Source organism: Meriones unguiculatus, assembly GCF_030254825.1.
Source record: "Meriones unguiculatus strain TT.TT164.6M chromosome 13 unlocalized genomic scaffold, Bangor_MerUng_6.1 Chr13_unordered_Scaffold_40, whole genome shotgun sequence".
Classification (NCBI taxonomy): Eukaryota; Metazoa; Chordata; class Mammalia; order Rodentia; family Muridae; genus Meriones; species Meriones unguiculatus.
In genome coordinates, this window is record NW_026843649.1 from 3,521,095 (window position 1) to 3,665,273 (window position 144,179).

Sequence of the window (144,179 nt, forward strand, 5' to 3'; positions counted from 1 at the left end):
GCCAAAACAGCCCAGGAAATTTTCCAGGGATTAGCTGGGTGCTCTGAGGTTGAACCCAATTGTTTTTCTCATCATTGGGTTTCTTATCACCTGGTAAACACAGTCAATGTTGTTTAGGGACCAACCGTTCCAACTATTTGTCACTGTGCAGTCTCTGTTACCCCGCTGATCAGTATGCAATCAGCCCTGCCATATGGAATTTGTTTTTAATTTTTGCTGAATATGAGTATTTTGATTATAGTCATGAATATGAACCTCTTGTGTGCCTGATCGTCACAGTAGTCTAATGATGTGTTCAGAACTCATGAATTTATAGCAATTGATAGTAGTGGGTCCCATTTAAACACTGACATTTGAGACCAATTATTTGTAAGAGCAGCAAGAGCTCCTCACTGCTGAGCCGTCTCTTCTGCCTTATGTTGCTTATTTAAGATCATCATTTTTATTGCTGTTTTCACCTTTCTATTTTTAGCTGTTTAAACATGTATTCCCTTTTAGTAAAATCTTATTAAAGTTACAGTTTAAGCTAGGGCAGTGCAGATTTCTGGAAAATGAATACACAACTGGAGTGAATGTATAATTCCTTGTAGAAGCTTCAGTAAAGACCTCTCAGTTATTACAATATTTTGTGTTTGTTTGATTGACTTTTAGGGGAGGCTCTGTCTTACTATATAGGTCTGGCTGTCCTGGAACTCTTTGCATAGAACATGCTGCATCCAATTCAATAAGATGCACCTGCCTCTGCTTCTGCCTCCTGAGTGATGGAATTAAAGGCATGACAGAATACACCCAGGTTGTCCATCATTTTTCATCGTTAGTAACTGTTCATAAATTTCTCTGATGTGTACTTAATACTGTTCAACTCTTTTTTTTTTTTTCAATGCAGTTTATTCAGGAACATTGAACAATCCTCGGACCCCGGGGAAGCCAGCCCACAGCTTAAATAGCCTCTGGGTAGCCAACCCAGGCGTGCCACGGGGGCAATGCAGATAGGTCCACATACATGGAAGCAAGCCAGATCCTTGGCCTTAGCCAAATGTGGAGTTGTTTGTGACAGAGAGCACTCACCATCGGGAAGGTGGAAGGCAGAAACCAGCTCCATCTTTAAGGCATAGCATTCCGCAGCTCTCTACAGTTCCCCCTTTTTGTTTTAGACGCATCAGGCAAGAGTAGAGGTCTGATCTCTGATATTAGAAATAAATTGGGACTTTGTACCGATGTTCATTTAGGTGTCATCCACCCAAAGAGCATCAGACCCGTCCAATACCTTTTTCTCAGAGGCTGGACCTGGGGCATCAACCCGCATGCAATCAGACATGCTCTTCTCTGGGTCCAAAGCGGCTGACCCTGAGTGCAGTGCTTAGCCTCGCATCCTGAGCATATCATTTTAGCTTTTTATGGTATCCAACCATGCTTGGGGAGAATGTCCTGCTTCAATGGCTGTAAAGGCCTGAATGATCATGGCTGCATCACACTGTTGTGAGACTCTAATCTTGCATATATACCACAGGCAAACCAAGGAGACCAACACCAGAAGGCCTGCTAACACTCCCATGCCCGCCCATTCCTTCAGATGATTCATGGCTGCAGCAATCCATGTTGATAATCCTGTGGCTAGTCCTGCATCCACTCCGGTAGAATTTATTGTGACAATGGCCACTCTCAGCTGCTCCATCGTAGTATCGAATTCTCCAGTCCAATTACCTAAAATATAGCTCGACAATTGTTTAGACAGATTTGCAGCGCAGGAAAAATTCTCATGTTGTATGCTAGTGACACAAAGTCCAGCATACTTTCATTGACAGCCAGGTTGAGCGATTTGCCATAGGGTATCAATTTGCTCCTGCAAGAGGTCAATCCTCTGATTGTACACCATCAAGCTTCCTTTTAGTTGAGCATTAATTCCTTTATGTACAACTAAGGCATGAGCTACATTGGCTAAATGATTATTCAGGGTCTGAGCAGTTTGCCTAGTATGACTCATGGCTAATGCCCTGGTGGTAGCTCCAACAGCCGTCAATGAGATGGTAGTAACAATGGTGGCTGTAGTTCCAATATCCCTTTTCTGTCTGAAGAGAGTCATAGCGTGAGGGGCATCAATGGGCATAGGCACCCAGTGAGGCATGCGAGTAACCAGGGCATACCTAACTTTACTAGCATTCCAGCATTGGGCAAAAAAGCAAGTATCATTACCACAAATACTTGGCTCTATCTGGCTAATAATAAATAAAAATGGGGGATATAGACAAACAGGTGTGGGCTTATAGGAAATATTATGAGAAGCCTTAACCCCTCGTTGGAACATCCTGCATCAGTTCTAGAACTAGCAGTGGTGGTGTCCGAGGTCTGAGTAGGTTCAGGAGACCATTGCCCCCAGGGGCGAGACGTGCTCCATGCCAATTGACTAACTCCATATTTTCCTCCAATTTTGAAAGTCATTTAAGGTTCTTAAATTATTTTTTCCCCTTTTTCTTAAATTTTTAATCAATTACACTTTATTCATTCTGCATCCCCCCATAAGCCCCTCCCTCCTCCCATCCCAATCCCACCCTCCCTCCTCCCTCTGCTTGCATGCTACTCCCCAAGTCCACTAATAGGGGAGGTTCTCCTCTCCTTTCTGATCTTAGTCTGTCAGTTCACATCAAAAGTGGCTGTATTGTCCTCTACTGTGGCCTGGTAAGGCTGCTCCCCCCCCCCCCAGAGGGAGGTGATCAAAGAGCAGGCCAATCAGAGTATGTCAGAGGCAGTCCCTCTTCACATTACTATGTAACCCAATTGGACTCTGAACTGCCCTGGGCTACATCTGTGCAGGGGTTCTAGGTTATCTCCATGAATAGTCCTTGGTTGGAGTATGAGTCTCTGGGAAGTTCCCTATGTTCAAATTTTCTTGTTCTGTTGCTCTCCATGTGGAGACCCTGTCCTCTCCAGCTCTTACTATTTCCCAGTTCTTACCTAAAAGTCCGTTCACTCTGCCTAACAGTTGCCCATCAGGCTCAGCATCTGCTTTGATAGTCTGAAGGGCAGAGGCTTTCAGAGGCCCTCTGTGGTAGGTTCCTAGGTTGTTTCCTGTTTTCTTCTTCTTCTGATGTCCATCCTCTTTGCCTTTCTGGATGGGGATTGGACATTTTAGTTAGGGTCCTCTCTCTTGCTTAGTTTCTTTAGATGCACAGGTTTTAGTGGGTTTGTCCTATGTTGTATGTCTATATGAGTGAGTATATACCATGTGTGTCTTTTTGATTCTGAGACAACTCACTCAGGATGATCCTTTCCAGATCCCACCATTTACCTGCAAATTTCATGATTTCCTTATTTTTCATTGCTGAGTAATATTCCATTGTGTAGATGTACCACAATTTCTGCATCCATTCTTCAATTGAGGGGCATCTGGGTTGTTTCCAGCTTCTGGCTATTACAAATAAAGCTGCTACAAACATGGTTGAGCAAATGTCCTTTTTGTGTACTTGAGCCTCTTTTGGATATATGCCCAGTAGTGGTATGGCTGGATCTTGAGGAAGCGCTATTCCTAGTTGTCTGAGAAAGTGCCAGATTGATTTCCAGAGTGGTTGTACAAGTTTACATTCCCACCAGCAGTGGAGAAGGGTTCCCCTTTCTCCACAACCTCTCCAGCATGTGTTGTCACTTGAGTTTTTAATCTTGGCCATTCTCATGGGTGTAAGGTGAAATCTCAGGGTTGTTTTGATTTGCATTTCCCTAATGGCTAATGAGGTTGAGCATTTCTTTAAGTGCTTCTCTGCCATTCGGTATTCCTCTACAGAGAATTCTCTGTTTAGCTCTGTTCCCCATTTTTTAAGTGGATTACTTGGTTTGCTGCTTTTCAGCTTCTTTAGTTCTTTATATATACTGGATATGAGTCCTCTGTCAGATAAAGGGTTGGTGAAGATTCTTTCCCAATCTGTAGGTGGTCGCTTTGTTTTGATGACGGTGTCCTTTGCTTTACAGAAGCTTTTCAGTTTCATGAGGTCCCATTTATTGGTTGTTGCTCTTAGAGCCTGTGCTGTTGGTGTTCTGTTCAGGAAGTTTCCCCCTGTACCAATGAGTTCTAGGGTATTTCCCACTTTTTTTTCAAGCCAATTTAATGTGTCTGGTTTTATGTTGAGGTCTTTGATCCACTTGGACTTCAGTTTTGTGCAGGGTGACAAGTATGGATCTATTTTCATTTTTCTACATGTAGACATCCAGTTAGACCAGCACCATTTGTTGAAGATGCTATCTTTTTTCCATTGTATGGTTTTGGCGTCTTTGTCAAAGATCAGGTGTCCATAAGTGTGTGGGTTTATTTCTGGGTCCTCTGTTCGGTTCCATTGATCCACCATTCTGTTTCTATGCCAGTACCATGCAGTTTTTAAAACTGTTGCTCTATAGTACAACTTAAGATCAGGGATGGAGATACCTCCAGAAGATCTTTTATTGTAGAGGATTGTTTTAGCAATTCTGGGTTTCTTGTTATTCCATAGGAAGTTGAGAATTTTCCTTTCCAGGTCTGTAAAGAATTGTGTTGGTAATTTGATGGGCATTGCATTGAATGTGTAGATTTCTTTTGGTAAGATGGCCATTTTTACTATGTTAATCCTACCAAGCCATGAGCATGGGAGATCTTTCCATCTTCTCATATCTTCTTCTAATTCTTTCTTCAGAGATTTGAAATTTTTTTCATACAAGTCTTTGACTTCCTTGGTTAGGGTTACTCCGAGGTACCTTATGTCATTTGTGGCTATTGTGAAGGGTGTTGTTTCCTTAATTTCTTTCTCAGCCCTTTTGTCTTTTGTATACAGGAGGGCTACTGATTTTTTTGAGTTAATTTTGTATCTGGCCACTTTGCTGAAGGTGTTTATCAGCTGTAGGAGTTCCCTGGTAGAGTTTTTGGGGTCACTCACGTATACTATCATATCATCTGCAAATAGTGATAATTTGACTTCTTCCTTTCCAATTTGTATCCCCTTGATCTCCTTCAACTGTCTTATTGCTCTAGCAAGGACTTCCAGCACTATGTTGAAGAGATATGGAGAGAGTGGGCAGCCTTGTCTTGTCCCTGATTTCAGGGGGATTGCTTTAAGTTTCTCTCCGTTCAGTTTGATGTTGGCTATAGGCTTGCTGTATATCGCCTTTACTATGTTTAGATATGTGCCTTGTATCCCTGATCTCTCCAATACTTTGAACATGAATGGATGTTGGATTTTGTCAAAGGCTTTTTCAGCATCTAGGGAGATTATCATGTGGTTTTTTTCTTTCAATTTGTTAATATGGTGGATCACATTGATGGATTTCCGTATATTGAACCACCCCTGCATACCTGGGATGAAGCCTACTTGGTCATAGTGGATAATATCTTTGATGTGTTCTTGGATTCGGTTTGCAAGTATTTTATTAAGTATTTTTGCATCAATGTTCATAAGGGAGATTGGCCGGAAATTCTCTTTCTTTGTTGAGTCTTTGTGAGGTTTAGGTACCAAGGTGACTGTGGCTTCATAGAATGAATTTGGTAATATTCCTTCTGTTTCTATTTTGTGGAATAGTTTGAAGAGAATTGGTGTTAGCTCTTCTTTGAAGGTCTGGTAGAATTCTGCGCTGAAGCCATCTGGTCCTGGGCTTTTTTTGGATGGGAGACTTTTGATGACTGCTTCTATTTCTTTGGGGGATATAGGTCTATTTAGTTGATTTACCTGGTCCTGGTTCAGCTTTGGTAAGTCAAATCGATCAAGAAAATTGTCCATTTCATTTAGATTTTCAAATTTTGTGGCATATAGACTTTTGAAGTAAGTCCTAATGATTGTTTGGATTTCCTCAGTGTCTGTAGTTATATCCCCCTTTTCATTTCTGATTTTGTTGATTTGGGTGCTGTCTTTCTGCCTTTTAGTTAGCCTGGCTAAGGGTTTGTCGATCTTGTTGATTTTCTCAAAGAACCAGCTCTTGGTTTCATTGATTCTTTGAATTGTTTTATTTGTTTCCAATTGATTGATTTCAGCCCTGAGTTTGATTATTTCCAGCCGTCTACTCCTTCTTGGTGTGTCTGCTTCTTCTTTTTCTAGGGTTTTTAAGTGAGCCATTAGGGTGCTTGAATGAGCTGTCTCGAATTTCTTCTTGAAGGCACTTAGTGCTATGAACTTTCCTCTTAGCACTGCTTTCATTGTGTCCCACAAGTTCGGGTATGTTGTGTCTTCATTTTCATTGATTTCTAGAAAGACTTTAATTTCTTTCTTTATTTCTTCCCTGACCCAGCTGTCGTTTAGTAACAAGTTGTTCAGTTTCCATGTGTGTGTAGGCTTTTTGTTATTTCTGTTATTGTTGAGGTCCAGCTTTATTCCATGGTGATCAGACAAGATACATGGGATTATTTCAATCTTCTTGTATCTGTTGAGGCTTGCTTTGTGACCCACTATGTGGTCTATTTTGGAGAAGGTTCCATGAGGTGCTGAGAAGAAGGTAAATTCTTTTGTGTTTGGGTGTAAAGTTCTGTAAATGTCTGTTAGGTCCATTTGATTCATGACCTCTGTCAGAGACATTGTTTCTTTGTTTAATTTCTGTTTGGTTGACCTGTCCTTTGTTGAGAGTGGGGTGTTGAAGTCTCCCACTATTAATGTGTGTGGATCTATATGTGCTTTAAATTTTATCAATGTTTCTTTCACAAATGTGGGTGCCCTTGTATTTGGGGCATAGATGTTCAGGATTGTGATGTCTTCCTGGTGGAATTTTCCCTTGATGAGTATGAAGTGTCCTTCCCCATCTCTTTTGATTAATTTTGGTTGAAAGTCTATTTTATCAGATATTAGAATGGCTACTCCTGCTTGCTTCTTGGGTCCGTTTGCTTGGAAAGTCGTCTTCCAACCCTTTACCCTCAGGTAATGTCTATCTTTGTGTCTTAGGTGTGTTTCTTTTATGCAACAGATTGCTGGGTTTTGTTTATGTATCCATTCTGTTAATCTGTGTCTTTTTATTGGAGAGTTGAGTCCATTGATGTTGAGAGAGATTAATGACCAGTGGCTGTTAGATCTCTTGATTTTGATGTTGGCTGTGGTCATCAGGTTGTGTGCTTGGTTGCTTTTTGTTTTACTGAAGTGAGGTTATTTATTTCCTGTGTTTTCTTGAATGTAGCTAGCTTTCTTGGGTTGTATTTTCCCTTCCAGTGTCTTCTGTAATGCTGGATTTGTTTGTAGGTATTGTTGAAATTTGTTTTTGTCATTGAATATCTTGTTTTCTCCATCTATGAGGACTGAGAGTTTTGCTGGGTATAGTAGCCTGGGCTGACATCTGTGTTCTCTTAGGGTCTGCATGATATCTGTCCAGGCCCTTCTGGCTTTCATAGTCTCTGTTGAAAAGTCAGGTGTGATTCTAATGGGTTTGCCATTATATGTTACTTGGCCTTTTTCCCTTGCAGCTTTTAGTATTTTTTCTTTGTTCTGTATACTTACTGTTTTGATTATTATGTGGCGGGAGGATTTTCTTTTCTGGTCAAATTTGCTGGGTGTTCTGTAGGCCTCATGTATTCTAATTGGCCTCTCCTTTAGCTTGGGGAAATTTTCTTCAATGATTTTGTTGAAAATATTTTCTGGGCCTTGGAGAAGGGAGTCTTCTTTTTCCTCTATACCTATTATTCTTAGGTTTTGTCTTTTCATATTGTCTTGCATTTCTTGGACGGTCTGTGTCAGGAATTTTTCAGATTTAACATTTTCTTTGACAGATACATCGATTTCTTCCATTGTATCTTCTACACCTGAGATTCTTTCTTCCATCTCTTGTAGTCTGTTGGTTATGCTTACCTCTGTAGTTCCTGTTTTCTTCCCTAGATTCTTCCTTTCCATTATTTCTTCCATTTGTGTTTTCTTTAATTTTTCCAATTCTATCTTCAGGTCTTGAGTTGTTTTGTTTACTTCCTTCACCTGTCTGATTGTACTTTCCTGTTTTTCTTTTAGTTCCTTCAACTCTGTTTCTTTCATTTCATTCAGTGTTTTAAGCATTTCCTTTCTAAAGGCCATAAACTGTTTGGCTGCAGCTTCCTCTATTTCTTTACAGATAGCAATATTCTGTTTGAGTTTATCTTCCTCTATGTCTTTACGAATCTTATTTGTTTCCTCTGTTATCATCTTCATGAGCATACTTGTTAGGTCATCTTCTTGGATTTCAGTTGTGGTGGGGTGTCCAGGGCTACTTGCCCCTGGGTAACTGGGTTCTGGAGATGCCATATTGCTCTGTCTTTTGTTGCTTGAGCTTTTACGCTGGCCTCTACCCATTGTGTTATCTTAGGAGTTTGGGGTTATTTTCTGGTGGTTCCTGGGGATCCTGTGGTGGAGAGAATCCCCTTTGCAGAAAGCTGGATTTTCCTGAAGGATGTCTTCTCAGCTTTTTGGGTATAGTCCCTGGATGGCTGGTGTTTTTTCAGGAGTTGCTCACCTCAGGGATATAGACCTGAGTGGTAACTGTGGTCTTTGTTAGTCGAGAGGGTTCTCCTCTCACCCAGGGAAGTCCTGAGGGCAACTGCCCTGTTTCTGGGTTTCTTGTTGCAAATTTAATGATCAGCTGCTGTGACCCAGTTGGACATCAGGCACGCCTCAACTGTTTGTGCTTGTGTCTGGAGCACAGCTGAGTGCTGGTGCCTCGGCCCCACTAGACTGCTAGACTTTTTCTAGGGAAGGATTGGGTGATTTAGATCAGTACAGTTTCCTTCCTTCCCCGTGGATTCTCTGGAGACAAGGACTCCTAGTGACTTTTTTTTTGCCCTGGTGCACACTGCTCAGTGTCCGCCAGCTGGTTGGACACAGAAATTTGCCTGTGCCTGGAGCACAGCTGTGTGATGGCGGCTCAGTCTCTGCCAGCTGTCTGGTGCGCAGAAACTGCCTGTGTCTGTCTTTGTGGCTTTTGGGAGTCTGAGTGGCTCCCTAAGCTGGGTAATTTTCCGGGGACCTTTTCAGGTTGGGGGTGAGCTGAGTGCTCTGAGATCAGACCCGCCGTTTCTATCTCTGGCGGCGAATCAGTCGCGCAGGCAGGCAGGGCTCTGTGCCGGAACCTGGGTCCCCAGCTCTGGCTCTGGGCTGGCTCCTGGGGTGCCTGTGGAACCCGCCCGAGTCTTTTCCAGGGGATGTCTGGGTGACCTAAGGCCGGTCCCAATCGTTTCCTGTACCCTGGGGTTATCTCTCGACTGAAAATTCCAGTCTCTGATAGTGTGGTGCCCAAGGTTCAGTCTGGGACCGTGACCAGAGACACTGGCTTGTGGCTCTGGGCTGGGGCTGGGGCTGGGGCTGGGGCTGGCGGCTGGCAGCCAAGCTTCTGGCGGAACGGGGATCTCTTTGGTGGTTTAGCCTGGTGAGTTAAAAGCTGATTGAATCCCCCACCGTGGGGTATCCTCTCACCTGGGAAACACAATGACTGTGTTTTATGTCCGAGAGCTCTGATTGCTGTTCACTGTGCTGATCCTGCTGTGCTGCTGCTCAGAATGAGAGTCCTCCCGGCGCCGCCATCTTGCCCCTCCCCGAGTTCACTGTTCAACTCTTAATTTCTCTCTGTGTGTCTCTGTCTCTCTCTTTCTATTTTGCTCTTTTCTCTCTGTTTGTCTTTGTCCCCATTAATTACCATAATTATTCCAAAGCTATATCCTATTCAAAAAGTTCAAATATGACACAGTTAAACTTCGTTATTCAGTTTTCTTCTAAAATGACTTAGTGATAACTTAACACTAGTTTTTTAATAGAAAAGGTTTAATCTTTATTTTTAAATATAGACTATACGTGACTTAGAAAGGAGAATATACAAAACAATGATCAAATAGTAATCATGTGTTCTATGCCTTTTCTTTTCTCTGGTCACTCAAAATTTGATGTTATCAGCTATGATTATTGTTGCTTGCCACTCACATTATTTTTATCCATGTATTCACTGCAGTCCACTTTCCCTTCCACAAATATATGAACTCCCCTTTTCATATACTGATATTCCACATCTCTGATCCCTGGTCAAAACATGATATTCAGTGCCATGTTGTCTTTTGACTGATGTCACCCACTTGTTCACTGTCCCCTGCTAGCCCCATCTCATTTGTTGCTAGATAAAAATGTCATGATTGTGTTTTTTCCTTCCACCTGTCTTATGACAGGGTCCTGACCTACTCACCCACTGAGTAGTAACTGAAGGTGATTCATAGAATCCAACTAATGGCTACTTCATACTCATGTCTTACAAACTAATGAAACTCCTTTAACACAGGTTTTTAAATCACACCTTTGGTTTTCCTTACAATCTAACCTTTAGGCTTTTTCTTCTTCCCTCCTTCACCTGATGCACAGAACCCAACTGTCTAACACTAGCACTTCTGTGTCAGAAAATAAATGAAAGAAACACAAGAAATATATGATTATATTACACATGAAGTATAAATTTATACTGTTGCTACTCTTTCTGTTGTACAAATGTATGGCATATTTTAGAATTCAGTGACCTTCGATGATGTGCATGTGAAATTCAGCCAAGAAGAGTGGGCTTTTCTGGAACCTTCCCAGAAGCAACTCTACAAAGATGTGATGCTAGAGACCTGTAAAAACCTCACCGCTATAGGTAATACTCCAAATTTTCTTTCACTTTTGAAATAAGGAGACAACTCTTACTTTGTTATTGATCATCTTCTATAATTCTAATTGAGAATGAGGATGAATGAGGTGAATAGATCAGGCATGGTTCTAAGGGTCACAGAAGATAGTGATTTAAGTTTTGCCTTAATAATAATGTGATATTTCAAATAATATATATTTTCTGGTACCATATTTTAGGCTACAATTGGGATGACCATAATATTGAAGAACATTTTCAAAGTTCTACAAGTAATAAAAGGTAACTTTATGTGCACGCTGATGCAAATATGAATCTTAACAAACTTTAATGTGTCCTGGACCTTTGTTTGTCTGTTTGTTTGTTAGTTGCTTTTAATTTTCTGTTTTTGAAATAGTTTATTTTTCTGTGTAGCTGTGGCTTGACTTAGACTTGCTTGTTAGACCAGCCTGACCTCAAAATCACAGAGATATGCCTGCTTCTGCCTCCACAAGTGCTGGGATTAACGGCATGTACCAGCATACCTGGCTGTGTCCTGGAAGTTTTAAAGAAAAGCAACAGTGTATAAACAGCACTGCTTTAAGTATACTGATAATCATTAAAATCTCACAATTTCTTGTACTTCAATGTCAGGTATCTGATTTGTGTTTGCAAGGTACTCCCCTAAGATAGAAGGAAACAAAATAATGTTGTAACAGAAAATACCATTTGAATCATATAGACATTACAGCTACTGAGTTGAACTGGCAATTTGTTTAGTCTCATTCTATCTACTCAGATATTGTAAAAGACATATACATTGAATAGGTGATCAGTATGTGTCCAAAACCTTTTAATAAGCATATATGTCATAGTACAACCAGTGTTGTTCATATTCATACAGTAATATTGTAAAGTTTACTGAAAGGAGCAGCTTATGAGAGTCAAAATTATTGTTGTGGAGAAACCTTAATCCCTATATGACATGTCTATGATGAACAAAAAACAAACTCTGTTAATTCAGTGTGGGAATCTTTTATTATTATTGTAAATTAAACTGGTATATCATATGTCACAATGTTTGTAAGACACATGAGCATAGGGATATTGAAAGAAGCAGTGTCCCTGTCTTTCTCCAAGAAAAACTGATTTTGTAGTACTCCCCACTTTGAGTAGATTTGCTGAATGTGATAAATGGATACTGTTAATTGGTTTTGCAACTTCACTGAGAATTCATCAGCAAACTCATACTGCTGAAAAAACCTATGAATACTAGGAATTTGGAACGTCTTCTGCATGTCCTGCTCATTTTTTAAATGACGTGTAATTCATACCATACGAAAATTTGTGAATGGGATTGTTGTGGTAAAGCTCTGAATTCTTACAAAACTCTTCATATATACAAAACAAAAACCTCTTATAGAAAAATGATGGTATAAAAGTGAACCACGTAACAAATAATTTTACCATCACAGGGATCTTCAAAAATACCCATAATGAAGGGAAAAACCATGAATGTGAATAAAGTGATAAAACTTTAAAATTTGATTCTCCTTTACCGTTAGACCAAAATATGACATCAATTCATATAGATAAATATCTTTATTAGTGTAATGCAATGACTGTGGTAAATCTTTCACATGTGCTAATTATCTTTGCAGGCATGAAAGCAGTCATACTGAAGAGAAACCTTCTAAATGCACTCTATGTGGTAAAGTCTTCCCCTATACCACTGATCTCATACGGCATAAAAGAACACACACTGGAGAGAAACCTTATAAATGTAACCTATGTGGAAAAGCCTTTGCACAAAACAGTCATCTCATAAGCCATAAAAGAACACACACTGGAGAGAAACCTCATGAATGTAACCAGTGTGGTAAAGCCTTTGCACAAAACAGTACTCTCATAAGACATAAAAGAACACACACTGGAGAGAAACCATATGAATGTAATGAGTGTGGTAAAGCCTTTGCACTAAACAGTACTCTCTCAAGCCATAAAAGAACACACACTGGAGAGAAACCTTATGAATGTAACCACTGTGGTAAAGCCTTTGCACAAAACAGTCATCTGGTAAGCCATAAAAGAACACACACTGGAGAGAAACCTTATGAATGTAACCAGTGTGGTAAAGCCTTTGCAGAAAACAGTCATCTCATAAGCCACAAAAGAACACACACTGGAGAGAAACCTTATGAATGTAACCAGTGTGGTAAATCCTTTGCAGAAAACAGTACTCTATTAAGCCACAAAAGAACACACAGTGGAGAGAAACCTTATGAATGTAACCAGTGCGGTAAAGCCTTTGCACAAAACAGTGCTCTCATAAGCCATAAAAGAACACACAGTGGAGAGAAACCTTATGAATGTAACCAGTGTGGTAAAGCCTTTGCACAAAACAGTGCTCTCATAAGCCATAAAAGAACACACAGTGGAGAGAAACCTTATGAATGTAACCAGTGTGGTAAAGCCTTTGCACAAAACAGTGCTCTCATAAGCCATAAAAGAACACATACTGGAAAGCAACAATATACGTATACTCAACATGATAAACCCTTGCACAACAGAGTAGTCTCCAAAAACATGAAAAAACACACAGTGAAGAGAAGCCTGGTGAGGGTAATTAGTGTGATATAACCTTTGCATGTACCAGTCATCTCCTAAGACAACAACACATTCTGGAGGGAAATCATATGATTATAATTATGTGGCAATGCCTTTGCATATAACATCTCTTAATACATAAAAAAACACATACTGGAAAGAAGCTGTCTGACTGCATCCAATGTGAATAAACTTTTGCACTTCAGAATCATCTTCAAACTCATGAAAGAAATCCTAATGGACAGAAAGCCTATGAGTGCTTTTAACATGGTGAAACCATTCTATATTTGTATAATATTTATCATCATGAAAGGATTCATACTTGAGAGAACTTATGAATGTGTTAAAATGGTGAGGCCTTGCACAAATCTAGAGTCGTCATCATCATCACAAAAGTATCCTTACTGGAGAGGAATTCTGTGACTATAAGCAAGGTGGAAAGCCCTTTGTGTACTTTGGTCCACTGAGATGCAACAGAACTGTAAAACTAGCTCAATGGAAATGACCTCACTTTTCTGAATGGGAAAAGGAATAGAGGCAATAAGAATGGAGGGTAGTAATGGGGGATTGAAAGGGGGGAGACTTAGATTGGAATGTAAAGTAAATAAACTCATTTTTTAAAGAATACAATGAATAGTGAATATCAATTACACGCAACAGTATTATATAATAAGGTGTTTATTATTATTGTTATTATTATTATTATTATTAATTATTATATAATAAGGTGTTTTCAATTGCCTCACTTTACACAAGAAACTTTTAGTTCAGTGGATGAATATGTAGGAAATGAACTTTCACCAGCCAGGAAGTTCTCTGAGAGTATCACAACAGTGGTAGCCTGTAGAAGTTTCTTTGTGTACACATACCTATTGTTCCAGGGGTACTATTGAAAAAAATCACAACCCACACTGAATTGTGAGATATGAGGGAGGAGGCTTTCTTTTCCATGTATGACTCTCCTTCTGGCCTAGATGGGTAACCATGTCAAGGGTGCGTTTTCTCTGCCTGACTTCATCTGGAGAGTATCTTTAGACATGGAAACCACCAATCAAATTTGATAGATGGCCTTTGACACAGATCCCTGATAACTCTCCCCTCCCTTCAAATATAGGATAATTTTGTTCTGTGTTCTTGTTCTTCTTATTCATATAATAGGAATGTGCTGTTTAATGCAAATCTAGCATTCTTGAATTTCCTAGTATTAAACAATTATCTATACCTATGCTTGGAGCATCCCAGGTACTCCCCAAGGGATATAAGCCACTGTGTTCTGTTTTCTGGAATTAAAGTTGAACTTACTTTCTGAGGTGGTTCCCAGAGTGGCTAACCACTGTTATGCTCGCGAGCTTTCCAAGCTTTATACTACTCATCTTCTGCCCCTCATGCCTTCCTGGGCTGGTGGGAAACAGCCCTCCAGGCAGCAAGACAATCACATTCTCTGAAATGCCTGTGATAAAATATTTCAGACTGCATAGCATTTCAAATTTCACATGTTTCTGGATTTGAGATGGTCAATCAAACAGTATCTTGGGATGGGACTCATTAAAATGAGTTATACTTAGTGTTTAGTTCAAGGTAAGGTTGCAGGCAAGCTTCATGGTATGAAATCTTCTAAGATGAGTACAGTGGCCCATGGAAAATAAATAAAAGCAGAAATTTTATTTTTCTGTTTTTAATAGCTGAGTACTGTTCTGATAATGTAAGGGTGAATGGCAGGGGAGAGGAACTCTCCTTTTGAGTAGTCTATGGGAAGGGGATGGGGAAGGTGGAGGGAGGGACCAGTAGGAGTTGAGGGAGTGACCTTCAATCAGCATATATAATGAATAAATTGTGAATAAATTGTGAAAAATAAAAACAATTAATAAAATAAAATATAGTAAGAAAAACAAAACAAAACAGCAAAATTTTGAGTCTAGTTTGGTTAACTGCCCTCCCTCAAAGAAAAGAAAGAAGATATATAGAAAGAAAAGAAAAACAGAATCTTTGTCTTTGTCACCTTTCTTCCCTGTGAGCTCAGTTGAAGATCATTATGCAATGGAGACCATGATTCTCTCTCTGAAGTTTATGTTACCATAGAAGTAGGATTCAAACCTGAAACTAATGGCAGAGTTTCCTAGTTAACATATCAAATCAAACCTACCTGCCATTTTCTCTCAGAAATCCTTCAGTCCTTCCATGTTATCTGGCCGTCCAGGCTAGTACAGCCCATGCAATACCCTGAATTCTCCTTCCCAGGGCCTGAGATAACCTTACCCCCCCCACCCACATATAGGCAAACTATTTTGGCTACCTGGTTCTGTCAAGCGCCATGCAGGAGCAACAGCAGAACAGCTGTAGAACTCATGGAATGTGGCTCCCCTGTTAGCATAATCATGATGAGTTTGTCTTGGAGAAGCATAATCCCAAGAACTGATTTTCCGGAGGACTTTGTGTTCTTATGTAGCATATCTCTGCTTGTTGCCCTTATGATGCCCATATTCATTATAACATGAGTTGTATGAAAACTCTAAGAAAGCTTCTATCTCATCACTGGGCAATATCACTGGCATTTAAAATTAACAATGCTTGATCTCTTTTCACATGTTTACTGGAGCAGTTTAATGAATTAACTACTGCCCTTGAAAGGAGCCATAGATGTAGATTGTTAGCAATAGCCATTACACTTAGAAAGAATTTGGAAAAATAGATTATTTAACAAATTCAGGGAAGATGTTTTTGCTAATGTAAAAAATCTTGGAGAACAATTTAAAGTTAAGAAAAGTACACTCTTAATAGAAAAGCAGGGACGCTTTAAGGTTGATGAGCAGAAAAAATAGCCCAAGGCAGCGTTGGCTGTCTGGGCACCCTCAAACTGGGTCTAAAACTGAGACAGCAGTTGATTCCCCTATATTTGTTTTTCCCCTCAGCTTCTTGATATGATTTAATAAAAATGATTAATGAGTAGATGCACACCCCTTTAAGATTTAAAGTACAAGTGCCAGTACCATACCATTTTTTATTACTGTTTTGCTATAGTACTACTTGAGATCTCACATGAAGATACCTCCAGAAAAGCTTTTATTGTACAGGCATTTTTTTAAATCAATTCTGGGTTTTTTGTTTTTCCATATGAAACTGAGAATTGTTCTTTCAAGGTCTGTATTGACTTATGCTGGTATTTTGATTGGAATTGCATTTAGTCTTTAGATTTCTTTTGGTAGATTGGCCATTTTTACTATGTTAATCCTCCAATCCTAGAGTATGGGAGATCTTCTGATATCTTCCTTGAAGTTCTTTTTTTTTTTTCATACAAGTCATTCACTTGCTTGATTAGAGTCACACCAAGGTACTTTATGTTATTTGTGGCTTTTGTAAAGGGGTTTTGTTTCTGTAATTTCCTTCTGAGCCCATTTGTCTTCTGTATACAAGAGGGCTTCAATTTTTTTTTAAATTTAATTTTGTATCCAGTCATTTTGCTGAAGTTATTTATCAGCTGTAGGAGTTCCCTGGTTGATTTTTTAGTGTTATTCATGTATACTATCACATCATCTGCAACACAAGCTGGACTGGATGTGGAGAAAAGTGAATCCTCCTCCATTGCCGGTGGGAATATAAACTTGTACAACCACTTTAGAAATCAATCTGGTGCTTTCTCAGAAAATTATGAATAGTGCTACTAGAATATTCAGTTATACCAACCCTGGGCATATATTCTGAAGATTATCAACCATACAACAAGGACATTTGCTCAACTATACTCATAACAGCTTTATTGACAATAGCCAGAATCTGAAAACAAATTAGATGTCCCCAAACCAAGGAATAGACACAGAAACTGTGCCACATTTGTACTATGCAATACTATTCAGCAACTAAAAACAAGGAAATCAGCAGGCAAATGCATGCAACTAGAAAAGATCACTCTGAGTGAGGTATCCAGAAGCAGAAAGACACTTATGGTATATACTCACTTATATGTGGATATTAGTCATATAATATAGGATTAAAAATACTAAAATCTATATTCCTAAAGGATCTAAACAACAGGAAGAACCCTAGTGAAGATGCTTAATCCTCATTCAGAAGGGCAAATGGGATAGACATTGGTAATGGGGTAAAATAGGGAACAGGGCAGGAAACTACCACAGAGGGCCTCTGAAAGAATCTACATAGCAGGGTATTAAAGCAGATGGTTAGACTCATAGCCAAATTTGGTGCAGAAAGCATGGATTGATATGGAAGATTCAGGAGGTAGAAAGATATGGATGTGAGAGGCCCTCCACAAGGAGGCCAATTGAGCCAAAAAATATGGGCCCAGGGGGTCCTATTCCAACCAAGGACCATGCATGAAGAACACCTAGAACCCCTGCTCAGATGTAGCTCATAAGTATCTCAATTTCCATGTGAATTCCCTATTAAGTGTAACAAGGGCTGTCTCTGACATGAGCTCAGTGACAGGCTCCTTGATCACCTACTCCTGGAATGTGCAGCCTTGTCAGGTCACAGAGGAAGATGGTGCAGCCATTCTTGGTAAGACTTGATAAGATAGGTTAGGCTAAGATAGTAGGGAAGGAGGACTTCTCCTATCAGTGGACTAGGAGAGGGGCATAGCGGGAGAAGAGGAAGATAGGTTGTAACTGGTGAAAGATGAGGGAGGGGCTTACAGCCAGAAAACAAAAGTGAATAAAATGTAATAATCAATAAAAAAGAAAAAATGATTTTTTTTTAAATTTTCCTGAGATGGCTGGACTCAGGCAACTATCTCTTAAAAACAACTAGGAAGAATAGTATTTCATCTCTACACATTTTCCTTTTCCTTTAATACTATATGCAATAAATACCCTTGATAAAATTCAGTGGTTTGTTACATATTCCTAGTATTATAATATCGTAAAATACTTTACAAATCAAATTTTGATATATGTTAAGTGTGTAAAAATAGTTTATGAAAAAGTGGCTTGAATTTTCAAAAGTGCAAAGAATGATTACTCAAAACTCTGGAGAGTGAGAATGGAAGGAAAATTGATGGAAGAATAATATATAAATTAATTAATATCTCTTACACAGTAGTTATAACATTTTGGTTATTGAGATTTGAAAAACATACACAGAATATTTCTCAAGTAAACAATGTAAGCTATTAGTAATAGCTCCTATGCATGCACCCTGAAGTATTACTTTATGTTATTCCTCTTGTCACTGAAATGTGTTCTTTGACAAGTCATGCCACTACACCCTGATGTTCAGGCTCTAAAACTGACCGTTCAATTCTTATTTCAAGGTACTGACTGCTTAGAGCCCAATTAGGAATGAAGTCAGACAATGTTTGATTTCTGTGTCTAGCTAAGGTCACAATTTTTGATGACACATTTTTAGTTCATCCACAATTTCAAAGTAAAATGATTGACTTTCTTGAAATGTTAAATGTTCTCTCTCACACACATGCACACACACAGGCATACATAATGCATGATACATGTAATAGGAGTTATTGGCAGCAGAAGACTTGAAATTGAAAGAGCCAAAAGAGGGCTGTATGGGAGGTTTTGTAGGGAGGACAGAGATGTGAGAAATATTGTGATTATATTAAAATCTAAAAAAAAGTACATGTTTCCATGAATAAAGAAATTGAATAATATAATATTTTGCACTGATGTGATTCAGGACAATAAAGTCTATTCTATCTTAGCACACAGTTAGCTGTGTTTCAGTAAACATGAGGATAGATGTGTGCTGGACCTGCCCAAGTGGTCTGTTGTTTTCATATGGATAATGGTGGAACTCCTCATTCAGAGTGTACAGTATATATTCTCTTTTAAATTGATCTAAGAATTTTAGGTATTTTTGTGTGGGAACTGTATAAAATAAAGATCCCCTAATTTTCTTTCTTGATCCACTTTCTTCTACTGTCTCCTTCCATCTTTTTACACAGAGATGCTATCTAACCTGGAATGTAAAGAGTGTTCAGTACATGCAGCAGAAGAATGGACATTTTTGTCTAGTCCATTATGTTAGTTCCTATCTTTCTATTGGAGAATTGAACAACCAAGTTCAGAATTTTCAATGAACCATGTTTATTATTTCCCTTTATTTTGTAGTTATGGTGTAGGGGTTTTGCCTCTTTTTATTTGATGCTAGGGATTATTCATTTTTTTGTCTTTTATTGGATGTGATTAACATTTTTAGATAGAGTTTTGCTTTGATTGACTTCTGTAGTGAAGGAGTTTTACAGAAATACTGCTCATATTTGGTTTTATTGTACAATATATTTTTATTCACCATTTATTATTGAAAGTTTACTGGATATAGTAATAAGGATCCCTTAAAGATTATATACAATCTGTCTCAGCCATTCTAGGTTTAGAATTTCTCTTGAGAGATTAGGAGTTACTTTAATAAGCCTGAATTTATATGCAACTTAGTCTTTTCACTTGCAACTTTTAATATACTTTCTTTGTTTAATATACTTTTCTTTACATTTAGGGTTTTGATTTTATGTGCTGAGCACAATTTCTTTTCTGGTATGCTTTGTTGTTCTATATACTTTTTGTACTTTTATAGGCTACCCCTTCTTCATTAGGTTAAGGATACATTCTTCTATTATTTTGTTGAAAATATTTTCTAGGATTTTGATGTGAGTTTTGTCTTCTTTTTCCATTTCTATTATTCAGAAGTTACTTTTTTGCACTTTTTAGATTTTATGGATCTTTTGTGCATGGCTATTTAACATTTCTTTTGACATTTTTGTTGTTTCTTCTTCTTCTTCTTCTTCTTCTTCTTCTTCTTCTTCTTCTTCTTCTTCTTCTTCTTCTTCTCATCCTTCTCCTCCTCCTGCTTCTCTTCTTTCTCCAACTCCTTCTTCTATTATTTTTTTTAAATAATTTATTTAATTTTATTTTATGTGCATTGGTGTTAAGGTGTCAGACCACCTGGACAGCTTATGGACAGTTGTTAGCTGCTATGTGGGTGCTGGGAGTTAAACCTGGATCCAATGGAAGTAGAGACAGTGCTCTTAACCACTGAGCCATCTCTCAAGCTCCCATATACTATTATTTTCCTGAAAATATTTCTGGGATTTTGATGTGAGTTTCGGCTTCTTCCTCTATTTCTATTATTCATAAATTACTTTTTTGCACTTTTTAGATATGCTGGATCTTTTTGTATGGCTATTTAACATTTCTTTTGATGAAATTATCCAGTTGTTTTTGTTTTTCTTCTCCTAGTTCATAATCATCTTCATCTTCATTTCCTCGTCCTTCTTCTCCTCCTGCTTTTCTTCTTCCTCCTCCTCCTCCTCCTTTTTTTCTTTCTCTTCATTCTCCTCATTATCCTTCTCCTTTTTGTCTTTTCAAAATAGTCAATTTAGTCATATATTCACTCTGATTAAAGTTTTCCCTTCCTCTAATCCTGGCAACTCTTTTCCATCTTCCCTTCTAGCCTGTCTAAATTCACCATTATATAAAACAAGGAGGATTATAATGTATAATAAGAAAATAAAATAGCAAAAAGACAAAAGCAAACACATGTGAGTAGGGAAAACAAAAAAAAAAAAGAGCCCAAGTTGGGAAATGATGCAGACTTGTTCATACATGCAGGAATCTCATAAAATATTAAACTTGAAACAATGGTATACACACAGAGGAGATGTAGCTTTAAAGTAGAGAAAATCCTCAACAAATTAAAGTGAGAACTATGATAAAAAAATTAAATGCATGCCAGAGTTCTAGGACATGAGAATCCAAACTTGCCAGTGAGGGAAATTTTTGGCCATCTACCTTTTGGAATGTACTCTTAAAAATACAATTAAGAGTAGTCCCTTGGATAAAATTAGTGTCCCTTGGAGAAAACTATATTTTAATTTGCAATCACTTTTTAATTAGAGATAGGGCTAGGGACAACATTAAAGGCCTTGTGCATGCTGCCTCAGTCTCTCACAGTTCTTCAGTCCTTTTAATTTATAGTGTTTTGTTCTTTGATAGCCTCTATCCTTTCTGGCTCTTACACTCTTCTGGCTGAATTATTGAAGCGCCTTGAGGGCATAGTGTGAGGTCTCTCACTGATTTTCTATTTTTTTATGGGTCTCTGAATTTGATTCCATCAGCTGCAGTAGGATGATGATGGATGAACAAGATGCTGGTCTATGAGTATAGCAGAATGGTGGCAAGGATCATTTTGTTACTTTTAGTAGAATGTAGTATTTGCTTTTTCCCTAGAACCATGGACTATGCAATTTCTTTTTCTTGATCAATTAATCAGTGTCAGGTGTGGATTTTAAATCAAACTATACATTGGTTATTTACTCCTACAACGGTTGCACTAATATTGTCTTACAGGTAGGACATTGTTATAGTTCAAATGTTTGGTAGCTGGGTTAGTATTTATATTTCTTCTCTTGTAGTTGCAGAATACTTCCCATATCAAAGTTGCTAGAATGGAAGTGTGAAGGATCTATGTAGGCACAAGCTCTATTTATTTATGTTCAATGATTTGTGTAAATGTTGTCTTCAGTAGTAGGACATTCCAGTCATTTTGTGGAGAGCAACCTATAGTCTTGACAAAAGCCTGTTTTGTTTTGGCATTACAATCACACTACTTTGACCAATACCTCAGTAAAATATAACTGATTACTAGTACTGCATACTTTATTTAGTGAGAAAAGATTTCCAGTTGGGACTTTCCTGTTATGTGGGGATTTCATTTATATTGGCTTCTTACATGTATATATTTTAGAAAGTTTCTATTGCATTAGGTTTCTACAGTACCAAACAAAGGACCCTTAATTTTACCTGTCTCTTCTTGTGTTACCTTTTCATTGCCCTTTTCCTTCCACAATCCCCTTCAATTGTATCCTTTTAGCCCACCTTCAATTTGTAACTACCTATTTTATTTCCCATTCCTAGGGAGAAATCTCTGCCTCCCTCTTATACCCAGTCCTTAATCTATATTTGTCCCCTGTGACATTATATTTAATTGCTTGCATATCATATGTCTTAAAACTAATATTTATGTATGAGCAAATTCATACCATGTATGACTTTTGGGGTCTAGGTTCTCTCATTCTCAGTTTCCTGCAAAGGTGCCTTTACCTTCAAGTATCATGATTTGATTTTTTAAATGTCTGAGTAATATTTGACTATGTAAATATTATGTAAATGTACTTGTACTCTATATTCCTTTTATAACAAAGCTAGAAATACACACTGAAAAAATGATATAATATTCACAAATGGTGCCAGCTAAACTAGATGTCTATATGTAGAAACATAGGAACAGAGCCCTGTTTTCACTCAAAACTCACCTCTAAATGGGTTAAAACCTCAGCAAAGTTCATGTGCAGTTAAGGTATTTGAAGAGAAACTCAATAATAGCCTTGAACCCATTCACTCATATAAAAACTTTCTGAATAGAATAGCATTTTTCTTGTCTTGAGATTCTTTTCTATGTCTTAGACTCTGTAGGTGAGGCTTAACTCTGGAACTTTTGTTTAACTTCCTCATTTTTTCATTTCTATTTTTATCTAGTTTGCAATTTTAGTGTGTCTTTTTTTACTGTGATATCTTGAACTGTTTTCATCATTGTATTCCACTCTTTGTGTTTTCACAGGCATCATTAAGATTTTTTCCATATCCACTGTAATGTCTTTGAGCATATTCATGTTTTGAAATCTTTGTCTTCTACTTTGACTCTATTGCATTTTGAAGGGTCTATTCTAGTAGGTAGGGCTCCTGAATTTGTTGGAGTCATATTGTCTTCAGTGTTAATAATTTTGGTTTTGCACCGTGTTTAATTATCATGGATTGGGAACATTGTGATTTTAGGTGTTCATATTTGGAGTTGACATTGGTAAGTTTGTGGTGTTTTGTTTCTTGATTTCTGTTGCCTGCTTTGGATCTTAGGAAAGTGTGTTGGTTGTAGGTTGCCTTTTTAGGAGTGCTTCTAAGACCATGTCAAGTGTGGCCACTGTGGATACTGGGAAGCACTTGTTTCTAGATACTTGGGATGATACTAAAGAATGGGAATTGGCTAAAGGGGAGGGTGTTAAGGAAATGCTCAGGTAGGAACAATCTGGGTCTACCAAAAGGTATGGCAGAGTTCTTATTGTTTAGATGTAGGGTGCAAGACAATCTCTATTAAAATGGTGTGCTGCAGTGCTGTGGATGAGATTAAAGAGATTGCACTGGACTACAGAAAAGACAGTAAGAATAACTCACCATGTCCAGCCTTATTTTGTCTACCCATATCCTAGGTAGATAGTTCTTTTATTTATTGCTCTTTGACACAAGTGAATGGGAGTGGACTAGAAGAGTGGAATGAACATGTCCTCAGAAGGGAGGAACTCTGGATTCACTGAAGTATTTGGCACAGTGTCTATAGAATGGGAATAGAGTTGTAGACATTTCCATGGAAATTGTCTTTTACAGATTTGGAAATGAGACTAAGGAATCTTCAGTGAAGGCCATGAAGGAAAGTGCAGCTGGCTTAGCTGATACTTCAGTGGTGTTGTCAGAGGGTTCCTAAGTAGAGAGTGTCTCCAGATATTGGTGGTTGACACAGAGGAATGGAAATGGACTAGAGGAGAGTCTGATAGTCAACAGGGAAGAGGAAACTAGAGAATTACAAGTGATTCTCTGTGTAAAAAGTAAAGATGAACACTCCAAGGTAGTGTTGAAAGGAAAATCTTTATTATAGATATGAAAAAGAGTAAAGCCATAGGCATCTGGAAAATTTTAGAGCAGGGAGAGAATGTAGTGAACTAAACAAGATCATTAGGCTGAATTCTATCAGGTGATGAAAATGTGACAAGGAGAGAAAGAGAGAGTGAGAAGCAACAGGAGAAAGGGCTAAGAGAGAGGGAGCTAAGAGGACCAATAGAGACCCATGAGGTGTAAAATCAAAATGGCAAGCCTAAATAGAATTGAGAAACTGAGGGTAAAGATAAGCCCATGAACTGGAGAAATTTATGTTAGGGGGAGGAGTGAGAAGATCTCATAAGAACCACTTTGTAATAGGTGCTTGAAATTCTGAGAGAGATTGGTAGTGAAAATGTGCTAATATGTAGCACAAGTTAGCCATTTGTATCAGGTTCTTTTGGACCTGACACCTGGGGTCTCGATGGACAAAAATCAAAGAGGTTCTAGAGACCCTTGCATGAAGATAATAATTTCTAATTGTTTTGCTTTCTGTCTCTTTGTTGTGGAATTAAGTCCATTAATAGTGAGTTATTACTGAAAGATATGTATGTACCGCTTCTTTATATTTTGTTGCTTTTTGGTTTGATACCAGTTTTTAGAGAAATATAAATGATAATATTTTTCTATCAAACCACACTAAGAGCCATTTAATTTTATTTTAAATACCAAATACATGTCAAAAAGTGCAACGGTATTTCTATCCCCCCTTTCTTTCATAAGACTCCCTGCACTCTGCTCAAAGTTGGGCTATGCATCTTGGCATCTGCTTTGATATCCTCTAGGATGGAGTCTTTCAGAGGTCCTCTGTGGTAGGATCCTGTCCTGAGCCCTTTTTTCTCCCTCTTCTGATGACCATTCTTTTTGCCTTTCTGAAAGAGGATTGAGCATCTTACCAAGAGTCCTCCTTCTTTATTAGCTTCTTTAGGTGTACAGATTTTAGTATGTTTATCCTATATTATATGTCTAATATCAACTTATAAGTGAGTATATACCCTGTGTGTCTTTCTGCTTCTGGGATACCTCACTCAGGAAATCAATCTGGTGCTTTCTCACACTATTAGGAATAGTGTTACTGCAAGATCTGACTATACCACTCCTAAGCATATATCCAAAATATGGTCAAGTATACAAGGAAATTTGCTCAAGTATGTTTGTAGCAGCTTTTTTTTTGTAATAGTCAGAAGCTGGAAACAACACAGATGTCCCTCAGTTGAGGAATGGATACAAAAACTGTGGTATATTTACACAGTGGAATACTACTCACCAATTTAAAATGAGGAAATCATGAAATTTGCAGGTAAATGGTTGGAACTGGAAAAGATCATCCTGAATGAGGTATCCCAGAAGCAGAAAGACACACAGGGTATATAATCACCCATAAATAAATTAAGAAAAAAGAAAAAAAAAACAAGAGCAAAGGTTTGAAAAATATAATCTATAGGCTCATTCATTCCAATGTCACTAGGGAGAGGCCCTGCTTGACAAGGGTAGTTAGTGTGGCCTTATTGTAGCTGGTGTGACCTTGTTGAAAGAAGTGTGTCACTGGAGTTCTACTCTCTGGTTTTATAAGCCCATGGCAGAGCCTTTCTCTCCCTGTTCTCCATCCTCTCCCCTTCCTTCTCCAACCTCTCTCTATTTTTCACCTGTGAATCCAGATTAGACCTGTCAGCAACTTTCTAGCCCCATACCTGCCTGTATGCTACCATACTTCTTGACATGATGATAGTGAAAAATCTTTTAATATCCAACATGTTTTTATCAGAAAAGTTTCAAAAGTTGTAAGGCTAGAGGGTACATCTCTCAACACAATAAAAGCTATAGATAAGAAACCTGCATCCAACATCATCCCTAATGGAGAAAAGGTTTAGTCAAGTTTACTCAAGTCAGAAGTTACTCATCTGTGTGCACTATCCCTACTCTTTTCCAATATTTTGCACAAAGTACTAACTAAAGCAATAAAGAAAGATAAGTAATGGATTATAAAAATGGAAAGTAGAGTTCAATCTACCATTATTTGCAGATGATGTAATAATATGCATTAGAATTCCTCAAAATTCTATCACAAAAATTTATGAAATACTTAACAAATACAGCTATGTGACAGGATACAGAATCAACTTGCACAAATCTATTTCCTTTTGTATGCACCAACAGCAAACATTCAAAATAGATTTTGGACACACTCCCATTCAGAAATGTTTGAAGCAAAGTAAAATAACTAGTAATAAACAGATGAAAGAAAAAATAAACCTACAATGAGAACTTCAAACACTTAAAGAAATCAAGAAAGACACTGGAAAATGAAGAGGCATCCCATTTTCCTGGATTGTTAAAAATAAAATTTTGGGAGGAGACCAGAGAGGGGAACACAGCTTGGATACAAATTCAATAAATTGAATTAAATGCTAATAATAAAGTTAAAAAAGAAGTGGTGTCTGATAATAGTGCTCCAATGTGCCATGTGTTTCCACCTCCCTCCCCCTGGGCTGTCTCAGAACTTCCTGGGGAAAAGTTACTGCAGTTTCCTTATTCCAGCTTGAAGTCATAGAAAAAAAATCTCATTGCATTTTCTAAAATTTCTCTTTAATTATTAATATTCTTGGCAACCTTTCATCTGAAGGACAGATTGTCCACTCCCCTGCAGGTTGTTCAGCTATCCAGCTTGATACCAGGAGGAAAAGTGGAAGTGCCTACTCTGTGCTAGAACACAGAAGGTACTCTACGGGAGAACTGGCACATATGATACTGAAATACAAATCTCTACAGATTTGAAAATGGTTTGGTCCTGAAATGGAAGCCTGAGCTAGGAATCACTAAGCCCTATCCTTTCAGCACACCCTAAGGGAGGTGCTCATGTCACTCAAGACTCACTGGCTAATCAAGACGCTGAGGCCATCCCACCAGTCAGAGGAAGAGGCGGGTTCTTCCTGCCGCCATGGTGCTTGTTCGTGCTGTAGCTGACCAGGCTTGAATGGATCACTGCTGTGTGCAGTGAGGGGATATTAGGGGAGTTCCAAAGTCATAACATGGTGAGTGTGAGGCCGCTGCCCCCAACCTGGTGGAGCAGGAGCCTTAAGAGCAGGACCTACATGTAGGGTCCTTTTTGGGGCTGTGTGAGAACCGGCAGCCAGAAGCATCCACAGGAGCGATCCCTTGTCCTAGCCGTGAACACAGTGGGGTCATCTGAATATCTGCCCTGTATTGGGTTAGGGGTGAAGCCGAGAAATCTCACCTCAGGCACAGAAGTTAAAATGAAAGTTTTATTTTCTGAGCTCAGGGAAGCGGCCAAATCAGGATCTGAACTGTGCCCGAGGGTAAGCGTTATTGTATATTTAAAGGGTTAAATCTACAGGGTGAGGGGCCCTTGGTGAGTGTTGGGGTCATCGACTCAAATTTTAACATTGTGGGTTAAGCAATGGTGCTTCTGTTGGCAGCTGTGCTCATCCAGGACACCTGGCATCAAGGCCTTTAACTGTTTTCTAAAAATCCAAGGTCCTTAATTTATATCCCTTTACATTTGCTCCAGAACTCAACATGATAAGGCAACAAAGAACTGGGTCCTCTGTTAGTAAGGTCTTTGTAGGCAATATATTTTTACTATTTAGGCACCTCCGTTAAGGTAACAGTAAGTTTAATGAATTAACAGATACTTAGTAAAATGTTTAAGGCACCATGTGGGAGACGGCTCTTCAAGCTTGGGAATGTGAAGCTAGTTCGACATTGCTAGCAAAATGGGGAAGCAAAATGTAAGAGTTGCTTGGAGGAGGCTGTGCTCTCCTTACACACCATGGAACTGCATGTTCACAAAGCATTTGCAGTAGAGATTTGAAGGAAGAAATGTCCTTTGCAGGATGCAAACTCGGAGAGGCCTAGTTTCTTTAGTATCTTCTAAAAGTTCTGCCAGTGGCATTTAACATGTAGATGTAAGATTCATTTGGAGTAAATCTGTGGAGGTTGTAAATAACATGTGTTGAGTAGCACTTCCCTGTAAAGCTGTGATGTAAACAGGTAGAATTGTTGATGTAAGGGATTTACTAGTGTTTAGGAGACAGGAAGTCACACCAAGTAGAGTTTATCTAAAGAATCTTTTAAAACAGACCTGCCAACCAGATCTGTTAGAGATTAAGATGCTAGGAAACAAATGTTTTCCACGAGTATTGTCAACAGTTTGTTTCCAATACATAACCAAGCCCTGATTCATAGCAACCATTGGCCATCTCCATGTCAAAGGAAAGGTGTCTAACAAGCTGCTTAATGGGCCATTACAGAAGTACAGCCAACATTAAAGCCAGAAGTGCCATAAAGTTGAAGTTTACTTCTTGAGAAAAACATAGTTCTGGCACATGGGAAAGACATCTTATGATAATCATTTGAACAGGGTAAACACTGTTGTGTTGTAGTCTAGCCCAATCAAACAAGGCTTTCCTTGAGGTCCTTATGTATGGAGAATGACATAACTGCTTCTCATACTCCTTAAATATGCTTGTCAGAGCCAGAACAGCGTAGGGCCTAGGCCTTGGGAGATTTTCCTAAGATTCTAAGGTATTGATAATAAAACAGAGCTCATTTTTCTAAAGCCAAGTATATTCCTGGGTGAGTTGCCAGTCCAGGTCATTTGAGGAGGGGTTGCTTCAGATCTGAGAAGCTAACTCTTCCCAACACATGTAGCTATACGTATCAGTTCCAAGGCCACTCTGGTCTTGGTAAATAATGTTCTGCTTGTGCAACATTGTTTTATTAGACTCCTAAAGATTTTATCCTAGTCTATGAGAGTTTCTGATAAATTCATAGATGTCTCCTGTTTCCTTCCATTTCTCCCCTGGAAGTAGGATACAAGATGTTATTCCTCCTAAGAAGCTTAGTTAGGATAAGACATAGCTTGTTCAAGACCTTCCCACCCAGGTTTATACTTTCTACCTTCTACTTTTCCTGTCATTTGAAACCACTGAGACCATTCACTTATGGTCCTGTCAGTGAAGATTGGCTTGCTTTTATTAGGCAAGGGTGGTACTTAAATAATTCTAGGAATATCTTTGCTGTGTAAATTTCCCATCTGCCTCAGTGGCTAGACTTGAAAACTCTAGCCCATATTGAAATTGTTTAACATATAACCTGGGGCCTGAATTTAAAAGAGACTTAAGGATGACTGCATAACAAATTCAAAATCTAGCCTAAGATGTTTTCTCTTTTAGCATTAATCGGAGCTGGGTACATGCTACAATTATAGAGAATTTTCTTGCTTAACATTTTAGTTGTGTGTGCAGTGATTTCTCTCTGGGAAGGCATATTACATTTAAATAACTGCACCTTCTGCCTTTTGAAAAAATATATCTGAGATAAGCTGTGTTCCCTCAGGTCACATTGATTGAAGTGTTTTGTTCCACAGAAAATGACTTTCCCTTCCTCTCGATCAAACTTCCTAAATTCTTAAGTTAAAGGCTGTACCACATTAGAGTTTTTAAATTACTCATTTAAGTCATTTAGTGACTTAATTGTAGTAACAGTTGTAGTAACATTGTAGTAACAGTTTAAAGGATTTGTGTGCAAAGCCTGGGTTTGGCCTTCAGAGTAGAAAAAGAGGTTAATTTGTCTGTGTATTCTGCAGAGTGAAACTGGGTAGACAGTAGCTAGCTCACAGACAAAAGTTTAAGTGATTCAGTGGCTGTCACCACCATTGTGAAGAAAACCCTAATGGAGGTAAGGTGAGGGATTTTGGAATTATCCAGCATGTATTAATTCAAGCATATAAATGAAGACAGACAAGATTAGTGTATATACAATTTAGGGAGGTTAGGTTGAACCAATGAATACTGAATTTCCAATTAAGGGACTGTTCTTTAATACACTGGAGATATGAGCAATCCTTATTGACATAATTAGGATACATAAAGAATATAAGGCACACACCATTGGCTGTAGCTGAGTGTTTCAGGTTACAGACCTCAGTAGCTAACATGACACATAGTGCATTGATTATTTCTATTTAGAGCAATATAGTCTGTAGCTCAGGCTTCTCTCATGATTTTTATTTGAGAATTGTTTTGAATTCCTAATCTTGCCTCTGCTGCCCAGTGAGTCTTGAAACTGTCCAGGCTGGGCCATGACTGGTCAATGAGGAATGGATGAGGAGGAGGAAGAAGGTGAGAGCTTTTCTGCTTTGATGGTAGCTGGCATTAGCAGTGGGTAAGCAGGAAATCAATTGTAGATAATCACTGAAGTCTAACCTGGTCATGTTTTGGGTTCAAACACCAGGCAAATAAAGAATCTGGATATGGACCTGAACTTATCTCTAGAAATAAAATTATTGTAGTTGCATTCGTTCAACCAACACAGAAGATCTTGAAAAGGTGGTGTGGCAGTGCCTAACAGGAATGTTATTTTTTCCTGTCTAAAAATGTATAGTCTGAGAGAAAATGTGTCTGTCACACTTGGTGTACTCTTGTGCATATGTCTACCTCTGGATAATACTGGGCCATAAAGCCTTTCTCAACATTTAAAAGTGATTTCTGAGAGTATAGTTAAATCATTTCAGTCTTCTAATTTCTTCCCACTGTTAAATCTCAATCCCTAGTTTTGTTTTGTTTTGTTTGTTTGTTTGTTTTTGAGGCTGAGGTGACTATTTAAAAAAAGCAGATCTGCCTACCAGGTTCTCCCAGAATCCCTCATTCCCTACATGTTGCAGGGTAATGATTTGTGCAGTCTTTCTCCCATTTGCCCTTATCTATGTAATTCAACCATGTTGCTTACCTGTTTGTTTTTTTTTAATTTATCATTTACTGTCCTAGACTCTTGTTCTGGCTCCCTCCTACTTCTCTCTTCTGTTTCCTAACATGGCTCAGGGTCATGTCAACTCTAGACTCTCCCTGATGTGACAGCCTGGGTATGCTCTCTGTTTTATATATAATAATATTTCTACTCCATCATACTTAGGAAAAGTATTTCCATTTTTATTTTTCATTCACCTCCCATTTACCATTATTTAAAGTTTTAAATTCATAGTCATCACATTTTGCCTTCATTTGTTGTTCATGTTTGAATATGACTGAAGGTTTGTTGCTGGATTCCTTAGCTGTGAGGTAGAAATGACTTCAATTGACATTGAGAGTGTAATGAAATTTGCACATAAAGACCCTGTGCCTTATAAGGTGAACATGTTCCCTAGGACAGTGTAAGGTTTTACTAAAAATAAAAATTTAACAGTTTATGGCTCTGTCTGCCCCTACCATGGAAAGGCAGTGCTGAGAAGGCCTGTGCCATCCCTCTGAGCCATTTGATCTCTAATAATCCAGTAGAAGAGCTGCTATAGTCCTGAGGCTCAAATGTCTGCTCCAAGCTAGTGATGGACCCTGACAAGACTTCACAATCAGAACAGAGTATCATTGGGAGGTAGAATATAGGATATTTCTAGTATTTTGCTGTGGTTTTTCCTCTAGCAAGATGTGGGTTAGACACAGCCATGCCTTGGAGGATTATGGATTTCCTGTGCCAACACCAGCAGGAGCAGGTCTGCTGAGCTGTCAGAGCTCAACCTCTTGTGACTGGGATAGACTATGAACCAGACTGTGGGTCTTTTCACATACCTAGTTTCCAGAACAGAGGCCCTTGGCCTTTGAACATACCTGGCTGTGGATTCCTTTGGAGGGGTAGGCTCTGCTACTTTGGCCATAGGAAGTTCTGATGCTTATAATATCATTGTCCACACTATTGTACTAGTTTTGTGTGTAGTGGGAAGACGGGTTAGAAAATAAAGGTCAAATTTGTAGAAGTTTTCAACATTGCTTTCTAAAATATTTTTTTCCTGATAAATTTTACACATATGTTAGAAACTGGTGTGAAGGAAGAAATGTTGATCATACTTTAAAAACAGTTGGTTTGCATCCTTTAACCTTTCCACTAATAGCAGACACAATGAGGTACCTTAAAGAAATCAATCCCAGGATATACAATGAGTTTCTAAACTGCAGACGTGTCTCAAGTGTGCATGGTATTATGCTATTAGATATGGTAGATTTCACATCTTGTGCATGAAGTCAGAATTTAAGCATCTGCTTTGATGCCTTGTTGGGTAGAGCCTTTCTAAGGCCTTCTGTTATAGGCTCCTGTTTTCTCACTATTGCAATTTCCATCCCATTTGTCTTTCTGAGTGAGGATTGACCATCCTACCCAGGTTCCTCCTTCTTCCTTAGCTTCTTTAACTGTACAGAGTTTAGTATGTTTATCCTATATTATAGTCTAGTAACCATTTATAAATGAGTATATACCATGTATGTCTTTCTGCTTCTGAGCTACCTCACTCAGGATGATCTTTTCTAGTTCCCACCATTTGTCTAAAATTTTATGATTTCCTTGTTTTTAATTGCTGAGAAGATGAGGGAGGGGTCTACAGATGTGATACGAAGTGAATGAACTGTAATTTATTAAAAAAAATTAAAAACATAAAGAAAAGATACTCAGGGTCAGATGGAGGGGGAGGAGGATCTCTCCTATCAGTGGACTGGGGGAGGGGCATGAGGAGAAGAGGGAGGGAGGCCAAGATTGCAGGGGAACAAGAGAGGGGGATACAGATGGGATGAAAAGTGAATAAATTGTAATAAATTTTAAAATATTAAAAAATTAAAAAAAGAAAAAAATAGAATTTATCATTGTTTTCATTATGGACTTCAGTGGTTCTGGATTTGCCTGCAATCATAAGGGGTGCATGAGGAACTGCAGTGCCATAACCCACCTTTCTGGTGACCTCCATTTATGGAGAAAGCTCTAGGGAATGGGGACTGTGTCTCAAAAACGATCAATAGGGCTGTAGATATGGCTCAAAGGATAAGCTACTCTTCCAGACGTTTTGAGTTCTATTCCCAGAACACACGTGGTGGTTTAAAATCATCTATAATGAGATCTGGCACCCTTCTCTAGCATTCAGGTGTACATATACACAGAACATTGTATACATAATAAATAAATTTAATTATTTCTTGACCTTAACCTTGACCTTCAAGCTCCCCCTGACTCTGGCTCCAGAGTGTAGCAATTAAATGTGTCACAATAGGCATGTTTTTTTTTTCTTGTTTTAACATTGTTTGCTGATGATCCTGGAATGTGGGTTTCTGTACATGTCAAGCATATGCCACTGTTTTGATTTCCATCCACATCCACATTTGAATTATTAAATTTGGTAAAATATATTCTATTTCTTAGGATGGCCTATGTTTACCTCATTAATACTTCCTGAGTCTTCAGAATCATTACATTCCAGGTGCATGACATTCTTCCAACCTATCTGTTTGTTTTGAAGATTTTAAATGAATATGAGTATTTTACCTGTATGCATGAATATATAATCTCATGTGTGCCTCACAGTAGTTAGAAGTAGTCCTCACAGTACTCAGAAGATAATTTCAGAGCTCCTGAAGTTCAAATAAAATGGATAGTTGTAAGCTTCATGTAAATACTGGAAATTGTGCTCAATTATTTGCAAGAACAGCAGGAGCTCTTCACTGCTGACCTATTCGTTTTGCCTTCTGTTGCTTTTGTATGATCAACACTTTCATTGCTAATATTTCATTTGTCCATTCATAACTGTTTAAACATGCATTTCCTTTTAGGAAGATGTTACTAATATTATGGTTTATTCTGGGACCCTTCAGGTTTTTAGAAGATGAATACAGAACTGGAGTGGATGTATAATTCTTTATAGGGACAAATGCTCTGAGTTTTTTAGTTGTTTTTTTTATTATTACAGTGATTTTTACAGGGGAGACAGGGCCTTAAAATGTATGTGTACCTGTCCTAGAGCACATAACACAACCAGGCTGGAATCCAGCTCTGTCTCTGCCTTTAGAGTGCTAGGATTAAATGCATGAGACAACACTCTCAGCATGCCCATAAATTTATTAATTGTTCATACAATTTCTTTGATGTTTGCTCAGTACTTCTTTTTCTGTTTGTTGTGTCTCTCTCTTTTTTCTGTGAATTAGCATTTCTCTTGCCAGGAAATATCCTATTCTGAGGCTGCAGAAAATTAAAAGATGGACCTCATTAATCAGTTTCCTTCTAAAATGACTTAGAGATTACATTAGTACTTTTATGTAAGAAAATAATTAGGGGAAGCATCAGAATTTTATGAATATATTTTCCATAAACTATACATTTAAAGTGATGTCACTATGGTACTTTCTGTTGTTTGCATGTATGGAATATTTCAGGATGCATTGATCTATGATGATATGCATGTGAACTTCACTCAGGAAGAGTCGGCTTTGCTGGATCCTTCCCAGAAGAATCTCTACAAAGATGTGATGCTGGAGACCTACAGGAACCTGTTTGTTATTGGTAGGACTATGAATTTACTTTCACTTTCTAAAACAATGAGACAACTGTTTCTGATGATGATATTGTGGTTATTGGCGTTCTGTAATTTTAAGTGTAATGAAGGAAGAATAAGCTGAATAAATCAGGCATCATTCTACAATTCATAGAAAATAGAAACTTAAAATTTGTGGAATTTCTAATAGTTGATCATTTATTTTCTGGTACACATTTTAGGTTACAATTGGGAACACCATACTATTGCAGAATGTTGTCAACTTTCTGGAAGCCTTAGAGGGTAATTTTCATGTGCAAGCTGATGTGAATATGAGTTTTCAGAGTGCCTCTGAAGAAATGTTAATGTGTCCCAGAAGTTTTAATGAAAAGCAACAGTGTAAAAAAGCAATATTTCAAGTTTATTGATGATTATTACATTCTCACAAATCCAAATACCTCAATGTCAGGTATCTGATTTTTCTTTGTAAAGCATTCTTCTAAGAAAGACAAGGAAATAATCCATTAACAGATTTCAACCATCTGAATCATAGGCACATCAGACCTATGCTGTAGAACTCCAAATCTGTATCTTTTCATACCACACGAACATTGCAATGAATATGCATTGAATAGGTGATAGTATATGTCCAATAATCTTCTAATAAGCAATAGTACATACTAAAGCTGGTGTTACTCATTCATATACTCATTTAGTGATAGGGACATTTTATAAGTCAGGATGTTGTAGAGAAACCTTAATCCCTATTCCACATGTCCATGAGGTGCAAAATATCAAACTGCATAAATGTGGTAATATTTGACTTGTTATTTTTCTTTTAATAGGTAATTATTTGTCAAAATAGTTGCAAGCCATGTGAGCATAGGGATACTGAAAGAAGCAACATATTTTTTCTCTCTGAGAACAGTCTGAAGAAATGTAGCAGTCCCCACTTTGAATACACTTTTGATATGTGATACAAGATTACAGTTACTTTATTATTAATTATTAATTAGTTAATAATGATTAAATTGTTATTAAAATGAAAAAAAATCAGTGTTCAACCTATAGGAGAGAGGTTCTTTTAGGTCTCAAGCATCACATGCTTGTGGAGACTTTTGGAGCAAATCCAGCAAAGCATACTATTCCCAAGTAAAGTTCACGTATACATACATCAGCATAGGTCAGTGCATTCTAAAATATCCAGTACATCTAAACAACAGAAAATGGGCAATGATAACACTGTGAATCTATACTTCATTTTTAGTTAATTCATTGTTAATATATACATTATAAACTGTGTCACATGTACACAATCAACTCTAAGTCTGGGACTACTAATACATTAAACTAGTACAATTAATTATTTTCCAACTTCATTTGGAATACATCTGCAATTTTACACTGTGGAAAATCCCTGTAAGTACTAGGAATATGAAATTTCTTCAGTTTGTCCTGGTTCGCTTTACTAATGTGAGTCACTCTATGGAAAATATATTAATGCAATCATTATAATAAACCTCTGAGTACTTCTTGATCAAATATATAAAAAAACCTCATAGAAAGTGTATGCTATAATACGAACCATGTAATTAATGCTCTTATCATCACAAGTATCTTCAGAGACACAAAAAAATATCATAATGAATGGGAAAACTATGAATGTGAACAAAGTGATAAAACCATAATTTTTGGTTTTTCTTTACAATTAGATCAAATTATAAAATTAATTCATACAGACAAAAAGCTTTATTAATGTAGTGAATATGGAAAAGCTTACACATGTACCAATTGTCTTTGCAGGCATGAAAAAACACATACTGGAGAGAAACCCTCTGAATATAACCAAGGTGGTAAAGCCATTTCAGGTGACAGTCAGTTCCAAAGACATAAAAGAACACATGCTGGAGAGAAGACCTATGAATGTAATACATGTGGTAAAGCCTTTTCCTTTCACAGTAGTCTCCGAATACATAAAAGAACACATACTGGAGAGAAACCCTATGACTGTAACCAGTGTAGTAAAGCCTTTTCACATCATGGTAATCTCCAAACACATAAAAGAACACATACTGGAGAGAAACCCTATGAATGTCACCAGTGTGGCAAAGTTTTTTCTCGTCACAGCATTCTGAAAATTCATAAAAGAACACATACTGGAGAGAGACCCTATAAATGTAACCACTGTGGTAAAGACTTCTTATATCACAGTAGTCTACAAACACATAAAAGAACACATACTGGAGAGAAACCTTATGCATGTAACCAGTGTGGTAAAGTGTTTTCACAAAACTGTCATCTCCAAAACCATAAAAGAAAACATACTGGAGAGAAACCCTACAAATGTAATCATTGTGATAAAGCCTATTCACGATGCAGTCAGCTCCGAAACCATGAAAGGACCCATACTGGAGAGAAACCCTATGAATGTAACCAGTGTGGCAAAGCCTTTTCAGAAATTAGACATCTCAAAATGCACAAAAGAACACATACTGGAGAGAAACCCCATGCATGTAACCAAGGCAATAAACCCATTTCAGGAAAGAGTCAAATCCAAAGAGATAAAAGAACACCTACTGTAGAAAAAAACCTACGAATGTAACCAGTGTGGTAAATTCTTTTCACGTCACAGTAATCTCCAAATACATAAAAGAATACATACTGGAGAGAAACCCTATGAATGTAACCACTGTGGTAAAGCCTTTTCATATCAATGTAGTCTCCAAATACATAAAAGAACACATACTGGAGAGAAACCCTACACATGTAACCAGTGTGGTAAAGTCTTTTCACAAAACTGTCATCTCCAAAACCATAGAAGAACACATACTGGAGAGAAACCCTACAAATGTAATCAATGTGATAAAGTGTATTCACGACACCTTCACCTCCAAAACCATAATAGGATACATACTAGAGAGAAACCCTAAGAATGTAACCAGTGTGGTAAAGGCTTTTCAGAAGATACTTATCTTCAAATACATAAATGAACACATACTGAAGAGGAACACAATCAATGTAAACAACATGATAAAGACTTTTCACAAAACACTCATCTCCAAAGACATCAAATACAAATACTAGAGAGAAACCCTATGAATGATTGTAATGATTAAGCCTTTGTATATATCTATATAGCCTTCATTAGCATGAAAGAATTCATACTGCACTGAAACCCTGTGAATATATTTAATATGGTAAATGAAACCTTTGCATTTTCATCTATCTGATAGAGACATAATGAAGTAAAATAATCATGAGTCTTCTGTATATTTCACATCATAGTTTGAGGTTCTATGGATGTGTCTATATTATGTGGCATTCCACAAGTCATCATGTTCTCATTAGAGATCCATTTGGCACTTCCTCTTGAAGTACTTCTTGTTAATGGAATTATGTAGTGATGATAGATGTTGGAACAGGAATAAGATGTATCTTAAGAAATTCTTGTGTATTTGTGTATGTGTGTATATATGTATTTGATTATTACAGTTTGTAATAATCAAATGGCACATATGTGAAGACTGGAAGAACTTTGTGTGTTGTAATTTTAGCCTGTCTTCATGGTGATCAAAGATCATGTTGCCAGGTTTGCACACCATGGACACTTCCCACTGAGCCATCTCATTGATTCTCAAATAACATTGGTTGAAACATTATAATGTAAATACATTGTCTTCTTTTCAAGTTGTAATCATTGTCATCTAAAGATGGAGAAAAAAAGGACAATTTGAATAATAAATCCCATTTGCAAAGAAGAGAATGTATTGCTGTATTTTTTTAATGTGTTAGTTTATTTTTAGAAGTATGTTATGGGTTCAGGAATAGCCACAACCTGACCACTTGAATGCCAGACTCAAACTCAAAGTAGCTTATTGAATGATCAACAAAACCTGATTGGTCAGGACACAGCCTGGATGCAGGAACCAGATTGTGACACCAGTCTGTTTCTAAGGTGGGCCTATCATAAGAAAAACTTTTACCAGGAAACAACCAGATAACCAGGTGGGAAGCAAGGGAAGGGTAGCATTTACATCATTTTCCTAGCTAAATAGAAGAATTGATTTTGTTCCAAGTGTATTGTATCTATCTAGTAAGACAATGAATTTTAAGCTGATTATTTAGGATATAAGCTTGGGGACTTTCCAATTCCCCATCATTCTGGGAGAAAAGAAGATAGAAGGGTATTGTGGGTTTTTGTTGTTGTTGTTGTTGTTGTTTTTGTAGAGCATATATTAATTCAGGCAGAATGTTTAACAAGTACTGAATTGTAAGTAAAAGGCTATTCAAGCTCTCAGACTGGCAGAACCTGAGAATGTGAACTTTATTCTACCTTCTGGTCAAAATGGATACTTAAAAACAAAATGCCTATGGTTATGTTAGGTAGTGAGGTCTAGACATGCCTGGACATATCTCAATGTTGATATGCCTAAACAAGTAAACTGTGTTCATAACATTTCTCAGAAACAAAAATTCACAGCGATTTCTTTGTTTATATTTGCAGTTGATGATATTGAATTATTCAAAGAAATGAAAGGAAAAAAAACAGTTCCTGTTTGTAAAAATGAGGAGCTGGAAGAACAATTTAGTGGGTTCTCCCTTTGCAGTGCTTTCTTAGCCCATAATCTATTTTTTATTTTTATTTGTTTTTTCTCTTGGAGATTAATTTATTTTGAGGCTATAATTGTATCACAATATTTCTCTCTTCTTTTTTCTCCCCACAAGCTTTCCCACATGCTCCCCCTGCCCACCTTCAAATTTATGTTTCTTTCTTCACTAATTGTTATTTCATGAATCATGTACACATGTATTCTGAAATATAAACTGCTTGTTTAGTATAATACTACCTGTATGTATGTTGCTGAGGCTGAATATCAATTCTCTAAGAAATTAAATGTTCTAAGTGATTATAGTAAACTATACAAATAAAAGGTATCCTATATTAATCATTTTTAAATCTAAGGAAACACCACAAAACAAAGTAATGAGAATGTATGAACATCTTTCAGTAAAACCTCAGTAGGAAAAGATTCAATTCTACAACAAAGTGGCAAAAAATATTAGATAAAATTTTCAATTAGAATTTTTGCTACCTTCAAAAAATTTTAATACATAAATGATGATAGTTTATTATTTTTATTATTTCTTCCATTTTTTCAAATATAATATCATTATCCTATCCTCTATCAGCCTTCCTTCTAGCCCGTTCCCATTTCTTAGTGTCAGCCAACCATACCTGAAGATATGCTCTACATTCTGAAGACATGCTGTGAATCCTCTGACCATACTAGTCTAAATATCAGGTAGGCAAGGTTCAGTCTACTATCTATCTTCAATTCCAAATTCCTCAGTCTCATCTCCAAACCTCTAACACAACATTTGCAGGCACCTGTCCTCTGATCCTCCATCCATTCCCTATAACTGTGCCAAATCCTATAGTGGCCCCAGATTTTCTCTTACTCAGTCCTCTCTTCTAGACCACTTCCATTTGTTTGTATCAATGACAAATAAGTAAAAATGCTCTATTTGGGAACACTGGTATTCACATCAAAGCTGAGTACAGGCAAGTGACTCATACAGTCTTTGTTCCTACCCCACTATAACTTTTTCAGTCTCAATGACAGTGCTACAGCACACATCTTTCAGAGGTTTGTTCTCCACTATTACTCCAAACAATTGAAACCTGTGATGGAACCAATTTTTTTTTTATCTTGAGCATGCTCTCAGCTTTCCCTTCTACCCATCTTTATTTTTTAGTGTAATCACCAATACCTAGAAATGGGTTCTACCTAGGATCCCTAATGGCCTATACAGGCAAGAACTCAGAAGAATTTTCTACAAGACAACACACAGCCTATAATGTTTCCTAAGATCCAGAAAGTGAAACAGGGGAAGAAATGAAACATCAAAATCAGATAATCAACAGCTTGAATCACAATCATTTCAAACCCAGATACCTTGACACCAGTGTGAAACCAGGATTATTAACACACAAGATAATATTACTTCTCCAAATCACAGCAACCCTACTAGAGGCGACCCTGAGAAATTCAGTATAGATACAGCACAAGACAATGACTTCAAAACATAAGTTTTTTCAAGGGTATTTCTGAGGGTATAGATAAAACTCAATGAAGTCTGTGAAAACAAACAACCAGTGAACTAAAATGCTTAAAACAGGTCAAGGCATCATAGTAGAAAAATAATCACTATAAATGAAAACTAAGATTAACCTAGAAAAGAAAAATATAAGATGTCAAAAAAAGTCAAGAGATAAGCCTCACCAACTCAGTCTAAGACATGGAAAAGAGAATTTCAATACTAGAAGAAATACTAATGTGTTTAGATATTATTTTTTCTCATTGAGTGACTTCAAGGCTCTTTGATATATGTTCACATCCATCACATTCACTGTATCATGATTTTACTGAGGTCTTTAACCAATTTGGTGGTGAGTTTTGTGCAGTGTGATGAGTAGAGATCTATTTGCATTATTTTACATGCATATATCCACTTTGTTAAAGATGGCATCTTTTTTCCATTGTGTATTTTTTTATTTCTTATTATTAAAATTATTCATTTCTCTGTAAATTTTAATTTATGCCTGGGTCTTCAATTTTATCATTGACCAATCATCTGTGACTCTGCCAATACCATGCTGTTTTTCCTACTATACTCCGGGAGTTCAGTTTAATTCTGTGGATAAGTGATCCTTCAAGCAGTGTTATTTAGGATTGTTTAACTATCATGCTTTGTTCATGCTTCTATGTAAGCTGAAAATTGTCCTTTCAATGTTAGGGAAGAATTGTCTGGATTCTGATGGAGATTTCGCTGAATATATTGATTGCTTCTCTTAGGATGAGTCGTTTTTACTACCTTAACCCTACTTACTCATGAGCAGTGGAAATCTTTCCAACTTTTGCACAGGCATAAAGAAAACATTTTTAAAATAAGGCATATAAATGAAAATCTGCACAACAAAGGACACCATCACCGTGACAATGTGGAGCCTACAGAAAGGTAAAAGGTTTTTAGAAACTACACATCAAAATAAGGGCTAATATCCAAATGTTTTAAGATGTGAAAAGGAAAAAACTAAATATCAAGAAAACACAAAATCCAAGTAAAACATGTATACCATTTTAAATAGTGAATTCTTAACAGAAGAAAGTCAAATGGCTGAGCAACATGTAAAGATATGCTCAAGATCCTTAGTCATCATGGAAATGAAAATCAAGAGGACTTTGAGATATCTAGAAAATCAGAATGGTTAAGATAAATAATAACAATTGTAGTTCTTGCCAGCAAAGATATAGAGTAAGAGGAACATTCAGACATTGTCAATCAAAGTGCAAATGAAGAACATCCTTGTGCCTATTCCTCATCAATATGGGAATTTTTCTATGCCAAAAATTCAGTTGTACACTTTGTGGACATATATCCAAAGGATGCTTCATTCTACCATGGAGACATTTGTTCAAATATGTTTATGGCTGCTCTAATCAACACATCCAGAACTTGAAAACAACAGAGATGTCCATCCACATAATATTAAAGAAAATGTGGTAGAGTTATACAAAGAAATATTCCTCAGTTGTCTAAAAAATGAAATTATGAATTTCCAAGTAAATGAGTATTTACCAGTAAACTGAAATTAATCATTCTTAGTATAGTAACCCAAACTCAAAATCCCAACTATGGCATGCATTTTCTAACATGTGAATGTTAGTTGAAAAATTACAAGCAAGCTACAGTACATAAATCCATAGGGATGGAAACAGAATAAAGGTATAAATTCTGAGAAGAGGTAAATAGATCTCCTTAGGAAAGGGAAATAAAATAGGTAGTTATAGATGGAAGTTGGGTTAGAAAAGGAGACTTATTTGGAAGTAAGGAGGGAAGAGAACATTAAGGAAGGTAATATGCAGAGAGATATCAAAAATTAAATGCCATTTGAACGGTAGTGTAGTGACCTAAGACAATAGAAGCTTCCTAAAATATATACATATCTGAAGATGACCTAAATAAAATCATATGAGAGAGTTCAAATAAAACATCAATTGTCACCAAATAAAGATTCCAATACTGCGGCCTGCTATATGTACTTGAGGATTGGGCCAAAGGAGTCTGATTGGAAGGCCCAAACAATACAGGATTTTGTCAAGACTATAGGTTGTTCTCCAAAAATTGACTGGAAGGCCCTAATGATGAATGGAACAGCCACATTGAGTATAGAGAAATCGATCCAGTGCATACATAGAAACTTCACATCTACATGCTAGCAACATTGATGCAGGATGCTACTCTGCACACTGTCAATCAAAGAAGAAACATAACATTGAACTCTAATGGTGTCCTGCCTGCAAGATATGCTAGTACAATTGTTTTGGGATTAACCAGCCAATATCAGGTTTGAAATAAGTCTCTCTGTATGGAACTCATACATCTTACTGTTTTGGTGACAAGAACTTGAAACTAGATAGCAAAAAAATCTAAGGAAAAGGTAAATACTACTTTTATACTAAAAGAATGTAGCTATAAAATGACACCTAATGACATTCTGCAATAATCATAGAACTGTGCCTTGTTCACCCATCATCAAACATGCTTCCACATACAGCAGATGGGAACAAATGCAGAGACCCACAGAGACAATATGCAGACAATGAGAGAGCTCAGAATACTCAAGCAAAAATAGATGTCGCCATTACAGCCATCATCTCCAGGCTTAGGGAATTGTTCAATAATTAAGCCAGCAGAATGAATAGCCAGAAAAGATGAGGGACTTCATCATACATGTGTGTGTGTGTGTATATATATATATATATATATATATATACACACATGTGTATCCTATAAATATATTAAATATATTAAAAATTCTGATAAACAATATTTTGTAAGATTACACATAAAAGACAATTAATTATTTACTCATTTATTTATTTGTATATTAAAATTATAAATATGTCCTATTTCTTTAGCTTTTCTCCCTTCAAACCGCCCAGAAAACACTTTTTGCTCTTTTAACACTCATGGTCATTTTTTTTATACACTGTTTTTTACATAAGTAACATACAAAAATTTTCTTTGTATTATGCTATATATATTGTATTATAGTAATAGTAATGCATTATAGTACCATGAAATGATATCAAGTATATTTATGATAAACAGTATTACAGAAAACCGGGAAAAGTATAGAGGTAAAGTATTATCTTTTTCAGTTGTTAGGAGATGTTTGCCAGAGTCAAGCCATCTAAGGAACAACCTCCTTCTTGATGAAAGGAGCAAAACTGAGTTCATGTTACCAGGCTCCAGAACCAATTCCTAACCTTCTTCTTCAGGTGTTTCATGTTTGTCTGTTAACGGGTAAGTAATGTTAAGAGGGAAGATGCTGATCATCTATACTGCAGCACAAGAGTTGTAAAGGTGTTGCCTGTCATGACGTAAATTGACTATGAGCAGTTTTACCCCTTTTTGTTCTTGTACAATTCTGAATTTGTGGTCAGCATTCCAGAAGGGGATGCGACTGCAAAACCTGAGTCAAGAACCCAGAAACCATGTATCCTGGATAAGGCTCAGTCACCGTTTACTTCCTTGCTCAAAGCTTCTGTGTTAAAGTTTGATTGGAAATCCTTTGGCCCAACCTGATCCCTTTCCTTTGGAGTTCCATCTTATAAAAACGCTGTAAAAATTCACTTCAGTGTTTCAGTTAAGCTCCAAAGTCTGTTCTTAGACCTTAATTGATTAATAGCAGCCTGAATGCACTAGGATTTTGTCATCTGCTTAAATAAGATGAATGTTCAGAGAATCAGTTAGTTCCCAAATCTGCTTTTATCTCTGACTGGTCAGGTTTTTGTGCCTAAATCAAATAAGGATATTGCTTTCCAGAACTGCTTTGACTTTTTGGATTATTTTGGTGGTTCAGACCCCAACAATGTGATTTATTACAAAATGTAACTGTGGAGTCACTGGTACAAGAGTGTGCTATTAGCAGAACACAGATTGTTAGATTAAGGCTTGAGAATCTTAGTACTATGAAAGGGTGATATAGGAAATGATTATCTATACTTCACTATAATATCTTTACTCTTTTTTTTACAACTTTATAATTATATCTGCTAGGAGAAGACAACAGATCAGAGAGTCAAGATAAATACAAAGCTTCTGAATGTCAGACACAAGAGACTGACACCAACAATTCCCCATATTAAAAAAGTACTCTACAGAATATTTAAAGTGAAGTTTTGTGAAATACAACTATGTTTTTTTATAATTTAATTTTTATTTTATGTGCATTACTGTGAAGATGTTAGATCCCTTGGAATTTGGGGTCATGAACAGTTGTGAGCTGCCATGTGGGTGCTGGGAATTGAACCCAGGTCCTTTGGAAGGGCAGACAGTGCTCTTAGCCACTGAGCCATCTCTCCAGCCCCTAAAGTTATGTTTTTAAATCACCTGTTCAAACTACTTTTCATAACAGCCATCCAAAACAAGCAAACTGATTTTGATGACCTACAACTATGTCTCATGCTATTGTGCTCTCAAAGAGTCACCATGGACCATGATGAAATCACACAGGTTATGGAAGAAAGAAAGAACCAAACATGTTTTCACCCTCATCGTGGATGCAGGTGCAGAGCCCCAGGGCTATGGGATTCCCACAGCACACACATGAGAGAGAAATAGAACCATGAAAACCAGAACATTCAGAGCCACTCTGGGTACAGTTACAGAAAAGATTTCAACACCGTGAACTATCCTCAGTTCTCTGGACTATCCTTCTTCAGTCTGTGTGCTTGCCTGTCATGAGAACCATTGAGTATGTACAGACTGAGAACCTGAAGCAACAGTAAAAGCAGCTGTAGCATACAAAGTCTTCTCTGATGCTATTGATGTCTATGCCTCTTCTATGACCTAAGCCAATAATCTCCTTGGATCAACCTAGAAGCAGAATACTGTCTCTATCTCTGTTTAGGGAGGACCTTGACATGTCCTTTTCTTTGCTTTGTCACTTCCTATTGCTGAAATCTGCATTTGCATCAATGGAGATGATTTACAATGGCTGTTTTGAGTACTGGAAGCCCAACACCAACATGAAGTCAGACATAATCCTAGGTGCATTTATCCCCATTTACCTCTTGGTAGAATCACCCATCAAAGTCCTGGATATTTTTTACACAGAACCAAGTATACTCTGGGAAATATTTCTGTGAGTACTTGTTTGAATGTGCTATGGGTGTTGTGGCTACAAGTAATTTCTTTGGCACATGTAATTTCGTTGATAATATTGAACTAGATACAGAGAAAGGTAAAAATATCTTTCTTCATGATACATCTACAAACATTTCCATTTCTCTTCCTTACATGTCCACTGAGGAAGATATGAGAGAAAACATTTGTTTCTGCTCAATGATGTAATTCCATGGTCAGGCTTTATATTTTTGACTCTAATATCAAGAAAATTTTCCATGATGCTCACCTCTATTTGGGCATCTAAATGTCTTTTGTTTGAATGTCTGTTTCTTTCCCCACATTTGGAGATTTTTGCTAAAATGAAGTTGAATATTCCCATTTCCTTAGTACAAATCTGATCATCTCCTGTTCCACATGCTTTAATCTCTTTAAAGTGTCTCAGGGTTTGGACATTGTGGTCATATTTATGACTTATTTGTTTCTCACTGATATTATAATGCCATGTTCTGCAAGTCATATCCTTCATGCCAGATATTCTGTCGTCTGCAGAGTTAGCTCTACTGGAAACACAGTGCCCTGTGTTGTGCTTGGAGTCTTAGTGATTTCCATTTCCAACATTTCCATTTGTCCCTCTCCTCTTCCAGAATCTGAATTTTGTCTTAAGGTTTACATTTTTTTTGGTACTGAGTGTTTTATTTGTACTGCTGCTTTTTGATCCCTCATCCAAGATATACAGAGCACTGTTGCTTCATGTGTAAAGCCCAGTAAAATTCACTGTTTTATTCCATCTTCCTTTGGGTTATTCATCTCTTTGCTTTCAAAAGTGTTTCTGAAGTATTTATCACTCTTAGTCTATTTTTGTTTATTTGTTGCTTATGCATGATATTGTCGAGGAGTCATTTTGACTTTTCACATTTCCTATTTTTCCACTCATGCTATACTTTGCATAATTGTTCACTTGAGCAACAACTTTGCCTTAGGATGGTACTTTACTGAGAAATACTTTCTGGAAGGATCATTCTATGCAAATCTCCATAAGCAGGAAACAAACATAGAAGCCTGTAGTCCTGGTAGATATTGTTTTATGGATTACGTGAAGAGAAAAAATTAACCAAGATGCCTGATTAATTTTGCAAGTTAAGTACTCTTAGGGATTCTTTCACAACATGGGGAAACTATAGTCCAGTAGCACCCTACGGCAGGAGGTAGAAGTTGCATGATCAGAGAAAGAAAAGAGCCCATCATCAGAGGTAGGCAACAGGCAGAAAGACTGAATTGTTAATTGACAGAAGTCTTAATCTAGAGTGTTTCACCAATAGTTGGATCAATTCTCAATTCCTTGAAGCTTAAAGTATATTGTTTTAAAATTACAAAGGTATATGAATGTTTTAAATATATTAACATGATCACCATTTGGAATACACACTGCAATCTTCACTGAAGGAAAAGCAGGTAACAAGTGTCTGTAAACATCTGGGTTAGACTCATGCTTTACAGCCTAGCTAAAGCCTTGGGACCAAAAAGGATGGTTCTGTGCTAAAATCATGAAAAATAAACAGCCTTTTCTCTGTCCGTATATGAAATGACAGATAAGATTTCAGCGCAATGAGAACTGAAGTATGTCTTTAGCAGCAATGAAAGCATATTAAAAAGTTTGATTCTGTAACTAAAAGAAGCCAGTGTTTTCTCAAGATGGTTTCCACAGCATATCAAAAAAACACTGATTAATATTTTAAAACTCTGAAATTTTGAAATCTTCAAGTATCATATTCACGTACTTTAAACCGCTTTCTCAGATATTTAATAGTTGCTTTACATTCCTTAAATAACATTCTTAGATATTCAAAATACACATCAAGTTTAAACCATTTGTTTTTCCCCATCCTCCCATTTACCAGGAGACAGAGGTGGCTGATAAACTGAGCAGTGATAGAAAAGAAAGTTCTTTTAAATAAAAGAATACTAACAAGTAAATTGTTAGATATTAATAGACTTAGTTTGATTCTCATTTGTATCTATTTTTATGAGATTGTGTTGTTAATTGTGATGTGTGTCAGCAAGGTAAACCTGTCTCTAATAATGCCTCCTTCACCAGGTGACCTTTTAGCTGTAGAAAATAACAAGTCTTGACTTTCATATATGATATGTACTGACCATGCAGCTGCAGCCTTGTTTTGAGGAGCTGCCTAAGGTTTCCTGGCTAAACTTCTATAGTGACAACTTGCTGTCAACACCACCAGATATCTGAGAGTGGTAAATGTGAATAAGTAGTATAATCCAAATGGCCTCTGTATCAGTCAAAATGACAGTGACTTAAAGGATATCAGGGCACCCAGTCTGGGACTTCAAGGGCTATCTCAAATACCTCACGGAGAGCAGAAATAGACAGACTATTCACCCAAGGCAACATTAAGGCTTCAGTTGCCATGCAGAGCATCATTAGCTTTCAAATACCAGACCCGTGAGGTCTGAGAGATGTTTTTCTGGAGGAGAAACATGGAAAAAGTAACCTATGATGGCCAGGCAGAGTAGAGTATTTAACTCAACAGTGTCCAAAGGTTGGGCAGCAATATATTGGTGGGTGAAGCATATTTCAGTTCTTTCTTCTGTTGTCAGCATTATCACTATTACAATATGATCAAGAGGAAAATAGTTTATTCTGCTGGTATTTGTGAATTGCCTTAGCTTCTGACTGTAGTAGTGGGTATTTTTGTCTACCAGAGAATTTTTTTTTCATCAAGTTTCTTAAATCCTTATTCAGAGGAACCCAGTGAAGAGTTTGGGGAAATGCATCTACTTTAATAAACACATTTTATTTTAAACAAACGTCACTGATATTTTGTTACTTTTTTCAGGTTTGACCTTGATAGCGTATACAGAAGCTTTTTTCTCTGACTGGGAATTATATTTGTACAGAGCATGATGATAAGCCTAACTCTGAACATGGTAAAGAATTTGGTCATTTGTAAGGTGACTAACCATTGACTTGCATGCCCTAATTATCTTTTATCATTTGGAACAAGTTTGTGCTTTTGTCCATGTTAAGTTTGAGCCTCAAATTTTTGAACCGAAGATTTAGTTGAAGATCTTTTACAACAAAAGAAAACCTTAAAACATAAATAAAGTTCACAGAACGACTAGAAATATTACTTTCCCGGATCCATTCATATTGTACCTTTAGAGAATATTAGTTTTTAAGGTGACTCAGTTTATCCAAACTAAACAAAGACAAAGAGGCTATATTTACATCTTCAAATAAAATTCTGGTGTCCTGGATAGATCATAGGAACTTATAAACCTTATTTATAAAACATACCTTAGTCATTAAACATATGTTGTTCCTTTCTTAGGTGATTCAAGAAGCCTAATGTTGAGCACAGTTAGTAGAAATATATGTGGGTTTTCAGACACTTAAAAACTTAGACATATGTTTCTAAGTCAGTTTTAATTAATCTGAATAAACATTTATGACCTTGGGAATTTATAAACCATGGTCAGATGTTCGATGTTTCTAAGTTCCATTTTCCAGAAACAGTAATTGTATCCAAGTAACATATACGCTATGCTTTGACAGATGTTTCTCTAAACAAGAGTTGAATGAAAGTTACACATAAGCATGCTGTAGATACTTTGTCTGTTAACCATTTTTCTTACAACCTTTAATCTGATATTTTTGAAGAGTGTACAGTTGTTGAAACCAAACCTAAGAATTTACAATCCCTGAGATATAAAAAGTATACAAAATAGTCATAGAAATCTTGAAATACATTTTATACATTAGCTAAAGTTTTTCTCCATTAATGTATATATTGATTCATTTTACATTCTGATGGAAGCCCTATAATTATTCTCTCCCCTCATACACCCTTTCCCCAATTTTCCCCTCTCCTCCTCACAGCAGGGGAAGTTCCCCCATGGGAATTACCAACCCTGACATTTTAAGTCTCCAGAGGACCAGACACATCCTCTGCCTCTGAGGTCAGACAATACAGCCCAGTTAAGGGAATGGGATCCAACAACACAACTCAGGAAGCCAAAGGTTTAAAACTATAAAGATAGGAAGTATTTAGAGAGGAAAATAAGACTGAGAAGAGGAGTATCAGATTATCAGTTATATCCTTATTGAGAATAGTTTACTTTTTTGCTATTTTACAAACTCTGTGTTTTCCTATGCTATTCTGTTTTGCTCTCCCTATCATGTATTTCATTGGTCCACCTGACACAGGAGACATGGAACAAAATCTTTAAAACAGCATACTCAGTGGAAGGTCAAACCCTACACCAGAGCAAACTTATTTATAAAGTACAATAGCATAAAATAATTACTTTAATCATTCTCTCATATATTGCATCCTGATAGCAATCTTCCTCCACTTCCCACTTCTGAATTTTTCCCAATCACCTCCTCACACTCCCTGATCACTGAACACTGTGCCTCAACTCAGAAAAGATCAGGTCTCTTAATGGCATCATCAAACATGATATAAGAAGCTCCAATAAAACAAAGCACATACCATAATATCAAGGCTGGAAAAGGAAACCCAGTAGGAGAAAATTTTTCACAATTTTAGATGAAAAAAATCAGAAACATCCTCAGCACTCACTACTAAAATTCTCACAGAAACACCAATCTACACAATAATAAAATATATGCAGAATTCCTAGGTGAGAACCTTATAGGCTCGCTGAACTCTGAGAGCCTCCATAAGTTCTAATAACTTGATGTGTGGGCAGTGTTCTCCTAGTATCTTTGACACTTCTGCTTCCTTAAGTTCTTCCTCCCTCCCCCTTGACACAGGACACTACAGTTGTGCCTCATGTTTCCCTGTGGAAATCTGCATCTTCTCCCATCTGTTGAAAGACTGAAGTCTTTCTTATCTGTGATGATGATCCTGCAAGGGTCCCTTGGCAGACCCCACTGAACACAGGAAAAATGGTAGTTCAAATCTTTGTTACTTGGTTGATATCCTGACACTCCATTTAAGGACATGACTGTGTATAGAATATGGTATGCTCAGGCAGGCTTTGTCTCTGGCATTAATGGAAGAATTTGTGAGGGTGACTCTGGTAGATTCCATGGAGTTTATAGAGCAAGCAGTTTTAATATTTATTTCAATGATTACAAAATAATTACATATAAGAATTACTATGGATGGTCTAGAAATTCTACTGTAGGATATGTCAGGGAATGATAAATACCAAAGATACTATAGATAGATACTATATATATATATATAGATATAGATATAGATATAGATATAGATATAGATATACACATATGTATATCTATATATACATATGTATATCTATATCTATATGTATACATATGTATGTATATATATATGTATACATATATTTCTACATTTTAGGGAGCCTCCACTCTTTCATAGGACTCCATCAGTTTGTGGTTCCCTCAGTTGACATATATGCAAACATTTGCAGCCATTTCTGTTACTGCATAAAATGAATTGGAATAGTGCTTCCTCAAGACCCAGCTATACCACTGCTAGGTATATACCCAAACTTTGCTCAAGTACCCAAAAGGGATACTTGCTCAACCATGTTTATAGCAGCTTTATTTGTAATAGCCAGAACCTGGAAACAACCCAGATGTCCATCAACGGAGGAATGGGTACAGAAATTGTGGTATTTTTACACAATGGAATACTACTCAGCAATCAAAAAGGAGGAAATCATGAAATTTGCAGGCAAATGGTGGGATCTAGAAAAGATCATTCTGAGTGAAATATACCAGAAGGAGAAAGACAAACACGGTATATACTCACTTATATAGACCTATAAGATATGATAAACATAATGAAATCTATACACCTAAAAAAGGTAATCAAGACAACGGTCATGGGGTAAGATGATCAATCCTCATTTAGAAAAACAGATGGGATGTGCATTGAATGTATGACAGGGGTCTACTGAGCGCATCTGAAAATCTCTAACTAGCAGTGTTTTCAAAGCAGATACAAAAACTCATGACCAAACCTTCGGCAGAGTACAGGGAATTATATGAAAGAAGGGGAGTTAGTATTATGGGGAAAGGATAGGAGCTCCACAAGGACCAAATATATCTGGGCACAAGGTCTTTTCTGAGACTGACATTCAACCAAGGACCATGTATGGATATAACCTAAAACCTCTGCTCAGATGTAGCCTTGGTAGCTCAGTAACCAATTGGTTTCCCAAAGTGAGGGGAACAAGGACTATTTCTAACAGGAACTCAATGACTGGCTCTTTGACCTCCCCACCCCCCAAGGGAGGAGCAGTCCTGTTAGGCCACAGAGGAGGGCTTCGAAGCCAGTCCTGAAGATACCTGATAAAACAGGATCGATGAATGGGGAGGAGATCCCCCTCTATCAGTGGATTTGGAAAGGGGCACGGTGGAGATGAGGGAGGGAGGGAGGGACTGGGAGGGAATGAGGAAGTGGGACATGGCTGGGATACAGAGTTAATAAAATGTAACTGATAAGAAAAAATAAAATTAAATAAAAAATTAAAGAAAAAGACTTGTTTCTTAATTAGAAATTTAAAGTGTTCCAAGAGGAAGTAAGAGTCAAAGACACACTCATCCTCATAGTCAGAAATCTTATAAAAATACTAAGCTAATAGCTAAAATATATTTGCAAAGAACCTGGTGAATCTTGAGAAAAAACATTATTAGATTTCCATGATCACTAAAGAAAAAAAGAATATATAAAAATAGAAATTTGATTCTCCTGACAATAAACTTGATGTTTAATTCCAAATGTAAAACAGAGGAAATTTGATGAGGTGATAGTTTTTTTTTTTGAAATACACACAAAAAAGTTTAAGGTAATAGAATAATTTCATTACGAATCAAGGTTGTATATTTGTTGATTTATTGTATTTTGATATATATTCTTTTTCTTTTTAAAAAAATTATTTATTTATTATTAATCACAGTTAATTCACTTTGTATCCCAGCTGTAGCCACCTCCACCATAACCTCCCAAACGCACGCTCCCTCATCTTCTCCCATGTCCCTCTTCTAATTCACTGATAGAGGAGGTCCTCTTCCTGTTGCTTCTGACTGTAGACTATCACATCTCATCAGGACTGGCTGCATTATTTTCCTCTGTGGCCTGGAATGGCTGCACCCACCAGGAGTAGTTGGCCACTGGCTTCATGTCAGAGAGAGTCCCAGTTCCCCATATTAGGGTACCCACATAGAAACTGAGCAGTCTATGTGCTTCATTTCTGCAAAGGTGGGTCTAGGTTATGTTTTTTTTAATTCGAGACAAAAGTCACAAATATTAGGAGCAGAGTATTCAAAACCTTATTGAATACCTGGAAATATTTCAAAAATTTTCTACCTATAGGTTAATAATAATGCTAGAGCTAAAAGTAACAATGTATTACTAGTGAAGGATTTAAGCAACAAGGATGTAATGGTTTTCATTAATATGAACCAATTTGTGTACCCTAGAGATTTTATGGAAATAAATAACTATGGGTTCCAAGTCTTAGAATACTACATAAGAAATTAATTTCAAAGATTATTGTACATATTGGACAAAATATATACCCAGAAATTAGTGATTATTTTATAAAATGATGTCTGAATGAAATTAGGACTACGCAATATTTTCTGGAAATTTATGACATATAAAATAGATGCAACAGAGACACAAATTCAGGCTAAACATAGAAATACAAAGAAAAATCTTTGGGATTATTTTATTTTTGTTACCTTATGCAAAAATGGCTGTATAGATTTGAAATGATTCACAGACTGCTTAACATTTGTTTCTGAAACAACAAAGGAAGGTGAGTCAGGAAGCATTTTAATGACCTGGGGCTGAGGAATAACTTAGCTGGAAAGGGTACACCTGAGGAGTCATTCACAGTTCCTTTCACTTATCAACAGATATGGTCCAGTATGTGATGTGCCCAGAAAGTCACTATGCAAGCTCAGAGAAGAACCACTGCCTCCAGAAACCTGTGACCTTTTTATCCTATGAAGACCCTTTGGGGATGGCTCTCACCACCACAGCACTGTGCTTCTCTGCACTCACAGCAGTGGTTATTATTGTCTTTGTTAATCACAAAGACACACCCATTGTCAAGGACAATAATAGGACTCTCAGCTTATCATCTGCTTCCTCAGTCCCTTGCTCTTCATTGGCCAGCCCAACACAGCCACCTGCATCTTGCAGCAGATAGCATTTGTAATTTTGTTCACTGTGGCTCTCCCCACAGTGTTGGCTAAAGCTATCACAGTGGTTATTGCATTCAAGGTGACTGTTTCAGCTAGATTGGTGAGGTGGTTAATGGTATCAAGGGCCCCTAACTTCATCATTCACATCTGTACAATGATCCAACATGTTCTCTGTGGAATCTGGGTGTTTACCTCTCCACTCTTCATTGATCATGATGCTCATGCTGAACATGGCCATATAATCATTGTGTGCAGCAAAGGTTCAGCAGCTGCCTTCCACTGTGTCCTGGGATACCTCTGCTCCTTGGCACTTGGGAGCTACACCATGGCCTTCTTTTCCAGAAATTTGCCTGACACATTCAATGAAGCCAAGTTCCTGTGATTCAGCATGCATGTGTTCTTCTGTGTGTGGGTCACTTTCCTCCCTGTCTACTACAACACAAAGGGGAAGGTCAAGGTGGCTATGGAAGTCTTTTCTATCTTGGCTTCCAGTGCAGCTATGCTTTGTTTGATCTTTGCCCCCAAGTGCTACATCATTTTGTTAAGACCTGGTAAGAACTCCTGTCTTGACATCAGGCACAAAACCCATTCAAGAAGGAAGTCACTTAAATTTTAGTTAAAAACTAAAGTTGATCTATGCTAGTAAATTAAATACAATGACTGAAACCACTGCCACACCTTTCCATATCTCTTAATCAGGTATATTATGAGAGTATGATGGCTCAAAATTCTTCATTTAATTTTACTGATGTCTTTTTGAACTGGAAGTTATTTTTATCTCATGTTTGAAAATTATGTTTTACACTATTACTATAAAAAATTTCTCTGTTTCATTTTTTGGGCTTGAAGCCTCACAAGTAGAGCAAAGAGCAGTGTGGACTAAGCTCCTGGATATCTGCTTTCCTTTGCATGCAAAGTGCTGGTGTTGAAGATGTGTCACCATGTTTCCAGTATTTATTTGATTCATCTTTGATTTAAAAAACATTAAATTTCATACAAATCATTTCAATTTTTAAATCCAGAAGATTCTATTATATTCTGCTGCATAAATTGAACTTTATCAATTTCACAGGTTCTTATTTTCAGTGATTTACAGAAGAAATTTCATGGTTTAGCATGACAGTAAAAGATCCTATTTTTTAAAATTATTTTTATTAATTACAGTTTATTCAGTGGGATACAGTTTGTATCCCCCTATAGCATCCTCCCTCTTCCCATCCTAATCCCACCCTCCCTTTCCCTTATCCACCCATGCCTCTCCCCAAGTCCACTGATAGGGGAGGTCTTCCTCCCCTTCCTTCTGATCCTAGTCTATCAGGTCTCATCAGGAGTGGCTGCATTGTCTGCCTCTGTGGCCTGGTAAGGTTCCTCCCCCCTCATGGGGAGGTGATCAGAGAGCAGGTGATAAGAGATAGTCCTCGTTCCCATTACTATGGAACCCACTTGGACACTGAACTGCTATGGGCTGCATCAGTGCAGTAGCTCTATATTATCTCCAGGAATGGTCCTTGGTTGGAGCATCAGTCTCAGAAAATCTGTGCCCAGATTTTTTTGGTTCTGTTGCTCTCCTTGTGGAGCTCCTGTTCTCTCCATGTCTTACTATTTCCCACTTCTTTCATAAGATTCCCTGAACTCTGCCCAAAGTTTGGCTAAAAGTCTCAGCATTTCCTTTGTTACCCTGCAGGGTAAAGTCTTTCAGAGGCCCTCTGTGGTAGGCTCCTGTCCTGTTCCCTGTTTTCTCCCTCTTCTGATGTCCATCCTCTTTGCCTTTCTGAATGGGGATTGAGCAAATTAGCGAGATCCTCTTTCTTGATTAGTTTCTTTAGGGGCACATATTTTGCATGTTTATCCTATATTATATGTCTAATATCCAAATGAGTGAGTAGATACCCTGTGTGTCCTTCTGCTTCTGGAAAGATACACCTGTGTGTCCTTCTGCTTTTGGAAAGACATACCTCACTCAGGATGATCTTTTCCAGTTTCTACCATTTACCTGCAAATTTCATGATTTGTTTTTTTTTTTTTTATTGCTGAGTAATATTCCATTATGTATATGTACCACAATTTCTGTATCCATTCCTCAGTTGAGGGGCATCTGGGTTGTTTCCAACTTCTGACTATTACAAATAAAGCTGCTACAAACATGGTTGAGCAAATGTCCTTGTTGTATACTTAAGCATCTTTTAGGTATATGCTTAGGAGTGGTATAGCTGAATCTTGAGGAAGTGCTATTCCTAATTGTCTGAGAAAGTGCCAGGTTGATTTCGAAAGTGATTTTACAAGTTTATTTTTCCACCAGGAGTGGAGTGCTCCTCTTCCTCAACATCCTTTTCAGTATGTACTGTCACTTAAGCTTTAGATCTTAGCTATTCTGATGGGTGTAAGGTGAGATCTCAGGGATGTTTTGATTTGCATTTCCCTGATGACTAAGGATATTGAGCATTTCTTTAAGTGTTTCTCTGCCATCCAATAGTCCTCTACTGAGAATTCTCTGTTTAACTCTGTACCCCCTTTTTTTAAATTGGATTACTTGATTTTTTGCTGTTTAACTTGAGTTCTCTATATATTCTGGATATTAACCCTCTGTCAGATATAGGGTTAGTGGACATCCTTTCTCAATCTGTAGACAGGGTTCTTTGCTTTGCAGAAGCTTTTCAGTTCCATGAGGTCCCATTTATTGATTGCACAGTTGCTCTTAAAGCCTGTGTTTTTCGTGTTTTGTTACACCGGTGAAGACACAAGACCTGAGAAAGAGATTTTCCTGACACAGGCAAGAAGAGCATAAGAGTCCTTTCGAAAGCAATGGTTTTCTTCAACAAAGCAAGCACCGGAATTTACCTTAGGGCATATGGATAATTTCAAATATGGGTTTGTCTACTCAGAGACATTCTAAATTAAGTCCTATTCTGAATGTTATAATAATGTAAAAATGAGATAAAAAGGCACTCTTGGCTCAAAGTCATGCAGAAATAGATGTAATTTTTTTTAAAATTATGGACAGAAATGCATCTGGAATATTTATTTTTGACCACAGTTCTTAGCTGAAAATAAAGTAAATGAGGCCATGAAAGTAGATTGCTCAGAGAGCAATGCCATCTGGTAATAATGTCTGATCTATGAGTGGGATATTACAATACTACAGTTCTCACTTACAGAAAGGACAGAGAGCCCAATTTCAGAAAACTTGTAACATCCCTGTGTACACTATCCCTCAGGAAAAAAAATCTATAACTTGATAGTTTGCATTTTGAAATCATTTTGATACATCATATTCCTACATAGCCATGCCTGTTTTAGAAGTGTCCATGGAGCTGGGCATGGTGGCACACACCTGTAATCCCAGCACTCAAGGAGGAAGAGACAGATTTATGTGATTTTGAGGATGGCTGGGTCTACAAAGTGAGTCCAGAACAGCCAAAGTTACACAAGAAAATTGTGTCTCAAAAACAAACAAACAGAGAACACACTCTGTGGAACAATCTAGCCTCAGTCTCAGAGATCAGCCTGCCACTGAATCCTAGGTTTAGGATGACAGGGATGCACTTCTGAGCCAAGCTATGATTTTTAAGTGGTTTATCTTTGAATCAATAAATTAAAGGATAAAATAAGACATACAGAGGAAATATTTTCCTTTTAATGAACAACAATAAGTCTTCAAATTCTACAAATAATTTCTGTCATCTATAAGTGGCTGCATTGCTTTGTTAATTTCATCATTTATAACTGGATATTAGACATATAATATAGGATAATCATACTAAAATCTGTACAGCTAAAGAAGCTAATCAAGAAGGAGGACCCTGGGTAAGATGCTCAATCTTCATTCAGAAAGGCAAAGGGGATGGACATCAGAAGACAGAGAAAGCAGGGAGCTGTACAGGAACCTACCACAGAGGGCCTCTGAAAGACTATCCAGAAGGGTATCAAAACATATGCTGAGAATCATAACTAACCTTTGAGCAGAGTACAGGTAATCTAATGAAAGAAGGGGGAGATAGAAAGACCTGGAGAGGACAGGAGCGCCACAAGGAGAGAAATAGAATGAAAAAATCTGGGCACAGGGATTTTTGGAGATTCATAATCTAAACAAGGACCACAAATGGAGATAATGTAGTACCTGAAGGATTTAGCCCATTGCAGCTTAGTGTCTAAGAGGGTACCCTAGTAATGGGAACAAGGACTGTCTCTGACATGAACTCAGGGCCTGGCTCTTTGATCAGATGGAAGGAGAGAAGAACCTCCCATATCAGTGGACTGGGGGAGGGGCATAGGAGAAGAGGGAGGGTAGGATTGGAAGGAGATGAGGAGGGGTCTATAGCAGGGATACAAAGTGAATAAACTGTAATGAATAAAAATAAAAATAAATTAAAAAATGCTGGAGTGTGTTTGTGTATACATACATGTTATTGTGTATATGTACTAGTGAGAGTACAACTTATTGCTATTTATTATCTACATCTCATATATAAGTTCTTCACATGGAACACAAAGAGTCTTTTGGCCCGTGACTACACTGGCCCTTATTTAGCGTGAAAATATATTTGCGTATCTGCTAGTGTGTGAATTTGCATACACAGCAGCCCAACTATGGAAACATTAGAAAAAGCTCTAGCAGTGATATGGACTACTCAGGGATTGAGCACAAATCATCAGGCTTAGCAATAACTAAATTTACCCACTGGGACAATTTTTTGACCTTCACTTGCAGTTTTGAGAAATTCTTAAGAATAAGTCTTTACTCCTAAGAAAGAACTAACACATTCCAAAACAAGACAGGAGTGTATAATTTTCATTTGCAAGTAGCATTTATTATTCGAATAATTTCATTTTTTCCCATCCTCAGATGACAATATATTCATAATCAGAATAGAAGACAATATTGTACTGATGAAATTTTTCAAGTAAGGTTTATGAGTCTCAATGAGCTTAGTGGGGAGTGTTTGTGGTATGCAAGAGAGACAACATACCTTGAAGATCATAGAACCATGACGAATATAGACCCCACACTCTTCATATATCTGTCATAGCCTAAGAATGAATAGTCCATCACACACATAACATGTCTTTTTGAAATAAATCTTGTTGCTGTTACATTAACTATCACTTCTAGATAAATCTCTAAGAAGGCAATACTTCAAGATGATGTGCCATATAGTAAATATGGGAACATGTAGAAGCATGAAACTTCAAACAATATATACATACATACGTACACATACTATTAAGCATCAATTAATTATTTATATCCAAGAAAGGCTTAAAAACAAACATCTTAAATAAATTTGTGAAAACATAAAAAAAGTACAAGTTCTCATAGACCCTTCCTTGAAAACTATGATTTCACACTTTCTGATATAAATAAGCAATGGGCCACATAGAGGATGTGGATTCCATTCTATGCATTGCAGCAGAAAAATACCTATAACCAAGTGGAAATGCATTAGAACATGAACAGCCACCACAGAAGGAATATCAGAACAACATAATAAACTTCTGTGAATGGATTTGCTACACACACAGCCAATTCAATACCTACTCTAATGTTTCAAAATTCAGACCACAACCACAATTGGGGATCTCCTCCATTATAATGAAGTGAACATGATAAATAATTACTTCCTCTGTGGCTCTGATAAAAACAGATTCAAAATATTTTCTTTTCTTGGAAATGAATACATTTATTATGTCCAAAGTAATAAACACTTTTGCATAAATAACATTTCTTTCTTCTATGAATATTTTTCTACTTCCTGCCATCAAGATGATATATTAAGATTTAAAATATTTACAGTACTAGATACATGGATTTGCAGTTAAGACAAGTTCATTCCCAGGACCTAGTTCAGGATTTGGACAACTTTCTATAATTCTTGGTATGAGAAAATCAGTGGGTCTAGTCTACTTGGAAACTAGAATGGACAGGCACATAAACACACAAAGAAAAACTGTTATCACATAAGGGAAATTAAAACAAATTCTTAAATATATGTTTACTCATGAATGTTTACTTGTATAAGCATTCACTACTGAATTCAGGTGTTGAGATATCTACAGGCTTATCTACAAATATCTTCATCATGAATTCCTTCATGCAAAAGAAATCAAACATGTAGGTTTAGAAATCAGAGAAATGAATCCTTTTCAGTCGGTGGTATCATTTGGGAATGTTTAAAAAATGTATCCCTGCTGGAGAAAGTATGTTACTTGGGGTGGGCTCCATAGTTTTCAGTTGCATACCATCTGTAGTCCCCATTCTCTGCTTCATGCTGCAGGTGGTGTTTGTAAGCTCCAAGCTTCCTACTTTAGCTGCCGCTATGACACTTGTCGTGTCCGATTTATAGTGATCCCATAACCTCTCAGGTCATAAGGCAAAGTAAAAACATTTGCAAGTTGACTTGGATATTGTGTATGGTCACAGAAAATGCAATAATATGCACACATAGATTTTACAACTGGATAATTTATTTCATGTAATTGAAGTGAACTGTGAAATAAAAAAGGATTATCTTATTGTTTACATTCATCTTTGGTCCTTATGAGATTTCAATTGGAAACAAAATAAGGATGGATGTCATAAATGCATGCATACACTGTTGACACTTGTTAGAATTTTCCTCAAAAATAATCTCGTGTAATTGAATGCAAGCTGGTGGGTCAAAGATCTTAAAAAATTTTTTATTCTAATAGATGTTCTTCCGAATGAGTTCTTTTAGGTTCTCAAAGACTACTGTGATATGCAAAGGCTTTGGAACATAGCCAACACACTAAAGCTTTTATTCTTATATAATGGTACTATGAAGCAGAAAACTTTACCATACTGACTACATTCATGGGGTTTCTCTGCAGCATGACTTTTTCTCATGATTTCAAAGACAACCCCGTGAAAAGGATTTACCACATTGCTTGTTCAGAGGGTTTCACTGCGGTGTGTGTTCTTTTATGTATTTGGAGATAACTGTATTAAGAAAAACCTCTATCACATTGAATACATGTGTAAAGTTTCTATCTACTATCTGTTCATTTGTATATTTGAAGATGACTTTGATATACAAAACGTAAAAGCAAATTGTATGTGGGAAGATGCAAAAGCAATTTGTCCTAAGTATTTCCTTTTAGTTACCAGCCTTCATTGATTTATAAGGTGAACATTAGTTTAAGTTCATAGTTCCTAGGAAAGCTGTAGACTTCCCAGTAGCTGACCGGCTTTAATTACTTAACATTTGTTGCCCAAAACATGACTGTTCCATACCATGATTTCTGGTCCCCTAACATAACGATTGACCAAAACCACAGATTCTCTTTCCTAAAACATAATACCTTTTCCTAACCACAAAAGAACAAATGGATATGATTGTTTTGACTGTAAAACCTACATTTTGCATCAGGTGACTTCCTCAATGATGTAAACAAATCCCATATCCCTAAACCATGACTGATGGAAATCATGCAGCTGTAAAACGGTAAATAGGTTGACGATTTTCAAGCTCAGGACCTCTGTAATTTTCTGGCTCATTGGATGGGTAGGCATCACAGTTCAACATTATGTGTCCCTAATCAAACTGGATGACAATATTTTTTTTTCATCTGTATTGACATGTTTGAGTTGTATTGGATTCAGTGGACAAAAGAACACAAAAGGCTTACCATATTGATTATATTCTCAGATTTTTCTCTCCATTTTGAAACTTTTATGATGATGTAGAATATAGATATGTGTAAAGGTTTCCCATTTTAACACATTCATAAATTTTCTCTCTGTATGAATTCTTTCATGATGACGAAGATTATACAAACGTGGAGTAGCTTCACCATGTAAATACACTCATACTCTTTTGTTCTTTCATGACGTTGAAGATGATTGTGAAGAGCAAATTTTTATTAGGAGATGACTGTTATGTGAAAAGGCTTTACCATATAGATTACATTATTAAGGTTTCTCTCAAGGATGAGGTCTTTTTTGTATTAGGAGATGACTGTTACATGCAAAGGCTTTAACTAACACATTGATTACATCCAGAAGAGTTCTCTGCAGTGTGAGTTCTTTTTTGTATTAGGAGACTACTGTTACATGCAATGTAACCACCTTAGTTACATTCATAGGGTTTTTCTATAGTATGTGTTCCTTATGTCTTAGATTACTATTATGTCAAAATGTTTATCACATTGCTTACATTGATAAAGTTCCTAACCATTGTGTTTCTTCTACGTACATGAAGATTATTATGGCATGCAAAGCTTTTGACAAATTGGTTATATTCAGAGGGTTTCACTACAATAAATGTTCTTGTTCAAGATAAGTGTTACATGAAAAGACTTCATGACATTAGTTATATTCATAAGACTTTTCTGCACCAAAGATTTTTATGTCTTAGGAGAACACTGTTATCTGCAAAGGTTTTACTACATTGGTTACATTCATAAGGTCTCTCTCCAGTGTGAGTTCTTTTATGTACTACGAGACTCCTGTTATGTGCAAAGGCTTTACCACATTGGTTACATTCATAAGGTTTCTCTCCAGTGTGAGTTCTTTTATGTATTAGGAGATGACTCTTCTGTGCAAAGGATTTACCACATTGGTTACATTCATAAGGTTTCTCTTCAGTGTGAGATCTTTTATGTATTAGGAGTTGACTGTTACATATAAAGGCTTTACCACATTCGTTACATTCATAAGGTTTCTCTCCAGTGTGAGTTCTTTTATGTTTTTGGAGACTACTGTTATCTGCAAAGGCTTTACCACATTGGTTACATTAATAAGGTTTCTCTCCAGTGTGAGTTCTTTTATGTCTTAGGAGATGACTGTTACATACAAAGGCTTTACCACATTGTTTACATTCATAAGGTTTCTCTCCAGTGTGAGTTCTTTTATGTTTTTGGAGACTACTGTTATCTGCAAAGGTTTTTCCACATTGGTTACATTCATAAGGTTTCTCTCCAGTGTGAGTTCTTTTATGTCTTAGATGACTGTTACATACAAAGGCTTTACCACATTGCTTACATTCATAAGGTTTCTCTCCAGTGTGAGTTCTTTTATGTACTAGGAGACTACTGTTACATACAAAGGCTTTACCACATTGATTGCATTCATAATGTTTTTCTCCAGTGTGAGTTCCTTTATGTCTTAGTAGATCACTGTTATATGCATAGGCTTTACCACATCGGTTACAGTCATGAGGTTTCTCTCCTATACGTATCCTTTTATGTCTTAAGATATGACTTTTATGTGCAAAGACAGTACCATATTGGCTACATTTGTAGTAATCTGCACCAGTATGCATACTTTTACATGTGTGGGGACTACTGTGATGTGCAAAGACTTCATATTGAGTATCTTCAGGGAGTTTGTCTCCACTATGATTGTTTCCATACCTGCAAATATAATTGGCATATATGACAGCTTTACCACATTCATTACACTAATGGACGTTTTTGCCACATGCCTTAATTTTGCAATTTGAATTAAAGGTAAAGAAGAATTACATTTTGAGTTTTCATCTTTATTTTTATATTCATGGTGTTCTCCTTCTCTAAGGGTTGTTTTGCATATTTGAAAGTACCTGTGATGGTAAAAATATTTGTTACCTGGCTCACATTTATCATATACTTTCTTCTATACAATTTTTACCACATATTTGTAGAAAACTGCAATACCTCAGAACTTTAACACAGTGACTACATTAATAACTTTCCCTATATGTGCGCCAAACTAAATATGTAAAGATAACTGTGAGAAAAAGAATAATTTGTATATTCCTAAAACTTATATTTTTTAATGTGATTTTTGTGAGAATTTCTAATTTTGGTGAATAGCTAGCTAATTGATGTTGGTGTATATTGTGTGAAAATGTGACAGTATATGGCAATGCTGAATGATGAGCAAGCAATCAGCTAAGTACTGAAAAAATCATAGTATTGTTAGTTCTATGGCCAAACAAGAAAGAGATAACAACTGGTAGCGGGGCACAAAATGGAGGACAGAACTTCTGAGTGAGAGAGGGTTGCTGGGAAGAAGAAAGCAAATGACAGGCGGTTCACCAGCCGGCCAGTGAGGTTATAGACGGACATGAACATGAGCAAAGAGGTAGAGTTGGCCATGCACTGGGACACTGTGCTAGGTTTATTTGTGATAGGGATAAAAAGGGTTCAGAATCTGCTCAGTTAAATTGCCTAAGCTGAAACTATTAAAAAGGCTCTGTTATAATTTGTACTTTTGGCAGCTCTGAATAGCCCATATAAAGGATACTAGGTAGAAAATTTTAAACATCTATTCACAATGGGGACTACTATACCTTTTAGTTGTTCTGGGTGGTACATTGTTTCTTTCAATATACATATATTAAAATGACTTGAACGCAATGTGATACATGATGATATAACTATTAAAAGAATAATAACAAATGACATGATTTCATGATACATTCACACATTTGAGTTTTGTTCATCACAGACATGTGCTATAGAGATCATGGTTTTTCCACAACATTCTTGACTCTAAAAAACTGCCCTTCTCACAAAACTTAGGCATATTACTACAAGTATATGAGTAACCCCATTTTACTATGGACGAGTTGATTAGTATAATGTTTTGGATATACTTTCATCACCTATTTACTGTGAAAACATTTGGCAATATCTTAGTTGTAGGAGATTAAACAAATTGCAGTTTTACCTCATAGCGCTAATGAGTAAATAATTTAAACATTGATCTTGCGTAAGTATGATTTCTTTGCATTCTTTCTTAGAGTGCCTTGCAAACACACATCAAATACTAACATGGAGGTACATGGTTTAGTAACAAGTTAGTCATCTCATCAATAAATACACTTAAAACAGTTCATTTACACTCTCCCTTCTCTTTCAAACTTCCAGAACATATTAACATTTTCTCAGAACCATATTCATATCAGCTTACAATGAAAATTACCTTGCATGTCTTCTAGAACTTTGACAATGCTCTTCTATATTATGACTTTCCCAATTGTAGCCTAAAATACAGTAACAGAAAATGTATGATTTATTATTGGAAATAAGACAAAATTTAAGTCGTGCTCTATGGTCAATCAAAGAACCATTCACCTCATTCTTCCTCATCCTCAAGAGAAATTACAGCAGCACTTCAATAATGAATAAAGAGTTTTCCCCATATTTTAAAAAAGTAAAGAAATTTCACTGTCCTACCTATAGCAGTGAGGTTCCTGTAGGTCTCCAGCATTACATCTTTGTAGAGATTCCTCTGGGAAGGATCCAGCAAAGCCCACTCTTCTCGAGTGAAATTCACATGCACATCATTGTAGGTCAATGCTGTCTAAAATATCCACGCACATGTACAACAGAAAGCATGATACTTAGAATACTGGAAATGTATCCTTCATTTACAACATTTTCAATGTATTCTGGTGTGTCTTCTACTTATTTTCTCACACACAAGTTGTAATGTACTCATCAACTCTTTCTAGGAGTAAACTCAATAGTGAGGTTCACCTCTCTAATTTCTGTATCATTTTAGTAGGATATAGCCTTGCAAGTGCAAGTGAAACGTCAAGTAACAGATAAAGAGAGAGAGAGAGAGAGAGAGAGAGAGAGAGAGAGAGAGAGAGAGAGAGAATAAACAGGTCAACAGTATTGAGCCCAAATGAGAGAAATAGTATAAACAATTCCTGATTCTTATAAGAATGGGCAGGCTGGGTATATTTTCTGATGACTTTAATTCCAAAATAACTCAGGAAAGAGGCTCGTGTATTTCATACAGCTGGATGGTAGACTGCTCTTTGCAATAAGTTCCAGGACACTCAGGTGTACATAATAAGATCCTGAATAACATGCAAAAATTAATCAAACAAACAAGACAAAAAAACCTTAAAGATCTTTCTCAAGTTTCTACAGAGTTATATATTCACTCCAGTTTTGCATATGTGTCTAGAAACCTGAAGTGGCTCATTTTAAACTGTAATATTAATGTGATCTTTTTAAAATGAAATGTATGTTTGAACAATTACAAAAGGAGAGATGAAAATATTAGCAATTTAAATGTTGATCATAAATAGGCAACATGGGGGATGGTGGTATGGTTCAGTGGTTAAGAACACTGTCTGTTCTTTCAGCTAAATTTCCAGCACCCACATGACAGCTAATAGCTATCTGTGACACAAATATATTCAATAAAAACCTCACAAAACAAATCCAAGAATGCATCAAAGATACACACGATAAAGAAATTGGCTTCATCTCAGGGATACAAGGATGGTTCAAAATATAAAAATCCATCAATGTAATCCACCATATAAACAAACTGAAAGACCAAGATCACATGATCATCTCATTAGATGAGAAAAAAACATTTGACAAAATCCAACACACCTTCATGTTAAAAGACTTGGAGAAATCAGGCATATAAGGAACCAGGCACATACTAAACACAATAAAGGCAGTAAAAAGCAAGCTGATGGCCAACATCAAATCATTTGGAGTGAAACTTAAAGAAATTCCACTCATACGAGGTACAGGAAAAGGATGCTTCCCCTGTCCTTATCTCTTCAACATACTCCTTAAGTCCTACCTAAAGCAATAAGACAACTGAAGGTTATCAAGGAGATACAAATTGTTAAGGGAGAATTCAAAGTATTACTATTCGCAGATGATTTAGTAGTATACCTAGGTGACCCAAGAAATTCTACCAGAGAATTCATACAGTTGATATACACTTTCCACAAAATGGCTGGGAACACAACTAACTAAAAATTTCATTAGTCCTTCTGTATACAAATGAAAAATGGCTGGAGAATGAAATTTGTAAAAAAAAAAAAAACACCCTGAACAGTATCTACAAACAACATGAAGTGAAAGACCTCTATGACTAAAATTTGAAGTCTTTAAAGAAAGAAACTGAAGAAAATATCAGAAGATGGAAAGATCTCTCAAACTCATGGATATAAAGGATTAACATAATAAAACAGCATTCTTTTTTAATTTTTTATTGATTACACTTTATTCACTTTGTATCCCCCCTGTAGCAAACTTCCTACTCCCCTGCCAAATGTTCCCTTTATCCCCCTTCTCTAAAACAGCATTCTTAAAAATACACTCTACAGGTTCGATGCATTTCCCAACAACATTCCAACATAGTTCTTTAGAGACCTTGAAAGAGCTAACATTAACTTCAAATGGAAAAATAAAATACCCTTGATAGCATTACAATCCTGTACAATTGGAATAAGACACAGAAATAAAACCACACTCCGACTTGAACTTTACTTTCAACAAAGAAGGACAATCATACAATGGAAAAAAGACAGCATCTTCAACAAATGGTGGGAGTCTAACTAGATGTCTGCATGTAGAAAAATGAAAAGAGACCCTTTTTTATCACCCTGCAAAAACTCAATTCTAAGGGGTTCAAAGACCTTCACATAAAACCAGACACTCTAAAACATTTAGAAGACAAGGTGGAGAAAATTCTGGAACTCATTAACACAGGAAACCAACAACAGCACAGGCTCTGAGATCAACAATTAATAAATGGGATCTCAAAAAACTGAAAAGCTTCTATAAGTCAAAGGACACTATCAATACAACAAAATAGCAGTCAACAGATTGGGAAAATAACTACACCAACCCTACATCAGACAGAAAGGTAATATCCAAAATATACAAAGAACATAAGAAATTAAACACCGACAAATCAAATAAAACAATTTAAAAATGGGGTTCAGAGCTAAACTGAGAAGTCATAACAGAGGAATTTCAAATGGCTGAGAAACACTTAAAGAAATGATCAAAGTCCTTAGCCATCAGAAAAATGGAAATCAAAACGACTCTAAGATTCCATCTTACACCGCGCAAATGGCTAAGATAAAAAACTCAAGTGACAACACATTCTGGTAATGATGTGAAGAAAAGGGAACTTTCCTCCAGGGCTGATGGGAGTGAAAACTTGCACAACTTCCCTGGTAATCAAACTGCTGCATTCAAGAAAATTGGGAATAGTTCTACCTCCATACCTCTATACCACTCCAGGGAATACATCCAAAAGATGTTCCATTATAGAACAAGGACATTTGTTCTACTATGTTCATACCTGTTTTATTCATAACAGCCAGAAAGTGAAAAACGGATAAAGAACTTCTAGTACATTTACACAATGGAATACTCCCAGTTATTAAAAATAAGAAATCATGGAAATTGTGGGCAAATGAATCAAACTAGAAAACATCATCATGAGAGAGGTAACCCAGACACAGAAAGAAACACATTGCTTATAAGTGAATATTAGACCTATAGTACAGGATGAGCATACCAGAATCCACACACCCAAAGAAGCTAAGTAACAAGAAGGGTCCATGTGAGGTTGCCAGAATGTGTCACTCAGAATAGAAAACAGAACAAACAACAGGAGTGGATGAAGAGAGGGAACTGGGCAGAAGGTGGAATGTGGAGGGAAACAAATGTGGGTATCAGATGTGGGGAGAATTGTAGTAGGAGGAGAGAAGGCTGAGAACAAGAAGGGAAACTGAGGTGGTTTCTCTTTGGAGTCATTTGACAGGGAAGGTTCCTGAGAGGACCTGGGTGTGACCTGGGTGTGACTCTATCTGAGACTTCTAATGGAGGTGCAGGGGAAAAGAGACATGGAAAATTAAGTGACTACCTCCTAGCCTGTCAGGACTAGTAGAGAGAGGGAACAACAACTGGACCACAAAACCCACAATCCAAAAATTACCCTGCTTGCAAGAAGTTTAGGGATAATGAGGGAACAAAGATTGAGGGACAGTCCAACCAATAATTGGGCCAACCTGAGACCCACCTTACACTAGAGAGCCAGCCAAAGAAATTGTAAATGTTGCTTTGCTGAGCTTGTAGAAAATAGCCTAAACATGCCTGTTCTCTCAGAGGCTCCACCCAGCAGCCCATGGAGACAGATGCTGGAACTTGTACCTAAGCATGGGGTGGATCTCTGGGGTCTTATGGAAGTACTGGGGGAAAGATAGAAGAACCTGGAAGGGATAGGAAGCCACAAGAAGACTAACAGAGACAAGTAAACCAGACCCGTGGGGAGAGGTACAGAAAATGAGGCGTCAACTAAGGAGCATGCATTTTCTGGATCTGGGCCTCTTGAACTTATCTGTACTATGGGTGGCTTAGTCCATGTGGGTTGCGCGGTAAGTGGAGGGGATTGTTTCTAATATGAACTCTACTGCCTGCTTTTAGATCCTCTCTCCATCAGGCATGCCTAGACTGGCCTTAGTGGATGAGGATATGCTCAGTCCTGATGTGACTTGATGTGCTGCAATGGAGTGATACAGGGAGACCAGGGCTCCATTTTTTTCTGGGAGGGGAAGTCAAAAAACAAACTAATTTCTTTAAAAAATTTAATACACTCAAAGAGAAACAGTGGGATTGAGAGGGGATAAGGGAGGGGGTGTATGTGGGACATGAAATAAACATAATAAATAAAAGTGAAAAAAAGAATAATATTAATATATTCCCTGAAATATCCAGAGGGAAAACTGGCAACATGACATTGACCATCAAATTAAAATGGTCAAAATAAACCCCCAAAACCGTCATCAAATCTTCATATATCTGTCATAGTCTAAGAACACAGCCATATTATACATATATAACATGCTTTTTTGAAATAAATTTCATTGTTGTGGCATTATATAGAACCTGTAGAAAATTCGCTTACAAGGCAGAACTTCAGCATGATGTGCCATGTAGTAAGAAATGAGACCATAAAGAAGCATGTAACTTCAAACCATATATACATTAAGCATTTTAATATTAACATTGGTAAAATATGTTGATAAAACAGAACACACTGTGGGTACATCTTCCATTCTTGTTTGGTCCTGTCTGATCAGATTCCATCAATTTGGAATCCTAGGATAGAATCTCAAGTTTCAAGTAAACTTAGGCAAAAAAAACAAACAAACAAACAAAAAAAAACATGGCAAATATTGTTTCCTGCCTTGATCTTGTTTCTTCATCATCTCATGCTCAGCTAGCTTTCTTATCCAGCTCAGAGATACTGTCACCCACAATTGAAGAGTGTCTAAAGAATCATGTCAACACAATCTTTCACTTACATAAAAACCAGCCATTTTTCTGTCTGAAGAGAGTCATAGCGTGAGGGGCATCAATGGGCACAGGCACCCAGTGAGGCATGCAAGTAACCAGGGCATACCTAAATTTACTAGCATTCCAGCATTGGGCAAAAAAGCAAGTATCATTACCACAATTACTTGGCTCTATCTGGCTAATAATGAATAAAAATGGGGGATATAGACAAACAGTTGCGGGCTTATAGGAAATATTATGAGAAGCCTTAACCCCTCGTTGGAACATCCTGCGTCAGTTCTAGAACTAGCAGTGGTGGTGTCCGAGGTCTGAGTAGGTTCAGGAGACCATTGCCCCCAGGGGCGAGACGTGCTCCATGCCAATTGACTAACTCCATGTTTTCCTCCAATTTTGAAAGTCATTTAAGGTTCTTAAATTATTTTTTCCCTTTTTTCTTAAATTTTTCATCAATTACACTTTATTCATTCTGCATACCCCCATAAGCCCCTCCCTCCTCTCCTCCCAATCCCACCCTCCCTCCTCCCTCTGCTTGCATGCCACTCCCCAAGTCCACTAATAGGGGAGGTTCTCCTCTCCTTTCTGATCTTAGTCTGTCAGTTCACATCAAAAGTGGCTGTATTGTCCTCTACTGTGGCCAGGTAAGGCTGCTCCCCCCCCCTCCAGAGGGAGGTGATCAAAGAGCAGGCCAATCAGATTATGTCAGAGGCAGTCCCTCTTCACATTACTATGTAACCCAATTGGACTCTGAACTGCCCTGGGCTACATCTGTGCAGGGGTTCTAGGTTATCTCCATGAATAGTCCTTGGTTGGAGTATGAGTCTCTGGGAAGTTCCCTATGTTCAAATTTTCTTGTTCTGTTGCTCTCCTTGTGGAGACCCTGTCCTCTCCAGCTCTTACTATTTCCCAGTTCTTACCTAAAATTCCGTTCATCTGCCCAACAGTTGCCCATCCGGCTCAGCATCTGCTTTGATAGTCTGAAGGGCAGAGGCTTTCAGAGGCCCTCTGTGGTAGGTTCCTAGGTTGTTTCCTGTTTTCTTCTTCTGATGTCCATCCTCTTTGCCTTTCTGGATAGGGATTGGACGTTTTAGTTAGGGTCCTCTCTCTTGCTTAGTTTCTTTAGATGCACAGGTTTTAGTGGGTCTGTCCTATGTTGTATGTCTATATGAGTGAGTATATACCGTGTGTGTCTTTTTGCTTCTGGGACAACTCACTCAGGATGATCCTTTCCAGGTCCCACCATTTACCTGCAAATTTCATGATTTCCTTATTTTTCATTGCTGAGTAATATTCCATTGTATAGATGTACCACAATTTCTGCATCCATTCTTCAGTTGAGGGGCATCTGGGTTGTTTCCAGCTTCTGGCTATTACAAATAAAGCTGCTACAAACATGGTTGAGCAAATGTCCTTTTTGTGTAATTGAGCCTCTTTTGGATATATGCCTAGGGGTGGTATGGCTGGATCTTGGAGAAGCGCTATTCCTAGTTGTCTGAGAAAGCGCCAGCTGAATTTCCAGAGTGGTTGTACAAGTTTACATTCCCACCAGCAGTGCAGAAGGGTTCCCCTTTCTCCACAACCTCTCCAGCATGTGTTGTCACTTGAGTTTTTGACCTTGGCCATTCTCATGGGTGTAAGGTGAAATCTCAGGGTTGTTTTATTTGCATTTCCCTAATGGCTAATGAGGTTGATCATTCCTTTAAGTGCTTCTCTGCCATTTGATATTCCTGAAAAACACCGGCCATCCAGTGACTATACCCAAAATGCTGAGAAGGCTTTCTTCAGGAAAAACCATCTTCCTGCTAAAGGGATTCTCTCCACTACAAGAGTCCAGGAATATCCAGAAACTAACTTCAAACAACTAAGATAGCCCAATGGGTAGATGCCAGAGCAATATGGCATCTCCAGAACCCAGTTATCCAGGGGCAAATAGCCCTAGACACCCTAGCATAATTGAAATTCTGAGTATTTTTTTTACTTAGTATTCTAAAATCTTCTTTTAAGGTCTGTACCCATATTTCACACCTATCTCTCTGTTGTTTGTTTTGTTCAATAATCTCTTGAATGTCTTGTTTTATGCCTCTCTTCTAACTTTTATTTTTATTTATATTGTTCTAGTTGTTCTTTGTGTTTTCCAGTATCTTTTCTAAAACCTCTGCCCTCTTTTCCTGTTGTTTATCATATTCTGTAAGTTTTTGTATCTCGTTTTATGTCCTGTTTCCAAACTTCATTTTTTCTTCATATTGTTCTACTTGTTCTTTGTGTTGTTCCACTATCTCTTCTAAAGGCTTTGCCTTTGAGAAAACATAAAAGGCTAAGTCAATTATAAAAGTTAAATTGAGGACTATGAATGTAACCATAGTCATAATTTCTAAACTTTCCTTTATTTCTGTCTTAAAACCATAGAAGAGATTATCAGCCAAGCTCTGAGAAGTCTGTTTTAATGTTTCTCTCATCCTGTTAGAATGTAGTGGCAGCCAGTTTTGTTCAGTCTCAGTTCTGCCCAAAGTAGGCTGTCTTTTGTTCTGAGGCATGTTTAAGAGTCTCTTTTAAAGAGCTAGTAATTTATCTGGGACCTTTTAGGTTTAAAGTTTGGGTTGTATCGCTGAGAGCTTATTCCTCTTCCCCACCAAATTAAATTAAAGTAGGATTTAAAGGGTGTGGATACTTAGATTAGTTGAGTGCCATTTGTTGTAGATTATTAATATTTACTGTTGATTAATCTTTTAGTTAAGCAGTGGTTATTCCTAAACAGCTGTATAGCCAAATCACCACACAGAGACTAGGATTCATTTAATTAACCTAGAGCACAATGCTGGCCAAAGGTTACTCCATCCTAAACCTCTAAGCCCACAGAGTTTCCTACCATTCAGATTCACCCATCATATGGCTTTTAGTGATATCTTAGTTCCAGTTCATTTCTACATGTGGTGCCAAGACCTCTCCTTCAGATTCTCCTCTTCTCCTCTCCTGCCTCCTTCCTCTTCCTCCTACTCTGGACCAGGATGTCTCACCCTATCCTCTCTATTGCTCATTATTTGGCTGGTTGTTTTAACTGACAATCTAGAGAACAAATGGTGGCATGTTTATGCAAACTTGACACAGGTGATGCTTATAAAAGTATCACAATGCAGTATCTGGATTGAAACCAGACAATGGAGGATAGAAATCAGCATTTGAATTAAGAAGGTTAAATTGTATACATTCCAAATAAAAGAATATTATACCAATATAATCTCTTGTATCATAATAGAACAACATGGTATAAAACTAGACCTCAATAATAACAAAAAATAGTAATCAGCCTACATAAAAATGGAAACTGAACTCTACTCAATGACAGCTGGATTATGGAAGAAATAAACTAATAGACTTTCTAGAATTTAACAAAAATGAAGGCACAACTTACCCAAACTAATGAGACATAATGAAAGTAATTCTAAGAGGAAAGTTCATAGAACTAAGTGCCTTCATAAAGAATTCTGAGGCATCTCAAATCACCATAACAACACACATGAAAGACCTAGTCAAAATGAAGCAGACATATACAAGAGGAGTATATGGCTAGAAATAATCAAACTTAAGGCAGAAATCAATAAATTAGAAAGAAAGAAAACAATTCAAAGAATAAACAAAAGCAAGAGCTGGTTCTTGGAGAAAATGACAAAGATAGACAAACCTTTAGCATAACTAACTAAAACAAAGGGAGACACTATACAAATCAGCAAAATCAGAAAATAAAAGGTGGTATAATTACAGACACTGAAGAAATTCAAAGAAGAATCATTAGGTTTTACCTTAAAAGTCTATATGCCACAAAATTTGAAAATCTAAATGAAATGGAATATTTTCTTGCAAGATTACACTTATCAAAGTTGAATCTGGATCAGGTAACTAAATTAATAGACCTATATACCCTAATGAAATATAAGCAGTCATCAAATTCTTCCTGCCAAACAAAGCCCAGAGCCTGATGGTTTCAGCACAGAATTCTACCAGACCTTCAAAGAAGAGGTAATGTCAATACTCTTCAAACTATTTCACGAAACAGAAGAAGAAGGAGCATTACCAAACTCATTCGATGAGGCCACATTCACCTTGATACCTAAACCTCACAAAAGCTAATTAATGGCAGGGATACACCAAAAAAGATAATTTCAGACCATTCTCTCTTATGAATATTGAAACAAAAACACTCAATAAAATACTCGCAGAATGAATCCAAGAAAACATCAAAGATCTCATCTGCCATGACAAAGTAGGCTTCAATCCTAGGCATGCAGGGGAGGTACAATATACAGAAATATATAAACAAACTGAAAAAGAAAAAAAAAACATGATCATCTCAGTAGATGCTGAAACAATTTCATATATCCAAGCTCAGTTGGATTTATGACTTTATAACCATAACCAAGACTTGATGGTTAAAGTCTTGGAGATATCAGAGATAAAAGGCACATACCTAAACACAGTAAAGATAATATACAACAAGCCTATAGCAAACATCAAACTAAATGGAAAGCAATTTAAATCAGTCCCACTGAAATCAGAGACAAGTCAAGTTTGCTCACTCTCTCCTTTCTCTTCAACATAGTACTGGAAGTTCTAGCTAGAGGAGTAAAACAACTAAAGGAAATGAAGGGGATACAAAGCAGAAAGGAAGAAGTCAAAGTATCACTATTCACAGATGATATGATAAGTACACGAGTGACCCTAAAAATTCTACCAGATAATTACTACAGCTTATAAACACCTTCAGCAAAGTGGCTGGATACATTTTAAAGTTACTAAAAAAATATCTGAAACCCTCTTGTATATAAAAGACAAGAGGGCTGAGAAAGAAATTAGGAAAAAAAAAACAACAACAACCTTGCAATAGCCACAAATAACATAAAGTGCACTGGTGTGACTCTAACCAAGGAAGTGAGAAATCTGTATAAAAAAACTTCAAGTCTTTGATGAAAGAAATTGAAGAAGATATCATAAAATGGAATGATCCCCCATACTCATGGATCAGTAGGAATAACAGCAAAATGGCCATCCTATCAAAAGAAATGTAGAGATTCAATGCAATTCCCATCAAAATACCAACACAATTGTTTACAGACCTTGAAAGAACAATTGTCAACATCACATAAAACACAAAAAAGCCAGAATAGTTAAAAGAATCCAGTACAATAAAAAACTTCTGGAGGTATCTCCATCCTGGATCTCAAGCTGTGCTACAGAGAAACAGTAAAAACGATGTGGTACATGTTGATAATCTTGTGGCTAGTCCTGCGTCCACTCTGGTAGAATTTACTGTGACAATGGCCACTCTCAGCTGCTCCATTGTAGTATCGAATTCTCCAGTCCAATTACCTAAAATATAGCTCGACAATTGTTTAGACAGATTTGCAGCACAGGAAAAATTCTCATGTTGTATGCTAGTGACACCAAGTCCAGCATACTTTCATTGACAGCCAGGTTGAGCGATTTGCCATAGGGTATCAATTTGCTCCTGCAAGAGGTCAATCCTCTGATTGAACACCATCAAGCTTCCTTTTAGTTGAGCATTAATTCCTTTATGTACAACTAAGGCATGAGCTACATTGGCTAAATGATTATTCAGGGTCTGAGCAGTCTGCCCAGTATGACTCATGGCTAATGCCCTGGTGGTAGCTCCAACAGCCGTCAATGAGATGGTAGTAACAATGGTGGCTGTAGTTCCAAGATCCCTTTTCTGTCTGAAGAGAGTCATAGCGTGAGGGGCATCAATGGGCACAGGCACCCAGTGAGGCATGCGAGTAACCAGGGCATACCTAAATTTACTAGCATTCCAGCATTGGGCAAAAAAGCAAGTATCATTACCACAATTACTTGGCTCTATCTGGCTAATGCATGGGAGTGTTAGCAGGCCTTCTGGTGTTGGTCTCCTTGGTTTGCCTGTGGTATATATGCAAGATTAGAGTCTCACAACAGTGTGATGCAGCCATGATCATTCAGGCCTTTACAGCCATTGAAGCAGGACATTCTCCCCAAGCATGGTTGGATACCATAAAAAGCTAAAATGATACGCTCAGGATGCGAGGCTAAGCACTGCACTCAGGGTCAGCCGCTTTGGACCCAGAGAAGAGCATGTCTGATTGCATGCGGGTTGATGCCCCAGGTCCCGCCTCTGAGAAAAAGGTATCGGACGGGTCTGATGCTCTTTGGGTGGATGACACCTAAATGAACATCTGTACAAAGTCCCAATTTATTTCTAATATCAGAGATCAGACCTCTACTCTTGCCTGATGCGTCTAAAACAAAAAGGGGGAACTGTAGAGAGCTGCGGAATGCTATGCCTTAAAGATGGAGCTGGTTTCCGCCTTCCACCTTCCCGATGGTGAGTGCTCTCTATCACGAACAACTCCACATTTGGCTAAGGCCGAGGATCTGGCTTGCTTCTATGTAGGTGGACCTATCTGCATTGCCCCCGTGGCACGCCTGGGTTGGCTACCCAGAGGCTATTTAAGCTGTGGGCTGGCTTTCCCCGGGGTCCGAGGATTGTTCAATGTTCCTGAATAAACTGCATTGAAAAAAAAAAAAAAAACGATGTGGTACTTTCATAGAAACATATTGGTGGATCAGTGGAATTGAATCAAACACCCAGAAATAAACCCACATACTTACAACACCCGATTTTTGACAAAGAAGCCAAAACCATTCAATGGAAAAAAAGAACAACCAATGGTTCAACCAATGGTGCTTGTCTAACTGGATGTCCACATATAGAAAGAGAGAAATAGATCCATACTTATCACCCTGCACAAAAGTAAAGTCTTTGTGGATCAAATACCTCAACATAAAACTAACACTCTTAATCTGTTATTTAAAAAAGTGAGGAAGAGGCTTGAACACATTGGCACAGAAGACAAGTTCAAGCACAAGCTCTAAGATCAACAATCAATAAATGGGATTTCATGAAGCTTAAAAGCTTCTCTAAAGCAAAGGACACTGTCAGCAGAACAAAATGATGGCTTAAAGACTGGGAAAGGATCTTCACCAACTCTACATCTGACAGAAGGCTAATATCCAGAATATATAAATAACCCAAGAAATCAAATAATCCAATTAAAAATTGGGTACAGAGCTAAAGAGAAATTCTCAACAGAGGAATATTGAACGGTGTAGAAACACTTTAAAAATGCTCAACGTCCTTAAAAATCTGAGAAAGGACTCTGAGATTCCACCTCACACCCATCAAAATGGCTAAGATCAAAAACTCAAGGGACAATACATGCTGGAGTAGATGTGCAGAAAGGAGAACCCTGCTCCATTGCTGGTGAGAATCCAAACTTGTACAGCTGCTTCAGAAATCAGTCTGGCACTTTCTCAGAAAACTGGGAATACTGCTACCCCAAGACTCAGCTAAACAACTCCTAGGCATATATCAGAAAGATGCTCAACCATACAACAAGGGCATGTGCTTAAATATGACAATAACAGCTTTATTCATAATAGCCAGAATCTGGAATCAAACTAGATGTCCCTCAATGGGGGAATGGATACAGAAATTGTGGTACATTTACACAAGGAAATACTACTCAGGTATTAAAAACAAGAAAATCATGAAATTTGAAGACAAATGAATGGAACTAAAAAAGATCACCCTGAGTGATGTATCCCAGAAGCAGAAATACATGTATGGTATATATTCACTTACAAGTGGATATTAACCATACAATATAGATTGGACATACTAAAATCTACAGACTTTTAAAAGCTAAAGTACAAAGAGGAACATAGGGAAGATGCTTAATTCTCATTCAGAAAAGAAAACAGGATAGACACCAGAACCCATAGAAGAGAGAGAACAGGATAGGAGCCTTCCACGGATGAACACTAAGTGACTCCACTCAACAGGTGATTGAAGCAGATGGAGAGACCCACAGAAAAATTTTGTATAGAGCACAAAATGTCTTATTGAAAAAGTAGGAGATAGAAGGACCTAAAGGTGTCAGGAGTCACACAAGAAGATCAACAAAGCAAAAAAAAAAATCTGAGTCCTGGGGCCCTGCAGAGACTGATGCATCAACCAAAGAGCATGAGAGTACTTAGAGCCCCTGCTCAGATATAGCCCATAGACAGCTCTGTCTCCATATGGGAATCCTAGTAAGGGGAGAAGAGACGGTCTCTGAACTCAGTTGCTTGCTTCCTGATCACTTCTCACTGGTGGGGACAACTAGTAAGCCCACAGGTGAAGAGGATACAGGGAGTCTTAATGGAAACTGATAGGCTAGGGACTGATAGGACCTTCCCTATCAGAGGACAACAGTAGAAGGATAGGGGAAGAGGGGGGAGGAATAGTGGGACATAGAGTAGATGAGGGAGGGGGCTACAATTGGGATACAAGGTGAATATATTGTAAAAATTAATGATAAACATGGGTGACAGAATGAAGCATAAATAAGACACAATTTACTGAGAAATACACAAAAATACTCACCATCTTTAATCATAGATCTAGCTAGAAAAAAAAACTTCAGCAACCAATACCTCAAATGACAAATAATGTATGTTTAGTGTCCTTCTTGGCACTATAATAAAAGAGAATGTGATAGCATGTATACAATATTATTGGAAATCTTTCTTCATGGACTGAACATGGAGTGACTTGTAGGAGATGAGATGTTGATTTACTTTATCCCCCAGATTAGCAGGAATGTATCCCTTGCTGAATTCGAGAGTACCCAAACCTAGAGAGAAAGCAGTACCTGCCCATGGCAGTGACCTTCCTGTCTTTGAGGATCCTCTGTGCTCAGCCCTGGCCTGCATGGCTCTGTGCTTATCTTTCGGCACAGCTATAGTTTTGGGGATCTTTCTCAAGCACCATGACTCACCCATCATTAAGTCCAATAACCAGACTACAATAAAATACCTTAGTGAAATTATTTATCCCTACTTTTAGTAAGTTTATATAAAGTGTATATCTATATCAAAATTGTACATCCACAGTGGAAATCAGTGTGCAGAATTCTCAAAATGATGAAAATAAATCTACCATATGAACCACTTATAACTTTCCTTGACATATGCACAATGGACTCAACATCCTCCTTCAAAAATATTTTCTCAACTATACTCATTGCTATTCTGTTCACAATAGGTACAAAAAGAGAACACCTAAATATCCTTCAACTGATATAGATAAGTGAAATGGTACACACATAAGTAGATAGAAATATAAATGACGATGTTGATTTAGGTAACTCAAATCCAGAAAACAGATTTCACATGTCCTATCTACTCTGAAGCATATAGCTCTAGATCTTCAGTTGTGAGTATTCACCCTAGTGTGAAAGAAAAGAAAGAGTGTGGCGAAAGACTGGGGACCAGCCCCAGCAATTGATAGTATCCAGAGAGGAGGGAAGGATAAGGTAGGGCAGAAATGAGTCAGACATGGTTGTCCAAAGAAACTGAGAGTCTTGTCTGACTGGCAGTCAGAGTGCTTCTTTATTTAGACAGAACTTAATAATAAAAGATAGCTTCAGATTGTTCTAAAACATAGATCATATCTTTTTTTTGTTCCCAAACAAGTGTTTTAACTGTCTCTTGGTCATACATTTAGTCATCACTGATAAACCTTATCTTTTGCTATCATTTTTCCTCATCAACCCCTAATCTGACATTTTTGAGAATCTGGAGGCATATTTGCCACAGCCTGGAAGCCCATTCTCAGGTTGGAAGCATTCTCAGATTCAATGGCAAAAGATAGAAAATCTTTAAGCAGGCTTGGACATATTGCTTTGTCCTGAGAAGTATATTATCAAATTTTAATGGACAGCCTCAAGAAAAACAATTTAGGCTAAAGCAGCAACAGTTACTATTCAGTTCCTGGCATAATGCAATGTCCATACCTCATATCTTTGTATAATTTATTTATGTGCTAAATCTAAATATTCTTTCATTATTTTGGTCATACAACACCACAGTGATACTGTGAAAGCTGTTATTTCTAGGAAAAGGAGGTCATAATACCTCACTTTTAAAATCATTTTTACAAAACATTCTTTGTCCTTCATTATAGATCCTAGTTTCAGGTGAAGATGTCTCCAGCCATTCACTTACAGTTCCATAAAGTCATTGAGGGGCATACCATATGTAGCTCCTAATCTTATATGCCAAGTAATCACCTGAGAATACAGCAGTACTAGGTATTTAATCTCAAATACTATCAACTCTCCTAGCACTACAAACTTTGTTTGCCTTTTTAAGAGTATGTTCTGATTATTTTCTTCTTGAGGAAGCACAGGGGTAGATTTTGCAAGACTATCTTGGAGCTGAAGTCTCATAAGTAGTTATCTGCCATTTTTATGTGAGTTACAACTTCCACATTCATGCAGGGCTAGATTATTGATATTCATCCATAAAGACATTCATGTAGGGCCAGATAATTGATATTTCCCCTAAAAATGAGAGGGGCAGTATGCTCAGGATTTTTGTGGGGAAGCTTATAAGCAGTACAACAGAGTGAAGACATAAATGATTCATTAAAAATTTTTCCATTTCTCCCCAGGCTGTACAAGTACTGAAAGCCCTCTAAGCATGTAGCAAGTGGAGATCAAGACCAAGCCTGAAAGATAGCATGAGCTGCATATTGTAACATGCAGCTCAGCTGTTCTGGATCTTTGTCAAATAGCTGTGCTGACTTCATGGCTTTAACTGTATATGAACTTTGGTGAGGTTTTAATCCATTTGAGGTGACTTTATGTGAAAATAAGCTCCTATTTCTATGTTTCTACATATATACATCTAGTTTGGTCAGTACCATTTATGAAGATTTTATCTGTTTTTCCAGTGTGTATTTCTAGCTTTCCAGTGTGTATTTCTATTTTTTGTTATAGTACTAGTGCATTTACGTAATCAACTATTATTCACATATTTAAAAAATCAAATCATGAAACATGAAGGTAAATGCACATTTTCAGGTAACTGAGAGTGAGAGAACCTAGACCCCAAAAGAGAAATAGGGTATGTATTTGTTTTACATATATATCAGTTGCAAGATGTATGATAAGCAAGCAACTGAACATAATACTGTAGGGGATACATACAGATTAAGAACTGGAGCTTAGGGGAGGCAGAGATTTCTCCATAGGAAAGGGAAATAAAATACTTGGTATAAGTGGAAGGTGGGCTAAAAAGATAGAATTGAGGGGGATTGGGAAAGGAAGAGGGCAATGAAAAGGTAACATGAGAAAAGAAAGGTAAAATTAAGGGTCATTTGTTTGGCACAGTGGAAACCTAATGCAATAGAAACTTTCTAAAATATATACATATAAGAAGCCAATATAAATGAAATCACCACACAAGAACAAAGTACCAACTGGAAATCTCTTGTCACTAAATTAAGCATCCAGTACTGGTAATGGTTTATATTTAACTGAGGTATTGGCCAAAGTAGTGTGATTGTAATGCCAAAATAATACAGGCTTTTGCCAAGACTATCTGGAGCTTTCCACAATTGACTGCAATGCCCTATTGCTGGAGACAACACTTACAGTTACATGAAACATAGATAAATAGAGCTTGTGCCTACATAGAATCTTCACACTTACATTCTATCAACTTTGATATGGGAAATACTCTGCAACTACAAGAGGATAAACATAAACACTAACCCAGCTACCAAACTTTTGAACTATAACAATTTTCTACGTGTAAGACATATTAGTGCAAGAGTTGTAGGAGTAAAAACCAATCTATAGTTTGACTTAAGGCCCACTTCACATGATGGAATCCACACCTGACACTGGTTTATTGATCAAGAAATAGAAATTACACAGCCCATGGTTCTGGGGGAAAAGCAAATACTGCATTCTACTAAAAATACACCATTTTGCTATACTCATAGACCAGTATCTTGTTCAGCCATCATCAAAAAAATGTCATCCTGCATCTGATGGAGACAAAATCAGAGACCCATAGAGAAAATAGACAGTCAGTGAGAGACCTCAGAATATGCCCATCAGGCTCTTAAGTAATTCAGCCAGAAGAGTGTAAGAGCCAGAAAAGAAAGAGGATATCAAAGAACAAAGCACTATAAATTAAGAGGACTGAAGAATAGATAAACTGTGAGAGACTGAGGCAGCATGCACTAGGCCTTTAGTGTTCTGCCCCTAGCCCTATCTCTAATTGATAAGTGCTTGCAAATGAAAATGTAGTTTTCTCCAAGGGACACTCATTTTATCCAAGGGACTACTCTTAATTGTATTTTTAAGAGTACATTCCAATAGGTAGATGGCCAAAAATTTCCCTCACTGGCAAGTTTAGATTACCATGTCCTAGAATTCTGGCATGCATTTAAATTTTTTTATCATAGTTCTCATTTTAATTTGCTGAAGATTTTTTTTTCTATTTTTAAAGCTACATGTCCTCTGTGTGTATACCATTGCTTCAAGTTTAATATTCTATGAGATTCCTGCATGTATGAACAAGTCTGCATCATTTCCCAACTTGGGCTCTTTTTCTTTTTCTTTTCCTACTCGGATGTGCTTACTTTTATCTTTTTGCTATTTTATTTTCTTATTATACATTATAGCCCTCCCTTTTTAATATGAGGGAGAATTTAGACAGGATAGGAGAGGAGATAGGAAAGAGTTTCCAGGATTAAAGGAAGGGAAAACTTTAATCCGGATGAATATGTAAGTAAAGTGACTATTTTTAAAAGAAAAAAAAAAAAGGAGAAGGAGGAGGATGAAGAGAAAGAATAAAGAAGGAGGAGTTGGAGAAAAAAAAAGAGAAGCAGTAAGAGGAGAAGGATGAGAAGATGATGATGAAGAAGAAGAAGAAGTAAAAGAAGAACAACAATTGTGTCAAAAGAAATGTTAAATAGCCATGCACAAAAGAACCAGAAAATCTGAAAAGTGCGAAAAAGTAATTTATGAATAATAGAAATAGAAAAAGAAGAAAAAACTCACATCAAAATCCTAGAAAATATTTTCAGCCAAATAATAGAAGAATGTATCCTTAACCTAATGAAGAAGGGGTAGCCTATTAAAAGTATATAGAACAACAATTAAAGTGTACCAGAAAAGAAATTGTGTTCAGCACATAAAATTAAAGCATTAAATGTAAAGAAATTATATTAAACAAAGAAGGGATATTAAAAGTTTTCAGTTGATAATACTAGGTTGCATATAAATTCAGGCTCTTTAGAATAACTCCTGATCTCTCAAGAGAGAAAGAATGAATAATCTCAAGCATCAAATTAGGAGGCAAAAACCCCACACCATAACTACAAAATAAAGGGAAATAATAAACATTGCTCATTGAAATCTCTCAACTTGGATGTTCAATTCTCCAATAGAAAGACAGGAACTAACAGAATGGACTAGACAACAATATCCATTCTTCTGCTGCATCTACTGAACACTCTTTATCATCCAGGTTGGACAGCATCTCTGTGTAAATGATGGAAGGAGACAGTAGAAGAAAGTGGACCAAAAAAGTTTAGGGGAACTTTATCTTATAGAGTTCACATAAATACCTAAAATTCTTGAGTCAATTTAAAAGAGTATGTACTGTACACACTGAATGAAGAGTTGCACTGGTATCCATAAGAAACAGGTGACTTGGGCTGGTTCAGCATACATCTACACTCATGTTTACTGAAGCACAGCTTACCATGTGCTAAGATAGAATGGACTTGATTGTCCTGAATCACATGAGTGCAAAATATAATATTATTCATATTTTTTATATTCATGGAAACATGTACTTTGGTTTTTTGAGTTTTTTTTGAAAGTTTGGACAGTTTATTGTTGGTGAAGTTCCAAGGGAAATGCTACAATGATCTGTTATAAATGCTACAAAAATTGAACTATAATTTCTGAGGGTGTTATGAGCATTACTTCCTTTGGATGTCCAATGGATTTGAGAAGCTGCATGCTTCAAGGTGACATGATGAGATGGTTCTTTTAGCTATGTGCTCCAACAACAGCCCTTACTATTATCCTTATATATCCTAAAAATTGTTATCTTTTATTTTCATTAGTGAATGGGGAGTTACTCTAAGACTTTCCATCTTTCTTTATAATTGAAATCTCTTTTTAACATAATCACATTATTTCTTGTTTCTGTCTTCCCTACAAAATCTCTCATATAGCCCTCTTTTGGCTCTTTCAATTTCAAGTCTTGTGTTGCCAATAACTGCTATTACATGTATCATGTGTGTGTGTGTGTGTGCAAGAGCAAGAGAAAACATTTAACATTTCAAGAAAGGCAATCATTTTACTTTGAAATTGTGGATGAACTCAAAATGTATCATCAAAAGTTATGACCTGAGCTACAAACAGAAATCAAACATTGTTTGACTTCAGTCCTAATTGGGCTAAAAGCAGTCAGTGCTCTGAAATAAGAATTGAATAGTCAGTATTAGAGCCTGAACATCAGGGTGTAGTGGCATGACTTGTCAAAGAACACATTTCAGTGACAAGAGGAATAATATAAAGAAATACCTCAGGGTGCATGCATAACAGCTATTAATAATAGCTTACATTGTTTACTTGAGAAATATTCTGTGTATGTTTTTTTTTAAATCTCAATAACCTAAATGTTATAATTACTGTGTAAGAGATATTAATTTATTTATATATTATTTATTCTTCCATCGATTTTCCTTCCATTTTCACCCTCCAGAGTTTTGAGTAATCATTCTTTGCTCCTTTGAAAATTAAAGCCAATTTTTCATAAACTATTTTTACACACTTAACATCAAAATTTGATTTGTAAAATATTTTACAATATTATAATACTAGGAATATATGACAAACCACTGAATTTTACCAAGGGTATTTATTATATATAGTATTACAGGAAAAAAGGAAAATGAGTAGAGATGAAATACTATTCTTTCTAGTTGTTTTTAAGAGACAGTTGCCTGAGTCCAGCCATCTCAGGAAAAAAAAAAAACACCTAATTTTTTTTCTTTTTTATTATTACAGTTTATTCACTTTGTTTTCTAGCTGTAAGCCCCTCCTTCATCTTCCACCAGTTACAAACTACCTCCCTCTTCTACCCCTATACCCCTCTCCTAGTCCAATGAAAGGGGAAGTCTTCCTTTCCTACTATCTTCTCAAGTCTTACCAAGAATGGCTGCACCTTCTTCCTCTCTGGCCTGGCAAGGCTGCACCTTCCAGGAGTAGTTGATCAAGTAGCCTGCCACTGAGTTCATGTCAGAGACAGATGTTGTTACCCTTAATAGGGAACTCACATGGAAACTGAGATACTTATGAGCTACATCTGAGCAGGGGTTCTAGGTGTTCTTCATGCATGGTCCTTGGTTGGAACAGGACTCCCAGGTCCCATATTTTTTGGCTCAATTGGACTCCTTGTGGAAGGCCTCTCCCATCCATGTCTTTCTATCTCCTGAATCTTCCATATTATTCCATGCTCTCTGCCCAAAGTTTGGCTATGAGTCTAACCATCTGCTTCAATACCCTCCTAGGTAGATTCTTTGAGAGGCCCTCTGTGGTAGGTTCCTGCCCTGTTCCATGTCTCCTCTCATTACTGATGTCTATCCCGTTTTCCCTTCTAAATGAGGATTAAGCATCTTCCCTAGGGTTCTTCCTGTTGTTTATATCCTTTACGACTATAGATTTTAGTATTTTAATCCTATATTATATGACTAATATGCACATATAAGTGAGTATATACCATAAGTGTCTTTCTGCTTCTGGATACCTCACTCAGAGAGGGTGGTCTTTTCTAGTTGCATCCATTTGCCTGCTAATTTCCTTGTTTTTAATTGCTGAATATATTGCATTGTATAAATGTGCCACAATTTCTGTGTCTATTCCTCGGTTTGGGGACATCTAAGTTGTTTCCAGATTCTGGCTATTGTCAATAAAGCTGTTATGAGTAGAGTTGAGCAAATGTCCTTGTTGTATGGTTGATAATCTTCTTAATATATGCCCAGAGTTGGTATAACTGAATATTCTAGTAGCACTATTCATAATTTTCTGATAAAGCACCAGATTGATTCCCAAAGTGGTTGTACAAGTTTATATTCCCACCAGCAATGGAGAAGGGTTCCCTTTTCTCCACATCCAGTCCAGCTTGTGTTGCAGATGATGTGATATAACACTAAAAAATTCAACCAGGGAACTCCTACAGCTGATAAACAACTTCAGCAAAATGACTGGATACAGAATTAAATTTAAAAATTCTGAAGCCCTCCTTTATACAAAAGACAAATGGGATCAGAAAGAAATTAGGGAAACTAAACCCCTTTACAAAAGCCACAAATAACATAAAGTACCTTGGTGTGACTCTAATCAAGCAAGAGAATGACTTGTATGAAAAAAAGGAAGATATCAGAATATCTCCCATACTCCAGGATTGGAGGATTAACATAGTAAAAATGGCCACTCTACCAAAAGAAATCTAAAGACTCAATGCAATTCCAATCAAAATACCAGCACAACTCATTACAGACCTTGAAAGAACAATTCTCAGTTTCATATGGAAAAACAAAAAACCCAGAATTGATTTAAAAAAAAATGCCTGCACAATAAATATTTTCTGGAGGTATCTTCATCCAAGATCTCAAGTAGTACTATAGGGCAACAGTAATAAAAAATGGCATGGTATTGGCAACTGTACTTTAAATCTTAAAGGGGTGTGCATCTACTCACTAATCATTTTTATTAAATCACATCAAGAAGCTGAGGGGAAAAACCAATATAGGGGAATTAACTGCTGTCTCAGTTTTAGATGCAGTTTGATGGAGTCCAGACAGCCAATGCTACCTTGGGCTATTGTTTCAGATCATCAACCTTAAAACATCCACGGCTTTACTATTAATAGTGTACTTTTCTTAACTTTAAATTGTTCTCTAAGATTTTTTACATCAGAACCATTAGCAAAAACATCTTCCCTGACCTTGTTAAACGATCTATTTTTCCAAATTGTTTCTAAGTATAATGGTCATTGCTAACAATCTATATCTATGGATCCTTTCAAGGACAGTGGTTAATTCATTAATCTGCTCCAGTAAACATGTGAAAAGAGATCAAGCATTGTTAATTTTAAATGCCAGTCATATTGCCCAGTGATGAGATAGAAGCCTTCTTAGAGTTTTCATACAAGTCATGTTATAAGGTATGTGGACATCATAAGGGCAACAAGAAGGGATATGCTACATAAGAGCACAAAGTCCTCAGGAAAAGCAATTCTTGGGATTATGCTATGCCAAGACAAACTCATCATGACTATGCTAACAGGGGAGCCACATTCCATGAATTCTACAGCTGTTCTGCTGTTGCTCCTGCATGGCTTTTGACAGGACCAGGTAGCCAAAATAGTTTGCCTATATATGGTTGAGTGGGGAGTGTGGTTAGCTCAGGCCATGGGAAGAAGAATCAGGATATTGCATGGGCTGTACTAGCCTGGAGGACTAGATAATATGGAAGGAGTTAAAGATTGCTGGGAGAAAATGGCAGGTAGATTTGATTTGATATGTTAACTAGGAACCTCTGCCATTAGTTCCAGGTTTGAATCCTACTTCTATGGTAACATAAATTTCAGAGAGAGAAGCATGGTCTCCATTGGATAGTAATCTTCAAGTGAGCCCACAGGGAAGAAAGGTGATAAAGACAAAGATTCTGTTTTTCTTTTCTATCTATAGATCTTCCTTATTCTCTTTGAGGGAGGGCAGTTACCCAAACTAAACTCAAATTTTTGCTCTTTTGTTTTGTTTTACTTACTATTTTTTTATTTTGCTAATTGTTTTTATTTTTCACAATTTATTTATTATATATGCTGATTGAAGGTCACTCCCTCAACTCTTACTGGTCCCATCCTCCCTCTGTGTTACCCACAATCCCTGTCCCTAGTCCATTCAAAATGGGAGTTCCCCTGATCTGCAATCCTCCCATACTTTATTGGAACACTTTTCAGCTATGAAAAACAGGGAAATAAAATTTCTGCTCTTATTTCTTCTCCATAGGCCACTGTGCTCACCTCAGAAGAATTCATACCATGAAGCTTGCCTGCAAGCTTACTGTGAAATCAACACCAGGTATAACTCATTTTAAAGAGTTCCACCCCCAAGACAGTGTTTTAGCATCTCATATCCAGAAACATGTGAAATTTGAAATGCTATGATGTGTGAAACATTTTATCACAAGCATTTCAGAGAAAAGCCTGCTTGGAGGCTGTTTCCTACCAGCCCAGGAAGGAAGGAGGGCCAGAAGATGAGGTATAAAGCTTGGAAGACCCACAAGCATAACAGTGATCAGACACACTGGGAACGACCTCAGAAAGTAAGTTCAACTTTAATTCCAGAAAACAGAGGCTATCTACGCCTTGGGTAGTGACTGGGATGCTCCAAGGATAGGTGTAGATAATTGTTTAAAACTAGGCACTTCAAGGATGTTTGATTTTCATTAAACAGCACATTCTTATCATATGAACAAGAACACAGAACCTAATTATCCTATATTTGAAGGGAGAGAAGAGTTATCAGGGATCTGTGTCAAAGGCCATCTATCAAATTTGGCTAGTTGCATCTATGTCTAAAGACACTCCCCAGTTGAAGTCAGGCACAGAAAACTCATCCTTGCCAAGGTTACACAACTAGGCCAGCAGCAGGGTCATACATGGAAGAGAAAGCCTCCTCCCTCGCATCTCAAAATTCAGTCTGGGTTGTGATGGTTTTCAATAGAACCCCTGGAACAATAAGTATGTGTACACAAAGAAACTTCTACAGGCTACCACTGTTGTGTTACTCTCAGAGAACTTCCTAGCTAGTGTTAGTTCACCATTCCCTACATATTCACACATTGGACTAAACTTTTCTTGTCAAAAGTGAGACAATTGAAAATAGTAAATGTTGAGAATCAGTTTTATCAAAAAGTCTTCCCTAAACACATTTTATAATGCTTTTTCATGTAATTGATATTCACCATTCATTGTATTCTTTTTAAAAATAAGTTTATTTACTTTAAATTCCAATCGTAGTCCCCCTCCCTTCTCTGCCCCAGTACTACCCTCCATTCCTATTCCAACCCTATTCCCTTTCCACTTTAGAAAAGGGAGGTCATTTCCATTGAGCTAGTTTTACAGTTCTGTTGGATCTCAGTGGACCAAAGTACACAAAGGCATTTCCACATTGCTTATAGTCACAGAATTCCTCTCCAGTAAGGATACTTTTATTATGATGATGACTCTAGATTTGTGCAAGGCCTCACAATTTTAATACATTCATAAGGTTTTCCTCCATTATGAATCCTTTCATGATGATGAAGATTATACAAATGTAGAATGGTTTCACCATATTAAAAGCACTCACAGTCTTTCTGTCCATTAGGGTTTCTTTCATGAGTGTGGAGATTATTCTGAAGTCCAAAAGTTTTTTCACATTGGTTACAGTCAGACATTTTTCCAGTAAGTGTTATTTTATGTATTAGGAGATGTTATGTGCAAAGGCTTTGCCACATAGTTATATTCATATAGTTTCCCTCCAGAATGTGTTGTTGTCTTAGGAGATGATTGTTACATGCAAAGGCTTTATCACACTAATTACCCTCACCAGGCTTCTCTTCACTGTGTGTCTTTTCCTGTTTTCGGAGACTACTCTGCTGTGCAAAGGCTTTATCACGTTGGGTATATTCATAAAGTTTCTTTCCAGTATGCGTTCTTTTATGTCTTATGAGATTACTGTTTTGTGCAAAGGCTTTACCACACTGGTTACATTCATAAGGTTTCTCTCCAGTGTGTGTTCTTTTATGGCGTAAGAGAGTACTGTTTCCTGCAAAGGCTTTGCCACACTCATTACATTCATAAGGTTTCTCTCCAGTGTGTGTTCTTTTATGGCTTAAGAGATGACTGTTTTCTGCAAAGGCTTTACCACACTGGTTACATTCATAAGGTTTCTCTCCAGTGTGTGTTCTTTTATGGCTTAAGAGAGTACTGTTTTGTGCAAAGGCTTTACCACACTGGTTACATTCATAAGGTTTCTCTCCAGTGTGTGTTCTTTTATGGCTTAACAGAGTACTGTTTTGTGCAAAGGCTTTACTACACTGGTTACATTCATAAGGTTTCTCTCCAGTGTGTGTTCTTTTATGGCTTAAGAGAGTACTGTTTCGTGCATAGGCTTTACCACACTGGTTACATTCATAAGGTTTCACTCCAGTGTGTGTTCTTTTATGGCGTAAGAGAGTACTGTTTCCTGCAAAGGCTTTGCCACACTCATTACATTCATAAGGTTTCTCTCCAGTGTGTGTTCTTTTATGGCTTAAGAGATGACTGTTTTCTGCAAAGGCTTTACCACACTGGTTACATTCATAAGGTTTCTCTCCAGTATGTGTTCTTTTATGGCTTAAGAGAGTACTGTTTTGTGCAAAGGCTTTACCACACTGGTTACATTCATAAGGTTTCTCTCCAGTGTGTGTTCTTTTATGGCTTAACAGCGTACTGTTTTGTGCAAAGGCTTTACTACACTGGTTACATTCATAAGGTTTCTCTCCAGTGTGTGTTCTTTTATGGCTTATGAGATGACTGTTTTGTGCAAAGGCTTTGCCACACTGGTTACATTCATAAGGTTTCTCTCCAGTGTGTGTTCTTTTATGGCTTAAGAGATGACTGTTTTCTGCAAAGCCTTTACCACACTGGTTACATTCATGAGGTTTCTCTCCAGTATGTGTTCTTTTATGCCATAGGAGAACAGTGATATAGGGGAAGGCTTTACCACATAGAGTGCATTTAAAGGGTTTCTCTCCAGTATGACTGCTTTCATGCCTGCAAAGAAAATTGGCACATGTGAAAGATTTACCCCAGTCATTTCATTACACTAATAAATATATTTATCTATATGAATTAATTTCTTTTTTTTCATGAGTTTCTTTTTTTATTTTTTTTATTTTTTTTATCAGTTACATTTTATTAACTCTGTATCCCAGCCGTGTCCCGATCCCTCATTCCCTCCCAGTCCCTCCCTCCCTCCCTCATCTCCACCGTGCCCCTTTCCAAGTCCACTGATAGGGGTGACCTCCTCCCCATTCATCTGATCCTGTTTCATCAGGTATCTTCAGTACTGGCTGCAAAGCCCTCCTCTGTGGCCTAACAGGACTGCTCCTCCCTTCGGGGGTAGGGAGACCAAAGAGCCAGTCATTGAGTTAATTTCATAATTTGATCTAATGGTAAAGAAGAATAACATTTTAAAGTTTTATCACTTTATTTACATTCATGGTATTCCCCTTCATTATGGGTATTTTTGAAGATCCCTGTGGTGGTAAGAGCATTTGTTATGTGGATCACTTTTATAGCATCATTTTTCTATAAGAGATTTTCTCCTATATATGAAGAATATTGTAAGTATTCAGAGTTTTACCACAGCAATTCCATTCACAAATTTTTGTACTGTATGCATGCTACTTCATTTACAAAGTGAGCTAAGACAAGCAGAATTTCCAAAATCCTAGTATTCATAGGAATTTTCAGCAATATGAGTTTGCTGATGAATTCTCAGTGAAGTTGCAAAACAAATTAACAGTAACCATTTATCACATTCAGAAAAATTACTCACAGTGGGGACTACTACCAAATCAATTGTTCTTGGAGAAAGAGAGGGACACTGTTTCTTTCAATATCCCTATGCTCATGTGTCTTAGAAACATATGATATAGCAGTTTAATTTACAAAAATAATAAAGATTCCCACATTGAATTAACACAGTTTGTTTTTTTTTTTGTTCATCATAGACATGTCATATAGGGATTAAGGTTTCTCCACAACAATATTCTTGATTCTCATAAGCTGTTCCTTTCACTAAACTTTACAATGTTACTGCATGAAAATGAGTAACACTGGTTCTACTATGATTTTTTTTTTGCTTATTAGAAGGTTTTGGACACATACTGATCACCAATTCAGTGTGTATACCTCTTACAATATCCGAGTAGATAGAATGAGAATAAACAGATTGGCAGTTCAAGTCAGTAGCTGTAATGTCCATACGATTCAAATGGTATTTTTGTTACAATATTATTTTATTTTCTTCTATCTTAGGGGAGTGTCTTGTAAACACAAATCAGATACCTGACATTGAAGTACATGGAATTATGAGATTTTAATGATCATCAGTACACTTAAAGCAGTGTTGTTTTTACACTGTTGCTTTTCTTTAAAACTTCCAGGACACAGCCATGTGTGCTGGTACATGCCTTCAATTCCAGCACTTGTGGAGGCAGAAGCAGGCAGATCTGTGTGATTTTGAGGTCAGGCTGGTCTAACAAGCAAGTCTAAGAAAGTCACAGATACCCAGAAACAAATCTATTTCAAAAACAGAAAATAAAAAGCAGCCAATAAACAAACAAACAAACAAAAAAACAAAAAACACCAGACTTCCAGGACATTAAAATTTAAGATTTATATCTGTGTCAACATGCACATAAAGTTACCTTTTATTACTTGTAGAACTTTGAAACTGTTCTTCAATATTATGGTCATCCCAATTGTAGCCTAAAATATAGTACGAGAAAATATATATTATTGGAAATATCATGTTATTATTAAGGCAAAACTTAAATCACTATCTTCTGTGACCCTGAGAACCATGCCTGATTTATTTACCTCATTCCTCCTCATTCTCAATTGGAATTACAGAAGAGGATCAATAACAAAGTAAAAGCCGTCTCTTTATTTTAAAAGTGAAAGAAAAATTGCAGTCTTACCTATAGCAGTGAGGTTTTCACAGGTCTCTAGCATCACATCTTTGTAGAGTTGCTTCTGGGAAGGTTCCAGCAAGGCCCACTCTTCTTGGCTGAATTTCACATGCACATCATTGAAGGTCACCGAATTCTAAAATATGCCATACATTTGTACAACAGAAACAGTGGCAACAATATAATTTATACGTCATTGTCAATATAATCATATAATTCTACTGCTTCTGCAATTTATTTTCTGACACAGAAGTGCGAATGTTATACAGTTGGGTGCTGTGTGTGATGTGAAGTAGGGGAGATGAAAAAGCCAAAAGGTTAGATTGAAAAAAAAAAAACCAAAGGTGTGCTTCAAAAACCTGTGTTTCATCAGTTTGTAAGACATGAATATAAAGTAGCCATTAGTTGGGTTCTTGAGCAATCTATGAATCATCTTCAGTTACTTGCGTGAGTAGGTCATGACCCTGTCATGATACAAGTGGAAGGACAAAACACAGTCATGATATTTTATATAGCAACAAATGAGATGTGTTCATCAGGGGACACTGAACAGATGGGTAACATCAGTCAAAAGACAACATGGTACTGAATATTATGTTTTGACCAGTTCTCAGGGATGTGGCATATCAGTATGTGAAGAGGGGGGCTCATATATTTGTGGAAGGGAAAGTGGACTACAGTGAATACATGGATAAAAATAATGTGAGTGGCAAGCAACAATAATCATAGCCAATAACACCATATTTCTGAGTGACCAGACAAAAGAAAAGGAATAGAACACATGATTATTCTTTGATTATTGTTTTGTATATCCTCCTTACTAAATAATGTAGCCTATAGATTAAAAATAAAGATTAAAACTTTTCTATTAAAAAAGAAGTGTTAATGTTATCACTAAGTCATTTTAGAAGAAAACGGAATAACAAGTTTTAACTGTATCATATCTGAACTTTTTGAAGAGGATATAGCTTTGGAATAGACATGGCAATTAATGTGGACAAAGACAAACAGAGAGAAGAGTGTGAAATAGAGAGACAGAGACATAGAGACAGAGACACAGAGAGAGAGAAATTAACAGATGAACAATACTAAGTACAGATCAGAGAAATTTATTAACAGTTACTAACTACAAAAAATGGTGGACAAGCGGGGTGTATTCTGCCATGCCTTCAATTCCATCACTCAGGAGGCAGACACAGGTGTATCTTATTGAACTGGATGTCAGCATTATCTATTCAAAGAGTTCTAGAACAGCCAGACCTATATAGTAAGACAGAGCCTCCTCTTAAAGTCAATCAAACAAACACAAAATATTGAAAGAACTCAGAGGTCTTTACTGAAACTTCTACAAGGAATTATACATTCACTCCTGTTGTATATTTATTCTCCAGAAATCTGCACTGTCCCAACTTAAACTGTAACTTCAATGATATCTTACTAAAAGGGAATGCATGTTTAAACAGCTAAAAATAGAAAGATGAAAATATTAACAATGTAAATGCTGATCATAAATAAGCAACATAAAACAGGACAGATGGCTCAGCAGTGAGGAGTTCTTGCTGCTCTTTCAAATAATTGGGCTCAATTGTCAGTGATTACCTGCGACCCACTACTATCAATTGCTATAAGTTCATGAGTTCTGAAGACATCTTCAGACTACTGTGAGGATTAGGCACACAAGAGGTGCATATTCATGCATACAATCAAAATACTCATATTCAGTAAAAATTAAAAATATAGATCCCAGATGGTTGGGCTGATTGCATACTGTGTCTGATAAGCTGGGTAGCAGAGACTGCATGGCGTCCAATAGTTGGATCTGTGGGTCCCAACTGACTGTGTTTCAAATGTAAGAAAACCAATGATGAGGGAAACAATCAGGTCCAACCTCAGAGCACCCAGCTATTCTCTGGGAAAGTCCCTGGGATGTTGCAGCAGGAATAAGGTTTTCAAGCAAATGAACCCAAGAAGCAAGCAGGAGTAGATATTCTAATATCTAATAAAATAGACTTTCAACCAAAATTAATTGAAAGGGATGAAGAAGGGGGGAATTTAAGATGGCGGTGCCAGGAGGACATTGGGTCTGAGGAGTAGGACAGCAATGTTGGTACAGCAACTAAAAGACTGATCTCTGGGCCCTAAAGCAACAGTGATTCTGTTTCCCAGGTGAGAGGAAACTCCACGGTGTGGGTGTCAGTCAGGTCCACTCTCAGGTCACTCAGCGAGAACCCAGAAGATATCCCGGGTTGCAGGATACACCTTTGTGTCCTGATAACCTTTCCAGAGTAAATTATGTTCTCCAGGGCACCAGAGACTGGGAGTCCGAGTCTAGAAAAGAAACAGGGAAGAAGAAAGCAGGACTGACCTCAGGTCACCCAGTCTATCTCTGGAAAGGTCCTGCAGACCAGTGCGTGCACAGCTGTCATGTCTAAGTGTGCCTCCAGCTGCTAGCCCTGCATGCCCTACTCTCCATCACAGAACTGTGTGCCCCAGGACACTAGAGGATGGGTTTCCCTGTCTGGAGAAAACCCCACAGGCAGGGAAACAGCAGGTCCCAGATTAGAGAACTCAGCCAACTCCCCCCACACACACACTACAACTACCATACATTGAAACATTCTTGGAAAAGTTCTCAGCTCCTTTCCCAGTCACCTGCTTGGACCATCATTGGCAATTGCCTATGCATTCTACATGCCACGTCAAACACCACAGACTGAGTCTTCCTGTTGGGAGAAAACCCAAAGTTGGGGAAATATCTGGCCCTACCTCAGGACACCTAGCTCCAGAAAAGTTTCTGGTTATCCACAGGCTCCAGACTCTAGCCTCCTGCTGCACACATGAGAGTAGTGCTCATGTGCCACTGATTACCACTTGGATACTGGGGCAGAGAGCCCCAATATCAGACCTCCAGAAGCATGGGTACCCTGAGATCAACCCCCAGATACTGCTCCAAGGGACAATCAGTTATCCCTAACTAAACTGACCAAACCACGGGGCACTCAGGTTACAGCAGCACCTCACTAAATTTACATCAAGAAATCCAGCAGCAGGGCAGCTGTCTCCAGAACTTCTCTGGGTGAGAGGATAGCCCCCTTTACTAACAAAGGCCACAATTACTACTCAGGTGTGTATGCCTGAGATGAGCTGTGGCAATTCCTGAAAAATACCTGCCATTCAGTGACCATACCTAAAAATCTAAGGAGGGCTCCTTTGGGAAAAATCATCTTCCTGCCAAGGGGATTCTCCCCACCACAAGATTTGAGGAAGCACCAGAAACTAACAGTCAACATCTAAGATAGCCAAATGGGTAGATGCAAGTGTAAAAGCTCAATTCAAAAAGGGCAGAGCAATATGGAGTCTCCAGAACCCAGTTATCCACGGGGAAGTAGCCCTGGATACCCCAGCATAAATGAAATTGAAGAAGATGACCTTATATCTATGCTTAAGAAGAGGATAATAGAGGAAACAAATAAAATGTGTAAAGAACTAGAGGAAGATAAAGTCAAACAGATTATGGCCATCTGCAAAGAAATGGAAGAAGATAAAGACAAACAGATTACAGCCAAACGTAAAGAAATACAGGAAGTTGCATCCAAACAATTTGTGGCCTTTACAGAAGAAATACTTAAATCAGTGAAAGAAATTAAAGAAACAAAAGATTGTTCAAACAAACAGCTGAAGGAACTGAAGGAAAATACATTCAGACAGGTGAAGGAAATCAACAAAACAGCTCAAGATCTGAAGATACAATTGGAAAAATTAAAGAAAACACAAATGGAGGAAACTGTGGAAAGAAAGAACTTAGGGAAGAAAACAGGAACTACAGAGGTAAGCATAACCAATAGATTATGAGAGATGGAAGAAAGAATCTCAGGTGTGGAAGACACAATGGAAGAAATCGATGTATCCATCAAAGAAAATGTTAAATCTAAAAAATTCCTGACACAGACCATCCAAGAAATCCAAGACAATATGAATAGGCAAAACCTAAGAATAATAGGAATAGAGAAAAAAGAAGATTTCCTCCTCCAAGGGCCAGAAAATATTTTCAGTAAAATCATAGAACAACCAGAGAAATCTTCCAGCTGATAAACACCTTCAGCAAAGTGGTAGGATGCAAAATCAACTCAAAAAATCAGAAGCCCTCCTGTATACCAAAGACAAAAGGGCTGATAAAGAAATAAGGGAAACAACACCCTTCACAATAGCTACTAACCACATAAAATACCTTGGGGTTACACTAACCAAACAAGGGAAAGACCTGTTTGAGAAAAACTTCAAGTCTCTGAAGAAAGAAATTGAAGATGTCAGAAAATGGAAAGATCTTCCATGCTCATGGATTGGTAGGATAAACATTGTGAAAATGGCCATCCTGCCAAAAGCAATCTACAGATTCAATGCAATTCCCATCAAAATACCAACTCAATTCTTTACAGACCTTGAAAAAAAGATTCTCAGCTTCATATGGAGAAACAAAAAACCCAAAATCTCCAAAACGATCCTGTACAACAACAGATCATCTGGAGGTATCTCCATCCCCTATCTCAAGTTGTACTACAGAGCAATAGTAATAAAAATTGCATGGTATTGGCACAGAAACAGAAAGGAGGATCAATGTAACTGAATAGAAGATCCAGAAATAAACCCACACACCTATGAATACTTGATTTTTGACAAAGCAGCCAAATCCAGTCAATGGAAAAAAGACAGCATCTTCAACAAATGGTGCTGGTCCAACTGGATGTCTACATGCAGGAAAATGAAAGTGGATTCATATTTATCATTGTGCACAAAACTAAGGTCCAAGTGGATCAAAGACCTCAACATTAAACCAGATACTCTAAATTTGTTAGAAAAAAAAGTGGGGAACAGCCTAGAACTCATTGATACAGGAGACAACTTCCTGAACAGAACACCAACAGCACAGGCTCTAAGAGTAACAATCAATAAATGGGACCTCATGAAGCTGAAAAGCTTCTGTAAAGCAAAGGACACCATCATCCAAACAAAACAACTGCCTACAGGTTGGAAAGAATCATCACCAACCCTATATCTGACAGAGGGCTAATATCCAGTATATATAAAGAACTAAAGAAGCTGAAAAGCAACAAAACAAATAATCCAATTGAAAAATGGGGAACAGAGCTAAACAGAGAATTCTTGATAGAGGAATATCAAATGGCAGAGAAACAGTTAAAGAAATACTCAACCTCATTAGCTATTAGGGAAATGCAAATCAAAATGACCCTGAGATATCACCTTACACCCATCAGAATGGCCAAGATGAAAAACTCAATTGACAACACATGCTGGAGAGGTTGTGGAGAAAAGGGAACCCTCCTCCACTGCTGGTAGGAATGTGAACTGGTACAACCACTTTGGAAGTCAATCTGGCGCTTACTCAGACAATTAGGAATAACGCTTCCTCAAGACACAGCTATACCACTGCTATGTATATACCAAAATTTTGCTCAAGTACACAATAAGGACATTTGCTCAACCATGTTTGTAGCAGCTTCATTTGTAATAGCCAGAACCTGGAAACAACCCAGATGTCCATCATCGAAGGAATGGATACAGAAATTGTGGTATTTTTACACAATGGAATACTACTCAGCAATAAAAAATGAGGAAATTATGAAATTTGCAGGCAAATGGTGGGATCTAGAAAAGATCATTCTGAGTGAAGTACCCTAGAAGGAGAAAGACAAACATGGTATATACTCGCATATATAGACCTACAAGATATAATAAACATAATGACGTCTATACACCTAAAGGAGATAAACAAGAAAGCAGACATGAGGTAAGATATCAATCCTCACTTAGAAAGACAACTGAGATGTGCATTGGACATATGGCAGGAGTCTACCGCAGAAGGCATCTGAAAGACCCTACCAAGTAGCATTTCAAAACAGATACTAAGACTCATAACCAAACCTTCAGCAAAAGGAGAGTTAGTATGACAGGGAAAGGATAGGAGCCCCACAAGGACCAAATATATCTGGGCACAGGGGTTTTTTTTTTTTCTGAAACTGTTTCTCCAACCAAATACCATGTATGGATATAACCTAGAACCTTTACTCAGACGAAGCTCGTGGTAGCTCAATAACCAATTGGTTTGCCATAGTAAGAGGAACAGGGACTATCTCTGACAGGAACTCAATGGCAGGCTCTTTGACTCCCCACCCCACAAGGGAGCAGCAGTTCTGCTAGGCCACAGAGGAAGACTTCACAGCCAGCCCTGAAGATACCAGAAAAAAACAGGGACAGATGAAATGGGAGGAGGTCCTCCCCAATCCATGGACTTGGAAAGGGGCAGGGAGAAGTTGAGGGAGGAAGGGTGGGATTGGGAGGGAATAAGGTAGTGGGATACAGCTGGGATACTGCATTAATAAAATGTAACTAATAATAACAAACAATTAAAAAAATACAAGAAAATCATAGCAGAAAATTTCCCCAACTAAAAAGAGAGGTGTATAAGAATACAAGAAGCCTACAGAATACCAAATAAATTAGACCAGAAAAGAAAATTCTCCCACCATATAATAAACAGTAAGTATACAGAACAAAGAAAATCGACTAAAAACTGCAAGGGAAAAAGGCCAAGTAACATATAATGGCAAACCTAACAGAATCACACCTGACTTATCTACAGAGACTATGAAAGCCAGAAGGGCCTGAACAGATATCATGCAGACCCTAAGAGAACATAGATGTCTGCCCAGGCTACAATACCCAGCAAAAATCTCAGTCATCATAGATGGAGCAAACAAGATATTTAATGACAAAAGCAAATTTAAACAATACCTAACCATAAATCCAGAGGTACAGAAGCTCCTAGAAGGAAAACTACAACCCAGGAAAGTTAACTACATTCAGGAAAACACAGAAAATAAATAATGTCACTACCGCAAAACTAAATGTAACCAAGCACACAAACACACTACCACAAGCAATATTAAAATAAAAGGAACTAACAGCCACTTGTCACTAATTTCCCTCAACATCAATGGACTTAACTCTCAAATAAAGACACAGACTAACAGAATGGATACATAAACAAGACCCAACTATCTGTTGCATACAAGAAACACATCTAAATCACAGAGATAGACATTACCTGAGAGTAAAGAGCTAGAAGGGTCCAAGCAAATGGACCCTAAGAAACATGCAGGAGTAGCCATTCTAATATCTAATAAAATATATTTTCAACCAAAATCAATCAAAGGACATGAAGAAGGTCATTTTAAACTCATCAAAGGAAAATTGTGCCAGGAAAAAAATTGCAATTCTAAACATCTATGCCCCATATACAAGGTACCCACGTTTGTAAAAGAAACATTAATAAAACCTAAACCACACACAGATCCCCATACATTACTAGTGGGAGATGTCAACACCACACTCTCAACAAAGGACAGGTCAAGAAAACAGAAATTAAAAAAAACAATATCTCTAATAGAGGTCATGAATCAAATATACCTAACAAACATCTACAGAACCTTACACCCAAACACAAAAGAATTTACCTCCTCTGCACCTCATGGAACCTTCTCCAAAATAGACCATATCATTGGTCACAAAGTGAGCCTCGACCTATACAAGAAGATTGAAATAATCCCTTCTATACTATCTAATTACCATGGTCTAAACCTGGACCTCAACAACAACAGAAATAGCAAAAAGCCTACATACACATGGAAAGTGAAGAACTCACTACTAAATGACAGCTGGGTCAGGGAAGAAATAAAGAAATTAAAGTCTTCCTAGAATTCAATGGAAATGAAGACACAACATAACAAAACTTCTGGGACACAATTAAAGCAGTGCTAATACGAAAGTTCATAGCACTAAGTGCCTTCAAAAAGAAATTTATAACACCTCATACAATCAACTTATTGGCTCACCTAAAATCCCTAGAAAAAAGAAGCAGACACACCAAAAAGGAGTAGAATAATCAAACTCAGGGCTGAAATCAATAAATTAGAAACAAATAAAACATTTAAAAGAATCAATGAAACCAAGAGCTGGTTCTTTGAGAAAATCAACAAGATAGACACACCCTTAGCCAAACAAACTAAAAGGCAGAGAGAGATTATCCAAATTAACAAAATCAGAAATGAAAACGAGGATAAAACAAAAGACACTAAGGAAATCCAAACAATCCTTAGGACTTACTTCAAAAGTCTTTATGCCACACAATTTGGAAATCTAAATGAAATGGACAATTTTCTTGGTTGATTCAACTTACCAAGGCTGAATCAAGACCAGGTAAATCAATAAAATATTTCTGTATCCACTAAGGAAATAGAAGCATTCATCAAAAGTTTCCAATCCACAAAAAGCTCAGGGCCAGATGGTTTCAGTGAATAATTCTACCAGACCTTCAAAGAAGAGGGAACTCCAGCTCTCTTCAATCTATTCCACAAAATAGAAACAAAAGGAACACTACCAAACTCATTCACTGAAGCCACAGTCACCTTGTAACCTAAACCTCACAAAGACACAACCATGAAAGATAATTTCAGGCCAATCTCCCTTATAAACATTGATGCAAAAATACTCTACAAAATACTTTGAAAACCCAATACAAGAACACATCAAATATATCATCCACTATGACCATATAGGCTTCATGCCAGGTATGCCGGGGTGGTTCAATATACAAAAATCCATCAATGTGATCTACCATATTAAAAAATTGAAAGAAAAAAACACATGATAATCTCCTTAGATGCTGAAAAAGCATTTGAAAAAATCCAGCATCCATTCATGTTTAAACTATTGGAGAGATCAGGGATACAAGACACATACCTAAACATAGTAAAGACAATATACAGCAAGCCTATAGCCAATATCAAGCTAAATGGAGAGAAACGTAAATCAATCCCACTGAAATCAGGGACAAGGTAAGGCTGCCTATTCTCTCCATATCTCTTCAACATAGTTCTTGAAGTCCTTGCTAGAGCAATAAGATAATTAAAGGAAATCAAAAGGATACAAATTGGAAAGGAAGAAGTCAAAGTATCACTATTTGCAGATGATATGATAGTATACTGGAGTAACTCCAAAAATTCTACCAGAGAACTCCTACAGGTGATAAACACCTTTGGCAAAGGGGCTGGATACAAAATTAACTCAAAAAAGTCAGTAGCCCTCCTGTATACAAAAGACAAAAGGGCTGAGAAAGAAATTAGGGAAACAACACCCTTCACAATAGCCACAAAGGACATAAAGTATCTTGGTGTGACCATAACCAAGCAAGTCAAAGACTTGTATGAAAAAAATTCAAGTCTCTGAAGAAAGAATTAGAAGATTTCAGAAGATGGAACTATCTTCCATGTTCATAGTTTGGCAGGATTAACATAGTAAAATTGGACATCTTACCAAAAGCAATCAACAGATTCAATGCAATTTCCATCAAAATACCAACAGAATACTTTGCAGACCTTGATAGAAGATTTCTCAACTTCATATGGGATGCAATGAAAGCAGTCCTTAGAGGAGTTTTAATAGCACTAAAGGCCTTCGTAATCTATTAGAGACATCCCATACAAGCAACTTAATGGCACACCTAAAAGCCCTAGGAAAAAAGAAGCAGGCATACCCAGCAGGAGTAGACCACTAGGAAAAACCAAACTCAGGACTGAAATCAATGAATTAGAAACAAAGATAATAATTCAAAGAATCGAAGAAACCAAGAGGTAGTTCTTTGAGAAAATAAAAAACACAGACAAACTCTTAGCCAAATTAAGTAAATGGCAGAAAGATGCTATCCAAATCCACAAAGTCTGAAAGAAAGATCTAACAGACACTGAGACAATCCAAAGAACCATTAACTCTTATGTCAAAAGCCTGTATGCCACAAAATTTGAAAATCTAAATGAAATATACAATTCTCTTTAGAGTCCACTTACCAAAATTGAATCAACATCAGGTAAAAATATTAAATAGTCTTATAGTGCTTAAGACAATAGAGGCAGCCACTAAAATACTCCCAACCAAAAAATTCCAAGGGCCAGATCATTTCAGAGCAGAATTCTACAAGACCTTCAAAGAAGAGTGAATACTGATATTCTCCAAATTATTCCACAAAATAGAAACGTATGCAATATGAACAAATTCCTTTTTTAAGACCACAGTCACCTTGATAAATCCTCAAAGATCCCCAAAAAGAAAGAGAATTTCAGACCAATCTCTTTTATGAGCAATGATGTAAAAATACTCGCAAATCAAATCCAAGAATATATCAAAGATATCATCCACCATAACCAAGTAATCTTCGTCCCAGGCATGCAGGGGTAGTTAAGTACATGGAATCCATCAATGTAATCCACCATATAAACAAATTGAAAAAAAAAAAAACAAAACAAAAAACAGAACAACACAGGACCAGTTTCTTAGATGCTGAAAAAGCATTTGACAATATACAACAATTATTCTTGTTTACAGTCCTGGAGAGACAAGAGACAAAGGCACATATTTAAAAATAGTAAAGACAGTATACAGAAATCCTATAGCTAACATCAAACTAAATGAAAAGAAGGTTAAATCAATTCTACTGGACTCAAGGACAAGACAAGGCTACACACTCTCTCCAAATCTCTTCAATACAGTACTCAAAGTCCTATCTAGGGCAATAAGACAACTAACAGAGATCTAGGGGACACAAATTGATAAGGAAGAAGTCAAATATCACTATTCACAGATGATATGACAGTATACAAAAATGACCCCAAAAATTCTACTGTAGGAAATGCCTACAGTTGAAAAACACTTCAGCAAAGTAGCTGGATATAAAGTGAACTAAAAAAAAAAAAATTAGTAGCACTCCTGTATACAAAAGATAATTGGACCGAGAAAGAATTAGGAAAATAACACCCTTCACAATAGCCAGGAAAAAAATAACATAATATATCTTTATGTTAGCCTCAACAAGCCAGTGAAAAACCTATATGGAAAAAAAAAAAAAAACTTCAAGTCTCTGAAGAAAGAAATTGAAAAAGATACCAGAAAATAGAAATATCTCTCATGCTCATGGATCAGTAGGATCAACATAGTAAAAATTGCCATTGTACGAAAAAACAATCTACAGATTCAATGATATGCCCATCAAAATATGAACATAATTCCTTAAGGAATTTAAAAAAATTCTCAGGTTCATATGGAAAAATAAAAAAAGCCAGAATAGCTAAAACAATCCTGTACAATACTAGATCTTCAGTAGGTATCACCATTCTTCATCTCAAGCTCTATTATAAATCAATAGTAATAAAAACTACATGGTACTGAATTAAAAACAATCAGTGGATCAATGGAATTGAAGTGAAGACCGATAAATAAACCCACATACCTATGGCCACTTGATTTTTGACAAAGAAACCAAAATCATGCAAATGGTACTGGTCTAACTGGAAGTTTACATGTGGAAAAATGAAAATAGATCCATATAGATCACCCTGCACTAAACTGCAGTCCAAGTTGTTCAAAGACATCAACATAAAACCAGATACACTAAATCTGTTAGATAAAAAAGTGGGAAAGATCTTCAATCTCATTGGCATAGAAGGTAACTTCCTCAACAGAACACAAAAAAACACTTGCTCTAAAATCAGGAATTAATGAATAGGATCTCATAAAACAAAAAGCTTCTATGAAGCAAAGAACTCTGTCAATAGAACAAAATGACAGCCTACAGCCTGGCAAAAGATCTTCACCAACCCTACATACCACTGAAAGAGCTAATAAACAATATATATAAAGAGCTGAAGAAATTAAACTCAAATAATCCAAATAATCCAATTTAAAACTGGGGTACAGAACTATACAAAGATTTCTCCACAGAGGAATATCAAATGGTGGACATTAAATGCACAATATGTGTAGTCATCATGGAAATGCAAATGACATTCCATCTTAAACCCATCATAGCTAAGGTCAAAACCTGAAGTGACAGCAAGTTAGTGAGAATGTGAAGAAAGGAACACTCCTCCATTGCTGTGGGAGTGAAAACTTATACAACCGCTTTAGAAATGAATCTCATACTTTCTCAGACAATTAGAAATAGTGTTACTTCAAGACCCAGCTATACCATTTCTGGGCATATATCAAAAAGATGCTCCGCCATTCAACAAAGATATTTGCTCAACTGTGTTCATAACATCTATATTCATAATAGCCATAATAGGGAAACAAACTATATGTCTCTCAACCAAACCATTGTTTTAGAGAAATTGTGGTACATTTACACAATGGAATGCACCTCGGGTATTAAAAAAAAAAAGGAAACTATAAAATTTTCAGGCAAGTAGATGGAACTAGAAATGATCATCCTAAGTGAGTTATTCCAAAACCAGAAAGACATGCATGGTATATACTCATTTGTAAATGGATAATGGCCATAATATAGGATAAACATACTACAATCTATAGACATAAAGGAGCTAAATAAAAAGGAGGACCCTATGGAGGATGCTTAATTCTTATGCAAAAGTGCAAATAAAATCGACACCAGAAGTGACTGAGGAGAGGGAAGAGGATGAGAGCCTAACATATATATCCTCCGAAAGACGCCCAGCAGGGGTTCAAAACAGATGCTAAGATTCACAGCCAAACTTTGGGTAGAGCACAGGGAATCATAGGAAAGAGTGAGAGGATAGAATGTAGAAAGACCCAGAGCTAGCAGGACCTCCATAAGAAGACCAACAAGGACAACAAATCTGGGCCCATGGGGACTTGCAGAGATTGATGGACTCACCAAAGACCATTCATGAAGAGGAAACAGACCCCTGCTCAGATGTAGCTGATAGGCAGCTCAGTCTCCATGTTTGATCCATAGTAAGAGGAGAAGGTGCTGGCTTTGACATGGACTCTGTTGTGTGCTATTTGATCATTTCCCCTTGGTGGAGGGGCATTGCTATGCCACAGAGGAAGAGGATGCAGGAAGTCCTAGTGAGACTTGATAGGCTGGGTTCAGATGGTAGGAGAGGAAGGTTCCCTGTATCTGAGATATAGGAAGTGGGATAAGGAGGAAAGAAGAATGGAGGGTGAGACAAGGAAGAGTCAATGGAGAAGATTACAATTGGGATGTTAAGTGGATAAATTATTTTTTTTAATTTAATTAATTTATTTATTACAATGTGTTCACTTTGTATCCTTGCCATAGCCCCCTCCCTCATCTCCTCCCAGGCCCACCCACCCTCCTTCTGCTCCTATGCCCTTTCTCTAGTCTCCTAATTGGGGAGGGATTCCTTCCCTTCTAGATTATCAGGTCTCATCAAGGATGGCTGCATCATCTCTGTGGCCTTGCAAGGTTGCACCACCCAGGAGGAGGTGATCAAACACTCAAGTTCATGTCAGAGAATAAATAAAAACAAAAAATAAGTTTAAATTAAAAATAAATTAAATGTGAATAAAACAAACAAAATTAAAAAAAAATACAACTGGTAAGAAGAGCATCACACACCTACAATTCAATGACTCGGAAAGCTCAGATAGTGTTAGTGTCATGAATAAAGGGCATCCTAAGAAATTAAATATACTCCCTGCCAAATTTCAAATGCAAGATGTTGATGAATATCAACACAACAACCTATGCTTACATATACAAAACAAAAGAAAATAAATACCTAAAACTCTATATTCCATGCTCAGTAGCCAATGATGGTGATGTTGATGCCAGGCATGTTGGCCTAGATTTAAGCCCAACACTTGACTGGAGTTAGAGCTTTTAAGTTCAAAACCAGCCTGGTCTACATACAAACTTTCAGGAAACATCCAGGAACTCTGGGACATTATGATAACAAAAAACATGCTGATAATCAGATTAGAAGAAGAAGGATGAGATCAAAGTTCCAGAAGATATTTTCAACAAAATCATACAAGAAAAATTTCTTAACCTAAAGAAGATGTCTATGAAGGCACAAGAAGCATACAAAACACCAAAGAGACTGGACCAGAAAAGAAAGTCCTCTCAGCACAGAATAATCAAAATACAAAACATGCAGAACAAAGAAAGAATATGAAAAGCTGCAACTGAAAACAAAAACAAAAACAAACCAAACTAATCAACCAGACAAACCAAAAAAAAAAAAAAAACCCACAAAAACCAACCAAAAAAAAAAAAAAGCAGATCTATTGGAATTAATCCTATATTCTCAGTAAAAATGCTAGAAGTTGAACGGCTTAGACAGAGTGCTTCTGACTCTAAAAAACTACAGAAGCCAAGACAAATTACTAACCATGCCCAGAAAGTTTCAATCAGCAAATGAAGAAAAATAAGATGTTTCATGATAAGGTCAAATTTAAACAATATGTATCTATAAATATAGCCCAACACAGGGTGCTAAAACCACCACCACCACCACCACCAAAATACCAGGATTTACAATCACTGTTTGTTGATATCTCTTAATACCATTGACCCAAATTCACCAATAAAAAGACACAGGCTCACAAAACGGATGATAAAACAGAATCCACCCTTCTTCTAAATGCATCAAACACAGCTTCACATCAAGATAGACATTATCTCAAGGTAAAGGGTTGGAAAAGATATTCCAAATAAATGAATTAGAGTATCAAGCTTGTAAAGCAATTTTAATATCCAACAAAACAGACTTCAAAAACAACTAATCAAAAGATGGCAAAAGACATGACATATTAAAAAAACATCCAGCAATATAACATTTCAATACTTAACATCAATGCCCCTAACCTAATAGCACCCAAGTTATAAAAGAAACACTTCTGCATCTGGCATCACATCCTGGCCCTCATAAACCGATAGGGGAAGACTTCAATATATCACTCTCACCAATGGACAGGTCCTCCTGACCAAACTGAACAGAGAAATGGTCCAGATAACCAACATCAAAACACTACCCAAATGATGTTTACAGAACATCCACCCAAACAAAAAGATTGTTCTCTCTTCTCAGCAACACATATATTGTTCTCCAAAATTGATGATATACTTGAACTGTGGAAGTCTCAAAAGATATAAGAAACTTTCAATAACCTCCTGCATCCTATCAGACCACTAAGGTTTAAAGCAGCACATCACCAATAACAAAAACAATAGAAAGCTTACAAACTCATAAAAATTGAACAACACTCTATTAAATAAAAATTGGATCAAAACTGAAATAAAGAAAGAAATTAAAGACTTTCTAAAAGTCGATGAAATGAATACATAAGATATCAAAAGTCATAGTACACAATGGAATTGTTGACCAGAAGACAGTTCTGTACATTCAGTACCACTAAGTACATTCAGAAAAAATAATCAGAAAGATCTCTTAGTAGCAGCTTAACAGCACACCTAAATACTCTAGAAAAAAATGAAGTAAACAAAAGTAAAAGGAGTAGACAGTGAGAAATTACTGAACTATGTCTTCACTGGTAAAAACGAATGTTACCACAGGAAAAGAAAGGAGGATCCTAAAAAAATTGATAATGATTAGATTTTAATAGTGGAGATCTCCTGAATAAGCAGAGGTAACTTTTCATCAGACAGTGTGGTCATTCACTCCAAACTAACTTAATAAAGACTGAAGTTTTTTTTTTCTTAAATCAAAAAGATACTTTTGTTGTTTCATATTAAAAACAGTTAAGAGCTTTAAAAAGTTTTAAGTAAATTCTAAGGTATAAACTTTTTGAGTTGGAATAATTTGGAGTGAATATAACATATCTGAGCAGCATGGTGATAGACCATGCATTTAATCCCAGAAGAGACAAGCAGTTCTATATTAATTAGTTGTTTTCTAAATTCAGGAGTTACAATGACAGGGTGTTGGTGGTTCATAGCCTTAATCCCAGCATTTGGGAGGCACGTGCCTTTTCATACCACCTGGGAGGCAGAGGCAGGCACATTGGATTTATAGTGATTTTATTTAAAAGCTGCTTGTAAAAGGCAGACTGAAAATCAAAGTGAATATACTTTATTATCTAGAAATAAATACACTTTAAGGTATATTTGGAAACTTTCAAAGATTTTTTTAACTTTAATTGAGATATTATACTTTTTCTATTTCGAAAAAAACATTTTGCTCTATAAAAGATATAACATGCCTAAAAAGCTACAACCCTCACCCCTGAATTAGGGATGGGGCAGGGTTTTGATTTAATCTTTTCAGGAGAATAAAATCATCCAACTAAAGAATATGGAGACCACTGGACACATGAAACTTCTGAAGAAAATGACAGATCACAAAAAAAATGTCAAAAGAGAAGGAGTAAACTGGCCAACTGGTATCACTCACCTTCATGTTATCTCTTCTGTCTTCTACAGACATAAGTGCAAATTGTCTTTATGTGATTGCTAAAGAACAATCCAAAATCTCTATCTCATATCAGAAAATCCACCTGGTAAGAAACAGAGGAAAACAGAAAAATAAGGGATGATTCCATTGCCATGAATCTCATAATCTTCTGGCATGATGTGACTTTTGTACTTACTACAAACTTCAATAATCAAGAATGTGTACAGTGTTTGTGAAAGAATAAGGGGGTGAGAAAAAAAGCCAAAAAATAAGCCTAAAATATAGCCAAGCTAACATGAAAAGACATAAGTAACTTCTAGCATGAAAAATTTGCATAGGACCAGAGATACCTTTGATTTTCTAATTAATACAAATTAAATAAACACAGATTTCACAACTGCTAGAAGACAAACTCAAAGTGACACCTAAACAGTTTTATTTTCCTGACCCTCCAGCTACTACTAACCTCCTTTACAGAGAGTCCTTTTGCTTTAGAAGTCTCTTAAAAAATGGAGGTGATCATAAGCTGGGCTATGGCTTGCAGTCCCTCATGTCCCCTTGTGGGTTCAGGCACAGCCCAGCCCTTGCAGACACTCACACACAAAAAATGATGGAGAATAATTTAGTTTATGTTTGCTGCTGCATGATTTATGTCACAATATGTGGAATCTTTCCTATCCACTTATTTAAAACCAGGCACACCTGACAAAATTCTGCATCTCAGAAATTCCTTTTGTATCCTGGAATTGAATTTCCCTAAATCATGCCATTGTGACTGGTGGTAGTTGAAAGGTTAAAAAAAAATGTAATCAAGTATTGCTGAAAGATGACCACCACCCCCTCTTTTCTTCCAGTTTCAAAACGAGTTGTAAAATTTGTTATGCAAATCTCTATGTGGAATACAACATTAATCATTTCTAGAAATGAGACCTTCATTTTTCCAATCTGTCCACTGCAAAACCAATGCTTGGGTGTGTACACTAGATAGTGATATTATAAGCACCACAACTTTCTACTGCCCAGGCGGCAAAGTCCTCACTTCTCTGGACAATCAACACTCAGGAAGGGTCAGAGGCCAAGGGTCTCTGTCAAGATCACCACATGGAGACCAACAGAACCACAGCCTGAACCACAGTCCATCTCATTCAAAGCAGATCAGGCTGTGATAGCTCAGGATCCTGCTATTCCTGGCCTGGGGACAATGGCCCCACACTCAGCATGACGTGGCCTCTGGTCTCACTCACAGCTCTTTAGAGCTACATCAGAGGAAAATCCCAAAACAAACCCATAAATTACCTCCCACTATTGCTCCTGACTGCTAGGCCTACCCAGAATCCCTCATTAGCTTGAACAATACAGCTGAGTCTTAGGACAGTAGTAGCTCCTCTACCAGTGGATCAAAGATCAAATGATGCTGATAGCAGAGGCATTCTAGCTTTGCCCTAACCCCTATGGGCACACAGAATGCTAATGTTGTTATAAAAGAATGAAAATCCCAATTATTCTATTTTAAAACCTTCCAGTGCAGAGAGGCAGAGAAAGCACCCATCTGACCATCCTACTCACCTCAACTCCAAGAGTAAAAAGCCCCAAAAGCTTACCAGTTCAGATGACAGATCAGGGTGGATAGGCCAAAGGAACCCAAGGCCAAAGGCTTTCTAGCTCAAAGCTCAAAAAGCCCAAAATCTACTATGCTAAAACTCCTTCCACTTTTACACTCTTTCTTAAATACATTTCAGCTGAAAGTTCCACTTACTCTTTAATCCCTGTCAGTTGGCTTCTTGCTTTGCCTCTTGATCTAGGGTTAACATTATTAAATCCTGTGCACAGAGAGCTTTTGAATTAAAGGTATGTTCCAGGGCTGACGGAACCATACCATAATCACCTGTTTAGAATAAACAGAAAGTTCTTGGAATTAAGGTTTGTGTTAGGGCTCAAACATACCAAACAAAGCACAGGTTTTTACAGTTCACAATCTATGGGATCACACTGGGATCAAATATCCTGCAACATCCTCATCTTGGAAATGTTTTAAAATACAATCTTCTACTTTCCCAGGGCACCTGCTCATCTTCCAAGATACAGGTCATTTATGTTGCACATTCCATTACATGATCAGTGTCCAACGCAGTCATCTCTACCTCATATTTGGGAAGTCCTTCAGCCAAACTTTAGTCAAAGCCAAATAGTAACAACCATTAAAGAAACAAATGGCCATGAATTTGAAAGAAAGGAATAGGTAATGGGAGCTCAATGAAAATGAGAAATAAAACAAAAAGGATATGGCTGTACCTAGGAATGTTGGAATAGAAAGTTTATTATAGATATATGAGAGAACATAGTCAGGCACAGGAACATCTAGGACAGTCTAGGATTGACATGAACTTGAGCCATGTGAGAGGAGAAGAGAGATGGAAGTCGAGAGCCAGATGAAAAGGGTGGGAAGGTAAATGATAAATGAAAAAGACCAGGTAACCAAAATGGTTGGAATACATAAGGAATGGGAGCTGGGAGGAGGGCAGCTCAACTTCTGGGGTAGAGATCTGTGTATGACACTCATACCTTGTAACAGGAAAAGATTGAGGGATGCTGGGAGAACCTGACAGCCAGGTCTGCTTTGATTGTTAAGTAGCCTCCTTAAAGATTCATCCCAGCATTTGAGATGTAAGAGCAGAGAGGAATGAAAAGGTTGAAATGATTTCATTATAACCTTAAAATTATTTTTAAAAGTTGAAAATGGCCTTATGGTCCAATATTCTTCAGAGACTTTGAATATGTATTAGAGAACACCAAGTATTACTCACAACTTCTTTTCTCAGGTTGTGCATTTTCAAATGTGGGGAGGGGAAACATCCCTGTTAGTCACTACCACAGCAGTGTATCCAGAACTTCTGTTTTGTTTGAACTCATGCAACTATAGAAATTTGCTTCCCAGAAACAAGCTCAGCAACTAATCCATATTCTTGATTCCCTTTGTGTATGACTCCCCCCAAATGTACAGTTTTCACTTTTATTGACCATCTAAAATTGATTACATGACTCATTACCATCTTCCCTTCTCCCCCTCCCTTTCTGTGTTGTGACTACACCAGCTTCAAAGTAGGTTAGTGAACTCAATTCTTACACAGGTCCCTCTTTATTTGTAATTGCCCACCTCTAAAAATTTAGGGTCTTCAGGGGACATTAATTCACTGTTCTATTTTACTTCACACTCACTAGTCAGGGCCCACCTAAAAAGAGCTGCAGGACTATGTTCTAGGCACTAGGCAGTAGGGGCAGCATTCAGTGTTCCAATAAAGTGTAAACTACATAGCATGTGAAAGGCTGATCTACAGGAGACATTGCTTTAACAAAAACAAATATCAAAGCACTAGGGGAAAAGGAATGAAATTCTTAATGACTGGATTATCAAAGAATATTATCTAATAAGAGACTAGAGCAGTAATGCATCAACAAAATAAAATTTAATAATACCAACAACTGACTTATTTATTTATTTATTTATTCATATATTTATTTATTGTGGATACAGTGTTCTGCATGCTTCTACACTTGCATGCCAGAAAAGAGCACCATATCTCATTATAGATGTTGTAAGCCACCATGTGGTTGGTGGGAATTGAACTCCTGACCTCTGGAAGAGCAGCCAGTGCTCTTAAACTCAGAGTTGAAAAAAAAAAAACACATAGCATACTGACTTTGAAAAACACAGTCCATTCTCTTGTAGAGGGAAAGCCATTAATAAGATACTGTTTGATGTTATCCCTGTGTACAATATTAGCTGCTGAGACCTGTAACCTGACAGACACAGCTTAAGCCCATAGCCTGTGTCTCAAATTTGAACTGACAGAACTGTGTCAATGAGGATTGTACATATGGGCATAGGACAGTCCCTTAATTTGAAATTCAATATTTACTGGAGCAAGATACCTGACCCAAATTGTACACCCACCAATCTTGTCTGCTTTCATTTGCATTCATGAATTAATAAATACACATTGGGAATTTACAAATTAAAAAGACATAACCCTGACACATTTCTACACAATCCTGGTGAGCAAACATGTGTATCCCGGGATCCTAATCTCTAACAGGTCTGGTTAGCATACTGCGTATCTGTGGAGTGTTTTACAGGCAGTCTTCCCTCAGCTAAATTCTAACTGGTACCACTAGTTTCTCAGCGATAGTAAATCCTTTACATCATCAGTTCTACTCTTCTATATCACAGCTTAATATTTGAGTGCTCTCTGACACAGGACATATAATTTATAACCCCCACAAAATCCAAATGGATCTTTTAGAATGGAGAGACATCTTCAAAGGTCACCAGGAACTAGGCCTAAAAAAGGGCACTTAAATTTCACCAGAATTGTGACTCTATTATAAAGCCACCAGGAATTGGACCATGGGTCACCAATTCCAAATACAAGGTCGTAAGATTCCTTACCCAAGGAACAGCCTGAGGATAACAAGAATGGGAAGGTATCTTATCTCAAAGTGGGGCATTTGTGCTGAGCAGTCTACCAACTTTGTAGTAGAACCTTCAGTGACAAAGAAAATACCCAACATTCCTGAGGCCTAGAGATAGCTCCCTCAATGTTAGTTATGTTAGCTAGCCAATCACTTTGTAAAAAGCTTGCCCTTGCTGAATGTCAACCAATCCTGTAACTATTAAACCAGAACTTCCTGGTCCTTCCTAAAACCCCAATCAAAACCCTGCCATGCACCTGCTCAGGGCTCTCTCTGATCCACTGTGTTTGTAAAAATGGAGAGACCCAGCATAAGCCCAAATAAAACTCTTTGCTCTTGCATATGTGGTCTGGCTCCTGATGATCTTTGGTCACCCTAAGATCTGGCCATAACATATGGGTTCTTATATTGGATCCCCAAGTCTCCCAAGCACCCCAGGCACATGGAGCTGAACAACAGCCAGTAAATGAGTACTCTGTCTGTATCTGTCTGTGTCTTTCTCGGTGTTTCTCTAGTTTGTTTTTTTGGGACTCAAGGCAAAATGTGTAATATGTGTCGTCAGAAAGGTTAGAGCTGATGCTCTGGACAGCTGTGGGCCACAGGGGGTCTGGAAGACTTTCCAGATCCCCCCCAAAAGGGCACATCTGTAAAGGGAGTTGAGCACCGAGTTTTCTTTGATCTCTGGATCTTTGGACAAGGATAATGCAGGTAGCTCCTGCAGCAGAGATTCACTGATATCCTACTTTCCTTTTCCACTGCAGGAGTGGTGGGATCTGCTGTCTGGCTCTGTGTATTTTTCTGCTGCACAAGCAATGGGATCTAGTCTGTGTCTTGTTTAACTGTTTTGACTCTCGCTGTCATTTTTTGTCTCTGGGACTGACTGAGGACATGGGACAAAATCCTTCTATCCCCCTAGACCTGATTTTTTTCCCATTTCAGGAGGCTTGAGCCATGCTTCACAGTCTCCAGTGAGAGTGGCAAGAATGTGGCAAGGGATTGATACAGTATGTGGAGCTCAGGATTGGCACCTCTGCCAATGTTCTCTGGTCTCTGGTCTGGCAGATCTTATCCACTACTCTGGCCTCGGGTTTGGCAGAGTGTGTCCCCTGCTCTGACCTCTGATCTGGCAGAAATTTGCTGCTGCTGTGGTCTCTGGTCTGGCAGAGTTTGGCTGGTGCTTTGGGCTCTGGTCTGGTAGACAGAGATCAACAAATATGTTGCTGCTCCATTCTCTGGTCTGGCTGAATGCAGGTCATCATTCCAAACTCGGGTGTAGTTGGATGGAGCCTGATTTGGGGGTAGGCCACCACTAATGGAATAGGATAGAGGGCCCATAGAGAGACAGGCCACTGTTCTGAGTTTTTGGTATTTTTTCTCCCATTCTCTTCGAGCGCATTATACCCAGTACATTTTTTTTCCTTTGTTGTACTTTTGTGATTTTGTTTGCTTGTGATGGTCTCAGTGGGCTGGTGATCAAACAGCTGTGCTCCATTGTGACTTTGCCTTCCCCATGCTCCCAACACTACAAGCTGGGGCACCTCTGGTCATCAGTGGAAACACATATTTCCACATATTTGGCGAGGAAGGCTCGGTTGGAGAGGGGTCTGTGTGCAGATAGTCTTTCTGGGCTTGACCTTGTTGCCTCCTTGCTATCTCTATGAGGAAGTTCGGTGACCTGAGGTTAGCTCTACCTTGGAACAATGACCACCAAATAATGCTCTTAGTTGAAAGGTATTGTAGTTATTACTATTATTATTATTTGGTTAGGGTCCCCTGTAGCCCAGCCCGGCCTTAAACTAAACAGCTATAAGATGACCTTGAATTTCTGATCCTTCTGCTCCACCTCCTATCAAGTGAGCTACACTCCCAATCCCACAAACTTCTTTTTTTTAGCCATAGGTGGCTTCAACAAGGAAGTGAACCAAACTCAAATAGGGAAGGCTTGGCTCCACTGAGTTCCTGGGTCTGAGCCTGTGTACTGGCACTGTACACAGAATACCCACCTGAGCATCTTGATAAGTCACTTATTATCATGGCTGTACTTATGAGATTGTCACCTGAGAATGAAAACAATTCTTTTTTAGTTAAGGTCTCATACTGGCAACTAAAAGAATTTTATTAGAAAATCTTAGAAAGCACATGTATGATTGTGGTTTGAATGGGTGGGGAACCTCTGTCAATGTGCTCCCCAAAGTGCTAAAGGTCGTAAGCATGGGGAATGGGGAGGAGTAGATGAGGAATTCACCATGTCTGAGTATCTACCCCTACCCCCCAGAAAATGAGTTGCTTTAATTAATCACCAATGCAAGAAAAAAATAGCTAGAATGCATTTGAGGTTCAAGGTTTAGAAGTGAGGCTGCAGGGGTCCTTTTGGCAATGCTTTCGAAGAACTGCATCCATTCAAGTGCAATGTTTGTAAATTCACACTGAGCAAGGAAGGCAGGGAAGGGAAGGGGAGGGGAGAATTAAAAGGAGGACAGGGGAAGAACATGTTCAAACTTTTCCTATCAAGAAAACAAAAAGGAAAAAAAAATCTTAATGAAGTCCCACTTTTTGTATGTGTGCCCAAGAATTTTTTTATCATTATTTATTTAATTATTTGTGTTAAATATTTTTTTTAATTTTTTAAACTTTTATTAATTACACTTTATTCACTTTGTATCCCCCCCATAAGTCCCTCCTTCCTCCCCTCCTAACCCCACCTACTTTTCCCTTTCTTCATGAATGATCCTCCCCAAGTCCACTGATAGGGGAGGTCTCCCTTTCCTTTCTTCTGATCTTAGTCTGTTAGGTCTCATGAGGAGTGGCTGCATTGTCTTCCTCTGTGGCCTGAGATCAAAGAGCAGGCCAATCAGTTTATGTTACAGGCAGTCCCTCTTCCCATTACTATGTAACCCACTTGGACACTAACTGTCATGGGCTACATCTATGCAGGGGTTCTAGGTTATCTCCATGCATGGTACTTGGTTGGAGTATGAGTCTCTGGAAAGACCCTGGTGTTCAAATTTTCTCATTCTGTTGCTCTCCTTGTGGAGTTTCTGTCCTCTCCAGATCTTACTATTTCCCACTTCTTTCATAAGATTCCATGTACTCTGCCCAACACTGGGCCATAAGTCTCAGCATCTGCTTTGATAGTCTGCAGGGCAGAGCCTTTTAGAGGGCCTCTGTGGCTGGTTCCGAACTTGTTTCCTGTTTTCTTCTTCTTCTGATGTCCATCCTCTTTGCCTTACAGGATAGGGATTGAGCGTTTTAGTCAGGATCCTCCCTCTTGATTAGTTTCTTTAGATGTACAGATTTTAGTAGGTTTATCCTGTATTATATGTCTATATGAGTGAGTATATACCATGTGCCAAGAATTTTTAAGTTGTGTTTATGTGTACATTCCTTTCATCATATTTACATATATACTCTAAACGTTTGCTGAATAATGGTGTTTCAATGTCATTCCCACATTTCAACTGAATTATTTTTGGGCACTAAATCTAAACCTAATTCTTATCAATATTTGGAGGTTTTACTTGTTTTGAATGTGTGGTTTTATTTTCTTAGTTAACAGTGTGTACACAGTCCCTTACACCAGGGTCATCATATTTGTGTCTCTAACAAAGTAATGAAAAACATTAAATAGTACTAATAATGTTAATGACTAAAATGAAAATAACTGAGTGCATTGTACAATGATCTCAGATGCTCTTTTCAGACAGGACATTTTATGATGAAATTTTTTTCATGAGGCACAAAATGCCTGCTAAGCTTAAGGCTTGTTTACAACATTCTCTTGAAGACAAGGTTCAAGATGAATCCTGAAGTCATAACATCAAATGATGTACAGAGAGGACATAATCACCTTTGCAGATATGGGCTCCTAGGGATAAGTATGGTAGGATTCAAAGCTCAGGACACTTTCTGAGAATATGACTTCTCATAAAACCTAATGAAAAAATTGATTCATCCCAGAAAATGAACATATACATAAAACCAAATACATATAAAGCAGGTAAATGTCAGGAGAAGGACCAGGTTAAAAACTAACACCAAATAAGTATCACTGTTGCTGTATCTGGAATTTCTACCTTATTTGGAATGCAGAGACAAGAAGACTGTTAACTCCTGTATTGAAGGAAGTACATCTGCATAAAGAAAAGCAATGTTTCGATTCTCCTGTTCTTTTTTTTCTCCTCCCCTTCCTCCTCCTTCCTTACCTCCTATATATGAAGCAAATGTTCTACCTCTGAGTTGTATTCCTGCCTTCTGTACAAAACAGGCTGAAACAGATAATCTTTAGATATAATGAAGCCAGATGCTAAATCTCACTAAAGCTTAAAGGAAGTAACTTGTTATGGGATAAATTAAAGAGAACACAGAGAAGGCAACAGGCATAGAGTAGGCTGTCCTAGTAACAGCAGTAACAGAACAAGATAAAAAGACTCCAGGAAAAGTTTTTTACAGATGGAATAATGGCTGTCATTAACAAATAAAATGCTACATGCTCCCATCCTTTAGCTGAGAATTCTGTTTTACTATCAGATTATGAAGACTTTGTTAAAGGAATTTACTTTTTAAAAGGTTATTTGTCCTTCCACAGATAGTTATTGTGAATTAGGTACCCAATATTCTGCTAAGTCCTGAACACACAAAAATGATTGATGTAAACACCACTTTCACTATAAGCTTACAATCTTGTGGGGTAATCCACCATAAACAAACCCATAGACCATGCATAGAAATGTATACATCACTATGAATTCCACTATGAAACCTAAAGGAAAGCAAGAGGTACCTAACACCCCAGAAAAGATAAAGAATATACATATTCAAAGGCTGAGAGATGAGAACATTTTAGTTCAGTAGGTGAAATGAAAGAAGGTGAATTTGTTTTCAGTATACTAGGGAAGAAGAATGGAATGATGATGATGATGATGATGATGATGATAATAATAATAATAAAAGATTAAAGAAGGATGGTAGCCATCCCTCTCTGCTGCTGCTGTTTTTTTTCATCCTTGCACCCTCTCATGTGACTCTATGCCCTCTAGTGGTGACGGGAGGCAACTTCTCCATCATTTCTCTCTGGAACTGTTGATGGTTTGTTTAATCAGCAGAGCCTGCAGGGCTGATGGCCTCCAGGGAGAACCCATGAACGGGAGGCTCTGGCAGGATGACTCCAGGAAGTGACCATGCTTCCTCAGCCCGGTTCCGGATGGAACTTGGAACCCCGGTTGCCAGGTAACGGGAGGCCAGCAGCAGCAACAGCAGCCTGGACAGACCAGCCTGTCCAGAGGAGCTGGAGAGATGAGTCTGTTCTGCTTCCAGACCTCCAGGGGCTCAGGTCTCAGATAAGATGGCGGTGATCGCCTGTGCCGCTGCTGGAGACATGAGGTGCGCTCCATGACACATTTCTGGCCTGTTCCCCACTGGGAGACCAAGGTAACCAGGGCTGTCCTGCAGCAGGGAAGCTTTCTGGTCCACCCCACCCCCCATCCACCGCGATCGCAGCCTGGAAGAGTGTTCCTGTTGGGACACTGAGGAACGCTTTTCATGCCTGTTTCCCGCTTAGGTGTAGGGAAAGTGGTCATTGGTGCCCCTCGGGGTTTGCACACTTAAAGCCTCCCTCCTGCCCTGGTCCTTCCTCATAGCGAAAGGTAGTGAGCCTTACTGCATGGCATCCTCATGCTCAGCAATGATCGCATGGACTATGTGAAGCAGATGATTCCCTATTTGCCCACCTTCTGGCCCTTTATCCAAAGATTGCCACCATCTGGTTGGTTCTGGACCTGATGCTGAAAAGGCAGGAGAGTGGTTCCACCGGGGATCTAGCCAGCTCTCAGATCTTCTCCTGCTGTTTCCCAGGGCCAGTGCCCTGTGCCCTCACAGAACCGGACGTGTGAGTCCCAGCAGCCTGAGTCCCAGGCCAGACGCCTTAAAGTGACATGGCCAAACATGGGTGATTGTGGCAGGGTGGGGCTCTAACAGGTACCATTCACCTTCCCCAGGGAATCTCACACACCATCCTTTCTCATGCCCTGAGCGACCTTTCCCGGTTTGTGTAAAGGATTCTGGACCCCATTTGCGGTGTTTGTTATGGATGGAGCCCCTAGCACCCCCACACCCATCCCTGGGAAGATTCTAATAGTTCCTTCTAGATGTCTGGGTGGCTTGGGGACACGGGGCAGTAGGGGTAACACCCCCGTGGACTGTCACAGGTATAGATCCTTCAGGCGGAAAAGCAGACAAAGACATGAGTAAGCTTGGGGTGGAGGGGGAGGTGAGCAGGAAGGGGCGTTTAAGGCCAGGGTGGAGGGCCAATTTTGGCCAGGAGCCTCACCTTTGGGGTTATCTACCTAGGGACTGTCCTCATGACCTAACCTGCTGGTAGAGGACAGAGGTTTCCCTCTAGGCTCCTAGGTTTTGAGCAGCAGAGGGAGAGACAAAAAAGGAAAGGCCCTGGGGGATACCAATGCCCCCCGCAGTTCCAAAGAGAAGCCAGGCTCCCGACACAGTGTCCCTTTGCCCTGCTCTCACCCACAGTGCCACCTTCTCGTTCTTGTCCCAGTGGCTGCAGAAATTCTCCCAGGATTTCTCTGGGGCCCCCGGACCTTGCCATCGTGAGACGGCTGCTGGACTATGCCAGGATCCATGTGCCCACTGCAGAGTTGGACTGCCAATCTGGGGAGATCCTCCGGGTAATGGATAAGCCCTAGATAAGGTGAAGCCTGAGAAGGAGGAGGAGAATTAGAAGGAGGATGAGGACCCGAGGGAGGCGCCTAGTGAGGTAGCAGCTGATTCCAACCCCGTGTCCCACAGGGGAAGTGTCCTGAAGCTCTGGCCAAGGAAGCAGAGGAGGAAGACTGTCAAATCGACTGTCCTGCGGGTAGGAGAGGGGACTGTGCCTTCTCTGGCATGGAGAGGCCATCTTGGGTTAGCTCACCCCATTCTGCGTGCCTTCAGGCTGCTCCCTTATCCCAGATGATGGCTCACCCCTTTTTTTGCTCAGATCCAGGGCTACTTGGGACCTCAACTGCAGAGCTGCCCATGCAAGACACCTTGGTGGCACAGGAGAAACGGAGCCTGGCTTTGGGGGCAGATGCTAAGCCCCAAGAGGATGCTGAGCTCTTGGATCCCATGGCTGCAGGATCCCCAGTCTTGCCAGAAGCTGGACCAGTGAAACCTCTGGCTTTAGTATCAGAGGATGCACAGGGCCTTGTGGACTTGGCTGATGAGCTACTGTTTTCTCCACTGTAGTGCACTTGGGGGCACCCAATCCCCTGTCCTCGCTGCCCGAGGTAGACATATAGTTGGTACAATTGCCGGCTGAGCTGCACCCTGCGTCTGCTCCCCTTAGAGAAAAGATTCCCTTAATTTTACATATTTTTAAATTGCTGTTTTTCACTCTTGTGTTATTGTTGTTGGTTTCATACTATTATTATTAAAAAGGTGTTGCTTACTCAACTTAAGTGATGTATTTAGAGATGGGGCCTCCCCATCGGCCCACAGTGGGTGGCTTAGCCAAGGGGTATGGAGCCTGTTTTTGTCGAGAGTTTTCTGCGAGTTGGGCATGTGCATCCATTTATAGAAGATGCTGCCAGGTGTGTAGTTGGTGTGCAGGGGGTCTACTGGGATAGATTGAGCCCCAGAAAAAAAGCCCAGCAGGGCCAGTGCTTGACAGCAGAATTTGGGGGCCACAGCTGGGCCAAGAGCTAGGCTCTGAGGACCAGGACCAGGACCAGGAACAGTACCAGGACGCAGCTCTGTGGACACTATCCCTGAGAGGGAAAAAAACCTATAATTTGAGATACAAAGTACATTTTGGGGGATCATTTAAATCCATGATATTTCTACATAGCCATGCCTGTTTTAGAACTCAGTTTTGGAGCTGGGCATGGTGGCACACACCTGTAATCCCAGCACTCAGGGAAGAAGAGACTTGAATTTGAGGCCAGCCAGGTCTACAAAGTAGATCTAGGACAGCCAAGACTACACAAGGAATTTTTTTCTAAAAAACAAACAAATAAATGAACGAACAAACACAAAAGAGAGCTAATTGTGTGGACCAAGCTGACCATAATCTCAGAAAGATTAGGTTTCCATGGACTCCCAGGTCTACGATGACAGGGATGCATCTCTGAGCAAAGCTAAGATATTTTAATGACTTATTCTTGAATCAAGGAATGAATGGATAAAATAAGATGTACACAGGTAACATTTTTTTTCTTTTAATGAACAGTAATAAGTCTTCAAATTCTACATTTATTTACAATTGCAAAATCATTTCTGATGTTGTCAGTAAGTGGGTTTTCTCCTTTGCTTTAATTCCATCCATTGAAAAATGTTTGAGTATGTATGTGCCATGAGAGGACAACTTGCTGTTTACTATCTGTTTACATCCCATATATGAGTTTTCAACATGAAACCCAAAGAGTCTTTTGACCAGTGAAAGAACTGGCCCTTATTTAGGTTTAAAAATGATTTATGTATGTGCTGGTGTGTGAATTTGTACATACAAAGGCCCAAGTATAGAAATATTAGAAAAATTCTATAGGAGTAATATTGGCTACCCAGAAATTAAGCTCAAATCATCAGGCTTAGAAACAACCAACTATTCCCACTGAGACAACTCTCTGACATTCACTTGTAGATCTGAGACAGTTTTATGAATAAGTCTTTACTCCTAAGAATGAACTAACACATTCCAAAAAAAAATGACAGCATTATATCATTTTAATTTGTATATAGCATTATTATTATTATTATTATTATTATTATTATTATTATTATTATTATTTCATGTTCTTCCATCCTTATAGGACAATAGGTTTATAATCTGGATAGAAGACAATATTTTACTGATGTAATATTTCAATTAAGTTTATTTGAGTATCAATGAACTCAGTGGGGAATGTCTGTGGTAAGCAAAACTGGCAACATGACTTTGAACATATAACAATGACTAAAATAAACCCCACAAAGCTGTCACCAAGTCTTCATACATTTGTCATGGCCTAAGAACCCATAGTCAGATTACACATACACACACAACATGCTGTTTTGAAATAAATATCATTGCTGTTACATTATTCAGCACCTCTAGATAATTCTCTCAGAAGGCAGTACTTCAACATTATGTGTCATGTAGTAACTAATGGGAACATAAGAACAATGGAACTTCAAATAACATATATATGTGTATATATATATTCATATATATTTATGCATATATACATACCTACATACACACGATTAAGCATTTTAACATTAATGTTGGTAAAAACAGAACACATTGGGGGAACATCTTCCACCCTTGGACATGTACTCAGAAAGCTGACATGAGAATCAAGACTTCAAATGCAGCTTTGCCTAATTACTGACATCCAAATCAGGCTTGAAAACAAACATCTTAAAGGAATTCGTGAAAATGAAAAACAAAAGCACCATGCTTTCTCAGAGGCCCTTCATTGAAAAGCATGATCACATACCACATGGCATAAATAAGCAATGGATCACATAGATGATGGGAATCCCACTCTATACTTTTCAGCAGAAAAATACCTATCAGCAAGTGGAAATGCATTAGATCAACAGCAGCCACAGAAAGAATAACAGATTTACCTAATAAACTTCTGTGATTGGATTTGATACACATACATCAAACTTCAATACCTACTCCAATGTTTCAAAATATAGAACACAACCACAATTGGTGACTTCTTCCATTACGTTATAAGTGAACATGGTAAATAATTTACTTCCTCCAAGGCTATGATGAAAAACAGATTAAAAAAAATTTTTTTAGTAGATTCTTAGGGAGTACAGATTTTAGTATGTTTATCCTGTATTATATGTCTAATACCCACTTATGAGTGAGTATATACCCTGTGTGTCTTTCTGCTTTTGGGATACCTCACTCAGGATGATCTTTTCTAGATCCCACCATTTGCCTGCCAGTTTCATGATTTCCTTATTTTTAAATGCTTAGTAGTATTCCCATGTGTAAAAGTACCACAATTCCTATATCCATTCCTCAATGGAGTGGGACCTGGGTTGTTTCCAGCTTCTGGCTATTACAAATAAAGCAGCTACAAACATGGTCCAGCAAATGTCCTTGTTGTACACTTGATCAAATTTTGGATATATACCTAGGAGTGGTATAGCTGGATCTGGAGGTAGCACTATTCCTAATTTTCTGAGAAATTACCACATTGATTTCCAAAGTGGTTGTACAAGTTTACATCACGACCAGACATGGAGGAGTGTTCCCCTTTTCACACATCCTCTCCAGCATGTGTTGTCACTTGAGTTTTCGATCTTTTCTGTTCGGATAGGTGTAATGTGATATCCTGGGTTCATTTTGATTTGTATTTCCCTGATGACTAAGGAAGACTTTTGAGGGGGCAGGAGTTCCACAAGGAGAGCATTGGGACTGATACTCCAACCAAAGACCATGCATGGAGATAACCTTGAACCTCTTCAACTCCTGCCCAGATATATTCCATGGCAGCTCAGTCTCCAAGTGAGTTTCCTAGTAATGGGAACAGGAACTGTCTTTGATATGAACTCAGTGTCTGGCTCTTTGGTCACCTCCCCTTGATGGGGGAGCAGGCCACAGTAGAGGACAATGCAGCCAGTTCTGATGAGATCTCATAGGCTAGGGTCAGATGAAAGTGGAGGAGGACCTCCCATATCAGTGGACTTTAGGACAGAAATGGGAGGAAGTTAGGAGGTTGAATAAAGGAGGGGATGAAGGATGGAGCCACAGCATGGATACAATGTGAATAAACTGTAATTTACAAAAACATAAATTTTTAAAAAGTTAAAAAAAGAAACAACCTTCAGATACTAGAAGGTTTTTTTGTTTACATCCCAGGATATTGTTTTTTGAGAAAGAGATTTTCTGTATAGCCTTGACTGACCTGTCATACTTTCTAGACCAGGCAGGCCTTAAACTAACACAGATCCATTTCCTTCTGCCAGTCATAGTGCTAGTATTAGAGGCATTTGCCAACAATCCAGGCTTTGATTGTTTTAATTTAATTTAATGTTTTATTTTTGCGACATGGTATCTCAGTGCATCATTGCCAATCCAGGATTCTCTTTGTAAACCAGGCTGACCTTGAACCCAGAGACCTACCTTCATCTGCCTCTCAAGTGCTGGGACTATGGATGTGTGTCACCATGCCTCGTAAGACTTTCTTATAGCCTTGTCACACTATGTGATTTCAGATATATCTAGCCACACATCTAGCCTGTTTTTTTAGACAATGTTTCTCTCTAGCCGTGCATGTCCTGGACTTGCTTTGTAGACCAGGGTGACACTGAACTTACACAGCAGCATGCTTGTGTCTCCTAGAGAGACAGGATTAGAGATATGTGCCACAAAGCCTGGCTCAGATTTTTTATTTCAATAATATATCTATATGATTAAAACATAAATTGAAACATATACATATGATTAAAACAAAATGTATATATTAATATATAACATATTTATTAAATATATTGGTTTATATTACTATATTTAGTGAGAATATATTAATTATACATATGAATATTTTGGTATTTTGAGAGAGGGTTTCTCCTTTTAGCCTTGGCTATCTTGGACTAGATCTGTAGACCAGCCTGACCTTGAACTCACAGAGACTGGCCTGCTTCTGCCTGGCAGAGTACTGGGATTAAAGGCCTATGCCAACTCTTAGTATTTAGGCACCTGTTTCTGGCTTTCCTAGCAACCTGTGATGTCATTACGTGTTGACTGCCAGGGAGGGCAGGTGTGGTTACTTTGCTCCTTAAAAGGATCTGCCTGCCCACTTTGTCTCTCTCTTGGCCTCTCGCCCTCTTGCTATTGCCTTCTTGTGCTCTCCCCCTTCTCTGTTGGGGTGCCCCCTTCTCTCTCTTCCGCTATCATGTCCTGCTGTCTCCTTCTCTCTCTCTCTTCATCTCCATTTGAGAGACCACCTGAGAATGCAAACAACTGTAAAATAAAAAACAGCTGTGACTATTCCCATCTTTGAATTAAAGCCAGAGCCATGTAGCTCTCAAAAGGCAGGATGAACTGCTCTGAGATAGGTTTTAAAAAATAACGGCAGGGTGAATTGTTTTGAGAAAACTCACAAACGGCCAAAAACTGCAAACAACTAGCTGTAAACTATCTTCATGCTATTCTTGATGACCAATCAATGTATAGAGCAAAAGTGGCCAGATTTTTAAGTATAAAAATCCTGTGCTTTGCATGCTTGGGGTCGTCTCCTGTCTTTGGAGGGGTGACCGTATCACGATTGGAAAAACAAAAAACAAACAAACAAACAAACAAAAAACTCTTGCTTTTGCATGGAGTCGTGGTCTGTGGGGATTTCTGGGAAGGGCGCAATCTTGAACTCCTGAGCTGTGAGACCCCAGGCCTTACATTTTTGGTGCGTTTGACCGGGAAAGGGCGTGCCCCTTCCCCAACCCTCATCAGACTGAGTTCGGAGGTTGAGCTCAAAACAGGTTAGTCTAATTTTTGTTTTGCTTTGCTTGTTTCTGTCTTACCAATCTGTTTCTGTTTAGGCATCTATCTAGACCTTTTTTTAGTCATCTGATCATTCATTGTGATAGACAGACGTATCAGACTATCACTTGACTGGGAACTGGAGGACGCTCCGGTTTGGGAGGCTAGGATTGGGACGCTCCTCCTCCCATGTATTTCCTGTTAGAGATGGCTGCCGCCAGGCAGCCTTTCAATCAGAGTTCTGTGGTACCACCCGCAAGGGCGTCCTTGTCTAATTGTCTGTCTTGTTCTCTTTGTCTCTATCTGTGTTTCCTCTTTGACTTTCTTGACAGACGACTTTATTATGGGACAAACTGTGACTACACCCTTATCCCTCACCCTTGATCATTTCTCAGAGGTGAGATATAGGGCACATAACATTTCAGTTGAAGTTAAAAAGGGAAAATGGCAAACTTTCTGTTCCTCAGAGTGGCCTACTTTTCAGGTTGAATGGCCACACGAGGGCACCCTTCACCTTGACAAGATCCTTGCTGTCAAGATTAAGACCCTCCAGACTCCAGGAGGCCCTCTGTCTAAGGATCAGTGTGCATATTGCAAGGAGAAAGGACATTGGATCAAGGATTGTCCTAAAAGGACGAAAAAGCCAGAAAAACCGAATGCCCAAGCCCTGGAGACCCAGGTCCTAACCCTGGATGATGACAGTGATTAGGGGGGACAGAGTTTGACCCCTCACCCAGAGCCCAGGGTAACCCTTAAGATGGACGGGAAGCCAGTCGACATCTTGGTGGACACTGGCTTCCAGCATTCTGTTCTGTTACAAGATTTTGAAGCTAAAAAAGAAGAAATCATCGGTCCAAGGAGCCACTGGATGTAAACAATACTCATGGACTACCCGAAGAATGGTGGACCTTGGAGTGGACCGGGTATACCACTCATTCTTAGTTCTCCCTGAATGCCCATACCCGCTGTTAGGGCGAGATATTCTAACTAAGATAGGAGCCCATATCCATTTTAGACCAGATGGCCCACATTTGACAGACAATAAAGGAGATCCCATTCATGTACTGACAATTCAACTGGAAGATGAATGCCACCTTTCTGAAAAGGTGGTAAGTCCAGAAAAAGACATTGACTGGTGGCTACAGAGATTCCCCGGGCATGGGCTGAAACAGATGGTCTAGGAAAAGCAGAGAAACAGCTCCAGTTCTGATAGAGCTGAAGCCTCAGGCTACCCCAATCACGGTGTAACAATATCCAATGTCTAAGATAACCCGCGAGGATCCACCCTCACAAACAAAGGTTCCTTGATCTAGGGGTTCTCAGAAGGTGCTATTTTGCCTGGAATACTCTATTGCTGCCAATTCAGAAGCCTGGATGCAATTGACCCCTACAGGACTTGAGGGAAGTTAACAAACAGGTCATGGACTTCCACCCTACCGCACCCAACACATATAACCTGTTGAGTTCCCCTCCCCCTGACAGGGTTTGGTATATGGTCCTGGACCTTAAGGACACATTTTATTTTTTTGTCTCCAACTCAGCCCTACCAGGCAGGACATTTTTGCTTTTGAATGGAAAGACCCAGACTCAGGGGACTCAGGTGAGCTTACATGGACTCAACTTCCTCAAGGTTTAAAAATTCTTCTACTATATTTGATGAAGCCCTACACTGGGACCTGGCACACTTCTGGGCCACCAATCCCCAGGTAACTTTTCCCCAATTAGTGGATGACATTCTATTAGCTGCAAATTGTAAAGAAACCTGCCTTAAAGCCACCAACTAGCTGTTACAAGAGCTGGGTGACCTTGGATATAGAGCATCAGCAATAAAGGCCCAGCTCTGCAGGAAACAGGTCAGTTATCAGGGATATATATTAAGAGAGGAAAAGAAATGGCTATCAGAGGCTAGAAAAGAGACCGTATTTCATATTCCCCCTCCACGGACTACTAAACAACTGAGGGAAATTTTAGGTACAGCAGGGTTTTGCCAGCTGTGGATTGCAGGATTTGCCAAGATGGCAGCCCATCTGTATGCCCTTACAAAGGGCAAAGACTTTCATCTGGGGAAAGGATGAACAAGCCACATTCGATAATATCAAACAAGCCTTAATGTCGGCCCTAGCATTGGGACTCCCTGATGTAACCAAACCCTTCCATCTTTATGTGGCTGAGAAACAGGGAATGGCCAAGGAGTTGCTAACACAGAAAATTGGACCCTGGAAGAGACCAGTAGCCTATCTATCCAAAACGCTTGATTCAGTAGTGGCAAGATGGCCAACCTGCCTTCGAATAATAGCAGTAGTAGTGGCACTAGTAAAAGATGCAGACAAACTGACTCTATGACAGGACCTCACCATCTATGCTCCTCATGCCCCTGAGAGTGTCATAAGGCAGCCACCTGATTGTTGGCTCACGAACACTTGCATGACACCTTACCAGGCTTTGCACTTGAATAATGATAGAGTCACCTTTGAACTGGCTATGGAGCTAAACCCTGCCACCTTATTTACGGATCTAGAAATCCAGCCCCTGGAGCATGATTGTTTGCACGTTCTAGCAAAGGAACAGGGATGGTGCAAGGACTTGAAAGATCACCCTCTTCATAAAGCTGAGGTGACATACTATATGGATAGGAGCAGTTTTTTTTTTTTTTGAGAATGGAAGAGAAAGGCAGAGGCAGTGGTGGTAGATGGACATAAGGTAATATGGGCCCAGGCATTGCCAGAGGGCACTTCTGTTCAGCAGGCTGAATTGATTGCTTTAACCCAGGATTTAACTCTGGAAAAGGGTAAAAAGATAAACATCTACACTGATAGTCAGTATGCCTCATAAACAGCCCATGTGCACGGGGCCATCTATCATCAGAGAGTCCTGCTAACATCAGCTGGTAAAGAGATGAAAAATAAAAAGAGATAAAAAATAAAAACAAGATTCTGACTTTGCTCAATGCACTGTTGCTGCCCAACAAGGTAAGCATTATTCAATTCCTAGGACAGCAGAAGGTCGAGATTTCCAGGGCACCAAAGGGGAATAACATGGCCGATCAGGAGGCTAAAGTAGCTGCTAGAGGAAACTCTGCCCCAGTGGTATTAACAGCTGAACTGCCCAGAGAATAATGACTAAACGACTCAGAAACTGACTTAAAGTTAATATGGCAAAAATGGGATATTTAACACCAATGTGGGGGCATGGATTGACTCTAAAGGTAAGATCATTCTACCCCAGGAAGATGCTGAGAGATTGATAACTCAGATGCATAAGTGGACTTACTTGGGGGCAAAGAAATTGGCTGAAGTTGCCCTCCAATACCCGTACCGAACACTAAACCTCACCATCCTAACTGAGAGAGTGACTAGGGCATGTGAACCTTGCCAGAGAGTAAACATAGGTAAGAATTTCCAGAGCCCAGGAAAGCGGCTAAGAGGAAGTAGACCCAGAATGCATTGGGAGGTGGATTTCACTGAAATTAAACCAGACAGGTATGACAATAAATATCTCCTGGTTTTTGTGGACACTTTTTCAGGACGGGTGGAAGATTTTCCCACAAAGAAAGAAACCACAATGGTCGTGACCAAAAGATTCTGGAAGACATTTTTCCTCGGTAAGGTATTCCAAAGCTAATTGGGTCAGACAATGGGCCAGCCTTCCTTGCTCAGGTAAACCAGGAGGTGGCCAGATTTCTGGGACTTGATTGGAAGTTACATCATGCTTATAGACCCCAAATCTCAGGACAAGTAGAGAGAATAAATAGAACTCTAAAAGAGACTCTCACAAAATTGACAATGGAGACTGGGGGTGACTGGGTGGTGCTTCTTCCCTTGGCCCTCTTTAGAGTCAGAAATACTCACTCCCTACTAGGCTTAACTCCCTTTGAATTACTATATGGGGTTCCTGCTCTCCTACCTTGACTCTTCTTGGGGACCCTCTTGACATAACTAGTGGTAACTCTGACTTGTCCAGGCTAAAAGGACTGCAGCTTATGCAGAAAGAAATATGGAGCAAGGTTGGCAGTGCATATGCACCCAGGTCCTTGGAGGTGCCCCATCAGTTCCAGGTGGGAGATCTGGTATATGTGCAGTGACATGGCAGCCAGAATCTGGAACCTCAGTTGAAGGGTCCTTATTACATCCTGCTCACCACCCCAACTGCCAAAGTAGAGAGCATCACAGCTTGGGTCCATGTGTCACACGTTAAGCCTGCTCTTCATCAACCTGCAACACCTGGAAAGTCCAAGCCTACAGCAACCCACTAAAACTGAAACTCATCAGGGACAATAAACTCTCAGACCAGAACTCCTGTTTGTCAGGGAAAGTATAAGTGAAGTTCAGGTCCTGATGCTCCAGAAAGAGTATCAACCTCTCCATGAGGTTGATCCACAATTTTAGGGTTAAAATTGAGGCAAAAAGGGGGTGTGTGAGAGACCACCTGGGAATGAGAAAAACAACAGTGATTATTTGAATTGAAGTCAGGTGTAGATAACTCTTGAAGGAAAGGGTCAACTGTTCTGAGAACAACTATCTACAACCACCTGTAAACTATCTACAACCAGCTGTATACTACCTAAAACCAGGTGTAAACTATCTTTATGCTATTCTTGCTGAACCATCAATGTATAGAGCAAAAGTGGTTTCAATTTCAGGTATAAAACTCTGTCCTTTGCATATTTAGGGCTGTCTCCTGTCTTTGGAGGGGGGACCCTATAGAAATTGAAATAAAACTCTTGCTTTTGCCTCAAGTTGTGGTCTATAAGTGTTCCTGGGAAGGGCACAATCCTGACCTCTTGAGCAGTGAGACTCCAGGTCTTACAACATGAAACTAAAATGCTTTTGCAATCCATTGTTTAGGTGGTGGAGCAGCTTATAAAATGGGAAATCTCTTTACAAGCTATACAACAGACAGGTTCAATTCTAGACCATTCAAAGAAGTCATAAAATGTAAACATGAACAAAAAAAAACAATCCAGAAAGATAATCCTCAGTGAGGTGTCCCAGAAGCAGAAAGACATACACGGTATACACTCACTTTCAAGTGGATGCTAGACCTATAAGATAGGATAAACAAACTAAAATCTGTACACCTAAAGAAGATAAATGAGAAAGAGGACCTAGGTTAAGATGATCAATCCTCACTTAGAAAGACCAATGGGATGGATATAGGCAAAAACAAGAAACAGGACAGAAGCCTGCTCCAGAGGACCAATGAAAGACTCTACCTAGCAGTGTATCAAAGCAGATGCTGAGACTCATATCCAAACCTTGGGCAGAGCACAGGGAATCATATGAAAGAAGGGAGAGTTAGTGTGACCTGGAGAGGACAGGAACTATACAATGACCAAATATATCAGCACAGGGGTCTTTTATGAGACTGTTTCTCCAACCAAGGACCTTGTATGCATATAACCTACCACCCCTGCTCAAATGTAGTCCATGTGAGCTCTGTATCCAAGTGGGTACCATACTAAGTGGAACAGGGACTATATCAGACATGAATTCAGTGGCTCACTCTTTGACCTCCCCCCTCCCAAGGGAGAATCAGACTGCTAGGCCACAGAGGAGGATATTTCAGCCAGTCCTGATGATACCTGATAAGCTAGGGTCAGTTGGAATAGGAGGAGGCCCTCCCCTATCAGTGGACTTAGAAAGGGGTAGGGAAGAGATGAGGGAAGGAGGGTAGGATAGGGAGGGAATGAGGGACTGGGATACAGCTGGGATACAAAGTTAATAAACTGTATCTAATATTAAAAAATAAAAATAAAAAGTGGGACATATAACAAATTTCCTAAAGATGAAACACAAAATGCTGACAGTTTTTTGTTTCTTTGAAAACAGGATTTTTTTTCTGAATAATTTTGGCTGTCCCAGGCTCTCTTTATAGAACAGCCTGTGCTTGAACTCACAGAGATCCACCTACCTTTAACTTCCTGAGTGCTAGGAATGTAGGTGCTCACCAATAGCCTGAGCTGCTGACAGTTTATTTTGTTTTAGCATTTTATTTTTGTTGTTTCATGCACTACATCTGAACTGCAGTTTCCTCTTCCTCCACTCCTCCCAGCCACAATCTATCCACCTCTACTCTGCCCAGCTCACCTCTCCTTCATCCGGTTGTATTTTTTTCCATTCATTTTATTTTCAATGAAAAAAAAATGTGATGGCATGGCAAGTTATAATAAGACTAGGAAAAATCCCTCACATCAGAGTTGGTCAAAGCAATAAATGAGGAAAGTGTAGCTAAACCAGGAAAAAGAGTCAGAGACACCCCCATTCTCACTGTTGGAAGTCCCTCAGCGAAATCAGGATAATAATCATAAGGTGTATGCCAACAACCTAGCTCACAAGACTCATAGAATGTTTATGTATTTGTCCTTCAGTCTCTGTGATCCCCTATGAGCCCAATTAACTCACTGGGCCATGCTCTTGTTGTGTCCTTGATATCTCTGGTTCCTACAATACATATTCCCTCATTTCTGGGGTTCCCTGGATACATCATTGTGGTTGGCTGTGGGTCTCTGAATCTGCTCCCTTCAGTTGCTGGGTGATGTCTCTCTGATGACAACTGGGCTAGGCACTCATCTATGATTATAGCAGAGTATCTTTCATTGCCATTTTTTTTATCTGTCATGTTTACAGATATTGTGTGTCTCTAGGCTATCTTGACTCTGGTTCATGGTCATCCAGGCAGTGTCAGGCATGGACTTCCTCTCATGGTGTGGGCCTCAATGTGTTTTCTGGAGTGTATTTAATATTAATGGGTTGGGGTTTTCCTTCTAGTATCTTCTGTAGGGCTGTATGGCTGCATATATACTGGGTATAGTAGTCTGGGTTGGCATCAGTGGTCTCTTAGTGTCTGAATGGTATCCATCCAAGCCCTTCTGGCTTTCATAATCTCTGCTGAGAATTCTAGTGTGATTCTGATAGGTCTACTTACTATTTGAATGATGTTTTGGTATTAGCAGGGTCATGCATAGAACAGTTAATTTTCATGATGTCATTCCCATATAAAATAAAATCTCCGTAACCTAAGAAAATAAAAAACGAACACACTTTAATGTGTTGAGGGAATTAAGACAAAAAGGGACTAATTTGAGGTAAAAATAAACTATATATAAATGCTGCAAAAAATTAAAATACTTGTAATTCAATTATGATATTTTAGAATGCAACTGCATCAAAAAAGTTAACTCCTGGTCCATCAATATACCCAAAAATTTATGTAGCATTTTGACTTTGCATGATGATGGATATTTTTTTCTATAACTCCTCATATGTCAGTTACTATTGTTTAAGTGATTTCTGAATGAATTACATGACATTATTAAAAGCAGAAAATTTGGTAGTTCTATGTGAAAGATGATTATATGCATAGTTTATTTTCCCTCTAACTCTCTCTTTATAGGAAAGGGTTTATGAGAATGATTTACAATCTGTGAGTCAACTAACTCAACAGTGGATGGCTAAAAATGGAAAATCGAGGAATCTATCAGTGGCTTAGTCCATGAGGCTAGTTGGCGCAACTCACCTTCAAATACACTGAAATCCTCAAGAAGAAGGTTCTATAGTCAATGAAGAAATAGACTTGCTACCAAAGCAAAAGGGAACAGGAAAAGAGTAAAATATTCCTTCTTCCATGTCCTTGTATAGGTTTCCAGTAGAAGATGAGGCAAAGGTGAGTGGTTGGTTTTGCAGTATGAAGATATGGATTAAAGGTGTGTTTTTCAGCCTTATAGATCCAGAAGAGAAGTAGAGAAGACTATTTCAAACAAGCAAGAGTACTTCACAATTGTGTCCTTAATTTGGGTGCTTTGCTTAATTCCATATGCAGTCAAGTTAAAAACCAAGACTCATAATCACACCTCTTTTCAGCTTGAAAGAAAATCATATATCCTCTTTACATTAACTTCCAAATGAAAAGAATAACCAAGTCATAGCAATGCCTATAAATAATTTAATGACGCAGAGTACAATAGCAGACAAATTACATATTCATCCTGATCATAATTGAAGCTAACATTATATAACTGTCCTTCAAAAACCGTCCAGGATAGAAGCAACAAAGTTCAGCTTAAAAACAACTCTCCACCGTCGCTGTGACACTCCACAACACCTCCCTCGTAGGGCAACCCACATTAAGCACAAGGATTCACCTCCCACCTGCTACATGTGTGCAGGGTCCCTAGGTCCAGACCAAGCATGCTCCTTATTTGATGGCTCAGTCTCTGCAAGCCCCCTGGGGGCTGGGGCAGCTGTTTCTGTTGGTATTCTTGTGAGGTTCCTCGCACCTCCAGGGCCTTCAATCTTTTCCCCAACACTTACTCAGGATCCCTAGCGCTCTGCACCTTTCTTAGGTGCAAGTCTGAGCATCTGTCCAAGCTCATTTCTGGCTGGAGTCTCTGAGACAATGGTCAGGTTAGGGTCCAGGCAACCGGGTTTTACAGTCCCAATTCTGGGCGTTCTCAATGTGGTCAAATATCGTCCAACAGAGCCTGATATTCTTCTTCTGTGAGAGGAGCCTCGAGTGTTGGTTCGATCTGCTCCCATGGTACATCTGGGTCCAGAGCGGCTGGTCCCTGTTCCTCTTCCACTGTTCTCACCAGTTGCTCCAGGAAGAGCTGGACAGGACAGGAGTCGCTGGCTTCTGGGTAGGCCTCTGTGAAGAAGGTGAGCTCGGGTATTGACATCAATGCTTCTGCACACTGGCCTCCTGCAGAACCCGGTGTCAACAAGCTGTCCCGGGAAGCCTCCTGCTCGATGCAACACGATGCTCCAGGAGCCCTTTCCAGGCCAGGAGAGGCAGGCAGGTCCTCACCTTTAGCTGTGCTGCCTCCAGCGCTGCCTTTTTGCCTGGCCTTTCTGTTCTGGGACCATATGTGGACGGTGTCCTCAGGCAAACCTGTGCTCAGTGCCAGTTGCACCCTCGTGCATAGTCTGGAGATGGAGAAATCTCAAAAGCTTGCACTAGCATGCTGATCTGCGCTGGACTAAGCCGCGTTCGAGGCCTTCTCCGTTCTGAGGGCGAGCCTCTTGCTTGTTGTACCCTGGCGACAAGCTTTTCAGGAGGCTGTTTGGAGGCTTCAAGGCTGGAGCCTGCGGTGGTCTGTTTTGAGGTCTTCCTCGACACACCAGTCCTATTTCTGCGGTTTTGAAACCACACGCGGATGCAGGACTCTGGAACCCCAAATTCCCTGGCCAGTTCCTGCCTGGTCCTGAAGCTCAGGTAAGGTGTCTTGGCGAAAACTGAGAGCAAGACCTCCTTCTGCTTGGCCTGCCAAACAGTCTTTCGACGCCGGGATGTCTTTGTCTTACTGCAGCCACCCACATCTGCCTGATCTTCCATCCTGCCGAGGACACTTTGACAGGAGTTCTTCCTCTCCAGTGTGTACTCAGAACAACACCCAGGAAAGTGCAGGCTATGGCAAATGCGTAAAGGGGTCCGCTGCTCACCCTTAAATACCGACCTGAGGCCCCACCCACTCCCTCGAGGCCTCCAATTACAGGCCAAACCGTGGAACGCCCTTCTGCTTCCAAACTGTGAAACCCTTCCTTCCTCCTGCGAATTTTCCCATATCCCACCCTAAAGCAGCCTTTCCAGAAACAGGTGGCCTTGTGTTCTACCCAAATTCCACTGCTTAGCTCACAGTACGCAACTGTGTTGGCCCACAAGGAGTTTGAGGGGAGAGTCTAAGGCACGGCTTCAGATGATCAGGCAAGGAGAAGAGGCATAAGCCAGGAGCAGTCTTTGCCTACTTTAACAAGGTCATTCATTCAGCTCTGGCTGATGCTCAAGGAGGAACGTGGCTAGAACAGATCTTGCATTCTTCGTGTGCTGTCTGCCTTAAGTTCCTTTCAGCTCCAGTCTCCTGGTGTATGATTTCAACAATCTAAATATGTTTAGGATCCGGAAAGTCTAAGCATTTGGGCAAAGAGTAGACTTATCCTGCAGAAAGACTTCTGGAATTATTTCTGAATTTCTCCTTCAGTGGCAGGTCACAGAAGGTGTCAAGTTCCCTCTTGGCCCCTATGGTTCCACCTATTTAATTCACCATACACTTTGTCCTTCTGGAGAAATTTTACAGATTCCTAGAAACTGTATGAATCTTCAGAAGCACACATTGTGGATCCCAAGACTTTTGGGAGAGGATACTGAAGTCATCTCCTGCATTTCAACGAACACCAGTTGTTGCTGCGATTAATTTGGATCTCTGATCTTTAGGCACTGTTTTTCAGAACACACAATTTTGGGTACTGCCAAATGCGCCTGTCCTTCCTAAGGGTGTGGCTTTGCCCTAGATGGAGGAGAACAGTAACAGCTGAGCAATTCTACCCCTGCCTTATTTTTGCATCTCCTGTTTTACATGCACCATGATTTTAACTTCTTCCTTGCAGTCCCCATCTACACTACCTGGGTGTACAATAGATCCTGTAGAAGTTATTCTGCTTCTTGCAGAGATCCTCTTTACCATCCCTGAATACACAGGTCCATAAACAGTTGTATTTCCTTTGTGACACAGAACCCTTGCAGATAGGGTCAGAGGTTTATCTGCAGCCAGATGCAAAGCTGTGCTGCTGCATGCAGTGGTGTGTATCAAATCTGAAATCCTCAGCTGAGATTTTTCTTCCTGCCCAGTATCTCATGGCTGCCTGATGGGAGACAGCTTGTATTGCTGCATGAGGGGCCTAAGCTGACAGGTCCCTCTGTTGGTTTCCCGATGGAAAGAGGTTAGCCTGTATGTCCCTAGACCAGTGCTTTCCCTTGGCACAGCTACCGTAAAACCCCGGGAACCTTTGCATTCCCGTGGAGCCAGAATCTGCTTGTTCCCTTCTGTGAGTAAAGGGACCACTTGCCTCTGTGTTAACACACCCCCTGTTTTGTGTTCTAGAGATTTTAACCTCACAATTTCTTGGTAAATGCCTGGGTTCACCCAAAATAGCGCACTGAGTGTTTTGAGAACTGGGAACTGTAGCTGTAGCTTGTACTGTGAGGTCAGCATGATGCTCCTGAGAGGCAATAGCAGTTGTCTCTCTTAATCATTCATCTCTTGGGGCTGCTCCTCCTTTTCATGCTCTAAATGCTCTCCTACATGTGGAATTTGCAGTATCATGTGCCAAGAATGGCATCAGTGCCTATCTGGTGTCAGTCTGGTACTGCCCTCTTTAGAGCTGAACCCAATCTCAGGAAGCAGAATATGTCAGGATACACACATCATTGGAAAGCACTGTAATGAATTAAATGTGCATTGGGTAAGTATATGAGGTGAAATGTTGATCCAATTTATCCACACAGATCAGCAGGAGTACATACGTTGCTCAAGTCAAGAATATCCAAACCCTGAGAGAAACCACTGCCTGCCAAAGGCGGTGTCTTTCCTTTCCTTTGAGCATCTTCTGGGCATGGCTCTGGCCTGCACAGCTCTGTCAGCACAACTGCACTTTTAGGAATCTTTCTCAAACACTGAGAATCTGCCATTGTTAAGGCCAATAATCGGACTCGTGACTACATCCTGCTCATCTCCATCCTTCTCTGCTTCCTCTGCTCCTTTCTCTTCATTGGCCGCCCAAACACAACCTCCTGTATACTGCAACAAATAACATTTGAACTTGTGTTCACCTTGGCTATTTCCACCATTTTGGCAAAAACTATAACTGTAATTCTAGCCATTAGAGTCATGAAACCAGGGAGAACAATGAGAAGGTTGTTTGTCTCAGGTGTCTACAATGCTGTCATCCCCATCTGTGTCCTAATCCAACTTATTCTCTCTGCAGTCTGGCTGGGAACCTCGCCTCCCTATATTGACACAGATACACAATCTGAACATGCTCATAAAATCATTTTATGCAACAAGGGATCAGTTACTTCTTTCTACTGTGTGCTGGCTTACATAGGGGCCCTGGCCCTAGGGAGCTTTACTGTGACTTTTCTGGTTAGGAACCTGCCTGACACATTCAGTGGGGCCAAGTTCCTGATGTTTAGCATGCTGCTGTTCCTCATTGTCTGGGTCACCTTCATCCCTGTCTACCAGAGCACCAAGGGCAAAGCCATGGTGGTTGTGGTGGTCTTCTCCATCTTGGCCTCCAGTGCATGGCTGCTGGGGTGCATTTTTTTCCCAACGTGCTACATTATTTTCTTAAGACCTGATAAAAACTCTTTGAGATGTATTAAAAATAAAAAAAATGCAAATAAAAATGATCTTTTTGTTGTATTTGTTTTCTAATAAACCCAGTAATATAGTAAAATTAAATTCTTTACCTACTTTTAAGAAACTTTTTCTGAAATATATATTTAAACAAGAATAAGAGCACCTCACATTGTCTCACAGTCATAGACATTGTATTTCGAAATAGAAGCTGCTGCTGAAAACACACGTTATTAAGTTATGCATGTTACTTATTAATTTGTGGACAATTTTCATATTCAAAATGAAATTATATGATAGTAATTGAGATAAATAGTACATGAATTAAATGCTTGTTCTCTTTGTTATCCTTGGGAGTATAACAGGACATTGGGTGGTGTTTGAGATTCTTCTATAGAAAAGGTAAGAAAATTGTACTCTGAAGGGGGAGGGAGCTTTTAGCAAGTTAAGCCATTCGAGAAAAAAAAAGTGTTGAGGATTTTTTAAAAGGAAAAAATAAATCTACCATCTGACCCTGCTCTCTTTTCCTAGACATATGTAAAAATGATTTGACATCCCACTCTAGAAATACTTGCTCAGTCACCTTCATTGCTATTCTATTCTCAATAGGTAGAAAATAGAAACTCATAAATATCTTTAACATGATAAATGGATAAGAAAAATATCATACACATAAATACATGTAAGTAGAAAATTTATAATTTAGGTAACCCATATCCAGAAGTCAAATATCTTTCATTCTCTACTCTGAGGCATCTAGCTCCAAATGTTCAGATGTGAGTATTCACCATGGAAAAACTGTAGAAACCAGAAAACATGTTGGGCAAGCAATACAATGGCAGAGAAAAATTGATCCACTAGGAATAATGTGCGGGAGTTATTCTAAATACGAAGGTGGATAAATATGAAAGAAGGAAGTGAGTGAAATAGCAATAAATATTTGTAAAAGAGTTTTAAGCAATTATACTGTAAATTATTTACATAAAATTCCTATAATACATGTAAGTCCATGTATATATACATGGTACAACTGAGGGACCACCTGGGAATAAGAAACAACTGTGATTATTTGAATTGAAGCCAGGTACAGAGATCTCTTGAAGGGTGGGGTGAACTGTTCTGAGAAACAACCAGCTGTAAACTAGCTACAACCAACTGTAAACTATAGAGCAAAAGTGACCTGATTTTCAGGTATAAAAACCCTGTGCTTTTCATGTTCCTGTCTTTGAAGGGGCAACCCTATTGCGATAGCAATGAAATCTCGTGCTTTTACATCGAGTTGTGGTCTGTGAGATTTCCTGAGCAGTGAGACTCCAGGTCTTACATTTTTGGTGCGTTTGGCCAGGAAACTGCATGCCCCTTCCCCAACCCTCATCAGACTGGGCTCAGAGGTCGAGCGAGCTTGGAACTGTTTAGGCGCCTATCTGGACCTTTTTGGTCATCTGATCAGTCATTGCGATAGACAGACATATCAACATATGGCTTGACTGGGGACTGGAGGACGCTCCAAATTCTACCTGGGGAAGCCAGGTCCATGATGTTCCTCCTCCCATCTGTAGGAGACAGCCACAACGAGGCAGCCTCTCCATCTGGGGAGGCTAGGTCCATGATGGTCCTCCTCCCATCTATTTCACATCTGAGATGGCTGCCGTGAAGCATGCTTTGCATGTTCAGGGTCATGTCCTGTCTTTGGAGGTGAGTCCCTATCTCGACAGCAATAAAACCTTTTGCTTTTGCATTGAGTTGTGGTCTGTGAGTGTTCCTAAGAAGGGCACAATCCTGAGCTCCTGAGCAGTGACTCCAGGTCTTTCATTTTGGTGCATTGCCTGGGAAACAGTGTGCCCTTCCCTAACCCTCAACAGACTGGGCTCAGAGGTCGAGTTTGGAACAGGTTAGTCTAATTTCTGGTATACCACTGTTTCTGTTTAGGCACCTATCTGGACCTTTTTGTTCATCTGCTCAGGAGTTGCAATAGACAGGCATGTCAGAATATCGCTTAACTTGTAACTGGAGGACGTTCCAGATTCCATTTGAGGAGGATAGGTCCGGGATGGTCTTCCTCCCATCTGTTTCTTTTCAGAGAGATCCGCCATGAGGCAGCCTCTCAATCAGAATTCTGTGGTACCACCCATAAGGACGTCCTTGTCTAACTGCCTGTCTTGTTCTCTTTGTCTCTATTGTTGTTGCTTCTTTGACTTTCTTGATGGACGACTTTATTATGGGACAGGCAGTGACTATCATTTCTTGGAGGTGAGATAAAAGGCACATATTTGTTTGAATCTGTCCTATTCACTAGCCCACTTGGGATGATTGCCAGAAACTCTTGCAGGCCCTCTTAACTACTGAGGAACGAGACGGGTCCTCCTTGGGATGAGAAAGACTTTGCCTGGAATGGACAGGAGGCCTTCCATCCTCCCTAATGAGATTGATGATGGCTTTCCCCTCACCCACACCAACTGGGATTACAACACATCTGTAGGTAGGGAATGGCTGAAGGTCTACCACCAGACTCTAATTGTGGGTCTCCATGGGGCCGCTTGAAATCCCACTGATTTGATGAAGGTAAGAGAGACGGTTCAGGGTCCGGATGAATCTCCTGCAGCCTTTCTTGAATGGCTGATAGAGGCATACTGCCGGTTTATGCCCTATGATCCTATCTCAGATGAGCATAAGCCAATGGTGACTATAACCTTTATAGACCCATCAGCCAGAGATATTTGTAGAAAACTCCAGAAAATAGAGGGTTTACAGGACAAGTCGTTGAAGGATTTAGTGCAGGTAGCAGAAAAGGTTTTCTATAGCCGGGAGGTGGAAGAATAGAAAGAGGAAAGAAAGCAGAAAGAGCAGGAAGTGAGAGAAAGAGAAAGGATAAGAGGCAAGACAGAAAGTTGACTAAGATCCTGGCCACCGCAGTGCAGTCATAATGATAGGGAGAGAGTTCCTGGAATTCGGAGGGGCCCTCTGTCTAAGGATCTGTGTGCCTATTGCAAGGAGAAAGGACACTGGATCAAGGATTGTCCCAAAAAGGAAGATGAAGCCCTACACCGGGACCTGGTGCACCTCCGGGCCACCAATCCCCAAGTAACTCTTCTCCAATATGTGGATGATATACTATTAGCTGCGGATTGTAAAGAAACCTGTTTTGAGGCCACTGACTAGCTGTTGCAAAAGATGGGTGAGCTCAGCTACAGCGAAAAAGGCCCATCTCTGCAGTAAACAGGTCAGTTATCTGGGATATATATTAAAAGAGGGAAAGAGATGGCCATCGGAGGCTAGAAAAGAGACTGTATTTCATATTCCCCCTCCACGGACTACTGCACAACTGAGGGAAATTTTAGGTACATTGGGTTTGCCGGCTGTGGATTCCAGGATTTGCCAAGAAGACAGCCCTTCTGCATGCCCTTACAAAGGGCAATGACTCTTTCATCTGGGGAAAGGATGAACAAGCTGCATTTGATAATATCAAACAAGCCTTAATATTGGCCCCAGCATTGGGACTCCCTGATGTAACCAAACCCTTCCATCTCCATGTGGCTGAGAATCAAGGAATGGCCAATGGGGTGTTAACACAGAAAATTGGACCCTGGAAGAGACCAGTAGCCTATCTATCCAAAACGCTTGTTTCAGTAGTGGCAAGATGGCCAACCTGCCTGTAAATAATAGCAGCAGTGGTGGCACTAGTAAAAGATGTAGACAAACTGACTCTGGGACAGGACCTCACCATCTATGCTCCTTATGTCCTAAGTGTCATAAGGCAGTCACGTGATTGCTGGCTCATGAATGCCTGCATGACACATTACCAGGCCTTGCTCTTGAATAATGATAGATTCACCTTTGCCCTGGCTACAAGACTAAACCCTGCCACCTTATTGCCGGATCCAGAAATCCAGCCCCTGGAACATGATTGTTTGCAGGTTCTAGCAGAGGAACAGGGATTGCAAAAGGAATTGAAAGATCAGCCTCTGCCCAATGCCGAGGTAACATATTATATGCATGGGAGCAGTTTTTTGAGAACAGGAAAAGAAAGGCAGGGGCAGCGGTAGTAGATGGACATAAGGTAATATGGGCCCAGGCGTTGCCGGAGGGCACATCTGTTCAGCGAGCTGAATTGATTGCTTTAACCCAGGCATTATCTCTGGAAAAGGGCAAAAAGTTAAACATCTACACTGATAGTTGGTTCGCCTTACCATCACCCCATGAGCACAGGGCCATCTATCAGCAGAGAGGCCTTCTAACATCAGCCAGTAAAGAGATAAAAAATAAAAACAAGATTCTGGCTTTGCTCAATGCCTTGTTGCTGCTGGACAAGGTAAGCATTATTCATTGCCCAGGACATCAGAAGGGGACTTCCAAGGCAGTAAAGGGGAATAACATGGCCGATCAGGAGGCTAAAGTAGCTGCTAGAGGAAACTCTGTCCAGTGGTTCTAACTGCTGAACTTCCCAGAGAAGAATGACTAAACTACTCAGAAAGTGACTTAAAGTTAATACAGCAAAAAAGGGGATATTTGACACCGATGTGGGGGCATGGATTGACTCCAAAGGTAAGATCATTCTACCACAGGAAGATGCTGAGAGATTAATAACTCAGATGCATAAGTGGACTCACTTGGGGGCAAATAAGTTGGCTGAAGTTGCCCACCAATCCCAGTACTGAATACTAAACCTCATCACTCTGACTGAATGAGTGACTAGGGCATGTGAACCTTGCCAGAGGGTAAACAAAGGTAAGAGTTTCCAGAGCCCAGGGAAGTGGCTGAGAGGAAGTGTGGCAGCCATTTTGGAGTTAATGCCATTTGAGCAGTGGAATTCAGCCTCTTTGCTTCGGCTATTTTCCAAAGTCCATTTTCTTATAAACTGATCTTGGTGGACCTATAGCAGACTGCTCTGACCCTGAGAAAGTGTGTGCACCATAGTAACCAGACAGCAGGCTCTGTGTAACCTTGAGTGAACTCTCCTATGTTTTGACCAAGTAAAGCTCCTACATGAGAAACTTCTTGTACTTTTCTGCCTACTTAAGTGTTAGCCTGACATCCATTAAATCGACACCTGATTCAGCATGTAGACTCAGTGTCCTTCTCTGTGTCACCCTCTCTCTCTCTCTCTCTCTCTCTCTCTCTCTCTCTCTCTCTCTCTTTCTCCCCCCCCAGCCCTCTCTCGGGTGGTATTCAGATGTCACTGCTGGCCAGTGACAAGGAACTAGACTGTAATGCATTAGAAAGTGGATTTCACTGAAAGTAAACCATCCAGGTATAACAATAAATATCTCCTGGTTTTTGTGGACACTTTCTCAGGATGGGTGGAAGCTTTTCCCACAAAGAAAGAAACCTCCCTGGTCATGGCCAAAAAGATTCTGGAAGACATTTTTTCTTGGTTTGGTATTCCAAAAATAATTGGGTCAGACAATGGGCCAACCTTTGTTGTTCAGGTAAGCCAGGAGATGGTCAGGTTTCTCGGGCTTGATTGGAAGTTACATTGTGCTTATAGACTTCAAAGTTCAGGACAGATAGAGAGAATGAATGGAACTCTCAAAGAGACTCTCCCCAAATTAACCATGAAGACTGATGGTGACTGGGCAGTGATCCTTCCCTTGGCCCTCTTTAGAGTCAGAAATACTCCCTCCATACTAGGCTTAACTCCCTTCAAAGTACTATATGGGGTTCCTGCTACACTGACTCTCCTTGGGGACCCCCTTGACATAACTAGTGGTAACTCTGACTTGTCCAGGCTGAAAAGACTGCTGCTTATTCAGAGATTTGGAGCAAGATTTGCAGTACATATGGGCCTCGGTCCTTGGAGATGCCGCATCAGTTCCAGGTTGGAGATCTGATATATGTGTGATGATACTGCAGCCAGAACCTGGAACCTCGGTGGAAGGGTCCTTATTGTGTCCTGCTCATCACCCCAGCTGTCAAAGTAGAGGACATTGCAGCTTGGATCCATGGATCACACGTCAAGCCTGCTCTTCATCAACCTGCTGACACCTGGAAAGTCCAAGCCTCCAGCAACCTGTTAAAACTGAAACTCATCAGGGACAATGAACTCTTTGACCAGTAAAGTAGACAGACAATGGTACCTCTGGGTGGTGCTGTTTGTACTCAATTGGGTAACTATTGATTGGAGCTTTGGTGATCCTCACCAGGCTCACAAGGCCCTGGAAGCAATGTATGGTAAACCCTGTGATTGCAAGGTTGGGGTGATGAATGGCAGAGCCTTACTAAATGGTAAGATTTGGAACCCCAACAAGGCTTATGCTCAAGTTGAGTGTGGTGATAAATGGGCATATAGAGCCCTACAACCTTCAGGGAGCACCCCAAGTTTAGAATGGCATTGTGTAACCAAGCCTAAAATGATTCCTTATGTAAATGGGTGCCCCTGACCTTGCCCTTGTGATACCTATCAACAGGCTGTGCATAGCAGTTGCTATAGAGTTGTGCAACAATGTATTGGGAAAGATAACATCACCTATTTCACTGCCATATTGAACTAAGTCAGGGAGGAGATGAGGATAGACGATTGGTCACACAGTGTGCCAAGAGAAGGCCATGGATCTAAATTACTCCAAGACCCTTGTTTGGG

At 38.6% G+C, this 144,179-nt stretch overlaps 2 protein-coding genes and 3 pseudogenes across 2 annotated transcripts; 3 read left to right on the forward strand and 2 right to left on the reverse strand.

The window, feature by feature from the left end:
• Positions 1-12,267: 12,267 nt before the first annotated feature.
• On the forward strand, positions 12,268-13,053 carry LOC132651155 (zinc finger protein 180-like; the record flags this gene model as incomplete). The annotated part of the gene is made up of 1 exon (XM_060376430.1): positions 12,268-13,053. A coding segment is annotated over one exon (786 nt), but the record flags the coding sequence as incomplete, so codon positions are not given.
• Positions 13,054-29,928: 16,875 nt separating this feature from the next.
• Positions 29,929-37,223, forward strand: LOC132651124 (zinc finger protein 431-like; annotated as a pseudogene).
• A 24,703-nt stretch (positions 37,224-61,926) lies between these two features.
• Positions 61,927-62,526, reverse strand: LOC132651145 (zinc finger protein 120-like; annotated as a pseudogene).
• A 26,607-nt stretch (positions 62,527-89,133) lies between these two features.
• Positions 89,134-92,383, reverse strand: LOC132651139 (zinc finger protein 431-like; the record flags this gene model as incomplete). Its single annotated transcript, XM_060376420.1, has 3 exons — positions 89,134-90,334; positions 91,996-92,056; positions 92,269-92,383. Coding segments are annotated over 3 exons (1,377 nt in total), but the record flags the coding sequence as incomplete, so codon positions are not given.
• A 228-nt stretch (positions 92,384-92,611) lies between these two features.
• On the forward strand, positions 92,612-93,035 carry LOC132651178 (single-stranded DNA-binding protein, mitochondrial-like; annotated as a pseudogene).
• Positions 93,036-144,179: the final 51,144 nt, after the last annotated feature.